Below are 130953 nucleotides of genomic sequence, written 5' to 3'. Positions count from 1 at the left end.
GTCTTTATACCTTTCTAGAGCATTCTGCTCAATTACAAATAACCCTGCAGGGGGAGGTAATAGAACATCATCACCAGATGTTTGGCAACACTTACTAGTCTGAAGGGTCCCACTCTCCCTAAGTCGCAAAGTTTAGCCTCCACTTCTCTCTTACACTCTGTCCTCTATTCTGGCAGGTCTCTTACTGTAGGAGCCATGCTGTACAATACAGTTGCCACCAGCCTCATGTGGCTATTTAAATGTAATTAAAATTAAAGAAAATTAAAAATTCAGTTCCTCAGTCACATTAAGCCACATTTCAAGAGGTCAGTGCCTACATGTTGCCAGTGGCTTCAGGATCCCAAAAATTCTATTGCAGAAAGTTCTATTGGAGAGCACTGTCTAAGAGGAACATACCATGCTTAACTTCTTCCTCCTTGTTTTGTTCCTTTTCTTCAGTTGATCCCCTCACTTGAGGATGCCTCTGTCTTCTAAACACTGGGTAAGGTCTGTGATAGGAGACACCCAGCAGTGACAGCCTAAGGGACTCTGGGAAAGTTTCCCAGAGGAAGTGGTGTTTAAGCTGAGACCTTAATTATGAGAAGAGGGTCACCAAGTGAAGTGAAGAGAAGGAACTTTCAAACAGAAAAACCACAGGTACACAGCCCTTGAAATGAAAGAGAAGAACCAGGTAGGATCTAAAGATCCATAAGAAATTCAGTCTGACTTAAGCTGAGAGCGGAAAGGGAGAGATGAGGCTGAAGAGTTATTTCCTTTGGTTCATTTCTTCCTTCGTCCTTGGAATTCCTCCCTACCTAGCTGTATCCCGCAGTTGGTGATTGCTTAAATGTCTTACTCTCGCTATTCCCTTGGAGGAAAACTGAATACAAATGTAGAACAGGCCCCCACGATCCTTGTCCCCTGAGCGTAATGCCCTTTTATAGTCTCCTCCCACAGGGAAGTAGAGCTAGTTTGGGGGACCAATAAGAGCATGGTGGAGGTAATGGCGCGTGACTCCTGAGGCTAAGTCATCAGAGGCACTGTGACTTCCACCTTGAGTTCATGGATGGCTCACAAGGGGGACGCAGGAACATCAGAGCAGCCCTGTGCAAAGGCCCACATGAAGAAGAGCTGAGGTCTTGGAAGTGGATCCACCAGCCCCAGGAAAGCCTTTGGAGGACTGCGGGTCCCAGCTGACACCTTGACTACAGCCTCATGAGAGACTGCCAGCCGGAACCACCATCTAAGCCGAGCCTCAATTCCTGATCCTCATAAAATATAAAAGATAACAAATGTTTATTGTTGTTTTAAGCCAGTAAATTTCAGAATAATTTGTTACACAGCAATAGATAACTAATAAAATAATAAAAATTTGAATAGTAATGGCAAACATTTATTAAGTGCTTTCTATGTGCCTGGCAGTCTTGTAAGCACTTTACAAAAATATCTAATTTAATCTCCACAACAGTCTATGAGGTAGGTGATATTATTATCCCCACTGAACAGAAGAGAAAACTGAGTTATAGAGAGAGACTTGCCCCAAATCACACAAGTACGCTGGCAAGTGACCAAGTAAGGATTCAAATCCATACTGGCTCCAGAGCCCCCAGTTTGTTTGTCCTCAAGATGTTTGCAAAATGTCAGCAGAGAGAAGACTTTAGCACAGACCCTGATGCAAGGTTGAAGGTGAGTATGTAAATCAGGTGTTCAGAGTCCTGTGAAATCTCTTACAGGCAGGGATGAAAGCTGCTTTTAAGATGGGCCTTGTCAAAAGATTGGAAAAGATTTGCACTTACAGGGAAGGGCCCTCCAGGCAGAGGGAACTGCTACTAACAAGGCAAACAGTCCATGAAGTCCTCCCAGGTGCTGGGGAGAAGGTAGTGGCATGGTCTGTCTTTCCCCTACAGAGCTCATGCTCTAATGGAGAAGAGGACCTTGAGCACACAGGAACGTGTGGCTGGCAAGGCACAGGCCCATCGCTCTGGGTGTGTACAAGAGGCAAGAGGCCTTAACTTGGGCAATATACAGAGTAGGAGGTAGAAGATGTAGAAAGAAAGAGAAGTAGGAGAAAGAAAACAGTCAGGACTATGTGAAAAAAAAGGGGAGGGGGGCGGGGACTTCTTATAACCCTGGAGAGAATTACTGGAGTTTGGCTATGCCTCTGAGATGGGTCTGTGTAAAGAGGCAAGAGGGGGAATTGAGAAAAAATTTAGAAAATCAACACCCAGTCTGCATGGGATGGAGAAAAGGTAATAGGCCTAGGCTAAAACATTGCTATGTAAAGTTATGGATGTTCTTTGATTCTCAGGGTCTTTACTTTAAGTCCTTACTTGTATATCACAATGGGTTACCTGGTGCGATTGCTGCTGGCCCTCTTGTTGGGTTTAAGAGCAGTCTCAGAGGAGGAGGCTGGCCAAGAGTGGTACTGCCTAGGTGGAATGTGTTAAGTTTGATTATAATAATGGAAGTTTGCTTCATGTTGCATGAAAGAAATGGAATTTATTAGAAGAATAGAGGATTCCTTGGAATCTCCCTGAACCAAAAAGCCACTCTCTTCTTCAGCTCTACACCTCCCCCCTCCCACTTTCACTCTCTTTCGTACAGTGTTCCTGCTCACAAATAGAGGTCCTTATCTCAAGTGACTTCCTAAGACAACTGCCCAGCATCTTTCAGTCACAACCAGAGTATGCGATTGGCCCAAGTTGGGCCAAGTGTCCATTCAACCGTGGCCCAGAGCCCAGGATCTCCTAGTGTAACCCTGGATGCCGTGGCCACAGACGTGGAGGTAGTGAAGCCAGGCAATGGACATTTCCCTGGGAAGAGGGAAGGATGACCAGAGTCCTCAAAAGATGACTACAACAAGAGGCCTGGTTGACCCTAACCAAACTCACAGAGGAGGCAGTATGGTGCCGAGTGGAGCCCAAGCAAATGAGCAGTCTGAGGGAAAGTTCCTCCAGACTGTGGGTGTTATTGAAAAACACAAGCCCATCCTCACATGAGAGCACACTCCTCCACTGTGTACAAGAAGCAGTGTATCTGTCTCTCACTCAGATATAGCTGGATAGATACCAATTGATTCTTGCTATCAAATTTCCACCTTTTAGCCTAGACTTTCTCTCTCTCTGCCTAAATATGTGCGTGCCCATTATATATACACACATAGACTCATTCCCACATACGTATATATAAATATATGCACTCAATATGCAATAATTGAATATGATAAAATTCAGTAGTGTATTAGTTAAGAGAAAAGATTCTAAAATCAGACATCTGCGTTTAATCCCTGGCTCATTCTTCCTAGCTGTGTGAACTCATGTAAATGAGTAAATATCAAACAAAATGCCTCCATTTCCTCATCTCTAAATTGGAGTTAAAAGTGATACTGTACTTAGTTTGCTAGGCTGCTATGTCAAATAACATACAATGGGTTGGTTTAACAACAGGAATTTATTGGCTCATAGTTTGGGAGGCTAGAAGTCCAAATTCAAGGCATCAGCAAGGCTATGCTTTCTCCCCAAAGTTTGTAGTGTGCTGATGCTGGCTTGCTACAATGGTTGGGGTTGCTTGGCTTACATCTCTGCCTCCCATCACAAGGCAATCTCTCCTTGTGTCTGTTCTTCCAGTTTCTGATGACATCTGGCTTCTGGCTCCTCCCTGTGGCTTTTTCTGATGTCTGGCTTCTGGTTTCTTCTCTTTATAAGACCTCCAGTAATATGGATTAAGACCAACCCTGATTCAGTGATTCACCCACAGCAATGAGGATTAAGAACATATCTTTTATGATGGTACTATGAGCAGTTGATTGTACACCATGGATGATTGTATGGTATGTGAATATATCTCAATAAAACTGAATTTAATTAAAAAAAAAGAACATATCTTTTGAGAGGCACATAATTCAATATACCATACTCACTCAGGTTTTCTGTGAGAATCAAGCCCGACTCAGTGTTAGATATTGTTGTTACTTACTTAGGTTAAGAATTCCAAAATCGTCCTTGTAGTTTAGTTTTCTTTGAAATAATTCAAACTCACACAAAAGTTGTCAGTACAATACAAAGAACATTTTTCCTCACCTGCTTGAGAGTAAATTACTGACATGATACCTCCAAGCCCCCCAAAACTTGAATATGTAACTCCTACAACAAAGACATTTTCCTACATAACCATAACACAGTCATAAAATCAGGAAATTAGCATTGACATATTATCCCTATCCAATCTGCAAACCCCATTTAACTGGCACCAATTGACTCAATAACGTCTGTTGTAGGAAAAGGATCCAGTCCAGGATGACATGTTGCATTCAGTTGCTTCTCAGTTGTATGTTTCCTGTGTCTGCTACAACGAAGAACCACAAACTAAGTGACTTAAAGCAACAGAAATTTATTCTCTCACAGTTCTGGAAGCCAGAAGTCCCAGATCAAGGTATAGGCAGAGTTGTGCTCCCTCCAGAGGCTCTAGGGGAAAATTCACTCTTGGCCTCTTCCATCTTCTGGTGGCTGTAGGAATTCCTTGATCTGTGGCTGTGTCCCTCTAATCTCTGCCTCTATGGTCGCATTGCCTCTTCCCTTCTGTCTGTCAAATCTCCCTCAAACCCACTTTTAGAAGAGCAATTGTCTTTGGATTTAGGACTCACCCAGGTAATCAAGAATGATAGCCCCATCTCAAAATCCTTAACTTAATTACATCCACAAGGACTGTTCTTCCAAATAAAGTCACCTTCCTAGGTTTCAGGGATTCAGATGAGGATACAGCATTTTGGGGCCACCATTTGGCTCACTACAGCAATTAAAAAGTATTTTGTGGGGAGGTACTTTGAGACTTTGTAAATATCCTATTCCTCATCAAACTTTCACTCACTAATTTTAGCATCTGTTGATGCTTCTTGGCTGAATTGATTATTACTATGATAGCTCCCAAATGGTGATTTTCTAATTCCATCATTCCATTTAGATTTATTAGTTGGCATTCTAACATATGGAAAGCATTCTCTTCTCTGTGTTTATTCTAATTGATTTATGTTAGCTTTGACTCATGAATTCATATTTTATTCAATGAGTTTTGATCCATTACTATTTTTATTTATTTTAGTACCTAAATTGTTCTAGGCTTGGCCAGGGGAAGTTTCTTCATGCTGGCTTTTGCATCTTTCTGACTTGTCCCCATCATTCTTGGAGCACTTCCTTATTTTCTGGCACAAAATGCTATTCCAGGCTCATCTTGCATCTTCCTTGGCCCAATCCTGAAATCAGCTATTTCTCTAAGAAATTCTGATTCCTTTTAGTGGAGAATGTCATTTAGGAACCTAGATATTGGTGCTAAGGTGCTCGTTGTAGGGTGTTACTGCCACTAGACCTTCTCAAGGGGGCAAAGCTAGGGAATATAGATGTATGGCTTCCATTATCATCAACATACTCATTTATTGGATCCGTCTCACCAGGATGTGACCAACCTTCTGTTGCTATTATCAGTTCCCTTTCCAGTTTCCCAGGCTCTGGCACTATACCAGGCTACCCCTTCCCACCTCTCTCACAATTCCTACTTTTCTTGGCCACACCAGACTGGTTTTAGACTGAATTATTTGGGAAGGAAGCAAAAAATTATTTTTAATTACTCAAATAACTGATGAAGAATGTTTCATAAAGCAACTCATAAAATGCAGGGCAAAAAAGTCCCTCATGACCCACCCGCACCCTCCAATACCCACCACAGCTATATGTAGTGTTATGAGTTTGAGGTAGGTCTTTTCAGATCTCTGTTAAGCATTTACATATCTCACTGCATTATTTCAACAGTCTGCAACAGATCTCCTGCCTTCTATCCTTGCTTTCCTACAACTTTTTTTCAACATAGCGGCCAGGGTCCTTTTACAAAGAAGATCCAGAGATGGGGAATGGGGAGCTAATAATGCTTAATTGTTACCGGTTTCTGTTTAGGTTGATGGAAAAGTTTTGGTAATGGATGGTGGGGAAGGTAGCACAACAGTGTGGAAGTGATTAATGCCACTGAATTGTATAACTGAAAATGGTTAAAATAGGAAACTTTACATTGTGTATATGTTACTACAATATTAAAAAAAAAAAAAAACCCATAGAACTGTACAACACTAAAAGTGATCCTTAATATAAACTATGGACTTGAACTAATAATATAAGTATAATAAAGTTGGTTCATCAGTTCTAACAAAGATACCACACTAATGCATAATGTTAATAATAAAGAAAACTGTGTGGGGATGAGGGTTCTGGTATATAGGAACACTGTATTTTTTGCATGATTTTTCTGAAAACTTCAACTACTCTAAAAATTTAAAAAAAAATAAAAATTTAAAGATTGGATTGTGTCATTCTTCTACTCACAACCTGCAGTTGCTCCTCATTTCACTCAGAGTATAAGCCACAGACCTTATAATGGCCCACATGGCAGCCCTTTAGGCATAATCTGCCACTCCTTTTCCGTCTAACCTCCTCTCCTACCACTCCCCTCCCCTCCCTTCTCAGGCTGTGCCAGCCTCACTGGCCTCCTTGATGTACCTTGAATCCATAGAAATCCTTCCCCACTTGGGACATTGCGCTGGCTTTTCCTTCTGCCTGGAACACTCTTCCCTGGGACCTCCACTTGACTCCCTCACCTCCTTCAATACCATCTTCTCAATGAGGCCCATCAGGACCACCTTAATTGCCATGGCAACCTCCACCCTCCCTCTTGATTCCTGGACCCCTCTACCCTGTTCTATTTGTTTCTTTTGTCTATATCACTTTTCATCTTCTAACACATTACCTAATTTACTTTTTAAATTATATTTCTCCTATGTCTCTGCATCACCAGAACATAAGCACTGCGAGGGCAGGGAACTATGTTTCATTCTCTGATTTTTCTCAAATGCCTTGAACAGTGTCTGTACACAGTAGGTGCTCAATAATAATGTTCACATACCTACATTGAAATAGTTACTTTGAGCTTAAATTTCTCTCTCTTAGTATATAAATGGAAACATATTAATTGACAATTAGATTTTTTTCCCTTAACGTGTCTTGGGATCGTTCCAATTTATTTTACAAATATTTAAATCTTATGGTGCATAGTACTTCAAAGTAGGGATAAAATAATTATTTAACCCAGTCCTCTATGAATGGATATATAAGATTGTCCAACTTTTCTCTATTATAAGCAATGATCTTTGATAATCCAAATCTCAGTGTCCTCCTTTATAAAATAGAATAGAATTCACCTCATAGAATGAGCTTAAATGAGATCCTAGGAAAGTGCCTGGAAAACCTTTTAATATATTTTTGTATTATTACTACTTCTGCTACTGCTACTATTACCACACAACTTTCTATTCCTTCAGGAGGGGAATCATTGTACATGTGCATTTTCAGTTGACAATGCCCATTGACTCTAACAAAACAGCTGTCCCACCTTCCCCAAGTGTGTAAGTGTACACGCACATGTGAACTCAGTGATTTTTGTCAATCTGATGGGTAAAAAAATGATATCTATGTTTTCTTTGATTTACATTTCCAAAAATTATCACTTTGAGCATTTTTCCTATATTTTTTGGCCAACACATAGTTTCATCTTTCTTTATGCTTCACTCCCTAATGACTGTTGAGACAACCCATTATGCTGACTAGATTTGGATGTCTTTTTTGGGGGGATTGTCATAAGGCAAGTCACTTCTGCAAGTGCCTAATTGCATGTGGATATGGTTAATTCCCCATCCCAGAGGAGCAGACTATGTAGAGTGGGGAGCAGATCAGCTTATTTCAGCAGAGCTACAGGCTCGAAACATAAAGCAGACCCAAGGAAATTCTCTGGGCCCAATATTTCCTGGGTATGTATTATGTGCCAGGAATTGGTCTATGGAGACAGTAGTGAGCAGAGCAAACAGAGTTCTTTTCTTTGTGGATCTTACAGTATAGTGGGACAGACAGAAATAAAAAAAAAAAGACAGTTAAGTAAAAGCCCAGGAATGGCAAATTTAGCAAATTTTGCTAAATGCTATGCAGAAAATAAAAAGGATAATACAAGAGTAATGTTTGGCCATTTTTGCTGGAGTTATCAGGGAAGATCTTTCTGAGGAGGTGGTGTTTGGGCTGACACCTGAAAATGAGCCATGAGGAAACAAAAGATGCAAAGGCTTTGAGGCAGGAAATGGCATGGTGTGTTCAAGAAACCCAGAAGAGGGTTGGAACAGAGTAGGTGAAAGACGAGCAGGGCAGTGACGGGTAGACAGAGGCCAGGAACTGTGGGTCTTTGTAAGCCATGCTAAGGAGTTCGGTTCTCATCTTAAGGGCAACAGAAGTACAGTGGAATGTTTTAAGCAAGGAAATAACACAATTCAATTTGTTTGTCAAAATCACCATTGGTTCCTGTCTGTTCTTCCTTTCTAGGAGCCTCTAATAGGACACTCCTCTTGTGATAGGCTGGTACTTGTCATTGCATCTAGCATCCTTAAAGCTACAACTGATTCTACTCTACCAAGATCTTTCATTCTCAAAATTTAGAGTGAGTTAGAAATACTTGGAGATCTTGATAAAAATGGGTATATATGGGTCCTTAGTCAAAAATTCTGGTTTAATAGGCCTGGGAGCGAGGAATCTCCATTTTAGCAACTCCTAGGTGAGCGGTTCTCAAAACTCAGTGTGCATTAGAATTACCTGGGGGGCTTATTAAAACAAAAATTACTGGGCCCCATCCCCAAATTTTCTGTTTCAGCAGGTTTGGGATAATGCCCAAGAATTTTCATTTCTAACAAGTCCCCAGATGATACATATGTGCTGGTCCAGGGACCCTCTTTAAGAACAACTTCCCAGGGTGAGTCTAATGAAGATGATCCACTTTGAGAAACAGACGTCTGGAGACTAACACTAATCTCACCCATAAAATGCCCTTCACAATATCTCTCCAACTTATCTTTCCATCCTCATCTTGTTCTACCTACTCACTACCCTGTGCCAACTCCTAGAATTCTTTGTTCACGGCACAGAAAACTTTTCACCCTTCCTGGAACTTGTCTTGACTGTGCACATTTCCAGGACTTTGCACATGCTGTTCCTTCTTCTTCTGATGCCCTTCCCCCAAACATTCCCTTAAAATTCAGCTCAAATGTTATCCCTTCTGTGTTGAGTATCCCCAACTCCCTGCTAGGGATTTGTTGTTCTTTTCATTGGATTGCCTAACATACTGTATATACCTCTAATGTAGGGGCTTAAAAACTTGTAGTAAAAATTCATTTTACATTGTAACCCTATAAACACATACTCATATATTATATATAATTAAAATCTAATGTCATAAAATAATATTACCTTAATATATATGATAAACTCTAATATGTTCTATTCTACCACTTTTAAAAAAAAAACTGGCTACAACTTTTTAAATTGACTGTGGTATGAAAAACACAGCTCTAATACACACTTCTCACATTGCATTGTAATTATTTTTATATTTGTTACCTCCATTAAAGTATGCATCTCTTTGAAGGTAGGGGATGTACCTTATTCATCTATCTCTCCAAAGCCTACTAGGGAATTTAGTATATCGTAGATACTCAGTAAATATTTAATGAATGAGTGAATGAATGAATATAAATCTCTTACCTTTTATTTTCTTTATCCAGTATTGATCCAAATAGTAATGACTAACTAAACACAAGTCAGTTGGATAAATTGTTGATTCAACTGGATATCCCTATGTAAACAAATGAACATTGGCCGTTACCTCTCACCATACCAAAAAACTAACTCAGAATGGATCATATAGGAGGTGGCCTAAGGGTACATCGACTGATGAACAGAATGCTGAACTGTGGTGCATGCATACAGTAGAATATGAAGCAGTTGCAAGAAGGAATGAAGCTGAGAGACACACAACGAGGTGAATGGATCTTGAGGACAGCATTTTGAGAGAAGTACACCAGAAATGAAAAGACAAACATTATAATGCCTCACTAATATGGACTAACTATAATGCATAAACTCTGAGAATTGAATCTTAGAGCACAGGTTATCAAGGGAAGGCTTAAAGCAATGGTCCCTAGATTGTAAGCTCTCAAAGCAGTCACATCTATTCCCGAGTTATAATGGTTATCTCCAAATTCTGAGATACTGAGCTTTTTGTGTATAACCTGGTCAGTCTCTGGAACTTTGGGTATCTGTGTGACGCCTGAAGCTCAGAGCTAACAGTTCGGCAGATATGAATGTCAGTATTACCTCATACAGCAACTGTTAAAAAAGCTGAAAAAGAGTTCAGACTTCAATTAGAGATATGAATGAAGCAGATCTGATTAGCACTAAGGCAAATCAGGCCAAAGGGTAAAGGACGATATTGACTGTTTTAAAACTTCAACTTCTGTGTGAGACCAAGGGAAGAGGTGTTTGTTTGCTGCAGGATCTACATTTTCTGCAGCACATTAAATAATTTAACTTGCATGGTCCATTTATTCAAACACAATAATTATATGGAACTTTGAATAGGAAGTGAGATCTGGTAGGTTTGTAAAGGTCAGTGTGAAATCCTGATATATCCCAAAGTAATTTGGGTAGAGAATACAAATATATTTGCAGGGCCATCTGAGGAACTGGGGAAAAATGCAGAAATGTTGGACTTCCCCACCTGGGTTATAACTGATATTCTCACAAACATCGAGGACTAACAATTTAGTAGTCCGAGCCCTCAATCTTGGGGCTTGCCCTTATGAAGCTTGTTGCTGCAAAGAATAGGCTAAGCCTACCTATAATTGTGCTGAAGAGTTTCTCCCAGAGAACCTCTTTGTTGCTCAGATGTGGCCTCTCTCTCTCTCTAAGCTCACTTGGCAGGTGAACTCACTGCCCTCCCCACTACATGGGACATGACTCCCTGGGGTGTAACTCTCCTTGGCAACATGGGACATTACTCCAGGGGATGAGTTTGGACCTGGCATCATGGGATCGAGAAAATCTTCTTGACCAAAAGCAGGAAGCAACATTAAACAAAATAAAGTTTCAGTGGCTGAGAGATTTCAAATGGAGTTGAGAGGTCACTTTTGAGGGCATTCTTATGCACTATCCCTCTTTAGTTTTTAGTGTATTGGAATAGCTAGAAGGAAATACCTGAAACTGTCAACCCAGTAGCCTTGATTCTTGAAGACGATTGCATAGCTATGTAGCTTACACGTGTGATTGTGAAAATCTTGTGGCTCACACTCCCTTTATCTGGTGTATGGATGGATGAGTAGAAAAATGGGGACAAAAACTAAATGAAAAATAGGGTGGGTTGGGGGGTGGTGGTGGAATGATTTGGATGTTCTTTTTTACTTTTATTTTTATTCTTATTTTTATTCTTTTTAGAGCAAGGAAAATGTTAAAAAATTGATTGGAGTGATGAAGACATAACTCTATGATGGTACTGTGAACAACTGATTGTACACCATGGATGATTGTATGGTATGTGAATGTATCTCAATAAAACTGACTTTAAAAAAAATGGATTATATATCTAAGTGTAAAACCTAAAACTATAAAATTTCTAGGAGAAAATATTTGCAATTTGGGGATAGGCAAACATTACTTAGAACCCCAAGCATAAAATAGAAGAGAAAAAGTCAATAAACTGGACTGTATCAACATAAAAACTTTTGTTCTTTGAAAGACACCAATAGGTAAGAAAATGAAAAGCCACAGCCTGAGAGAAAATATTTGCAATGTATGTATCTAGGGATTTGTATCTAGAATATGTACAGACCCCCCAAACTCAATAATAAGAGATGGACAACCCAGTAAAGACAATGGGCAAAAGATCTGAAGAGACACTTCACCAGAATATATATGAATGGCCAATAAACACATGAAAAGATGCTCAATATCATTAGTTATCAGGGAAATGATACCTGATAACACAATGAGATACCTCTTCACACAGATTATATTGGCTAAAATTTAAAAGATGTGCATATAATTTTGGTGAAGATGTGGATCAACTGAAACTACTGCTAGGAATTTAAATGGTACAACCACTTTGGAAAACAGTTTGACAGTTTTTTAAAAAGTTAAACATATCCCTACCATACAATTCACCTATTCCACTCCTAATTTTTTCCCAAGAAAAATGGAAACATGTCCATCCAAAGATTTGTATATCAATGTTTATAACAGCTATTTGTAATAGCCAAAAACTGGAAATAAGTAAATGTCTATCAATGGGTGAATGGTTAAACAAATTATAGTAAATCCGTAGAATGAAATACTACTCAACAATAAAAAGGCATGAAATACTGATTCATGAAATGGCATAGATGAATCTCAAAATAATTATATTGAGTGAAAGAAGCCAAGCAAAAAAAGAAAACCTATTGTTTTTACATAAAATTTACATAAAATTCTAGAGCATGCAAACACATATATAGTAACTGTGCCAGTTTGAATGTATTGTGTCCCCCAAACGCCATTATCTTTGATGTAGTCTTGTGGGGCAGACATTTTGGTGCTGATTAGATTTGCTTGGAATGTGCCCCACCCAGCTGTGGGTGATGACTCTGATGAGATATTCCCATGGAGGCATGGCCCCACCCATTTAGGGTGGGCCTTGATCAGTGGAGCCATATAAATGAGCTGACTCAAAGAGAAGCAACTCAGTGCAGCTGTGAGTGACATTCTGAAGAGGAGCAAGCTTGCTAGAGAGGAACATCCTAGGAGAAAGCCATTTTGAAACCAGAACTTTGGAGCAGACGCCAGCCACATGCCTTCCCAGCTAACAGAGGTTTTCCGGATGCCATTGGCCATCCTCCAGTGAAGGTACCCGATTACTGATGTGTTACCTTGGACACTTTATGGCCTTAAGACTATAACTGTGTAGCCAAATAAACCCCCTTTTTATAAAAGCCAATCCATCTCTGGTGTTTTGCATTCTGCAGCATTAGCAAACTAGAACAGTAACAGAAAGCAAGTCAGTGTTGGGTACAGACAGGGGTAGAGAAAGGAATGGACTGAAAAGGAGCATAAAGAGCCTTTTGTGAGGGGAATGGAAATGTTTGTTATCTTGATTGTGGTAATGGTTTCAAGCGAGCATATGTAAGTCAAAACTCATCAAATTGTACTGTTCAAATACATGTAATTTTTTTATTTTAATTGTAACTTAACAAAGTTGTACAAAAAATATTAATGACTTACCTAAGCACAAGTCAGAAATGAAAGAAACCCTAGTCTAAGAATACAGTACATGTAAAACACACTCCTCAAAAACAGTAAGGGATAATAGAATGCAAAGCATTTGGGGATCTTTGGAGTTACAATAAATAAATAACCCAGCTATGTTACTGTTCATAGTTCAATTAAAATCCTAGCCATTTTACAGACCATAGTGTAAATTTTCTAAACCTTGAACATATAAAAAAAAATAGCAAATAAAATTCAGTGATGGGAGGAAAGTAAAAGGACATATAAGATTATTATTTTCCAAATATTTTATGCAGGGAGTTAATTAAAACTTTCTAAAAATGGAAACAAAGATTAAAAGAAAAGGAAGGAGTTTCATAATAAGTAAAATAAGGTCATAGGTATTATTTAATTCAATTTTTTAGTCAAATTGAAAAAAAAATTACCAGTTACAAACAACAAGACAAAGACTTGAGTACGAGGGGTTTATTTGGGACTTGATCCAAGGAAATGCTCATAGAAGAATGCGGAAGTGAGACAAGGAAGGGAAGGTGGCTAATAAAAAATAAATTATCAAGGAAGTTAGTCCTGTGGGCAATATGAGCTTAATCCCGCTGGGGAATCCTGGAGCAGGATTCTGAGACGGATAAACCAGAGTAATGCTACCTATCTTAATTTCCTAGGACAGCTGTAATAAAGTACCATAAACCAGGTGACTTACAAGGACAGAAATTCATTTGTCTCATAGTTCTTGAGGCTAGAAGTCCAAAATCAAGGTATGGGCAGTACTCCCTCTGAAGCATGTAGGGAAGAATGTGTTCCGTGCCTCTCTCCTGGCGTCTGGTGGTGGCTTGCTGGCAATTCAGTGACCCTTCTTCTGCAGTAACATGTTATTCTCTCTTTGTTATAAGGGTCCGCTCTACTCCAATATAACTTCAGCTTAGCTTGCCTAATTCCATCAGTAACAACCTTATTTCCAAATAAGGTCACATTCTGAGGTGATAGGGATAAAGACTTCAACATATCTTTTGGGGGGACACAATTCACCACCATAACACTACCCGAGGGAAGAGGGAGTTGGGGTACTTACCTACCAACTCCCGTCAGTTAGTGGTTGAGGTCTGCTCCCAGAAGGCATTAATTGTCCACCACTTCCAGCCTCCCCATAGGCAAGCAGAGCAGGCTGCAGTGGCAAAAAGGAGCCCTCAGACTAAGAGTCATGGGAACTCAGAATTAGAATATATGGAAATAGTGTGTCCTAAGGCAGGGCATATTAAACTGGTCATCTATTACATGCCAGAAACTGTGGAATATAAATAGATAGATGGCAACCTCAAGAAGCCCACACCACCAGACACATGTAAACACCAGCAGAATATCATGGAACTGCTGTAAACAACTATCAAGTTTTTAACATTTATTATACCAAAGCTGAGACTTAACCCTTTTATTTTTCCTTCAACCCTATGTGCAGGCAATCATTTATAACAATAATGAAATTGCAAAAGAACCCAATTTCCCGATATGACATTTAGATTTGTTTTGTCACTAGATCCAAAGCAGCAAACCCAAGGGGGTGGGGGTAAATCCTTAACCCTAAATGCTCTGTAAAGAGGCATGCCCAGGAGTCTCTTCATAGTCATAGCCCAAGAAGATACATCTATACCCATGACTTTGACTATTACCTCCAGGGGCCTAGGGGAACTGTATAAAGAGTGGTAGTAAAGCACTGTAGTCTGAGAGATCAAGTTTATGAGAATGGATCTCCCTTCCCTCCCAAAATCATATTAGATTGCTGAATCACTTCCAGTATGAGGGTTTTATGTGGTTAATGGTAGTTCTTAATGAAGAGAAAAAGATATATTACAGTTTTCAAACAAACAGAAGAACAATTTTCTTGATATTTTGACCCAGGTTGGCAATACCATTTTCCAAGTGGATCCAGAAAGAATGTATTTTTCCAAAGATGAAATGATTCTATTGAACTCACATGAAAATTTTTATGGCTGGAATCCTAGAATGATGTGTGGTTTTTAATAAAATAGTAATGAAAAAGCGTTGTTAAAATGACACATTTCCCTTGGCATCATTTGAGCCTTTAAATCCAGAGCTATTTTTGAACATTTCACTTACATGAACCAATACATTCCCATTTTTTCTTGTACTAGTTGGAGTTATGTTTGTTGTCACTTGCAATTTAAAGAGTTGTAACAACTGCAGAATGCGGTATCACACATAGGGTAGTTTCCATGCAGTCAAAATCCAGCAAATGTCCACCATAGAGCCATAAAGAACAGATTGTAGAAATACAAAATGTTTAAGTAGAAACTTAAACATCAAATGACATTTTTTTTTTTTGGTCATTTTATGGAAAAATAAATTTCCAAGAAATTAAGTGAATTTTAATATGCTTTCATTGAATGAGACTTTGTAGGGTAGGTTATTATAACTCAGACTCAAAACATTTACAGGAGAATTTTTTTGAGAATAACATTAAAAAATCAATATAATGCACTGTGAAGTTTTGCAGGTAGGAACTGGTTCATGCTGCAGCTGAATCACTCATTAAATATTTTTGAGAACTGTGTCAATCATTGAGTTTGATTATAAGCATAGACCATCAAACAAGAGCAGCAAGGACCCTTCTCTCAAAGAATTTTGTATCTATAGGGGAAAGCAGTCAATAAACCAATTGTTTTTCACAAGTAATTATTGCTACTCTAACAATACATGTTGCAAAGAAAAAGTGCAGGAGGATATAAGTGAATATAAGAGGAGGACCTGCCCTTATAGGGAGCATCAGAGAGGGCTTCCATGAGGAAATGACATTTAAATAGAGACCTGAAGAATAGTAGAAATGTATCATGTCAAAGACAAGTGAGAGAAAAGGTGGATGCTTCTAGGTAGGTGGAAAGTCCCTGAGGTGGGAGAGAACTTGGCTTCTTAAAGGAATAGAAAGCAAACCAGCATAAATGGAAATTAGTGAAGTGGGGGAAAGTAACTCAAGATGAGGCTGGGGAGGTAGTAGGAGGTAGATCACACAGGGACTTTGTGGGATGCTTGGAAAGGCACTTGAATGCTGTCCGAAGAACAGAGGGGAGGCACTGAAGGGCTTTTCATGGGGTGTGGGTGGGTTATGGATTGTAAAGGGCCGGAGTGGATGCAGAGAGATAAGAGGAATTAGAGCAACAACCAAGGTCAGAGATGACGGGGACCCAGTGTGATGATTTGAGTGAAGGCAGCAGATGAAGATGAACGGAGGAAGCAGTCTCAGATCATATTTAGTAGGTAGGAGCAATACATTCTCTTTTTTTCCTGTATGTTTGAATCCTGTCACTTGCAATTCAGAGTTTTAACTACTACAGAAACTGGTACCAGGAGTGGGGTGGTTTATGGATGAAGTCATGATTTAATGATGCAGATGATGTGAAATCAGGGAGAAGGAAGAAATAGGGTAATGCCCAGGTTTCTGGGATAAGATATGGGGGGGGGGGTTCTTGGTGAAAAATACCTTAATATAGACCCAAAATCTTGATATGGCTCAGATATTTTTGACATCTCAACTACCTAACTTAACAAGTCAGGCTCTATTTTGCTATGTAAAACGTAGGAAAGTGGAGAACTGATTTTCACATTCTCCAAACTATCTTTATTCTTTCTTACATACAAAGCATTATTTGCTGACTTATGGACCAATGGAGGAGGAGAAGAAAGGGACTATTATGAGATTGTGATGAGGTTCTGCAGAAGGGGCTACTTTTGAACTGTGGGCCAGCTAAAGGACTTGACAGGAAGCAAACAGAGAAACAAAGCTGCAGTGGGAATAGTAAAACTAATGAAACCAGAGATTCCCAAACTCTTTCACAAAAATTCCTCTAAAAAGAAAAGGCAGGCAAACCTTCAACATATGAGTCCTCCGGCAAGTAAACAACTGACATCATGGCAGATAAATAATTTGTCATCCCTTCAATCTGAAATTCTTTAAAAATCCATTAGCCATTTATTTAGTGAAGGCAAGGGGAACCAACAAGGAATTTTTTTAAAAAAATTCAAATGTCAGGATTTACTTAAATTCATCCAAATTTTACTATTACTACAATACAAAAAAGAATAATAATGCAATCTTTTAAAGTCAGCCTATTGCTTTGGGTCAGCACTGAGCTAAGAGACTTATTTATATCCAAATTATTTGTCACAATAACTCTCAGAAGTTCTTTTTTTTATTTTTTAGGCCTGTTGTTTAAGGATCAGAGAGGTTAAGGTACTTCCACAAGGTAGCACAGCTAATAATTGGAAGAGCTGGGATCTGAACTCATGTTTGTCAAATCTAGCACCTATCTTTAACCACTATGCTTTATTGCCTTCCATGTGTATTACATATCCTATATATTTTACTATACACAGAATCTTCAAAATAATACTTCAGGAAGACACACCAGGCTTATCCCATAGATTCAAAGCTCCATAACCCCTTTGAAACTCTGTAAGCCTTGGGGGCCACTAGTTTGAGATACACAGACTTAAGAAAATATCCCATCATTCATACACAACAAGAACCACCTTCATGCAACATTCGCCTTCCTGCTTGGCACCAAACTCTTTTTACTTTTAATCCCTTAAACATTTTAGCATCACTATACCACAAAAGGAGTTACCCACTAGGTCAGGGCCAGCATTCATTTGGACCCCAAGTTGGTCCAAACCAGCAGATTTTAACGTATCACAGCTGATGGGTTCCTGCCAATCGCATCAGCTAACATGCATGTATTGTCTACCACGTGCCAAGCCCTTTATGTGCACAATCCTCTTTAATCCTCACAACAATCTTGACACACAACCATCCTCACAACCTCTACTAGAATAGGGTTATAGAAGCTATAGGAGCCCATTCTAGGGTGTGGGAAGCCTGAAGCGCCAAGAGGGAGGTGACCAGATCACACACAATCAGGAAATTGTTGAGCCAGGTTTTAAACTCAATTTTGTCTAAATGTAATAGCTGAACCCTTGCTACACATTACCTAATAATAATCTGAATGTGAATTCCCAGTTACCCAAAAAATCACATTTCCAAATACCTTAGTATTTAGAATGTTGTTATAAAATATAAGGGGAATTACTGGAGAGGCGAGGCAAGATGGTGGCATAGAGAGGAGTGGAAGCTAAGTTGTCCCCCTGGAACAACTACAAAAAACCAGAAACTACTAATAAATATCCAGAATAACTGCGGGGGGACAAACGAGACCATCCACTCATCATATACCAACCTGAATTGGGAGGAATGCCCGAGAACACAGCATAAAATCTGTAAGTAAAACCTGTGGATCCAAGTCGTGAGACCCCCTCCCCCATAGCCCAAGCCGCAAAGCCTTGTGGTGCCAGAGAGAAGCTCTCTCCCAGCAAGCGAATATAGTTCAGCTGAGCTCTAGCTGGGGTTTTAAGTAGTGAGTGTGAACTGCTCACTACAGGTACGCAGCCCCAAAAAAACAGACAGAGGCTTTGGGTGACGACTGACCTTGGAGAGCCAGAGGGTCACCTTGGACTGGGTCTGAAGGGGACTAACTGTTTCTTTCTCGGCTCAGTGGAGAAAGCCCCAGTCATTTTCAGTTTCCAGGGCTGTGACTTGCGGAAGGATGGAGACAGCACAAGCAGAGAGTGAGACCACTGAAATGCTAATGACCTCCACCTGGGGGGTCTGTCTTCTCTAGGAGGAAAGGGGTGGGGCCCTTTCCATTCAGAACCAGACCCCAGAGCCTGGGGGAACAGGGCCATACCTCCTCACACCAGTCAAGAATTATAGGCTAACAGGCGTCACCTGCTGGGCAGAAAAGCATAGTGACCCGAGGCATCAAAGGGTGGAGCAATTTTCTAAGACACACCCTCAGGGAAACCAGATACTGAATATTTCTTCCCTCTGGGACCTGAGCCTATTCTGGTCTGGGAAAACCTGATTTGGATAACCAAGGAAACCATGCCTAGACAACAGAAAATTACAAGCTACACTAAGAAAAACAAAGTTATGGCCCAGTCAAAGGAACAAACGTACACTTCAACTGAGATACAGGAATTTAAACAACTAATGCTAAATCAATTCAAAAAGTTTAGAGAAGATATTGCAAAAGAGATAGAGGCTGTAAAGGAAACACTGGGCATATATAAGGCAGAAATCAAAAGTACAAAAAAACAACTAGTAGAATCTATGGAAATGAAAGGCACAACACAAGAGATGAAAGACACAATGGAAACATACAACAGCAGATCTCAAGAGGCAGAAGAAAACACTCAGGAACTGGAGAACAAAACACCTGAAAGCCTACACACAAAGGAGCAGATGGAGAAAAGAATGAAAAAATATGAGCAACGTCTCCGGGAACTCAAGGATGAAACAAAGTACAATAATGTACGTATCATTGGTGTCCCAGAAGGAGAAGAGAAGGGAAAGGGGGCAGAAGCAATAATAGAGGAAATAATTAATGAAAATTTCCCATCTCTTATGAAAGACATAAAATTACAGATCCAAGAAGCTCAGCGTACTCCAAACAGAAGAGATCTCAATAGGCCTATGCCAAGACACTTAATAATCAGATTATCAAATGTCAAAGACAAAGAGAGAATCCTGAAAGCAGCAAGAGAAAAGCAATCCATTACATACAAAGGAAGCTTAATAAGACTATGTGCGGATCTCTCAGCAGAAACCATGGAGGCAAGGAAGTGGTGTGATATATTTAAGATACTGAAAGAGAAAAACCACCAACCAAGAATCTTATATCCAGCAAAGCTGTCCTTCAAATATGAGGGAGAGCTCAAAATATTTTCTGACAAACAGACAATGAGAGACTTTGTGAACAAGACACCTGCCCTACAGGAAATACTAAAGGGAGCACTACAGGGTGATAGAAGACAGGAGTGCGTGGTTTGGAACACAATTTTGGGAGATGGTAGCACAACAATGTAAGTACACTGAACAAAGATAACTATTAATACAGTTGAGGGAGGAAGGTGGGGAGCATGTGAGACATCACAAGAAAGGAGGAAAGACAGACTGGGACTGTGTAACCTGGTGAAATCTAGAGTATTCAACAATTGTGATAAAATGTACAAATATGTTCTTTTACGAGGGAGAACAAGCAAATGTCAACCTTGCAAGGTGTTAAAAATGGGGAGGCCTTGGGGGAGGGATGCAATCAGCATAAACTAGAGACTGTAACTAATAGAATCATTGTATTATGCTTCCTTTAATGTAACAAAGGCGATACACCAAGGTAAATGCAGATAAGAGGGGGAGATAGGGGAGGCATGTTAGACACTTGACATTGGTGGTACTGTCTGATTCTTTATTCTACTTTAAGGTTAGTTTTCCTTTTGCTGCTTCCTAGCTGTCATTTTTTTTTTTCCTCTTTCTTTTGCCTCTCTAACTTCTTTGACTCTCCCTCCTGCCTTGTGGAAGAAATGTAGATGCCCTTATATAGATAGTGGTGAAGCTGGTGAACACATAAGTGTATGACCATGCAGAGAACCATCGATTATTTACTTGGGATGGAATGTATGGTGAGTGGACAAAAACATATTAAAAAAAAAATGGGTTGATGAGAAAACCTCGAGGGCAATATACTGAGTGAAATAAGCCAGACACATAAGGACAATTATTGCAGGGTCTCACTGATAGGAACTAATTATAATATGTAAACTCATAGACATGAAGTATAAGGTACCAAGATATAGGACGAGGCTTAAGAATGGGGAGTGGTTGCTTAGTATGAGCAGAATGTTCAATTACGATGAACTTAAATGTTTGGAAATGAACAGGGGTGTTGGTAGCAAGATGTGAGAATAACTAACAGCACCGAATGGTGTGTAAATGAGGTGGAAAGGGGAAGCTCAGAGTCATATATGTCACCAGAAGGAAGGTTGGAGGTCAAAAGATGGGAATGTATAAAACTGAATCCTATGGTGGGCAATGTCCATGATCAACTGTACAAATACTAGAAATCACTTCCATGAACCAGAACAGATGTATGACAATACAATTACAAGTTAATAATAGAGAGGCATATAGGGAAGAACTATATACCTATTACAAACTATATACTACAGTTAGTAGTATTTCAACATTTTTTCATAAACAGTAACAAATGTACTATATCAATACTACGAGTCAACAATTGAGAGGGGTTGTTTAGGGATAGGGGAGGATTAGAGTTTCCTTTTCTTTTTTTCTTTTTTCATCTTTCACTTTATTTCTTGTCTGGAGTAATGAAAAGTTTCTAAAAATTGAACAAAAATTAAGTGTGATGGATGCACAGCTGTATGAGGGTACCCAGGGGCAAGTGATTGTACACTTTGGATCTTTGGATAATTGTATGGTATCTGAACAATCTCAATAAAAATGAAAAAAAAATATATAAGGGGAAAAACTCAGTCATCAAATTGAATACATTGTGATGATTTTAAAAAGACATTAGGAATTGAGGTGAAAAATACCTTAATATAGACCCAAAAATCTTGATATGGCTCAGATATTTTTGACATGTCAACTACCTAACTTAACAAGTCAGGCTCTATTTTGCTATGTAAAATGTAGGAAAGTAGAGAACTAATTTTCACATTCTCCAAACTACCTTTATTCTTTCTTACATACAAAGCATCATTAAAACCAAATAGCATAATTCACAGAATGCAGGCTATAAGTAAATCAAAATTTTAATGATTTTTTAATAGACTAAGCTACTTGTTAAACCACACACCATTTCTTTGAACATGAGAAGGACTATTATATTCAACTAGTGAATAATAAAGTTACCTTTTAAACTTGAAATATTATAAAGGAAAAGAAACACATTTCCAAAATAACACAAGAGCCATGGTATTTTTTTTAAAGCTTTTAATTAAAAAAAAAGTTAAAACAGGAGATGGCACTTAAAAAGACAATACAATAATTAAACCATAATAATTGTGTTCCTTTTAATTTGCTATAATAATTCCTGTCCTTTGGAGTATTCTTTTTGATAACCATTTCTTCATGAAAAGATTACTCCCCCCCCCAAAAAAAAAGTTTTTAACACCAAAAAAATGTATTCAAGGTCTCCTTGGGAGCTATAAAAAATGGGTGTGTTTTTTCAGAGATAACACAAACATGTAAAACTAATGAAGCAGAAATTCACACCTAATTCTTACATGTTCAGGCATATGGTAATACAAATATAAGTGCTTTATCTTGAAGACTCAAGAGAATATTTCCAGTTTTGACCTGTGAAGTACAAAAACTAGAACAAAGCTCTCCATCTCTTTGCCAAAGAAATCCCATGAACTTTAAATATCAGCACTGCAATTGAGAATTGATTTGACCTAGGGTTTCATGATCTACTGTTCTTCAATTCACAGATAATAAACAAAATGCTGGCTCCTCCTTTTAAAATGCATATGTGTGTGTATCTCTATGTGTGTGTCTCTGTGTGTACTGTGGTTTTATTTTTGCCAGGAAAAAATCATATCATAAAGATTTGATCTAAGTAATAGAATGCAGTTCTGTCTGCACAGGGATCCCCAAGCTCTGTCACTCTGCCACTAAAGCCACGCCTCTTGGTATGATTCAGAAGCTTCCATCTTAGATAGAAAGGGAAAAGAAAAAATTAAAAAGTGGAAGATAAAAAAGTAGGAGAGGAAGAGAAAAACATAAGAAATGTTGTCTACTATTTTATTAAATGAGAATATTATGATTTCTGCTCCCATGGAATTCAACATATTTCTGAATTCAATCATGAAATCATATTCATTTTGGTTTATCAAACAGGCAAGTATCCTTTATGCATAAATATCAGGCAACATTTACACATAAATCTAAATTTATATGAATCTTGCCCTATTTTCAGAGTGGGCTGAAGTGATTATTCCATTATTGGATCATCATTTTGCGACTATGAATAATAAGGTTTTGTAAGCTTTGTTTTGTTTTGTTGCTTACCAACACCATAACTGCAAGGAGAAATACAATCAAATCTCTATGAGTCTATATAAATGCCCATTTTCAAGATAAATTCAGTAAAATTCACAGCAATTTGCAATGGAAGCACTGAATGTGAAACAGATTATTTTAAATAAATGGTAAAGCTTGTGACATTATAACTGAAATGCTAAATTGTCATTTTGGAAGTTGAAGGGAAACAAATCAATTTTATAGCCAGTTAATCTTTTAAATATTGGGATTTTCAACATAAGTCATGATGTCAGAAATTTAAATTGGAAAAAAATCAGCAAGAAAATATTGTCCACATTTTTGGTGACCCTGCTACTGAAAGCCTCAATCTCGATACAGATAAAAATAGTCACATTTTGCCATTAGAAAGTGTTCTTTTACTCTCCAATGCAATAGTTATATGCATTAAATAGAATTTTAAAAGAAAGAAGAAGAGAAGAGAGAGAGGAGAGCAGAGGACAGGACAGGGCAGGAGGAGAGAAGAGAACCAGCCCCACGCTTTTTTCAATATGGCATGGGTGACAACCTTTGGTAAACTTCAGACCACAGACTGCATGTTTTAGAAGTCCACTGAATTAAAATTTGTGGCTCCATATTTCAAACATGCTGATTAGCAGTGTGCTGGGAATTATCAAAGTTGGAGAAAATGCTGCCTCATGGTAACATCCTAGCTATAGAAAATAATCAACACTTTCAGGCACTGGGGATTGGAAGAAGTGCAATTTGTCCTACATTTTCCACAAACTCACCTAAAACTTCAGGATACAGCAAAGGAGTTCAAAGGCAGAAAATCACACAAGATTTCACATTCTCATGATTCATCTAGAATGAATTCATTCTAGAATGTTCTAGAGTTCCATCATTGACGTCTACTGGAAACCCTCACCTGAATATTCAGGCTAGCACCAAACGTTAAGAGTTGTGGGTAAACCTGGCTCTCATGAAAGAAAAGGCTTTGCCATACCTTAAGCCTTTACAACATAGTTTCTGGTGGGACACGAAAAAGGAAGGAAAGAAACTTCTTTAGGCCTGTGACCCACTAACAAATCTGAGTGACATTTGTGGATTTTACGGCCATGCTGAACAAGTGGAAAGAAAACAGGAATGGAAGTCAGGAAATAATGTTCACTTCCTGTTTCTTGCACTAAACCTATTTGTGGGTATATACGGTACATTGCCCCGTCCTCCCCTCGCCCCCATCCAAAAGACAATCCAAAAATGCCTCCTATCATTGCAGTATTACTGAATGAGCTTTTACCAGTTAGGATGTGCAGTTCAGGTTGTTCTATAACACTATTAAGCATCTGTCATTTTTGTAACAGGTTTCTAAAATTGAAATGACAATTAACTCCAAAAGAATCTCCACAAATTATAACTATAGAGAAACTGTTCTGCTAGCCTTCACTTAAGTAGTTGCCAGAAAAGGCATTTGTTCTTGGTCTATATATGATGAGTGAAAAATATGCACTAGAATCTTTTAAGCGACATACGTAAGTATTCCCAGGCATATAGTTCAATAATTGGTACAAAACTTTCCTAGAACAAAAAAAACCTATAGAAAAGTCATGGGAATATTTATGATTATATGGTCTATCCCTTTTCCTAAGAAATATTTTATCCCTGGCTGGTGAGGAAGCAATTGATTCAGGATGGTCTTTTGATCATTCTTTTTTTCTCAACCTACTAGTTGGTAATTCTATATTTCTTGAAAAATATAACAATCCTGGTTGCAATGGACTTCATAGTATTAAGGATTATTCTATAGTGAACAAGTAACAGAACTCATCAATCAGAGAACATTTTGCTCCTCAAAATGACATTTTCAATATCACGTCTTATGGTAATAACCTTATTTATAATAATAATTTGAGTGTCATAAAAAAAAAAGCCCCCTATCCTATGTGCCCATTATAAGGATGGAAGGCCTAGCACCCAAAGATATAAAATAATATTGTTAGTTCTAGTGGTGCAATGAGGAACATATAAGACAACAGCAAAGATAAGAGCTTCACATCATTACGGTCATTTTCTTAACAAAAATAACAAACCACAGACCACCCAGCTGATCAAAAGGAAAGTGAGGATTATTATACTAACATTTTAGATTTAAATCTGTTACTACCAAAATGGTGCTGCATACCCATATCCATTGATATCTATACATTTCTTTGTAGTGATGACATTTTCATATACTTTTTCAGGGTATCCTTTTTTTCTGCTGATATAGAACCTATGATATCCTAATGGACTCTGATATACAGGATACCATATTTACATTAATGAAATAAAATTTTTCATTTCACACTTTTAGATGGCTTTTTATATACGATGAAAAGTACTTAATATTTTTATTTCCAAAAATTTCTCTATAAAATGGGATGCATATTATACAAACCTGTGTGTCCTATAGAAAAATTATATTGGGTATATTGGGGCCATTTTTTGTATGTTACAAGTTCCTTATTTATGCAATGGGAATGACACATGCCCTACTAATTTTGCTAGGCTGTTGCAAACATCAAGGAGATTATTTATGCACAAGCCATTTGAGATGTCCTTATGCTGATACCAACTACATGAGCAACCAGGGATTAAATCAAGATTCCTTTAGGGAATAGAACATAGAACTACTTCTACTGTAGCTAGGAGATAAGACCTGCCGAGTTCCTTGGCTAACACCTAGGTAACCCTTGAGAAAAGAAATTTAAAGAGACCTTTCCAAAGTTGGTAGGAAGTTGAATTTTCTTGCCAATGGAATCAACTGAATTCTTCATTTGATAGACATTAAATTTGAAGTTGGCTTTTGATTTCCACTTATTGCTCAAGAGTTTAAAAAAAGAACGATGGCCATATCTACTGATGCTTTAAAACATAAAATGTTTTTTTTCTGTTGGCAAACACAAAATCACATCTCTTTGCTAAACAGACCCCTTGGGTTTAACACAATTACTGAATTTACTTTCAGAAACTATATACTGTTGCATAGAGATTTCTTATGGTTTAGTCTTCAACAAATTTAACAATTTTTCTTGAGAAACATCTCCAGATATGCTTCATCCTAAAACTCCCCAATGAACTGAAATCTGAGTGGTTCCCCTAGACCTACTATAAATAGAGGACTGTAAACATCATTTTCATCTTGTCTAACTCTAATCTCCCACATAAAAACCTCAGCATAAGGGCCAGCTTTTGCTCAGACTACCTGTCTTAGATCTGTGCTTTAATGGAAAAGACAATAAGCAAATAAATACAGGAATAGGAAAAAAAAAAAAAGGCTAGAAAAGACCACATTAAGATTATCTTTTCCACTGGTTGGTAGGACCATGGGCCATCTAATCTTGATTTTGGCTCACTGACATATATTTTCTGAAAGTTTGTTTTTTACAACAAGGATGTATTACTTTTATAACAAAAGGTGGGGGTTAATTGCATAGACAGAGCCTCAGCAATGCTAGAGAAATAAAACAAGTTAGTTGTTATATGGTCTTAGATTTGAATGGTTGTAGACAGTAACTGGAATGCTCACAAATGTTCCTTTTCACCTAGTTTATACTGTTTGAACAATGTTATATGAGTAATAATTAAAAAAAAAAAAAACCCAAAGAGATAAATAGTATTTTAGAAAAAACTGAAGAAAAACATATTCCCTTTTGGGGGAACTAATTTCGCAAAATTTAACAAGGTTTAAACTCAACAGTCATGGAGCACCATTAACTATTCAAACAAAAAAGATACAGGCAGCTTAAAGAGTAATATTTCCTTGATCATGAGATGCCTAATTGACTTTGCCCGCAATCCAAAAATAGAATGGAAGAAAATAAGAAACATTCAGTGCATCTAATTGGAGCCCACATGGATGATGACGTGTTTCTCATAAACTCTTCTCATTGTTTTCTCAATCTGCTTCAGAAAAACTTGTGGGATTCGTCCACATAAAGTATGCACAGTCTCCAAAAACTTCAGCTGAAGAGGGTAATACATGGATTGAAAGAGATTGTCTTGAAAGGGAAACTGAAAGATGATTAAAAAAAAAAAAAAAAGAAAAAGTTTATTTTCATCACTGAAATGCCAATTAAAATGTAAATAACCTAAAATAGAGAAATGAAACGGGAATTACTGTAACGATGCAGTCACGGGTTTTGTATGTTCTTACACATAGTAAAAAGGACCTTGGGGACCTAGGCTCAAATCATGAGTTGGTTGTACAATCCCAGGCAATCATTTAACCTCTCTGGGCCTCAGTTTCTTAAAGTGTAAGGAAAAGAAAAAAAGAAAAAAAAAAAGATGATTTGTTTGGGCCCTTAAAGCTCTTAAAAATCTAAAGACAAAGTACATTTCTAAGGCCAGCATATTCTGTACCTAGCACATTCTTGTTGGGTAAAACCAAGACTCATGTAGATACCTGAAATCTGCTACAACAAAATACTAAAGTCTTCCTATTTTTTTCAAAACCTTTGTAGCAATCTTAAGGAAGCAAGTTAAGGGTATGTCTAGGATAATTTCATGAAATCCAGAGTTTAGCAATTACTAGTGAAATTTATTAGCAAGGAGCTTTTTTCTTTTTTTTTACATTCATTCTTTTTTTTTTTAATTGAGGTATATTCACATACCATGCAGTCATACAAAGCATACATTCAGTTGTTCACAGTACCATTATATAGTCGTGTGTTCATCACCAAAATTAATTTTTGAACATTTTCATTACCACACACACAAAAATAATAAGACTAAAAATTAAAGTGAAAAAGAACAGTTGAAGAAAAAAAGAACACTGAGTGCCTCTTTTTTTTTGCCCCCATTTTTCTACTCATCCATCCATACACTGGACATAGGGGAATGTGGTCCATATGGGTTTCCCAATCACATTGTCACCCCTCATAAGCTACATTTTTATACAATCGACTTCAAGATTCATGGGTTTTGGGTTGTAGTTTGATAGTTTCAGGTAGTCACTGTTAGCTATTCCAATTCATTAGGACCTAAAATGGGTTGTCTATATTGTGCGTAAGAGTGCCCACCAGAGGGACCTTTCGGTTCCTTTTGGAATCTCTCTGCCACTGAAGCTTATTTCATTTCCTTTCACTTCCCTCTTTTGGTCAAGAAGATGTTCTCCATCCCACAATGCCAGGTCTACATTCCTCCCCGGGAGTCATATTCCACGTTGCCAGGGAGATTCACTCCCCTGGGTGTCTGATCCCTCGTAGGGGGGAGGGCAGTGATTTCACCTTTCAAGTTGGCTTAGCTAGAGAGAGAGGGCCACATCTGAGCAACAAAGAGGCATTCGGGAGGAGGCTCTTAGGCACAATTATAGGGAGGCCTAGCCTCTCCTTTAGCAAGGAACTTTTATTTTAAAAATTCAGGTACCAAATATCGGTGGTTGTCTTTTCCACTTAATATTGGGCTTTTGTGGTGGTGATGTTGCTTTAATTCTCCTGTTTTCCCAAAGAATGTGTTCATGAGCAGTATTTTCCAAAATAAATCTTTCAGATCATTTAATTTTGAGCATGTGTCAGTTCTATTACAATCTTATTACAAAGGAAAAGGCCTCTAGTAGGGCAAGTCAAAGATTCATTCTTGGCAAGGACATTTTATAACAAAGACTAGGGGAGAGAAAAGGAAGAAAAGAATGGTTAAAGGTCAGTAGACTCTTGCTTGACAACCAGCAGAGTGGGTGGGTGTCTGGTTTCCTGGAACAAGTCTTAATCCCTTTAAAGTTCAACAGAAATATTGCTTAGCATGCTTATCAGAAATGCTAATCTCTTTCCAGAAGGAGATTACACATTACCTATTGCAGGAAGTTTCTGTCCCATACCAGGTTTGTCCCAGTCCACTTTTTCTTCCATAGCAGAATGTAGACTATCTATAAACCTCTTGAGGCCCGACCTGACTATCTCTTTACCACTCGATCCCGAGTGAACAGGACAGAATGGGTAAAAAACCTTGGAGTCTTGCTTGATCCCTCTCTTCCTCTCACACCCCTCAATCCATCTGTGAGTGCTGTACATTTTTGGTCCTGAACATGGCCACTTCTTCCCATCTTCCCGTCTCTCACCTGGACGGCTGCAGTCAGTCTCATGAACAGACCTGGAGTCTTCACGCATGCACCATCCCCACTGAGTTGTCAGGGTGATATTTTAGAAGCATAAATCAGAGCATATCACTCTCCCATAGGGACTCTCCATTGCAATTAGGATAAAATTCAAACTCTCCCCTTGTTCTAAAGGCTCTACATGACCTTGAAACCTCCACTCTCACCTCTTCTTCTCTCCCCCGACCTCCCATTCCAGTCACTGTGGCCTCTTCCTTGTCCCTGCACACCAAATTCATCCCTGCACCCAGGACTTTCCCCTGGCTACTGCTTCTGTTCAGCAGGATTTCCCCCAAATTTCCTCATACCTGCTCCCATCTGACCAAGTCTCAAGCTTGCAGAGGCCTCCCCCTAGCTAATGTAACACTCCTCTCCTCCCCACCACTCTCTTGGAGTGCTATGGTTGCTTTCTTACACCTTTCAAAACTATCTGATATGATCTTCATTTCTTTGTTTACATGAGTACTGTCTGGCTTCTCCCACCAGAAATTCATGCTCATGAGAACCTGAGCTTTGTCAGTCTGGTTAACTTCTGACTTCCTAGAATTTAAGGTTGCTCCTGACATAAAATAGGTGCATCACAAATGACTTTGAAAGAATTACCAAAAGAAGTCCATCTGATAGATGACTTACCTTGGGTATGGTGGGAGAAGACTGCATTGTCGCTCTACACAAACACATACATCCACAGGGCTAGGGTTAGGGATACAGTTAGGGTATGTGAGTGCATGAGAGACAGTGATGGAATGGTGGAGTAGGGGAGGTAGGGGTGGAAAGATAGATTAGGGGAGGAGAGAGAATATTTTCAGAGAAAAATGAAGAGAGAAGAAAAAATAAAGATAGTGAGAGAGAAAACATTCATCAGCAGAAAGACAGGAAGAGAGAGAGCGAGTGAGGAAAAGTGAGTAAGTGAAAATTGTTCTCATCAAAACAGCTAATTATTGGGCACAGCTGTATGAAAGGCGCTGCACTAAAAGTTTAAAGACCACGATCATGTTGAATTCTCACAATCTCTTTTATGAGGTGGATAATATTATTATCCCCATTTCACAGACGAGGAAACTGAGGCCCAGAACATTAAGGGCCCAGAGTTAATAACCAGTTAATTACCAGAATATGATGTAATTGGGATTTAAAGCCAGGTCTGAACATTCCTGAAACCGTGCTCTGACCCTGCCACACTTTGGTGCACAGCATTGTTCACGGGTGGGAAATATATCCCTTATACGGGGTCTGTCTATATTTACTCACATTTGGGGGTGGGTGAGTGATATTTTTGATCAAAATGCCCAAAGAAAATGCTTAGGCTCAAGTGCAGAGCATCATTAAGTGTGCTAGGCAGGATCACTCATGAAACAGTTATTTGGCTCTCTTTCTGGTCCCCCAGAAAACAAACAAGTTGTAACTCCAGAGCCACAAGTGAAAAGAAAGGATGGGGATGCTGAAAACGTATGCTAAGGCTGGTTATTTCGCGTCCTTCCTGGTGTCTGTTATATGATCAATCTTTGGTGTCACTGGAAAAAGGTGTACTCTCAGCATGCAAAGTATATACAAAACAGATCTTGGTAGGAAAGGAACAATCAAGCTGTGGTCACATTGATGGCCATGTGCTCTGTGATCAGAAAGCTCAGGGCAGTAGGGATTGACTGTATTTCCCTTGAAAAGTAACGTCAAGTCCAGGCATCTGAGAACCACTTGCCAGATGTGCCAAAGATGTTGCTGAAGATGGGCAATTAGGTACACACCCCTCAGCAGGCAGAGCCATTCGTCTGCCTCCAGCCTTGAGCCTGGTAGATGACCCGTGACTGGACTAGGGAGCTGAATCATTAGTGCCTCCCTTGGTTTTTACTTTGGTGCTTTCTGTGCATTTATGTGTGTGTGCATTGGGGGGGAAAAAAGAACCACAATTGTTCAATTCCCAACCAGAGCTGACAGATCACAAAAGAAATCTGAGAGCGGCTCTGCAGTGCATAAAACTGCTGGCATCCTTATTTAACTTCCACTTGTACTCCTGAATGGGTTTGCCCCTGGAGTCAGTGCTTGAATATCTGAATGTGATGATATCACTAAGTACAGAATAAACTTGCTACATAATTAAATTGCCTGGCCTTTGAAAACCAAACAGCAGGAAATACAGGAGAGAAGAAAGAGGTGTTAGCTTATATGCATACTAAACTCTTCCTCTGCACAGAAGAGAACTGAGCGTTTCAGAGTTGGAATTCTCTGGGACTCTCCCTAGCAAAATGCACACTTTCATACACCCAAAAATGCGTAGCAATGTCATGGGCTTCGCCCCCTGCCACACACACCAAAGCCCATTCAAGAAACTCTGAGAGTTTTCTCATCCTTAAGAAAAGAATCTCTAATGAAGTCTACAAACACTATGTAAGGGGCCGACAAACTGTTTCTGTTAAGGATGGGAGAGTCAGTATTTTAGACTTCTGTGGGCCCATCTCATTGCAACTAAACTCTGCTATTGTAGAGCTAAAGCAGCCATAGGCAATATGAAAATGAACGAGCATGGTTATGTCCCAGTTAAGAGTTTATTTGTGGATACTGAAATTTGAATTTCATAAAATATTCTCATGTCACGAAATATTCTTCTTCTTCTAATTTTAACTATTTAAAAATGCAAAAACCATTTTTAGCCCACATGTCAGACAGAAACAGGCATCAGGCCAGATTTGCCCCAGTTTGCTGACCTCTGCTCTGTGTCTTAGAATTACTGTTTCAAAACGGTCATCCCTGAAAATAACCATTGTTGGTTTTCACCTAGCAATCTCAGGGTAAAAGGTCATGTGGAATGCTGTGCTTCCCAAACTGTGGGTTGCAAGGTGCTAGCAAGCAAGACTTGACATGGTTTTAGTCGGTGAACCACAAAGAAAGGTCCTTTCAACCTTCCCGTAGGCTGCAAGAAGATAGTTCTAATATGTCTTTAACTCCTCTTGAACACTTGATAATCGAGCTTGTTAAAGGAATCAGTGTAGGCCTCAGTTGCAAGGAATCTGGCTCCACGTCAATATCCTATTTATGATCTCAGACCCAACCACAGGCAAGTACAAGGCTTTGCCTTTCTGGTCTCATGGAGGGAAGCTTCCCTCCTCACCCAAGACTTGGTGCACAGAGAGTGCATTGCAGTTTTCTCCGGGGAGTTGCTCATCAACAAATTAACCTCCTTCCCCCAGGCCAGACACATTCTACCTCTTGCTTGCACTACTACAGTATGTGAATGAAGTCTTGATTGTTACTCTCCGTTTGGCTCATTGTCCTAATTGAACATCTTGACACCTGGTTGCACAACAGGTTGGAGCTGGCAACCATGCAATATATTTAGCTTGAACTGAATAATATTTTATTTTTATTGTATTGTCTTTACCCTTACTTGTTACCCTCTATTATGGCAAATGGCATAAGATTTCCCTTTTTGATATGAAATTTCCTCCTTAAGTAAATTTATTTAATTTGAAAAAAAAAAAGAGTGAATTATTTGGAAATATTAAGTGAAGAGAGGATATAGTGAAAATAGAGTAACTGAAGTTGGGGAAAACTGGTAAAACTCAATGCTTTGGGGGAATCATTTGGTCTCCAAAAGGACTGGTGACCAAAGCCCCCACACTGCTTCATGCTAATAAGCATGTGTCCACCTAAAGGTGACAAGAACACACTTACATCCCGTATTGCTTCGTAGAGTGCTTTGAAAGTTGGCTGCTTATCGTCGTGGTAGACACCTCGGTTCCCATGTAGAACAGACACACCTTCACGTTCGGCCTCTTTGCAGTTGCTTCCATACATGCAGTGATCAGGACGATAGTTCCAATGGCAGGGGAACACATAGAGACACTCTGGTGGTGACAAGAGAAAGATGTATGTCCACAGTGAGTGCCAGCTCTCACTTGCACATCTGGCAATTAAACTAACAGTTCCATAAACTGGACACTGCACACACTGTAAATGCATAGGAGAATGATTGTGATCCATAGATCAACTTTCACAACATTAGTCAAACTAATGAGATCAGAAATTGAAGGGGCACACATATGAATGATGTTATAAATTTTGTCCAGTTCTGGAAGGGGAGTTTAGCATCAAGGACAAGAAGGAAAATTAGGGTCTGATTTCCAGCTCTCTCACACAAAACAGTGAAACTTAGGTCCAATGACTTAGCTTCCCTATGCTTCAGTTTCCTTGTCTATAACGTGGGAATAACAGGACCTTCCTCTTATTTTGATGATTAAATGAAAAATGTGTAAAATGCTTAGCAGAGTGCCAAGCACACAATGGTGCTTAATAGTATTAGTAGTTATTATTATAATCAACTCTTTGGAAAGTTTTCATGAAATGGACAGAACTGAAAAATATGAGTCAAGCTTGACGCAAAGATTCCTCTTTGAATTAAAAACAAACAGCGAAGAAAAAACAAAAAAACTTAAAACAGTAAAGGGAAAAAACCCAAAGGTAAAACAAACAAACAAACAAAAATATCCTATGCCAAAACGACCATATACATGGTCAGTGAATATGTACACATGTGTACTTGTAAGCGCTTCTAGCTTGTATCCAGGGGATCTTAACCAGAGGCAATTTTGCCCCCAGGGGACATTTGGCAATGTCTGGTGGTGCTTCTGGTTGTCACGTGTAGGGGAAGGCACGGCATCTAGTGGGTAGAGACCAGAGGGACTATAATTATCCTAGAATACACAGTACAGCTCCCCACAACAAAGTATTTTGTCAGTCATGCCAAGGTTGAGAAACCCTGTTCTAATCCTAATGGGCTCAGAAAGTTCCCCTGTAGTGTCACAGATTGAATCATGTCCCCCACAAAGTCACATTCAAGTGTGAGCCCCCAGTCCTGCCAATGGGAACTCATTTGTAAACAGGATCTCTGAAGATGCTATTCATTAAGGTGAAGCCAAAATGAATCAGGGTGGGCCTTAATCCAATATGACTGGAGTCCTTATAAGCAGAGGAAATTTGGACACAGCAGTAAGAGACAGAAGGAAAGAGATTGCTACATGCTGGAGGCAGAGACTGAATTATGGATTGCCAGCAAGCTACCCCTAGACTTTACTTCCTATGGACTTCAGAGAAAGCATTGATTTTGGGCTTCTAGCCTCCAAAACTGTGAGACAAAAACTTCCTGTTGTTCAAGCCAACCAGTCTATGGTGTTTGTTTCAGCAGCCCTGGCAAACTAAGACACTTGGTAGCTAGAATTGTAAAATAAGCAATAAATTCATTATCTGCCCCACCCCACCCCGCCCCACCCCATTTCCTGGTTCTCCAGCTTGATTCCTTTAAAATTGGGATTAGAAGAATTAGGGATCACAGCTATCAGCAAATGTGTGTCATTGATCATGAGAAATGCCTGGAGAGAGGGCTAGAGCAAATCAATGACCACTACTGGAAAAGCAACTTCAAAAAGTGCTTTCTTGGAGGGTAATAGTATCTGCTGCTCATGCAAAGGAGCACTGCTTAGAGATTACTTACAGAGAGCTTCCAGACGGAACGTAAAGGATGATGATACCCTCACACAGCCCCTTTGGCAGACTGGGTACAATGTTTCTATGCTTTGGGCCTTCAGAGGCCACAGTGACATCCAGGCGCCCTCTACCCAATTCCTCATTGTTCACAATGCACTTTTCAGTTTTTCCTTTATACTGAAAAACTCCATTCCACCACGATGTTTCCATAGCTCATGTCTGCCTCTACCCTTGCACACACTTAGTCCACACACAAGGTGGGGCAGCGGCCACCCTGAAGTCACACCACCTAGATTTGATTCCAACTCCTCTATTTTTTACCTACGTGACCTCTCTACACTTTAGGTCCCTCATCTGAAAAAGCGAGAGTGCAATTATAGGTATCTAACAAGACGGATGTAAGGATTAAGTAAATAAAAATATCTGAAAGTGCTCTTGAATGGTGCCTAGCACACCACAGCTCCCTTGCTTCCTTTGGTCACCCAGTGGGTCATGTGGCTCATCTATGATGCCCACCCGGGCATCTGTGTTTGCAGTCCCTACCTAAGCTAAGCCCCTGCTAAGGTTCCCTGCCAAATGAATTGTCCTAGAACCCATCTCTGTTTTTGTAGAAGCACTGATTTACTGAATCAAAAAATATTTATTAAGTGCCTGCTACATACACTGTACACAGAACCAATAAAGGGAGTCTCCAGTCCCTGATTTGATGGAGTTTGTGGTTTGGTGATGAATGTCTTTGCCTCTTCCTAAGTAGTTTAGGACTCCACCACAGCAGGAAACGTCTTTTTTTTCTCTTTGTGGCTTCCTCAGGGTATCAAGCCCAGTGAGGTACACTCTAAAGCAGAAGGCAAAGTAGAAAAAGCATGGGCTTTGGAATCAGACAGTAGTAGTTTCAAATTTGGCCTCTACCACTTACTTAACTCTGTAACCTTGGTGAGTTACTGAAGCACTTGACATCAGTTTAGAAGCAGGACAGAGAAGCCAAATTACCCAGGTTTGAATCCTAGCTTTACCACATGTTAGCTGTGGCCTAATAGAGAAAGCTCAGGAGTCACCTCACTGGGTTTGAATACAGAACTCTGCCACTGTTTGAGTGAACCGAGGCAAATTATGTAATTTTTCTGTGCCTCAGTTTTATCATCTGATTACCTATTCAATAGGGCTTGGGGGGGGTATTAAATGACTTCACATAAATGCTTAGAACAGTGCCTGACATGTAGAAAGCAAACAATAAATGTAAGCTATAATAATTATTATCATTGTTATAACAAGAACTATTGCATTAGGTTGCTGGAGGGATTAACCAAGATAACTTAAATTGAACAAGTCGAGCATAGTAGCTGACACATAATATGCTTGCGATAATGTTTTATTCCAATTGTTTCTAGACATGCAGGTGGCCAGTCATTCTTAGCCTTTTATGGGTCACAGATCTCTCTGAGAATGTAATGAAAGCCTTAGACCCTATCTTTGGAAAAATGCAGCTGGGTATATATAAAGAACATTTGCTTACAAGTTCAGAGGTTTATAGATTCCCTAAAGACCATCTAAGAACCCCAACAGTTGAACTTCAAATATGAAATTGGATTCAAGAGAATTCAATTCACATCTCTACACTCTCCTTCAGAATCTTCCAGAGCAAGAAAAGCAAAACACAATAAGCACATAATTGAAACAAGTATTCATTCACCATGATTGCAGACACTGGTGTCACTGGATGATAAGCTGTTGCTCCTGCCCTCAAAGAATTTATACTCTTGTTAGAAAGATAGTACAAAGTGCTGTCAAAATGAACAAATACCACATTTTATCTGGATTTGCAGAAAGAAGAAAGGTGGTGAGAGGAGAGGAAGTCTCAGTCAAGTTTGATTTGAACTCAGGCTTGATAGTAAAGGGAGAATTTTGACAGAAACACAGAAATGAAAAGCATTCAAGGAAGAGAAAACAGACTGATCATGGAGAAAGGTTTGGAAATCAGAGTGTGTTTCAAAAAAGATATGCCATCTTAGTTTTGCTGGGGCAGAGGCAGTTCCTTCAAAGGGGGAAGATAACAGTGGAAACGTGGTCATATAAATATACCACTTCGGCCTAAAATATACAAGAAACACAAACCTCTATTAGGTTGCAAGTAACCCAGTTTAATTCTAGCTTGTTAAGCCAGAAAAAAACAAAACAAAACAAATTTCTTTTGAAAGAAGATGGGTTATCTCATAAAATCAGAGGTAAAGGCAGTAAATGGGGCAGCTCCTGGCATCGGGACACTGAAATCTCCATTTTAGTAATGGGGGATTAAAGCTAGCATTGTGGAGTAGGTTGGCTGAGGAGGAAAAACCTCTGTAACGTAGCTAATATACATGTAGAGTTGACTAATGGTGGTTATTTGGCACATGATCAATACCTGTCCTGAAGTGGATCTATTTTAAGCAAGATTATCAGGGCTGTCAAAACCTGATGTTTAAAAAAGATAGTATGCAGAAATGTTCAGGTTGATTTTCCCATGGCTGAGACAGTAGACAGTGAATGGTTTAAAAATTCCAAATCCTCAATCCACTGTAATTTATCTTAAAATAGTTTTCAAGCCAACCTATCTCCAAACCCTGGGTCTTTGCTATTTTTCTCTCAATTTTACATAGATAAAGAAGCTCATCAACTGATTACTTACAGGTCTGAAATCCCTTAGCCATCCCTTCAGAAGTCTGCATTTATTTCCAGAGCCCCCTAACTACTTGCCAAGTACTATGTGAATTGATTGCCCTTTACATTTCTGATCATTTCATACTACTGGGATTATGGGGTAGTTCATGCCTGATCATGGTGAAACAGGCCTGCTACTCTCAACAGAAAAGAGGCTGTTTGTGATTCAATAGTTTTTTGTTTACTTGTTTGTTTTTGTTTTTTTAATGACCCATTCTGGAAATAAGCTTTCTCAGAATTCCTTCCTTTCTTTTCCCAGAATGCACCTGACCCCAGAAAAGGGCAATTAATTCGTCCCAGACTTCCCTGACTGCATAACCTAAAGATGCTCACCTATCCTTCCAGCCCAGATATTCACTTTCTCAACCCCTCATTTATTTCCTTCTTAGCAATGATCACAATTTGTGGTTATTGTGAACAACCAGTTATTGTTCTTTGGGAGTGTACTTCCAGTAGAAGGTGGGTTTTGGGAAACGGGGACTTTATCTTGTCTGCTGCCTTATCTCCAGCACCTAGCCCTGTGCTGGTACACAGTAGGTTTTAATAAATATCTGCTGAATGAATGAAACCTTATACTTCCCTCTGCCATATGCATCTTTTGGTGTTCTATTGCTTTCTACCTGTCCTTTCTCTCCCTCCTTCTCTTTGCTCTCATTTTCCTTGCTATAGTCTCTTTCTCTGCCTTTTAACTTCACCCTATCACTCCCTTCTCCTAATTCCATTCATTCAGTCAACCAATAATTCTGAAGACTAATTCCATTTAAGACACTAAGCTACGTACTGTGAGAGATACAGGGATAAGATAGACACAACCCCCTCTGTGACAGTTAATTTTACATGTCAACTTGGCTAAATTATGGTGTCCAGTTGTTTGATCAAATACTGGCCTAGATATTACTGTGGAGGTATTTCAATCAGTTGACTTTTAGTAAAGGAGATTTCCCTCAGCAATATGGTTGGGTTTCATCGAATCAGTTGGAGTCCTTGAAAGCAAAGAATTGAGGGCTCCAAGAAGAAATTCTGATTCAACATTTCAACATCACTCTTATCTGAATTTCTAGCCTGCCCTACAGACTTCAGATTTGCCAGCCCCCAGAATCAATCACATGAATCAATTCCTTAAAATAAATCTTATATGTGTGCGTGTATGTGTGTGTGTATATATTCAGTGTGTATGTGTGTATACAAAAATCCTGTTGGTTCTGTTTTTCTGGAGAACCCCAACATATCCCTTCACAAGGAGCCTACAATCACCATTCTTTCTCTTGCACTTTATGTCAGAACTCATAAAGTCCCCAGACTTCTCAAACAATGATTTATTACTGGTATCCTAGAAAAGTCCTAATACCAGATCACTGGACCTGCCCACCCCACAGCACACTCATTGTCAGTTGCTGCATGCACTTTGGTGTAGAGAAATTGGCTGCTTACTCGAGGGCAGGACTCCACTAATCCCAGGAAGGATGAGAACCAGGCCCTGACATTGCCATTGAAGAGGTCTGTCGATTTCTGAGGCAAGGGCAAGAAAACCTTTTTGACTGTGTGTCCTGCTCCCTGTGGCCCCAGGTAAACCACACTCAACTCTACATATAAACAATCTACATGTTTATACCATGTGCCTTTCAGCTCTTCTCTCTTCCCTCGGGCAGAACCCTACTGCTTCTACTTTGCTGTGATTCCTGGCCTTGACATCTATACCTGGCTGACTTCATTTCCTTCCCCACCCACAGCCCAGTTTTCTAGAACTTGCCCCTGAAGAAGGGGCAGACCTAGGTGGCCATGCTTGTGCCATGTGACCTTGCCCCTCTAGCCACTGATGACCGGATCAGGGTAGCTTCCCAATCCAAAGAGAGTCAATTTATAGTGTAGGTTGGATTTGACCAATCTCTCTCTCTCTCTTTTTTTTTCTCTAGAATTTGAATTAGGAAACATAGGGAATCCATCATTACGGGTTATAGACTAGTAAGATAGTGCTGACTTGGTCTGGTAGTCATGTTGGCCAAGTGCAGAGGACAGTGGCTGAGAGACAGAATGGAAACAGATAGGTATGGAGGAAAGCAAAGATGACTACGTCTTTGAGGCCTCCGAGGGATGAAGAAATCAACTTTGCTCCCTAGCAGATTCCCACAGAGCTAGTTCTCAAGATATCTGGCTTTACCTGATCCATATGTTCATGAGACCATTCTGGGATCCTTAAAATACCTGCAACCAAGTGCAGGAAACAAACTCATCTTTCCACCTAGGGTTCTCCTTTGGCGCTTGCCAGATTTGCTTCCTCTCTATGGAACTCTGCCATTGATTCAAACTCACCTGTCAAGACGTGAGTGCAAACTTCCCCTTGAAGAAGCTGCCTTGGCTCACCTGTCAGAAAATATCCATGGGATGGGTTACCTGCATATCCCCCCACAGGCTTTAGCTATCTCCTCCAGACTCAGTCCTTTACCCAGCACTGCAATTACCCACCCACAGGCATTTACAAGATCTAATTATAGCAAGAGTTTTAAAACATATTTTAGCTAATGACTTTTAAACACATTTGAAAAAGTGATGTTATCAGCTACAGGCGGCTACAGTCATAATAACATTCCAGACATATGCTACAGGTTTTATGTGCATTGCTTCACCCATGGCAACCCAAAGAATCATAACAATAAGCATGCTTATCTCTTATGCTGAGGTCAATATTCGCTTGCTCCTTTCTTTCCATGAATAAAGGTTACAAGTCTGTTTTTCAAATATAGTTTGTTCTGGCATATAGAAATTGCTCATAATCAACAGAAACAAAGATAAATCTTTAAATATGACTGATATTACTGGATTTCAGTTCAAAGAGCTCAGGTTTAATAAAGAACCTGGGAAAAAGTATGAAACAGGAAGATCAAATGCAGGTCACACAAAGAACAATCAAGGCGTTATCTAACACTCCCTGATCTAAAGCCGGAAAACTTGGTGATTCACTTGATACTTATCGGAACCAGGATTTTGAACAAATTCAGAATTATTTTACTATATCCTGGTACTCAACACACATCTGGATCTAAGACTGAGTGCAGAAGCCATTAAACTCAGCTGGTTTTCAGCCCCAATTAAAGACAAGGGGTCTCATGTCTAATTATAAAGCTGCTTAAGGCTGCCTTTGAGTATTATTTACTCATTGATCACATTCTCAAATAATTTGCAACAAGCTAAGAGGATTTCTGGGGAGGCAACTGTGGGAATCTTCAATATGGGGGATTACATCAGATGGTTCTAACTAGACAACAGAGAGGAAAATGGGGTATTTGTAGGAAAGAAGTAATGCAGCAGACCAATACCTTTTAGGCTATCTGCCAGGCTTTCTAGGGTCCCCGCTCTCTGGGAACTTCTCCTTTTCCACAAATACAAGAGGCCAGATTTGGAATGGTCTGAGTTCAAACACCTGCTTGACATTCCCTAGCTGTGCCCACAAATTACCTCTTTCCTTTGGTATCTTTATCTGTCAAATGGGGATTATATTCTCAAGTTGGTTGTGAGGACTAAATATGATAAGGCTTAGAACAGCACCAGGGACTTAGTAAATAATAAATGTTGGCCATTATTCCTTAGCTCCATGGTCCCAGCCTAGTGGACACCTGCTGGAAGCATCTGATTTTCCCCCCTGGGAATTTGGAATTGCGATGAAGTTAAGTCTTTCCATGTAGCTTGAACTTTAGCATGAAACCTTGGTACTTTGATTTGCAGCCTGAGGAGCACAGAAAGAGAGAGGAATAAATGGTCTCAATGGGAGAGAGTTGGCCCACGTTCCTCATTGCTTTACCTTTCCTTCTGAGCCGGACTGCCTTCCAACCCTTGGCTTCCATGAGACGCCTATTTACTTAAGAAAAAAAAAAAGTATCCTTTTTGCTTAGAGTAACTCAGGGGATCTTTAATTTGTAACCAAGAATCCTAATCCATATACCTAAACCTAGAAGAAAGATGAAATATGTTTAGGAAGAAAAAGGAGGAGGTGCAGACTTTAAATTCTCTGTTACTATCAGAGTGAAATGGATTAAAATATGCAAAAAGTGCATGGCCAAGCCATTCTCTTCTAATGAATTAGTACTGGGAATCTTCACAGAAACTCCAAATCAACCAGCTTTCCTTCTTTTCTGGGATTCAATCCTTTTTAATCCAAAGACACCGGAGCTTATTTCAGAGTTTTATTCCAGAGATTTGTTTTTTTAAAAAAAGTACATGGTAGGTGCTTCAAGGGTGACACACAATCAGAGGCAGAAGTCTATAAATATGAGTCTCTACTTCAGAATTTTTAAAGTGTAAGACAAGTCCTGGGTATGTTGAGATATTTTATTTTCTTTAATCTAAAGATCTTTCTCAAGGAGAAAGCATGGTTTTGATTTTAATGACATTTAGTTAGGTATTAGCAAAGGAAGAAGAAGAAGAAGAGGAGGAGGAGTGGGAAGAGGAAGAGGAAGAGGAAGAAGAAGAAGAAGATTTCATTAGCCTTAGGTGGCAATATAAAAATAAAGGTCAGAACTTTTCTTCTCTCTCTTTCCCCTCCCCAAAAAGTCTTTGACTTAACAGCATAAGAAGAATTTCTTTTGCCTCCAATGAAAAGAAAAAGGAATTGAGTTGTCTGAGTCTTTATTCTAGGCTCTTTTAACCCTGATTGAGTAATCACTTAACTCTAAAGATCCTGTGAATTCAGGAATTGTTTAGGCTGTGGAGGGTCTGATACTTAGATTATAATATTTTCATTTAGTTGTGTGCCTCAAATTAATTTTCACTCTACTTCTCAGAGGAATGGTGCAGCCAAACTTAAAAGATACTCTCTGAAAACGGAGCGCATTTTTGGAGGTTTTAACATTTAGCCTTTTGTGTCAGCACCGGGAGGACATGCCTCTGTCAGATACCCAGAGGGGTGGATGAAAAGCAGAACACAGCCCGCCCTGTGCACTGTCCAAGGCTAGTCAACACAGAGCCTCTCCTGGAAAGTGCTTTTTGAGGTCGAGGTGGACGAATGCCTACACAAATGGCATTCTCCAAAGAGAACCTACCTGGGTTGAAATAAAAAATAATATTTAATAAATCCTGGTCTCCCCATGTGATGGCATTCTTGTACTTCTGATAGAGAGGGTACAACATGTCCTTCCAAGCCAAGCCTGTTGGTATCATGCTATTCTGGAAAAGAGAAATCCATGAGAGCAGCTGAGGCAAAGCAAATATATCTTGCCCTTTATGAAATAATGCAGGGGGACTGGTTCCTTCTCCCAGGGAAATGAAAGCAAATACAGGAGGCATCCTGCTAGCTTCAGGACATAGGACAAAGCAAAATGAAGGCTGGTGATTTAGAGTATTGCCAGATGTACACAAGGACATTCAATGGAGCAGGAGCTGGTAGCTGGGCCAATGGTTTCTATTCAGGAAACCGTGCCAGAAATTAAAACTCTTTCTTATGCTTAATTCTAGTCTCTGAAGTGAAGGAACAAAACATAGATAGCTGAATTAAGGTAACTTAAGGGAAAAGAGCCCTTCTTTGTCTTCAATAATTATATATTTAAAAAATAAAAACAACGTGCTCACAGAGTAAAAATTCAAACAGCACACACAGAGATAAAATGACAAAGCAAAAATCATTTTCTTCCATCTTCCTACAATTCCTATTCCCATTTTCTCTCAAAGTATCCACAATTAACAGTCTAATAGGCATTCTTCTAGAGATTTCTTATGCATGAAAGGGATCACACTCTATAGTATTATGTTGTGCTGCAATTTAATTTTTTCACTTAATATTTTTTAGAGATCTTATTTATCACCACTTATACTTCACCCTAACTCCTTTTAATAGGGAGAAAAAAAACTTTTTTAACCAGTTCTCTATTGATGTTCATTTAGGCCCTTTCCAGTTCTTTGCATGGATAAAAGATGAGGCAATGGATATCCTTGTACAAATATCTCTGTATATTTATATAAATATATCCCTAGGATAATTCCTAGACATTTTCCATGATTTTTTGAAGCCTTAGACATGCATGGAGTTCAAACATTATGGAATTCAGAAATGTAACATGATATTCCTGAATGGTAACTCTGCTGAAGCTTTAAATTCCATAGACACCATGGCTTTTCCTGAACAAGTAAATATTCTATAATTTTCCAAATACTTTTCTCTCCCCTGGCTCCTCCCATCCTCACCTACAGGCCACCATTTCTCTATGAATATCTCTGTTGAAAAGACAAAGTCCAGATTTTTAAACAAGGAATTTTAAAGTATTTCCTTACCTTGAACTGGGTACTTCTAATGCGTGTTAAATTCATTAACATGACTCCTGAATTAACTCCAGCAGCACCATAGAAGGGGTGACGGGCAAAGCGGCTGTACCAGCCAATCTTGGGGATCTCATGCTCAGGGGCCATGGCTGCAAGCTGGGTGGAATTAAACTGCCTCAGAAGCTTCCAGATATCATCGACAGGTCTCAGAAAGAGAACATCAGTATCCACGTAGAGAAGTGAGTCTACGTCCTTTAAAATCACCTTTGTGTGTATTGGGGAGGGAAAGAGAGAAGAAAACAAAACAAAAACAGGTCAGAAACAAAAGACGTGGCCTGATATATAAAGAATGTCACCAATTTTCATTGATTAACATTGAATTCTAGAAAGTGTATTCGTCTTAGTTCTTTTCCTCCATTCTCCTTTGATTTCAGGGATAAGTGTCAATCAAGGGGAGAAGTCTTAAAGGAAGATAAATCTTGGTCTAGATTGGTTCAATTTCAGAACCCTGGACTACATTTCATAAGGGTTGAGCTTTCAAAAGGATAAAAATTAAAAAAAAAACTCAGCAAATTACTGTGGCTTTCTCTTCTTGGTCCATCCTCCTATGAGGCCATCTGTTTTTCTCTCTTAGCTTTTCCTTGAAACTGCCAGGTCTGGCTGTGAAAACTTGAAGTGGACCATTTCTAAACCAGCTCATACCAGGCTTTCAGGTAAACATTCTCTGTTTCTGGATCCATGTCTTCTAGTGTTGAAGGGTATGGCTTTGCATCTTTTTTCAAAGGCTATTTTCAGCTAAGGTTTAGATTTAAGGGAATAGGCAATGCAAGGTCTTGGCCAGCTTTATTTGTAGATCAGGGATTGGCAAGCTTTTACTCCAAAGGACCAGATAGTAAATATTTTAAGCTCTGTTGTAACTACTCAACTCTGCCACTATAGCATGAAAGCAGCCCTTGACAATATGTAAATGAATGAGCATGGCTATGTTCCAATAAAACTATTTAGGAACACTGAAATTTGAATTTCATATAGTTTCCAGTGTCACAAAATATTCTTCTTTTGATTTTTCCAGCCCTTTGAAATGTGAAAACCATTCTCAGCCCATGGGTCTCAGTTTACCTGACTCTGCTGTAGATAATTCAAACTAGTCAATTTAGGTAAATGAGTTCTTCTGTGCTAACTACTTTTAGGCTTCCCAGAGTTTTGCCCTAGAGGTTGAGATTTCAAAGCCTTCGTTCATAGCAAAGTTTTATTTGCCTTGTTTTGACGTTATTCTACAAATTAAGGGGTAGTTTAACCAAGGACGGATTTGAATCTTCCCTGGCCTAACATTATCCTAACACCATAATAACATGCCATTGATGAGCATGGCCATCATATGATACAGATATCATGGGGATTTCAGACTTGAATTATTCTGAAGCTTGCACAATTAGCCAAAGTATTTAGTATTTTTTCTTTCTTTATTTTTCTAGTAAAAGAATGAATTTTACAAACCAATAAAATGAAATTCAAAATAACTCTCATCGGCCATCATCATCATCACATAAAAGAAGATTCTCTTGACACCCATCTTACCAACTTGAAGACCCCAATTTCAGAATGAAGATAAATTGTTTAAACTGAATATATCGAACTTTTTAAGAGCTCCGCCACATGATCCTCATTTTTTCATAATTTTCCAAGAAAGGTAAAAGCTTTGTCATAGCTTAACATTTGTCTATTGACTATATTTTGTAAACCACAACTCCTGAATACCATGAAGAAAGGGCTAAATCTCTATTAAAACATTAATAAATATGTTATGATACAAATTATGTATTACATGTAAGTATAAGTTATGATGTATAAGTTAAAATCATCATGACATCTTGCCAATTTCATTTTACCAGGAGGGAAAACTGAAACAAAGAATTTTCTGCCTAAGTTCATGTGACAAATTAATACTAGCAATGGCTGGATTTTGGCAAATAAAGTTACAGCAAGATAAAGTCACTTTCCAGAATGTGTTTCAGGGAACAAGAGACTGCAGGGTGTTCCAACATAAAGCTAATTTAGAATAACAAAATCAGAGAGGAAGAGAAAGCTATTTCAACCCATGCAAAATAGTATATATCTCCAGCAATCCCACTTCTACGTATACACCCCAAAGATTTGAAAGCATATCTGCACACTATGCTGGTTTGTATATATTATATCCCCCAGAAAAAGCCATATTCTTTAATGCAATCTTGTGGGAGCAGATGTATTTAGTGTTGATTAGATTGGAATTCTTTGATTGTTTCCACGGAGATGTGACTCAATCAACTGTGAGTGAAACATTTGATTGGATAATTTCCATGGAGGTGTTACCCCACCCATTCAGGGAGGGTGTTAATTGGATCACTGGAGTGTATAAAGGAATTCACAGACAGAAGGACATCAGAGCAACTGAGAGTGACATTTTGGAGGAGCTGCAGCTTACAGAAACATTTTGGAGAACACAACTCAGGAGCAAGCAGAAGCCTAGAGAGGAACGTCGTGGGAGAAAGCCATTTGGAAACCAGAACTTTGGAGCAGTCGCCAGCCACATGCCTTCTCAGCTAACAGAGGTTTTCTGGACACCACCGGCCATCCTCCAGTGAAGGTACCCAATTGATTGTTGATGACTTACCTTGGACACTTTATGGCCTTAATACTGTAACTGTGTAACCAAATAAATCCTGTTTATAAAAGCCAATCCATTTCTGGTATTTTGCAAAAAGGCAGCATAAGCAAACCAGAATACACGCCCACGTTCATGGCAGCATTATTTGTGAATAATAAACAATATCCAAAAGATGGAGGCAATCCAAGTATCCATCAACCAATGAATGGATAAATGAAATATGGTAAACACATGCAATTGAATATTATTCAGCCATAAACAGGAATGAGGTTCTGATGCATGAGACTACATGGATGAACCTTGAAAACATCTTGTTGAATGAAATAAGCAGACACAAAAAAGGCAAATATTGTATGATCTCACTGTTTTGAAATTATTAGAATACACAAACTCTTAGAGTTAGAATCTAGAATATAAGATGCCAGGGCTGAGAAGGAGTAGGGAGTGGGAAGTTAATGCTTAAATTGTACAGAATTTCTATTTGGGTTGATTGTAAAGTTTCGGTAATGGATGGTGGTGATGGTAGCACAACATTGTGAACATAATTAACAGCACTGAGATACATATCTGAATGTGATTAAAAGGGGAATTGTTAGGTTGTATATATGGTAATAGAATAAAAATTTAAAAAAAATACATAGAACTAAACACCCCAAACAGTTAACCCTATTGTAAATGATGGATTATAGTTAATAGTACAATTATAAAAATGTTCTTTCAAGAATTGTAACAAATGTACCACACTACTGTTAACAATAGAGGGATATTTAGGAACTCAGTATTTTTTGCATGATTTTTCTGTAAACTCACAACTTCTCTAACAAAAAAAAAGTAAAAAAATAGTACACACTTCTCTTTATGGTTGATTACCTAATAAGCCTGAATAAAAGTATATATTAATGTTTTAAAGGTTATGCAGATATATACTCAACAAATTCAAACTTACTGACTTGATTAATTTTTGTCTTGGTCTTAAATCATCCCTATTGTTGAAATTATCACTGATTTCTTCAACAGAATGAATGTGATCATCACTCCTTACTAAAACAAAAAAGAAGAAAGCAAAAAGACTTGAAGAAGGCTCAGAAAAGGAAAACTAAAAAGACCTGAAGGATGGAGATATTCCATCATGAAACTATACTAGAAAATATCTTTAATCATGAAAAAAAGGTCAACCAGGTTGTATAAGAAATTTATAAAATCAAAACAATCTTAAATAGGCTAAAATTTTTATTTAATTGATATGCTATTATTTGACATGTGGATTGCTCCTTTACATTTATAAATGGTCTCCTTCTAGGGAAATTTCTGAGCAAATAAGATGTCATTTCTTTTCTTTTGAATTTAGTACATATTTATATGGTTTAAAAATAAAAACATATTGAAGTGAATTTATTGCTAAGTTTCTGTTCCTTGCTCACCATCTAGCTACCCTGGCCTCCTTGCTGCTCCCAGAAGGTACCAGGCGTGCTCCTGCCTTAGGAACTTTGCATGTGTTGACCTCCCCAACAGAAGAGTAGGAGATGAGGACAGAGTGGTAAAGGTGAACCACTAATTTAGAGCTTTGTACATACTTTTAAGAATTTTGGCTTTTGGAGAGAGATGGGAGCTGTAAGAAAGGAATAAGTTTCGTTTTCACATAGAGACAGCATGGAATAAGGGAAATGGAGGCAAAACCAGTTTAAACAAGCCCCAGACAAAGAGAAGAGAGAATCTGCCTGATGTAAAGAGACATGAGGTAGTATCAGAGGTGGGAACTCACAGCAGAAAAATAAAAATTTGGGGGGGCATTGGCTAATCAGTTCAAAATCTCAATAATGAGCTAGTTGGCTCTCTGGGATTGGCTGTACAAATTAAAATCTCAAAAGATGAATTAGTTAGTGTTCTCGGATAGGCTGTAACCTCTGTAGTACCCAGTCAATGGGGAAACAGGGGAGGGACTTGCGAATTAGGAGTAGGAGATTTAAACATCGCCATTCTCTTCCTCTGGCACGCCAGCCTTCCATGTGTTTGGCTGGACGCCCTATCTTGCAAGATTGTAAATAAATTCTTTTCTCCTCCAGAACCGAGAGAGCGTTTATTCCCTTACAGGTACCACTTTATTTCCGACAACTTGGGGGCTCGTCCGGGATCCAAAGCTTCGGAGGGGGACCCCCGAGGTGGACAAAGGGAAGGCGCGCCCCGCTGATTGAGCGGTCTCGGACTCCGCCATTGGGGGCCCATCTCCGGCAGCTAAAGGGCCCGAGACCAGATGCTTGGATCTGCCGGTTGTGGATGAGAAAAGGGGGAAAAGAAAAGGCCTGCCTCTGGTTAACCAGGCAACTCCGTGCACGGACCAAGGTAAGGAAAGAAATATTATATTACCTTGGTGGTTAAAGCATTCTGAAAGTCTGGGGCTGATCCTGAGGGAAAGATGCCCAAACAAGACTCAGAATGGGAACATTCTGATGAGCCTAGAGCTGATCCTAAGGGAAAGATGCTCAGGCAAGACTCAGAATGGGGAATAGAGGCAGTCAGCCGGCTGGGAATAAAGGGAAGGGGGTACCTTTAGGGTCCCCGGGGAACATTCCTCTAAATAATCCATTGGGAAACATGTTAAAACATTGGGCTAAAAGTAATTGGACCAAGGGAAAGGGTAAAAGAAAATGATCAAATATTATTGTTATGTTTAGACAAAAAAAAAAAAAAAAAAAGGCATTTTGCTGCCAAATATATTCTGGCCAAAATATAAGGCAGATAAGAGTTGGCTTTGTGCTGACCTCGTGTGTCATGTTAATAAAAATAAACCTTTTTCCAAGGCAGAATTGAACTGTGCCATGTGGTGGCTGCAGGGAAAAAAGAAACTAAAACCTGGGATAAGCATTCCCCCACCTTATGGTTTCCCCTCCCCCACTGGGGCGGGAACCATTAAAGCCTGAGGTCTATGGAAGCAGTCTATGCCCCCAGGCAATTGGAGAGCCAGTTAATGCTGACTGCTCCAGTAATTACAACCCACCAAAAGTTAAAAAAAAAAAAAAAAAAAATGGAGAGATTTCCAAAAGTTTCTGTTTCTAAAGGCTCTTAAAGAAAGGAAGGTAAGAATCATTAATAAAAAGCCTAGCAAGGCTAGCTGAATAACAATTAACTTGATTCTTAAAATCTGGTTTATGTAAATATCCCTTTCTTGGGAGAAGAAAGGGAAATGGGAAAGAGGGCGGCTATGAGAGAAAGAGAGAGACTGCATCCACCTAAAATAAAATTGGCTGTACCCATATCCCCAAAGAACGATGAAAGTTGAGGTCTGAAGTCAAGTGGTCTCAGGCTGGGAGAGTGGAGTGGCCCACATGCATGAAAAGGGTGAGTTTGCCCTGGGGGTTGAGGGTGGGCCTTCGCCTCAATGCTCTAGAAAAGTTTTGCCGCCTCAGGACCCAGAGGGTGGAGCACATTCCCAGGGGAATGGGAAAAGCCTGGCTGCCACCCCACTGTTAGGTAGAGCCTTTACCCCGAAGAGGCAGAGTCTGGGTGGCACCCCGATGTTTAAGAAGGGTGGGGCCAAAAAGGTAATCTCCCCAACATCACCCCAGACTTTGAAAAAAAAAGGGCTGCCACAAAAGCCTCTAAAAAGGGTTGGACTCCCACTCCCTCAAGCCCCAAGAATACAATGTCATTCTGTTAATAACTCAGACTTTAAAAGGTCAGCTATATAAAGGAATTTTAGCCTAATATTCAGAGAAGATCCAAAAATCGATGAATGGCTGAATAAGCCATTAGAGGAAATATTCAGAGGGTCAACAAGCCAGGGAGGAAACAGACAAAAGTGAGATAGAGAAGTAATTGGAGCAGTTTAAAAAAAAAAAAAAAAAAAAGGAGGAAGGAAATTTGTAGCATGGGGTTTGTGTGATTCTCTATTCATATACTTATGTGGGGCTAAACAGGTATTAATAAATACATTTACATATTTTAGTGTGCTGTGTAATTAAGTCTAAGGCATGTGGAAGCTACATTTAAAGTCCCTTAATGTGTATCAGGGTATATAGAAAGTTATATGCACATTTTTTAGGACTGTATTTGGATGCATTCTGAGAGTTAAAACTTCATGAATCTAATGGGAGTTTAAGTTGTATGTTTACACAGGAATGTGGGATAGTTGTATTTGTATGTAATAAAAGCATGTAATATAATTACGTAGGAGTCTTTCAAACTGTGAAAGTTTGTCAGTGTGTAATTTAAAACTTGGCAAAAATTTCCTGTGTACTCATCTTTAGTAAACTGAAGCTATTTCTTTGTGTCTTTATAGCATATACTAGTTTGTGTGTACTCTAAAGCTGGGCAATTGTGTGCAGTTTCACAATAGTGTGAAAAATGAAAAAAAGTGAAAAAAACTGTGTAAAAGTTTTCTATGTATGTGTAACAGTAGTGTATTGGCTATACATGCTTGTAAATGGGAATGTATGTCTGTTTCATATGGTTATGAGTGTGTATATAAGTTATATGTGTCTGTATTCCAGATATATGAGACTGTGTATTCTTGTAAAAAGCAGAATAATTTTTCTGATATATTTTGGGCAAAAGCAAAAGGTCCATACTCAAAGTGCAAGTAAATGTTCCTATAAAAGGGTTTAAGGTTCACTAAAGCTGAGTTAAACAAACTTAGAACAGTGAATGGTTCATATCTCTTCCCAGGTCTCCATTTGGTAATGCCAGGTTGCTATCTTAACATTAAGTCTAATAGGAATAAAGACACCACATATATTGTCAAATACTACACACCAAGGCTTGTCCTCCTCTCCCTGGAGAGTGGGTTTTTACTCATCTAACAGCAAAACTTGTGTGTATGTTCAGGGTATGCATATATGTGAATCACGTATATTCAAGCATCACTAAACTACGTGTACTAAAAACTGAATTTTAAGTTAGCATTTAAGAGTGGTAAGCCTTTTTATGTTCATTAATCTTAGGTTATTGTAAATTATTGTTGTCCTTTAGTCTAATTGTTCTAGCCTGAAATGTTGGTAAGTTCTTGCTGCTCTTCATGCACATGACTTCAGGAGTGTCTGTACCTAAAGCAGGTATTAGCAGTTTTACACTAGGGGAGTCATTAGAGGGGTGCAAGCCATGTGTAATTTAGTACTTAGGCAATTACAAGGTGTAGGCCTTTGGTTTTTGGTTTGCCTTTCCCCAGGAGGACTGGAGAGCTCCCCTCCCTAGACACAAAGGATCTTTTTCTTAAGAATTATATACTGGCCTTGTCTTCTACTTTATCATCTCTCAGGCACCGTGGACTGCTGGCTCAGACCCCGCCTCTTGAATTTGCTGCCCATCGACATCAGCCTGGCAGCTGGGTTCTGATCCAGTTGTGAAAAGAATCCAAACTTCAACCGATCTGGGAAGGACCCTATCAAGTCTTGCTGACAACTGAGAAGGCAGTCCGAATGGCAGAAAGAGGCTGGACTCATTACACACAAGTGAAGGGACCGGTGCCTGAACCAGACGATAAGTATCCAGCAACTCAACCTGAATCCTGGAAAGTGACTCCTACCTCAGATCCCCTAAGGATCACTTTAAATAGGCAACAGTTAAAGGAACATATTAGAAGGGAGAAAGGGCCGGATTAAACCCTATGTTTGCATTGTGCTCTGTGTATAGCTTAATGATGAAATTGCTTATGCTGATCATAATGTTCTATATTCAAGGAGTAACAGGTTCTGCTAAGCTGGTTATAAGTGTAGTCAAAGGCTTAAAGTCTCAAACTGTACAATTTGATGTTTGTCAAGTAATGAGCTGTAAAAATCTAAAACATCAGCAACAACTGAGGGAGGAATATAAGCATTTATGTAAGCAGACTGTTCAAATAGAAAGCAAGATTGTTGGGGGGCGAACATTTGAGAGTATAACTTATGAGACACCTAACCCCTGTTATTCTTGAAACACTGCTTGGTGGACCACACAGTATGAGGGATGGGTCTTACCCAGGTTGGAGGAAAAACCATTAAGGGAAACTTGGCTGGAATTTAACTCTCCAGTACAAATTGACCCCAAGGTCATTAGAATACTTAAGACCAAAGACTTAAAGCAAACCACAGAAATAGAGACAGGTTATGGAAATACAAATGCCTGGGTAGAATGGGGCAAACATACCATCCAGAGTCTAAACAGAAGTGACTGTTATGCTTGTACAACCAAACAACCCACTGTTCAGATTATGCCCTTCCCCTTGGGGATGAAAAAGCATGAAAGGGAGTTTAAATGTATGACACTCCTCTTTCAAAATGCTACTCCTGGTGAAAGTTGTAGTACGTTGTCCTCCCTTTTCCCTCCAGTCCAGGAGGGAAGTGTCAAAGCCATATCAGCGTCTCACCTTGGTCCCGGAAACCACTCTGCCTGTCTCTCCAGATGGGAAGAAGGGCTCCCGGATCTTGGTACCATGGCTTTGTGTACACAGGTGTGGAATGTGAGCAAGGATAGTACTGGCAACTTCTCCAGCCTAACTATACCCCGAGCAGACCTCTGGTGGTACTGTGGGAAGGGCATCCTCTGGCCAACACTACCTGAAAGGTGGGGAGAAACCTGTGCTCTGGTTCAATTGGCTATCTCATTTACCCTGGCATTTGAAAGTAATAAAGTACCAACCCAAGGCAAAGGAGAAAAGAAAAATGTACAAAGTGTACCTAGTTCCTTCAATAAAAAAATGTTTGTAGATAGTATAGGGGTTCCCCAGAAAGTTCCTAATAAGTTTAAAGCTAAAAATCAATTAGCTGCAAAATTTAAATCGTCCTTATTCTGGTGGGTCACCATCAATAAAAATGTCAATCATCAGCTAAAATTTATCAACTATACCAGGAATGTCATTAAAGAAATAGCAGAACAGTTAGATGCCACTAGCCGAATGGCATGGGAAAACAGAATGGCCCTAGACATGATGCTAGCTGAAAAAGGAGGCGTCTGTGCTATAGTTGGGGGAAATTGTCGCACATTCATCCCCAATAATACCGCACCTAATGGAACTATCACCAAAGCCCTACAAGGCTTAACAGCCTTATTTCAGAAACTAGAAAAGAATTCTAGCATTAACAACCCACTCATAGAATGGTTGGAAAATTGGTTCGAGAAATGGAAAGGAATTGCAACATCTATTTTAATTTTCCTTATCATTCCAGCCAAAATGTTTATAACAGCTGGGTGCTACATAATCCCGTGTGCTCAAAGGCTAGTTCAAAAACCCATTAAAACCACTAGAATAAAAAAATAAGAAAGATCCCTATGATGAGGAATGTAAAAAAGCCCTTAGCAAATTTGAGAATCTAAAATGTGAAAACTAAAAGTGTTTAAAAAAAAAAAAGAGGAGGGAATCTGTAAGAAAGGAATAGGTTTCGTTTTCACATAGAGACAGCATGGAATAAGGGAAATGGAGGCAAAACCAGTTTAAACAAGCCCCAGACAAAGAGAAGAGAGAATCTGCCTGATGTAAAGAGACATGAGGTAGTATCAGAGGCGGGAACTCACAGCAAAAAAATAAAAATTTGGGGGGGCATTGGCTAATCAGTTCAAAATCTCAGTAATGAGCTAGTTGGCTCTCTGGGATTGGCTGTACAAATTAAAATCTCAAAAGATGAATTAGTTAGTGTTCTCGGATAGGCTGTAACCTCTGTAGTACCCAGTCAATGGGGAAACAGGGGAGGGACTTGCGAATTAGGAGTAGGAGATTTAAACATCGCCATTCTCTTCCTCTGGCGCGCCAGCCTTCCATGTGTTTGGCTGGACGCCCTATCTTGCAAGATTGTAAATAAATTCTTTTCTCCTCCAGAACCGAGAGAGCGTTTATTCCCTTACAGGTACCACTTTATTTCCGACAGGAGCCACTGGAGGGCTTCTGGCAGAGGAGTGACATGAATAATATTGTGTTGAAAACAAACCATCAGGGAACACAGGGCAAACAGGGAGACCAGTTAGGATGCTATATTCAAAATTCAGGTGAGATGCGATGGTGGTTGCCCAGGAAGGAACAATGCAGGGAGTGAGAACTGGTTAAATCCTAAATACAGTATGAAGATAGAGCCACCAGGATTTTGGGATGGATTGGAGGTGGAACATGAGAGAATGAGAAAAGTCAAGGGCAACTCCAAGAATTTGAACTGGAGCAACAGGAAAGATGGAGTTGCCATGAACTGAGCTTGACCTGAACTGTGTCCTTCCCTTGGGTTACCTGTCTGGCTCTTGAAGGTGTTGGAGTTTGCAGCTGCTGAAGGCTGGTTTCTTCCCTTCTACACATATTCCCTTCCTGAAATTAAAAGAAGCCCAGGGTGGTCCTGGGAAGAGATACGTTTCTGGGATGATGGATAGTGTCTAGTTCTTGACCATGATGGTGGTGACACAGGTGCTAGTTTGCTAATCTCAGCATATACAGTTTTGGTGGGCTCTTTTTTGGCATGTAGATCATATCAAAAAAGAAAAAAGTCTCCCTAAAGGTACATCTCAGAAGAAACACTGTGTTTTAAGAATCTTGCATTGGGCATTGCTGAGCTCATTGCTGACCCACCAGTGCTGTGACTTTGGACAAGTGCTCAGTCTTTGCAGATCTCAGTTCCCTGATTTGTAAATGGTGGAAAAAAATATATTCCCCCATCCCCCACCACACCTCTACCCTGGGTTGCTATAAGGACTAAGTAAAACAAGGTACACGTGATACTCAGGACAGTGGCTGGGACACAGTAATGCTCAGTAAATAGCAGTTACTGTTACTGTAAGACTCTCTGTGTTTCCTTTTTAAAATGTCAAGTGCAATTAGTTCCCATTCGCATCACCGCCCACAGTGCTTCAAAACATGTCGACCTCAGAAGACTTATATAGTAGTAAGGCTCAAGCAGAGAAGAAATGAAGTTTTTGAACCTTTCTAATACTATAATCTATTTATTACCTCGACTGAAAACACATACATAAAGCCTTTTTATTCTTTACCTGAAAAAAAACAAACAAAAGAAAAAAGCCACTCTTTCAGTTACCTTGCATCTCTGGAGGCTAATTCTGCAGCAATTATTGCTGGTATTAATTTGAAGAGGATCATAGTTGGCCACATCATAATAGAAAAGAAAAATTTACTAAAAGGATGTAAAATTAGCCATTCTAATTCCCTTACGGAAATTAGTCAACACTGGAAACGAAGCCTTTGTTTTGTTAAATTAAGGAGAAAACCAGCAGTAAAACAGCTATCTGTACCTGCTGCTGCAGAATGTACTGGTCGTCCTGTCCCGCTCACTGCCCCAACCTGGTGGCACTGTGAAGTGGGTCATCAATCCGATTTACGGAAGAGGAAATTGAGGCTTAGAAGGCTTAAGCAGCATGTCAGGATCGCACAGTAAATGACGGAAATGGAATTTGAACACAGGTAGTCAGATTTCAAATTCAAAACTTTTAACTGCCAAGTTGTCTTGACAAAAACAGAACAGGATGGGAGCAACACAAACTTGAAGGTGAGCTGGTGAGGCCCTCATAACCTTCTTGTAGAGTTTGTGTCTTCTGTAAATGGGATTGATGACCCACTTCACAGTCCTGCTGGGACGATTAAATATGATTTTGCATGAGAAGCTTTTTGTACACACATCGTAAGGACTTGATAAATGCTATGTGATCTTATTATCATCCCAGGCTCATGAGGGCTACGTTCCTTGTCTCATAGTCCAGGTAACCAGCAATTAATTGGCCTTAGTAGTAGTCCTACAACTGGTAGTACTGGTTCTATTGGTACTAGTGGTAGTGGTACTAGTAGTAGTGGTACTACTAGTAGAAGTTCTGGTGGTACTAGTGATAGTTGTAGCGGTACCAGTAATGGTGATACTAGCGGTGATAGTAGCGGTGGTAGTGGATAAGAGCCAAAGCAAAGTGAGGTGCATGTGATGATAGGTGTAGCACCAAAGCCCACAGTAAGGCACCTAAACCAATCTGGTGTGAAATCAGGGAAGGCTTCCTAGAAGAAGTGACAACTAAGCTGAAAGATAAGCAAGTAAAGGACAGGGGAAGGAAAATGGAACAGCCTGTGAAAAAGGCACATGCTAGGTTTGCAAGTTGCTTGGGGTGGGGCCGGAGCTTACCGTGGAAGAGTGAGGAATGGTGAAGGGTTAGGCTGGTTAGGTGAGTGAGGGCTGAATTAGGAGTTATGCCAACAAATTTGGACTTGATCCTGAGGGCAATGGGAAGATGTTAAATGACTTGAGCCAGAAACCAACATGTTGTACTTGCCCCATCGAATCCTCAGCAAATTCCAGAGGCTTTTCTTCCAAAATATATCAGAATCTGCCTATTTCTCCCCCTCTCCACTTCCTCATTCTGAGTCCAAGGCCACCACTACAGCACCCCCAAAATCTATCTGTTCATGGTCAGCTCTATTTCAATCCATTCCTCACAGAGCAGCCAGAGAGACTTTTTAAATTTCCAGTGTGATTTCTTCTTTGACCTGTGGGTTACTTAGAAGCATGTTATTTAATTTCCAAATATTTGGGATTTTCCAGATATCTTCTTGTTATTCATTTCTATTTTAATTCCTTTGCAGTCAGACAACATATCTTTATGATTTCAGTCCTTTTAAATTTATGGAGATTTGTTTTGTGGCCCTACACATGGTCTATCTTGAAGAAGGTTCTCTGTACATTCAAAAAGAATGTTTATCCTGTAGTTGTTGGGTGGAGGAGCCTATAAATTCTATCGCCGTCACTTGGTTGATAGTGTTGTCAAGGTCTTCTATATCTTTACTGATTTTCTGTCTGTTTTATCAATTACCGAAAGAGGAGTACTGAAGTCTCCAACTATGACTGTAGATTTGTCTATTTCTCCCCTCAGTTTTGTCTGTTTTTGCTTTGTGGATTTAAAAGCTCTGTTATTAGGTGCACATTCCATTTAGGGCTGTTACATCTTCCTGATGGATTGATCCTTATGTTATTATGAAATGTCCAGAGGGTTTAACAACAACAACAAAAATCTACATAAGATTACACCATGTTCATCCTTTAACCCCTTCAAGACCTTCCAATGCACGTCACAGAGATCAAACACTGTAACCTGGTCTGTAAAAGGCTCTGAAGGATGGGCGTGCTCTGTCCACTCCTGCAAACTAGTCTTTTACCAGTGGCCTTCTTTCATCTCCTAATATATGCCAAGGTTTTTCTGGATTCAGCGCCTGTTCCAGTTTGCTCGAGTTGCCAAAGTGCAATATACCAGAAATAGGATGGCTTTTACAATGGGTGTTTATTAGTTCACAACTTCGCAGTTGTAAGGCCATGAAAATGTCCAAATTAAGGCATCAAGAGGTAGATACCTTCTCTGAGGAAAGGCCAATGGCATCCAGGGTTTCTCTGTCACATGGGAAGGCACATGGCGACAACTGCTAGTCCTTCCTCTCCTGGGTTCTGGTTTCAAAATGGCTTTCTCCAAAATGTCTCTGGGCTTCTGTCTTAGCTTCTCTAGCTCAGCTCCTGTTCATCCTTGCTTGCTTCTCTCAGGGTGTTTCTCTCTAAGCTTCTGGGGGTCCTCTCTTAGCTTCTCCAAGTCAAACTCTGGTTTTATCTCTTAGCTTAGCATCTCCAAATGTCTGGGTCTGTGTCAGCTCTGAGATCTCTTAAGGACTCCAATAAACTATTTAGGACCCACCTTGAATGGGCAGGGTCACATCTCCATGGAAATAATCTAATCAAAAGGTTCTACCCACAATTAGGTGAGTCACATCTCCATGGAAACAACCTAATCAAAAGATCCCACCCATAACTTTAAAAGAACAAAGTCTTTTATGGGGTATATAACAGATTCAAACCAGGACAGGGCCCTAAACTTTTAATTATCATTCTGTTACTGTCAACATCAGCATAGGATCAGGAGCAAAATTAATCTAATAGGGAGTCAATGAGCTCCTATCTCCTCCTGCTCACAGTCCAAGTTTCCTCTGTCTGAAAGGTGCTCCACCTAGGTAGAAATAAACATGGAAGTCTCCTCTTTCAGAAAGAAAACACGAAAAGGAAACTAAGAATTTCTCATTTAACAAATAAATCAGCTTTGGAATGCTCTTTTTCACTTCACTCCCTAAATTCATGAAATCCTAAGTGAAAAAGATAAGGTCCTCAAATGGCTTAAGAACTGCATCTTGATCACTTATAAAACATGTCAGCCCCCAATGCTTTAGTTAGTTTCAAGGCTTATGAACCACTGTTTTAGATAATTACGTAAAGTATTAAAACAATGACTACTGTGAAAATTAATGATGGCTACCAAATCATATCTCTTGGTATAAACGTATTAGCAGTAAGTTCACATCTCTTGCCCTCTTCTTTGGGTCCAGAGATGAAGTTCCACGTAGCTCCTGTGCTTTATAATAAGCAATGTCCTAGGCTTGTTTGTGAAATGTATTGAAGTCTTCCTCAAGGCAAGGCAGAGCTTTTCACCTTTTATCCTTGAACAAGCAGCTCTGACTCATCCTTCACATCTGAGCTCAAATGTCACCTCCTCAGAAAGGCTTTCTGGAGAGCTCCTTCCTCTTTCCCTCCCCGTTCTCTTCGTCACATCACCCTACTTACTTCTTTCCATCACTTCTCGCAACCAGTGGCCTTTTCTTAAATTCTTTGTTGTTTATTGCTTGTCTCTTCCAGTTACAAAAGACTCTCCATGAGGGCAGAGTTAATGTCTAAAGTTAGCATAATGCCTGGCACATACCAGGCATCCAATAAATATTTAAGCAAACTAAGGAATTCAAATGGTGAACAGTCTTGGACCACGGTTAATTTTAAACATGATTCAGGGCTGACTGTGGAAGAAAAGGACAGATTCTGAGATGTGAGAAGGTCTGTGAACAATTGAAGGTACAGAAGATCCAAGTTCCTCAAGAGAAAACCAGTGTAAGACCCACCACACAGAAAATCCTTTTGTTTGTGTGAGCCAGTACACCACTCTCCAGACCTCTGCTGATAGGATAGTTGGTCTCTAAGTATATTGTGCCACTCACCACTCTAGCATGTCTAAAAACCCCCAAAATGAAGGGATAGAAAGGGAGCTGGAAAGGGGAAGGGACAGAAGAGAAGCAAAGTCAAGGAAGCCATTTAGTTCAAGGAGAACTGAATTCCAAAGAGTGAACCTTTGGAAGATAATGTTAGTGATAATCAGGAGACAGAAAAAGATTTAAAGAGGGTTAAGAGGGATGGGCAAGAGGTGGAAACAGAGAGGAGGCAAGAATGAGATTTCAGAAGGAAAAAAGAAACGCTCCCTTTCTTCTTGCTAAGTGAAGTCATCTTCTACATATATAAAAAAACAGAAACCTAAAAATAATTAAAATAACAACAATCTATACGGAATCAGAAAGTCACAGTATATGGTAACTCAGATTATGACTAAAGAAATGATGCTCCCAATGGAAAGGTGCAAAAAATACAGACATCAATTCCATTATTATATTTTTCCAATTAAAATAGTTTGCTTTACAAAAGACCCTCCACGGGGTTTCTTCACCTATTTCCTCCTTTGTGAATTTCTGCTTCCTTAAATCAAATATATTTGACTAGTTATTCCAAGATAATTTAAAATTTCCATAATTATACCAGGTCCCTGCCCTCCCCCCATTTTGAAACATCAATCATTTGTGGGGTAGACACTTCTCCACGGGTAAAATGTCTTGTCAAAGCAGATGGGCTGCTGGCTGCCGAGAGAGGAAGAAGTCTATGGAGAACACCTCCTCTGCTAGTGAGAGCTTTCTCCTGTTGGGAGATTCTGGGGAAAATGTTTGCTTTTCCTTGTGCCTTCTCATCCTACAGAAAGATAAATGGGATGGAAGAGGGCTTCTAGGACTCTTTGGACTTTCTTCTTCAGGACCAAAATGCCTTAAGTCTCCACACCAAAATCAGGAAGGAAGTAAATTCTGTATTTTGACACAGATTTTCAGTTTTATAAAATAATTTCTTCTTTCCTCCATCATTCAGTCACACTATTTTTAAAAAAATGCACACTGAACCTATATTGAAGCAGGCTATTACAGAGAAAATAATTACTGAGGGGAGGGAGAAAGCCAGGTAATGATGAATGTTTCCACTGATGTCTGGGAAAGATCTGAGAAATCCTCTAGTAAACGGAACTGAAAATCTGAAAGATGCAAAATCATGGTCCAAAAGAGGCAACAGCCCAAACTAGAATGTCAACAGTAATCCCATTATTAGGTATAATTAGGTAGATAAAATACTATTCTATTCTAACAAAATAAAGATAAGAAAATAAAGATAATTGTAACCACCTATATAGATAGCACTTATTTTGTGCTGGGTGCTGTTGAAAGAGCTTACCCCATATTCACTCATTTAATCCTCAGAGCAACCTAGTCTGGTAGTACTATTATTATCCCCATTTTATAGATGAGGAAACTGAGACACAGAGAGATTAAGTAATTCGCCCAAGGTCACACAACTATATTAAATATTCAGTCAACAGATACTTCTGTCAATAAAGTAACTTACAAATGTAATGGAATAATCCCTTTCATTTACTCGATACCTGTTATATGTAAACAGCATTCTGGGCATTTCAAAAACACTATTTCCAGGGCCTCAACAACCCTGTTAGGGTGGCACTACTACTCCCATTTAACAGATAAGCCTAAATAGCTTACCCAAGGTCACCGCAAGAAAATGGCAGTACCTGGAGGAAACCAGAGGTCCTTGACACCAAACCTCATGCTCCTTCCGCTCTACTTTGCTGATTTTCACATAACAAGCAGCAGTAAATAGTACATGTTTGCAAGGCAAATGATGGGCATAGTCAGTGTTAGAGCAGCAGTTCTCAAACCACAGCATTCATAAGAATCACCTAAAAAACTTTTTTTTTTTTTTAAATGGAGATTCCCAGGCCCTGCCTCTAATTTTGATTTATTAGGTCTGGGATAGCTCCCAGGAATCTGCATGTATGTATGTATATATTTTTAAACCTTTAATTTTGATTTCATTCTAGACTTAAAGAAGAGTTTCAAAAACAGTCTGGAGAGGGCCCATATACTCTTCATCTAGCTTCTCTTTGTGTTGATATCTCACATAACCACGAACCATTTATCAAAACTAAGAAATTAATCTTGGTACACTACCATTAACTAAACTGCAGAATTTATTTGGATCTCTACTAATGTTCTTTTCTGTTCCAGGATCCAACTGAGGATCCCATATTGCATTCAGTTGTCAGGTTTCCTTAGTCTCCTCCAATCTGTGACTGTTCCTCAGCCTTTCCTTGTCTTTCATGGTCTTGCACTTTTGAAGAGTACTGGTCAGTTATTTTGTACCAAGTTTTTCATTTTGGACTTATCAGATGTTTTGTCCTGATTAGGCTGAGATTATGCATATTGGGAAGAATACAACAGAAGTGACGTGCCCTTCACCCCATATCAGGGCATACCTGACCTTGAGATGTATTACTAGTGATGCTAAACTTGATTGGCAAGCATGGTTTCTGCCAATATTCTGCACTGTGAACTTACTATTTCCCCCTTTATAATTACTGAATATTTTGGAGGCAATACCATGAAACCATGCAAATATCCTGTTTCTGGTTCTGCTTTCACCTCCTAATTTTAGCAGTGACCAGTGGATCTTGTGGTAATTATTACTGTGGTGTTCTAATGGTGACCTTCTATTTCTTTCATTCTCTAAGGTATTAATTGGAATTCTTCTACCAAGAAGAGCTGTCATTTATTCCCTATTCATTTACTGATTCAGTTATTTATTTATGTTAGTATGGATAATTATTTTTCTTGGAGGGTTATAATCCAATACTGCCATTATGTTTTTTGTTGTTCAGGATGTCACAACTCTGGTCATTGGGTGCTCTTTCAGATTGCCTCTTGCACACTTTCAATATGCAACCCCCCCACCCCCTTTAAGTACATCCTTACTTTCTGGCACCACAAGATGCTCTAGGCTCATCTTGCATTTTCCCCTGCCCTCAGACCTGAAATCAACTACTACTCCAAGACACCTCAGTTCCTTTTATTGGAGAATGGTACTTAGAAAACAAGATCTGACTGCCAGGTGCATTCATTGTTACTGGGGTGTCACTGTTGGCAGCCTCTCTCAGGGGACAGAGCTAGGAATTACATGTATGTATGTTAGCCCAAGTTTCTACACACAACTATAATTATTTCTATATCTATCTCTCTCTTCGTTTGGATGTATTTAATTGATACAAAAAAAAAAAAAAAAAGAAAAAAAAAAGACATGTGGCCATAATAGAGAAAGTAGATTTTTATACTGACCATCTCCCTGCTACCTGTGTCTCTTCCCTCACCACTCCTGTGTGCCATGTCTGGATTTTTGTTTTGTGAGTGCTGCTCTCATCACACATATATTGATATCTGATCTCAGGAACCTGTATGTATATATGTGTGCACGTCTCTGTATATGTGTGTGTTTTCAAAGAAGAATACAAAAACTTCTGATACAAGTGATCACTGACTCACACTTTGAGAAATAATTTGTCAGAGGAAAAGAAGGCTTCGAACTTACATCATTAGAGCTTTGTAATGAATTTTGAAGAATTTGCAATAAGCAAGGTGGCTAGGAGTGAGGGAGTGGCCAGGGTACTGTCCCTAAGAAGCAGTTGAGTGGGACAATATTCAGTTGAGTGGGTATACTACCCAGCATCACGTGAGGAGAAGGGCAGACCAGCCTGGCTGGAGTGGGAAAGTCCTGATTTGGAAAAATGTTGAAAATTAAAAAGTGAACACAGTGCGAATGCAAAGGGCTCTGAACACCAGGCTGAGGGGTTTAGTCCTGATCCTCCATGGAAACAGGGACACTAGGAAGGTTCTGAACAGAGAATTCATGTGATGAGAGCAGCACTCACAAAACAAAAGTCCAGACATGGCACACAGGAGTGGGGAGGGAAGAGACACAGGTAGCAGGGAGACGGTCAGTATAAAATCTACTGTCTCTATTATTATGGCCACATTTCTTTTTCTTCTTTCTTTTCTTCTTTTTTTTTTTTTTTTTTTTTTTTTTATCAATGTAAATACATCCAGACCCAGAACACCAGGTCAGAAAGAGACCCATATCTTCACGGCTCTATAATTCTCAGGCATCTGGGTATCCTTGCAAATGTGAAGGGATAGCTTACAGACATTTTGTAACATTTTGTTGTTCTTTGCTTATGCTCTTTCTTATTGGATTGACATTTAAAAAAATTGTCTAAATTACATAATACACAAATACATGCTGTGTGCTATAAAACCTTACAAATAATTCAGCAATCCACAGGGGAAGAAGTTAAAGTTGCTCTTTCCCTGCTCCATCCCTGCCACCCCACCACTCCAAGCCACCACAATCCTCTCCTCCCTCTTCAGAATTGACCAATGGTAACAGTTTGGAAACTATCATCCCAGAATGTTTCTGTGCATTTATCTATATGCATGATCTTTGTAGGGCTAGGAAATTGTGATCTCAACTCAAGTGTTAACCTCTTCAGAGATTTTCCTGACAACCCTGCCTAACTGCTTCCACCTCCCTATTACTCTTTAAACATCTCCCAGTTTTATTTTTTCATGTTCTTATTACTAACTGAAAATAACTTATAATTTACTTATTTTTGTCATTATTCCTTGACTTGATTGTAAGCTCCATGACAGCAGGGAATTTGGATATCTTTTTCACAAGACATATTTCTAGCACAAGGTACTGTACTAGAAATAACCCACTGTGGTTATTAAACAGTGGGTGCTCAATAAATATCACTGATAGACCGGCCATGTATACATATGTGTGTGTGTATCTTTATGCACACATAAACAGATATTTTTGGATTTTTAAATACTAATGGAACAATGCTGTACATATTTTCTAATTGTCTGCTTTGAGCTATTTCTCTTTCATTTTGGCAGTGCAGAGCATGAAAAACTTTGTTTAATGCATAAATTCACAGATATCCCCTTTGATATTAAGATTGTTAAAGACAGTGGAGACAATCATGAACACTTGGACAGCATAGTTCCTACATATTACTCTTTTTCCTGTTATTAAAAAAAATACAGTGAGAATTTGTACAAAAATAAATATCCATTTCCAATTAAATAGAGACCAACCATATTAACTGTTTTGAGAGTTTATTTTTTGGAAAATTATAAGCTTAAATGGGAGGGTGCAGGAGAAAATTAAAGCATATCAGTTTCTATTTTTGCTTCTTCTATGCCCCCTGGTGGAATTACACGTAACTTACATATTCACTTTGGTGACATTTTAATGCAGGAGTATTACAATCAATGCCATGGTTACATTACATGCATTCCCATCAATTCAGACCCTTCTGATCAGTTTAATCTTTAATCTCCATGCAAACAAGACTCAGATTGCCTCTGTGTTAAGCAAATCAATGACAGCTTTGTTCAGGATGGTTCTCCTAAAATTCTGGCTTATCCAACTTGTGTTTGGTCTTTGATTTCATCATCTCAGCTGTGTGGCCAACTGTTATATCTGCGTGCAGGACGCTTTCCACAGATCTCGGGTAACTAAAGGTTTCTGGTTTCTCTGGTATGTTCTGAGATAAAGGCTCTCTCAGATCTTCCATCTGCTTCCACCCTCCCTTTTGGCTTGCTTCCTCCTGTTATCAGGTGTTGCAATCCCAGCCAGCAAGTACATACTTTTTCCTTGTTGGCTGTAAATGTCCTGTTAGCCATGGCAACTGCCATTTAAAGCAGAGTCTAGTTTCTTAGTCAAATGGTACCTCCCCAGAGGATGTGTTCCCTTGCCATGGAGTTTCCAAGGACAGGATCCTTAAGTCACAATTGCAGCTCTTTACCCCAATTGGACTGGTTTTCAAAGAATATTTTCCTTTTCCAATGTTTAAGAATCAAATTCAACTAATACTGTGTGTATACTGGGATTAAGACTAGGCACTTTTTACAAGAGTTATACTTCAAATCCTCTCTAATATCTTTTTTTGGAATGCAAATTTTACTGAGATATATTCACACACCAAATAATCCAGCCAAACTATATAATCAATGGCTCACAGTATCATCATATAATTGTGCAATCATCACCACAATCAATTTTAGAATGTTTCCATTACTCCAAAAAGAAAAATAAAAAATAGATATAAAAAAGAAAACCTAAAATACCCCATATCCTTTATGCCCACCTATTGCTGACCCCTAGTATTCATGTGCTACATTTATTACTGTTGATGAAAGAATATTAAGATATTACTGTTAACTATAGTCCATAGTTTGCAATAGGTACATTTTCCCCATATACCACTCCATTATTAACTCTTTGTAAAAGTGTCATACATTTGTTGTGGTTCATGAAAGAACTTATTTACATTGGTCTCTACCATCTTTTGAAATGGTTTGTTAAAGCCCTTTTTATAAGCTCATTCATTCATATATTCATCCATCTGTCCACCCACATATGTTTACAGAGTATCTTCTGTTAACATACACCACACACTGTTCTAGGAGTTGAAGATCAAAGATCTTTGTTTTCTTCCTGAAAACCCTAAAGAATACCCTGGGCTCCAACTAAGACTCTATAAAAGTTTTACTTATTAAGTTGATTTTTTCAGAAACTTAGAGTCTCCAGATTGTTCCTTTGCTAGATAAGCCCTGAAACCCAGAGGTACCAGTCTCTCCAAGAACATCAACCAGTTTCATTCCTCTACCCCATAATGTTGACACCCCTTTTCAGCACCAAGAAGTTAGAATAGTCATTGCCCAGATATCCATAAAGATAGAGAGAATGATCAAATGAGAGGGAGGAGCTGTACTAGAGAAGTTAGGATTTAACAAATAATTATGCCTACTAGCTCATTATATAGATATTTCTTTTCAGTTTCTAGTGTATTACAGTAGTCAGAAGGAAATACCTGATAATGTTGTACTATAATCCAGCAGCCTTGATCTTTGATAATGATTCTATAACTATAGCTTTTATCTTGTGACCCTGTGATTGCAAAAACCTTCTGACTGACACTCCCTTTATCCAGTGTATGGGTAGAGGAGTAATAAAATAAAGACATGCATGAAAAAAAAATATATCTGCCCTTCTAGGGCTAGTGAGGGGAGCCAAACAGTAAAATGAGTAAGTAAATTAAAGTGTAGTCTAGCTTTGATGATGGTAGGATAGGGAAAAAATAAAGCAGGGGAGAGAAGCAATTTTTAAAAAAACAGCCTCACTAAGCAGGTGAGTCTCAGAAAAGACATGTACTATCTTTACACCCATGTAACAGTTAAAAAATGGAAGATTCAGGGGAATCTCCCAAAGAGGTATTTTTGGGAACACTTTGGGAATGTTTCCTACAAAAACTCTGGCATGCATTCAAGGTTTATAAGCCACAAAAAGTATGTCAGAGTGGCAGTGTATTGGAGAGACTTGGGCTGCAATCCATGCTCTAAGGTTCACCCCAGGAAAATGACTTCACTTCCCTACACTTCACATTCCTTATTTGTAAAATAAGGTACAAATTAGCACACTCCTCAAAGAGCTGTGAAGAGTTAATGAAATCATAAACCTAAAGATCTTGGCACACAGGAAGCATGGTGGACACTGGATGATCTTTGGCACCGATTATCCATTCCTCCTCTTTCAGTGGTGTGTCCTGAAGACATATTTTAAAGCAGAACCTCTCAAAGTATTTTCAACTGCAACTTACAGTAGAAATGCATTTACATGGCACTCCTAGTAATGCATACATAAATATACAAAGCAGAAACAACAATTAAAAAAATATTTGTCCTTATTATACACAATACACTTCCATTATTTTCTATTCTGTTCTATTTTATTTCAGTTTTAAACAGATGATCATAATCCATTAAATTGATTTTAAGAGCCACTGATGGGTTATTTTCTACCATTTGAGAAAAAGGAAGGGTCAAACTGTTAACAAAGACTTGGTAAATAATTAGGTAGAGACAGACATAGTTGACAGAGAGAAATAGACATAAGGACTAATAAGTTAAAAAGTCCCTCAATGCCTTCTATCACATTTCCCACTCTCAGAGCAAACAGCCAATTCCAGTTCTTTAGATTGATTCTTTGGGTATGTACCTCCATGTCTCTAAATAACATGCCTCATCTGTTGACTTACTATCCAGGAAGAAGAGGATTGACTCTCTTCCACACAACCTCCCAGCCCACCACACACACATGCACACATTCATCCCCCAATACAGTGATATCAAAATACTGTTTAGATCAGCATACAATGTTAGGATGGCCACACAAACTATTTTTAGTTAAGCCATGGAGGAAACCAAGATACTTTTCCTTTCTGTACCACTCTGTTTTCCCAGGAGTTAATAATTATCTTTTTTGGCTGCTGTTACTGGTTTTCTATGTCTATCAATGTTTCTTCCACAGCTTCTTGATTTGCTCCAGTCAGGATCTATCATCTCCCTTCACTCAAGACTCCCTTTATGTCCTGTTTGTGTGGGATTCCCTGCTGTCTGATTCCACATCTCCATCTTTCTTCATTTACTCCTTCATTTTGGTGAAGCACCTTATCTAGTAGATCCCTCATGGGAGGTAAATATTTTCCAACTGTGCATATCTGCAAATGTCTTGATCTCACATATACACTTGATTTGTAGTTTGGGAGACACAGAATTCTAGATTAGAAATAAGGTAACCTCAGAATTTAAAGGCACTGCTCCAATATTTTAGTGCTTCAACTGTTACTGTTGAGAAGTTTGAAGCCCTTCTGTTTCTTATCCTTCGGGTGTGCCGTCCCAAACCTTTTTGGCAGCTTATTTGATACTTTTTTCTCCCCATTGTTCTGAATGTTCAAGACAATATGCCTGATGCTGTGTGTCTTTTTTTCATCTAATGTGCTGGTCTTTTGGTGGGTTTTCTCAATCTGGAAACCCATGTCCTTTTGTTGTGGGAAATTTTCTTTAATTAGTATCACTGTTGATTTCCTAACCTTTGTTTTCTTTTTTCTCTATTTCCAGAGCTCCGATTATTCAGTTGTTGGTCCTGTCCTCTCACTTCATTGCTTGATTTTTTCACCTCCTTGATTTTTGTGTGTTTTTTGCCCTTCTTTCAGGACAACGTCTTCAACTTTTTCTTCCAGTTTTTCTATTGAGCTGTTCATTTCTGCTCTCATATTTTAAATTTACAAGAGCATTTTAAAATTCTCTAAATGTTTCATTTTTTTATAGAATCTCATGCTTCTTTGATAAACGTAATGTCTTTTTTACTTCTCTGATGACATTAATAATAATTTCCTTAGAAGTTTTATTCACCCTCCATAGATTATTTCCTCTAAGGTGACATTTTCTCTCTGCCTGTTTTGACCTCTGTCTTTCCTGTTAGAGAGTTTCTTCAAATGTCTAGTGATTGCTGATTTCCCATTCATATTTAAGAACTGTTTAGATTTATACAGAGGAGGCATGTCAGCTTTCTGCTTTGGTATAAGGAGATTTGGCTCAGTCACTTTAATAGGGAATCTCCTGACGTCAGTGTCCTTAAATACCTAGGGAAATCTCTTCCAAACCCCTGGCTAGAAGGTATAATTTTCCTTGCAGGGTTCTGGGAGTTATGTGGGGACCTGGAGTCTCAATAGTTACATGTAAGTTTTCAATTGAACCTAATGTTTTCAACATGATGTCCTCAACTGTGCCTGAATTCTCTAGTCCAGAGATCCTCTGTTTTACCTTCTCTAGAAACTAAACCTCCAGTATTTTTCCCAGGAGGAAAGAGTGATATTACCAGTTATCTGGCATAAGGCAGGCAATCTGGGGATCTAATTGCTTTTCAGACTTTCAACCAAACCTCCTAATTTTAGGCTCATCTTCAATGCTATTCCCAGAAGTACCAGCTGTAATAGAGAAGTTAGGATTTAACAAATAATTATGCCTACTAGCTCATTATATATATCTATATATCTTTTCAGTTTCTAGTGTATTACAGTAGTCAGAAGGAAATATCTGATAATCTTGTACTATAATCCAGCAGCCCTGATCTTTGATAATGATTCTATAGATTTTTGGGGTTTGTATCATAGAAACTATTTACTTCTGGACTTTCCACATTGCTGGTAAAACATATAGCTTTCTCAAGTCAACTAAGCTGGTTACCACTGCTTAAAATCTATTTCTGCCACTGCTGCCTCTCCTGCTCTCTTTATCCTTGGATAGAAGATTTGTGCTCTTTAAAAAAAAACTTTAATTATTTTATCATTATTAATCATAATTAATTAACTTTAATTATCATTCATTTGGGAAATAATGAATATAAATGCAAATGTTTTGCTTGCTATCTTTAATCAGAAACAAGTCTAGATGGTCAACCTACTAGGCAAACCTACAAGCTGAGCCAATTACTATTCCTAGCAAGCAAAGAACTCTATTACAGTAAGTAATCAAGAAATATTAATTATGAAGATGGTGGAGTGAGACACTTCAGGGCTCTATCCCCTTCTAAAGCTTTGAACAACAAATAAGAACTGGCAGAAACACCTTTCTAAAAGGTCCATAAACAATTTAAGGGTGCAGTAACAGGGTGATCACCAAATCAAGAAAAGTCCACTTAAAAGTGATAGAATAGAGAGGACGGTCAAAACAGCAGCACAGCAAAGTGTCGGATTTAGTCCATCCTCCAGGGCAGCTAGTAAATAGCCAGGAACTATATGGAACAACTGTCTGGGGGACTTCAGAGAACAGATGCACATTGTACACCAGCCAGCAAGGGCCGAGACTCATATATTGCAGCACAGAACTGTAAGTAAATTCTTCCACACTGTGGAGGCGGATGCCCCTCCCCTACTGGCACAGCAGATTGACTTGGAGCCTCTACCTGGTGAGAAACAGAAGCCCTCTCCCTAGGAGCAAGGGAAGAGGATCTCAACCATGCTCTAATTGCAGATTTGCTTCACAAATTTAGACTGCTGAATACCAGCTCCAAGCACAGTTAAATCTATAATGAGAACAAGAAATAAACAGGGAGTTCTGGGGACAGGAGAGGAGCTCTGAGACACAGGTCTTTTTTTTAAGAAGCCCATTAAAGAAAGCAGATGGCATTCTCCATTTTCAATCCTGCCTCAGGCAAGGGTGGAATAGGGTAGACTGACAGACAAAGTAACTAATCAGGTGGAGGAGATAACTCCCTAAAGGGAGTATCTTCCCCCAGAAAGGGGCAGCAAGGCCCAGCATAAGTGGCAGCTCACATTGAGAGAATTTAGACCCTAGGGACTGGGATATCAGCAGCATTTTCACCTTACAAAAAGCAGAGTCCATCCTCCCACAAACATGCTCCCAACAGGGGTGGAAGGGGAACTGCTTGAGACTCTGGTAATTTTTCCATCCTACAGGCAACAGGGGGCCGAAGAGCAGCTCCACCCAACAAAAAAAGGGAGGGCAAGGCCCAGCACAGATGGTGACTGGTATTTATAGAATCCAGACCCCAGGAAAACAAAAACAATTTAAGCTTGCCTTCAGCCTCAACCTCTGTCTCAAACACACCCATGGCAGGGATGGGGTCTGCTGAGAATTAAAGGCACAGTACCATTTTAGTCCTGTGGGGAGCAGCAGGCTGACAAGCACCATGTGCTGGGCGGGACAGGTAAAGCACACAATTAAGAGGCCTCACAAAATTAAGAGGCACCCTGCTGGGTCTCATCCCCAGGGAACCATGATACTGATTACACCCTGTTCAAGAGTCCTAGACCTCCTTTGTCTGGAAAAACCTGACTAGGGTCAATCCTATCTGTCGGGACCCTCCTCCCAGAGCTGGATCTCTAGGTAAAACTTGCTAGAGGTAATGAAAGTAGTGTTACAAACATATGGAGGCCAAAAACAAAACAAAACAAAACAAAAAACAGCAGATAAACATTCTCTGAGGAGTAAGAGGGAAGAAAAAGCCTTTTCCTGGGGTGAAACAACTGCACACACACACACACACAAATGGAAAATCTAAAAAAAACTTCCATATAGGCAGGGGAAGAATCAGAAAAATAAGAGTTGAAAATTCCTGATCAGTTAAACAGAAGCTATGCTATAAGTCTAGAATAAGTGGAACTGAATGTCAAAGAACAGTTAGAGAAAAAAGGTAACCAACAAGAAAATCCTAGGCAAAAGAGAGAAAACAACCTCCAGAATAAATTAATCAATAAAACCCAATGCCTATACCCCAGCACAAAATCATGAATCATACTAGGAAGCAAAAAGATATGGCCAAGTCAATGGACCAACTAAAACTTCAGATGGGATACAGGAGTTGAAACAACTAAAGATATTCAAACAAACATGCTAAATCAATTCAACAAGTGGAAGGAAAATGTTGATAAAGAGATGAAGGATATAAAGAAGACACTGGGAGACCATAAAGAATATGAAAGCTTGCAAAAAAAAAAAAAAAAAGACAGAACTTATGGGAATGAAAGTCACAATAGAAGAGATGAAAAACACTATGGAGACATAAAACAGCAGATGTGAAGAGACAGAAGAAAGGATTAGTGAACTAGAGGATAAAACATCTGAAATCCTACATGCAAAAGAAGAGATAGGAAAAAGAATGGATACATATGAGCAAGTTCTCAGGCAACTGGATGGCGACATGAAGCGCATGAATGTACATGTTATGGGCATCCCAAAAGGAGAAGAGAAGGGAAAATGGGCAGAAAAAAAAAAAAAAACAGAGGAAATAATCACTGAAAATTTTCCAACTCTTATGAAAGACATAAAATTACAGGTCCAAGAAGCCCAGAATACCCCCAAAAGAACAGATCCAAATAGAGCTACTCCAAGGCACTTGCTTTGACAAATGTCAAAGACAAAGAGAGAATTCTGAAAGCAGCAAAAGAAAAGTGATCCATCATATGCAAGGGAAACTTGATAAGACTAAGTGCTGATTTCTCAGCAGGTATCATGGAGGTGAGAAGGTAGTGGTATGATATATGTAACATACTTAAGAGAAAAACTGCCAACCAAGAATTCTATATCCAGCAAAACTGTCCTTCAAAAACGAGGAAGAGTTTAAAATATTTACAGATAAACAGACACTGAGAGAGCTCATGAAAAAGAGACCTGTTCCACAAGAAATACTAAAGGGAGTACCACAGGCTGATAGGAAAAGACAGGAGAGAAAGCTTTGGAGAAGAATGCACAAATGCAGAGTATCAGTAAGGGTGACTAAAAGGGTAAAAAGAGAGAGAGAAAAAAATAAGATATGACATATAAAATCCAAAGGAAAAAATAGTTGAAAGTATCGCATTTACAGTAATAACATTAAATGTTAATGGATTAAACTCCCCATTCAAAAGACACAGATTGGCAGAATGGAGTACAAAAGCAGGGTTCAACTATATGTTGTCTAAAAAGGACTCACTTTAGACCTAGGACAAAAATAGGCTGCAAGTGAAAAGCTGGAAAAAGATACTTCATATAAACAACAAGAAAAGAGTGAGAGTAGTTATACTAATATCAGACAAATTAGATTTCAAATATGAAACAAAAAAGAGAAAAAGAAGGACATTATGTATTAATAAAAGGGACAATTCATCAAGAAGATATAACAATCACAAATATTTATGCACCTAGCCAGAGCCCTGTGCTTGTTTGGATGTATTATGTCCCCCAAAACACCATTATCTTTGATGCAATCTTATGGGAGCAGATGTATTAGTGTTGATTAGATTGGATTCCTTTGAGTGTTTCCATGGAGATGTGACTCAATCAAATGTGAGTGAAACATTTGATTGGATAATTTCCATGGATGTGTTACCCACCCATTCAGAGTGGGTGTTAATTGGATCACCGGAGTCCTATAAAGGAATTCACAGACAGAGGGATTCAGAGCAACTGAGAGTGACATTTTGAAGAGGAGCTGCAGCCTAGAGAGGAACGTCCTGGGAGAAAGCCATTTTGAAACCAAAATTTGGAGTAGATGCCAACCACGTGCCTTCCCAGCTAACAGAGGTTTTCCAGACACCATTGGCCATTCTCCAGTGAAGGTACCCAATTGTTGATTCATTATGTTGGACACTTTATGGCCTTAAGACTGTAACTGTGTAACCAAAGAAACCCACTTTATGAAAGCCAATCCATTTCTGGTATTTCGCATACTGGCAGCATTAGCAAACTGTAACAAGCCCCAAAATACATGAGGTGAACAATGACAACTCTGAAGGAATAAGTAGACACCTCTACAATAATAGTTGGAGACTTCAATACCCATTCTCATCAATGGGTAGAATATCTAGACAGAGAATCAATAAGGAAACAGACATCTTGAATAATATGAAAAAATGAACTAGACTTAACAGATACTTACAGAACAATACACCGCGCAACAGCAGTGTATATATTTTTCTCAAGCACTCATGGATCATTCTCCAGGATAGACTATATGTTGGGACATAAAGCTACTCTCAATAAATTTTAAAAGTTTGAAATTATAGAAAACACTTTCTCAGATCATAATGGAATGAATTTGGAAATCACTAACAGATGGAGGGTATGTTGTGTCTTCATTTCAAATAACCTCATTAAATTTCCCTTGTTATTTATTCTTCAACCCACTGGTTCTTTAGGAGTATGTTGTTTCGTTTCCACATATTTGTGAATTTCCCAAATTTCTTTCTGTTTTTGATGTCTAATTTCATTCGATTGTGGTTGGAGATCAAACTTGTATGATTTAAATCATTTTAAATTTATTGAGGCTTGTCTTATGGCCGAGAATGTGGTATATTCTGGAGAATGTTCCATGTGCACCTGAGAAGGATGTGTGTTCTTCCGGTGCTGGGTAGAGTATTCCATAGATGCCTGTTAGGTTTAGGCTTAGTTGCCATACAGTGTTCAAGTCTATATTTTCTTGTTGATGTTCTGCCTAGTACGAACATCAATAATAGTATGATGGCTTGCCTTGTAGGAGTAAGAAGTATGTTCCGCCTAGTATGTATGTTCTGCCTAGTAAAAAGTATGTTCTGCCTAGTATGAACATCAATAATAGTATGAAGTCTGCTATTATTTTTGTTGGCTTACTCTTACAGGAGTAAGAAATCTTACATTGTTTTTATTACTACTTCATATAATTTTATGTCTTATAAAGAAGCTGAGAGATGGAATGAGAGCAAGTATATATTTATGGAGTTTGTCAGATGAACTTTCTTACTTACCACTAATGGTTCTCTTAATTTTTTCCTGTGGATTCTAGTATGATTTTCTTACACCATACAGCATTGCTCTATACAATCTCCTTTGTGCTGCTATTGTCATATATATTACATTTTTATGTTATAGTCCCCAAAAAACAATTACACATTGTTTTATACAATTGCTTTTTAAATCAATTAACAAAAGAAAGGAGAAGAAATATGCATGTTTACTGTCTTTTAAATTATTACCTTTACTGGTGCAATTTTTTTTTCATTCATTTAGATTTAAATTCTGTCCTTGGTCACTTGCTTTCAGGGCAAAGAATTTCCTTTAGAATTTCTTATAAGGCAGTTCTGCTAGCAATGAATTCTCTCCATTTTTGTTCATCTGGGAGTGTCTTTACTTTGCCTTTATTTTTGAACAGTAGCTTTGCTGGATATAAGATTCTTGGCTGACATTTTTTTTCTTTCAGCACTTTGAGTATGCCCTCCCTTGGCCTTCTAGCCTCACTTGTTTCTGATGAGAAGTCAGCAGTTATTCTTATTGGAGCGTCCATGTATGCAATGAGCTGGTTTTCTCTTGCTGCTTTCAAGATTTTCTGTTTGTTTTTGTCTTTCAGCATTTTTACTATGATGTGTCTGTGTGTAGACCATTTTTTGTTTATCCTACCTGGAGCTCTCTGAGCTCCTCTGATGTGTATATTAATGTTTTTCACCAAATTTGATGTGCTTAATGGTATCACATGTTTCTCTGAGGTTCTGTTCATTTTTATTCATCAGTCTTTCTGTTCTTCAGATTGCATAATCTCTACCAATTTATCTTTAAGTTTGATAATTATTTCTTCTTTCAGTTCAAATCTACTTTGAGCTCCTCTAGTGAATTTTTCATTTCAACTCCAGAATTACCATTTAGGTTTTTTAAAAAACAATTTCTATCTTTTCATTGATATTCTCTATTTTATGAAACATTGATGTATACCTTCCTTTACTTTCTTATGCATGTTTTCCATTTGTTCATCGAACATATTTATAATGTCTGCTTTGAAGTCTTTTACTGCTAAATCCAACATCTGAGCCCTCTCACAGGCAGTTTCTGTTGTCTGCTTTCTTCTTGTGAATGGGTCACACTTTCCTTTTTCTTTGCATATCTCATAATTTTTGAGGGAAACTGGACATATAATATAATTTAGCAACTCTAGATATTAATCATCTTCCTCTCACACAAACACATACATGCAACTTCTAGGGCCTGTTGATGTTGACTGCATGTTTACTTTTTTAGTGACTTGCCTGGAGTATTTTAATGATGTCTGCTTCACCCACAGTGTGACGCCTCTGATGTCATTCTTCCAAGGGAGCAGTCTTGGGCATGTGCACAGTCACCTTGGGATGACAGTATTGTTTTTTTCAGGGTTCTCTTTGCTCTTTCCCTGATCTTTCTGTTAAGCTGACTGCTTCTGTTGGTATCACACCCAGCTATTAGCCTCCACTAATTGCCAGCTGATGGCCCTACTGTTTTCAACAATGTCCTTGGCACAAATTGCTCCACGTTCTGATCCAATTAAATTCAGGCCCTTTGCAGGGGTCATTTTTGAGGCCAATCTTTGAAGTTTGGTTTGACTCAGGATGGCACTTCTTAGCTGTCTCTTCTACTGGTTCTCTCTGGTAAACTGAATGGTCTACAGTTTAGCTTATTGTTCTCATGAAACTACCAGCCTCCCCTTAATTGCTTACTACAATAATTTCCATTGTTTTCAAGGGTGCTCTTAGGCTTGAACTTCCTCACACTTTGGTTCAAAAAAGTCAATTCCTTTAGGGGTACTTTGGAACACTCCATTTTTATGGTCTGCCTCTCTTCCTGGGCAAAATCTCTGAGTCACAGCTATGATGCTGGTTTTAAGTACAGTGGCCTGCTTCTCTCAGAGTGATACCCCTGTTTTATGAGCAGGGTGCTGGGCTGGGCAGTAGACTCTGGTCATCTCAGTGTGGAACCTCTGCCCTAGTAGTGAGCTGGGGGGGAGGATGTTGGGGTCCCTGTATTCCTGGTGTGCCACATCTTAGGTAGAGCCTCCTATGAGTTAGGGCTGGGTGGAAAAGAAGCCCCTGATCTCTTGGCCATGGTTGCCTGGAATTTAGGTTCTGTGACATGTAGCTGGAAGAGATGATAAATGCTGGTAGCCTATCTCCCCTTGGAAGATAACATAGCCCCCAACTGGGGGTATACAGAGAGTGCTGTGTTCTTGACTGCACCCATGTGGAATGGAATTTCTGTCATAGTGACTGCAAGTGGGGAGAGAAGGAGCAGGTCATGGTACAAATGCCACAGATCTTCATTGTTCTTACCAATTTTTAGTAGATTTTCTTTTTAAAAAAAAAGTTTCTTCATTTGCTTATGCCTTTAGGATGATTTCCCAAGACTTCAAATGGTTGTTTGTTGTTGTTGTTGTTTATAATTTTTCACCAGTTATCCATGTTTTTCTGGAAACTAGTTCTACAGAGCTCATCATGCCACCTTTCTAGAACCTGCCACCCACCATGCTTTTTTCCTGCTGCAGCTGTTGAGCTTCTAGGATTTGGATCTCAGGTTGCCTCATGCAATAATTATATTCATGGAGTAAGCCTTGCAAGGAATGGAGGAAAAGGCAAACAGAAACTTGATGACACTATTTAAGGCCCTGGATCTGGCCACGCTTGCTATCAGGCCTATCATCTGGAATTTGCAATTGGATAAGCCAATAAATTTCCTCCTTTGCTTAGCTAGTTAGAATTGAATTTCTCTCCCATGTAACCAAGAGTTGTAATTAGTACCTTTAAGGTAAAACCTGTAATAGTGTATGAGTAAATAACGAGCATTGTATAAAGACTGTTCAATAAAATTGGTATCTAGAACTAATCTTGTCCCAATAATTTATGGTCTCTTAATGCTTGATTAAATATATAGACATAATTTATGGCATGTGTTGGTTAAGTTAATGTGTCAACTTGATTAGGCTATGGTGTCCAGCTGTCTGGTCAAGAAAGCATTGGCCTGATTGTTATTATGAGGATATTTCATGAATTGAAATCATTAGCCAGTTGATTATATCTATGACTGATTACAATAAATAAAGGAGACTGTCTTCAGTAACAAGAAAAGTCTGATCCAAATAGTTGAAGGCCTTAAAGGAAGAATTAATGATTTTATCAATCAGAAAGAGTTTTTATCTGCTTCAGCTAGCCACCTTCTTCTGGGGGAATTCATTGAAACTTTCACTGGAATTCCCAACTTGTGACCTGCCCTATGGAATTCATACTTGCCAATCCCCATAGTCACGTGAGTCAATTCCTATAATAAAGCTTTTAATATTTATGTGTGTGTGTGTGTGTGTGTGTGTATACACATGGTTCTGTTTCCCTAAAAAACCATAACTAATAATACATGGTGTTTCCAATTGATGTTCCTGTTAATAAAGATTTGTAATATGTTCCTATATGTCTGTCAATATTTGTTAATACCCACAGGCTTGGTTCTAAGGAAGTCTCAATGTAAACTGCTAATGCTAAGGTATAATATTAATAATAACGCAGAGGCCTTACGTTAATTATAAAAAGATCTAAAAAGTCAAGGAAACCTCTCTTCCATCAGCCAATAGCTAAGTCTCTGTAACATTCTTGTTAAACATACAGGTTCTCCAATATTGGAACCAATTATGGGCCTCTCTAACAAGCTATAAGAGAAAAAAAAGGAGGATTATATATTGTTGTCCTCTGTGAGATATAAAATCCAGGTAATCTGACTTTTCTGTTTATTTGGCATGGTACTCCTATGAAATACTAAAGGAGTAGAGGACAAGTTTATTAGACAATACAGAGTCAGAAAACCCTCAGGACAAATTCACAGGGTCAAAGCTGTAAGCTATTGTATCCTGTCTGTCTTGATAATATTCTTTCTTAACTCCTTCCTTCTCACTGCTACCCCTCGACAGAAGAGACTTATGGCGAGTATTGGGAGAAAGAAAGGCATGGGACATTACTACAATCTTGGAGTTTATTAAATCTTTATAAATTATTTTTAATTTTTAATAACTTTTCCCCTGGGTGTGGCCTACATAACATCTTAACCCTACTCAAATTAGCATTTTGGGTGCCACTTGCCAATAAAATCTCTGAAGATTCTGCCATCAGTGGTCTCTGTCATGTCTTCAATGTCCCTAAAACCCCATAAAACTACAATTACTGAGGAGATAGGTCTTTGTAATCAAACAGCCATAGTGTGTAGTGAAATGTATAGATCCATTATAAAATCTCAGTAATTCCAAAAACTGGAAGAATAGTGATGTGAATTCATGAAACTCAATTATTCTTACAGAAGCAAAGGGTTTCTAGCATATATAATAAAAGGAACTTAAAGGGAAAACTCTGGGATCATCTTTGTTTTCAGATGGTGGGTAGCATAATTTATTCATCTTAGAGTTACACAATATAAATGATTCCCGTTGATGACCACAGACTTTAATTACCTCAGATATTTTATATAGGTCTTCTGGTTAAGATCCTTATGATACTCTAAATATTTTAATGTTAGACCAATTGTGAGCCTCCAGGATCAATCTTAATGAACAGATTTGATTTATTTGTAATCAGCATATTGCTTTAAATACTTTAAGCTTCTGGATTCTCTGAAAGCAGTATGTGACTTTGAGAGCTTAATCAAGCCATCTGCAGTTTAGTTTGCATTACTAACTAGCAACAACGATTATTCATAGAACTAGTAAACTTCTGCTTTTTGAGGCTTCAAAAATCTTGAATTAGAGGGATCTGAATTCTACTAAATCTCCTTGAGAATTTAATGGGCTTGAGTTGAGAACACTTGTGCTCTTATCTTATTCTACTAGTAAAATCTCAGCTGGGAAAGGGTCTCTTTTGCAAGAGAGACCCTCAGAAAGTGGGTGAGACTCTGGTTCTCAGCCACTTCACCACCTGCTAAAACATTTGCATTTTAGGGTCTCCATCTTCTCTATGCTGTCTTATCACACCTGATTTAGTGGGTTTTTTTGTTTGTTTTGTTTTGTTTTTGGCACCAGATCTGTTTTTTTTTTTTTTTTTTTAATTTTTATTTTGAAACAAATTCAAACTTGCAGTAACGGTTGCAAAAATAATACAGACCCCATACACAGAACTCCAGCATACCCCAACCCCCCTCCCCCGATACCTTGATCTACCAACTTTAATATTTTGTCACTTTACCATTTCTTTCTTTCCCTCCCTCCCTCCCTCCTTCCCTCTCTATCATCCATCATCTTTGCTCTGTCTTCTGAACATATGAAAGCAAGCTGCACACATCCTTGACAAACAATATAATTCACATATACATTTTCCATGAACAAGAACATTCTTTTATGCAATCCCATTAAGCGCAGCTGAGAAGTTCAAGAAATTCAACATTGATATAAAGCTTACATTCCATATTTCCTTTTTTTCTTGTGTCCCAACTGTGTCCCTTTAAGCCTGCTTTCCTCCATCCTCAGATCCCATCCAGGGTCATCCTTGGCATTTAATTGTCATTATCTATTTACACTTTTTTTTTTTTTTCCAATTGTGGCAACATATATACAGCCTAAATCTTCCCATTCCAACCCCTCCCTAGCATTCCATTAGTGGGATTAATCACATTCAGAATGTTGTGCAGACCTGGTTTTAATAAAACTTAAACCAATGAAACTTTATGAATATTTCAACCCTTTCAAAAATAAAAAGTTCTAAAGCCACTGAAACGTGAGATAAAGAAAGGAAAACTGCAGTCCCCAAAAGATAATGGTATTGGGGATTTTTCTAAATAAAATGAAATGAAACAGTAAGTCTAAAGGGTGTTTTTTGTTTGTTTGTTTTTTTAAAAAGAGAGCACTGCATTCCCTCATTCTGCTTCATTAGCATTTGTTCACATACACACACACAAAGCTCTGGTCAATATTTCACATTTTACAGGTCTCTTAGTTATCAGTTTTAAAAACTGTTACTTCCTGCTACCTAAAGTTCTCTATTTTCTATATAAATGGTTTTGAAATTGTAAACCTGCCATGAAAACACATACAGTGGCAGACCTGAACCATAAATAAAAATTAAACATCACCCTCTTTAGGTTAGAGTTTTCAAAACGGAGGAAAAAAAAAAGGATTATAATTATAGTCAATATATTTTTTGGTTCCATTAAAGTATCATTCCTAGATCCTATCTCTACTGATAGAAAGTATCTTTTCCCTTTCCCTCTGATATCAAAGTGCATTTGATTAAAAGTTAACATACCTTAAAGAAAAAACAAAAATCTTAGTATTTTTGAAGGTATCCTATGCAGCAAAAATTAAGTGAATTTCCCTTTTCCTAATCCTTAATTTAAAGCTGTGTGCAAAGTGGCTAAATACCATGCTTCTAGAATAGCAGGGCTTAACACCAATAAACTTTGTTTTTGTTCTAAGGAACCAAAAGGGAAAGGAAAAATAAAACCAAATGAGAATGAAGAGGAGAAACTCTGAGGTAAAAATGGTTTTTGCTTTAGAAAGTCTTCCTGGAGCTTCCTAACTCCCAGGTTCATCGGGTACCAGCCATCTTCAGGAGTTAAGAAAGAATATTATCAAGACAGACAGGATACAATAGCTTACATCTTTGACCCTGTGAATTTGTCCTGAGGGTTTTCTGAGATAGAAGACCTTCACCTATCCAGAGGGTGGCAGCCAAGCCATGCTGGAGTGTTCGCTGGTGACCATGCAGGAGCGGCAGCAGGTAGAGGAGGACGGTTAGCAGGACCACCAGGAAGCAGCCTGGGAACAGGCAGTGATTGTAGACAAAGCAGAAGCCCTGCCAGTGAGCATGACTGGCCTGGAAGCTCTCCTGCTGGATATCTCTTAAGAGTAAAAAGTGGGTCCTGCAAAGGATTGCTCCCAGGGGCCACTGAACTTTCTTGTCATAAACTTGCAAGGCAGTCTTTATATGTTTATAATTGACAGGAAATGAAAAGCCCCTATGAAACACTTCAAACCTCCAGGCAGATTTGAGGCACTGATACTTTAGCGTATGGAGGTCAGCATGAGAGGCATATAGTCCTCGGTCAAAGCATTCCCATAAGATCGACCACTTTGTTGCAGAATAATCCTTTGCAGCTTTAGTAAATTTAGCAGCATCGCAGTCTCCCCCCCAAACTTGTAACACGTCCTCAGTGCAATAGTAGAATTCAGAAAAGCCATAGAATTCACTTTCTGGAAGTGAATTGGGGGCTGGTAGACACCATTTAGTGAAGTTTGTGTCTCATTTGTTCTATTCATGAAAGGTTGGATTGTCTCTTGACACAGGTCAAAGTCTCCTGCTCCCTGTAGGTACATGGTCTGCCCATTCTGTTGGATTTCATCTTTACTGCCTAGGGGTTTACAGGGGTCCAAGTATGAAGTATCAGGAGTCAGACCCATCTGTTCATCCAGCAGTCTGTTATTTTGAACTGTACTGCCAAATATTCTGTCTTCATATCTCTGTAGCACAGCATTGCCACGGAACCCAAGAAACGTGGCCACATAGACTCTCTATACATGCTCAGTTTGGTGAACATCACAGCCCAAGTTAAATTCAGTTAATAAGTTTTTAGCTACTTTCTCCTGCTGTGAGGAGGCAAAGCTTACAGTGTGGGGTACTTCATATGCTAACCATACACCTCCCATGTCGAGAATACCTGCTGTTGTTTTACGAGTAATGGCTTCATTGCTTTCACTACCAGGAATGTTAACTTCCCCAACTGCCTCACCATTGTCTTCAATATGTTCAAATAGTCCAAGGACAAAATTAATGCCAATCCAAGCATCCACACCTTCTTGCTTTCCTGAAATTACTTCTGCATGAGAGTGAGAAAATAGAAAGTCAAAGTGCATGGGAATATCAGTCAGAAGGTCTTCCAGAATGGCTTTCTGCTGGCTTTCGCGAAGGACTGTCATCAGGGCTGTGCAGAGAATGTAGAGAGGGGTCTCTTTGTGCTTTGTCCATGGCACATGTTATGCAGCAAAGTTCAAAAGTGGAAAAATGTAATCACTGACTTTGTCTGGAGAGGTAGCAAATTCCGAAATGCAGGGTTTTATTTCATGACCACTGGCTTTCAGTTTTTATCCCTCATTTGTCTAATATCCAACAGATCATGGGATTGCCATTATGCCTGGGCCAGCAACAGACAAATACTGGGACCCACTGCTACCACAGTCCACCACAATACCATAGTTCACATTGGGGTTGTTGGTGTCTGTAGCTTCAATGTCAGTAACTAGTGCCAAGTACCCTTAAATCTTCTTGTCTCTGGATAAACACCAATATTCATTTTGGATTATAACAAAACAAAAGTACAAAAGTGAAGCAGCAGTAGCCAGGATGCTGATGATAATTTGGCGTAGGGTGGTATTCAGAATTTGAGGACAGACCACTGGAGAGATGCTAAAATGCCAGGAAGCAGGAAAAAGACAGAAGTTGCTGATCAGGTCAGAAATCAGGTAGTGTCCTGGGAGTCAGTCCTTCTCACACACAATTACAGAAACAGTGGGGTCCTCACAGAGTTAGAGCCCTCCTGGCCTGTTAGAACAGCAGCCAAACTGGTCTCCACTTACAGTCTCCATCCAGTAGCTCTCCTTTCTTCACCCGCCACACTTAGGCACAGATTCTTCATCTGCTTGGCTGTGGCCCAGTCAGCAGCCAGGGCTCCAGGGAGCTGAGGCCCACCAGCAGGGTGCATCAGGGCCACTGCGGCTGTGCAGCGAAGGCAGCCACGGGAACCGGGTTCGAGTCTCCGCTCCTTCCCGAGAACTGCACCTCCGCCCAGGCCCCACGGGTGTCGCATCACCGCCCACCCTGATTTACTTTTATACAGATGAATTGCAAGGAAAAACAACACCTAGACTTGATTTCAAATTGCGATGAGGACCAATGCATTTCACCAATGCCCAAAAATTCTATGTTCATAATCTGCTGTTATAATATACAACTGGGAAAAGTTATATGTCCTGTCAACCACAATTTCCCTTTATTATTTTAAAAGAAGGGCTCGTTCCAATTATCAGAAGCAAATAAGGAATGCCAGCATCCATTTGTCACTCAAAATGGAAAACTTATCTGGGAATGAATGAAAACCAACAGATGGTTTTGTTTTACTTTCAATAGCTGGAAGTAAAGTCACAATTCAAGGTTAGGGGAAATTCAAATGTGATTTCACTAGGTTGCTAATATTTTGAACAGACTGGAGACAATTTTCCAGCATTAAGCTTGGCTTTGTAATGCTTCCCCTCCTCCCCACCCCCAAACAGAGAAAAGAAGCAAAAACTTCATATTTCTTCTCATCTTCTTAAATGGTAATGAGTTTTTACATCACCTTCTAGAGATTTTACCTCCAACCTGGGGCGATCTTTTTCCCATCCCCTCCTCTCCCCTCCCCTTCCCTCCCCTCCCCTCCTCCCTCCCTCCTTCCTTCCTTCCTTCCTTTTCTTTTTTCCCTCCCTCCCTCCCTTCCTTCCTTCCTTCCTTTCTAATTCTATTTTATTTTTCATTTAAAAATTTCAAACATTTGCAAACACTCTATGCTCACCCAAGCAACAATCCCTTCTTCCTCCCTCCCCCATTCCCTGGTGTTCTAGTTTGCCAATGCTTCCAGAATGCAAAACACCAGAGATGGGTTGGCTTATATAAAGGGGGTTTATTTGGTTACAAAGTTACAGTCTTAAGGCCATAAAGCGTTCAAGGTAATTCATCAACAATTGGGTACCGTCACTAGAGAATGGCCAATGGCGTCTGGAAAACTTCTGTTAACTGGGAAGGCACGTGGCTGGCGTCTGCTCCAAAGTTCTGATTTCAAAATGGCTTTCTCCCAGGACGTTTCTCTCTAGGCTACAGTTCTTCAAAAACTTCACTCTCAATTGCTCTTGGGGTGTTTGTCCTCTCTTAGCTTCTCTGGAGCAAGAGTCTCCTTTCATTGGCCATCTTTAAACTCTCTCACCTGCAGTTACTCTCTCAGCTCCGGTGTGTTCTTCAAAGTGTCCCTCTTGGCTGTAGCAAGCTTGCTCCTTCTGTCTGAGCTTATACAGTGCTCCAGTAATTTAATTCAGACCCACCCTGAATGGGTGGGGCAACACCTCCACGGAAATTATCCAACAAAAGGTCGTGTCTACAGTTGATTGAATCACATCTCCATGGAAACACCCAAAGGATTCCAAAATCTAATCAAAACTAATATGTCTGCCCACACAAGATTGCATCAAAGAATATGGCTTTTTCTGGGGGACATAATACATTCAAACTGGCATACCTGGTAATCTCTAATCTACTTTGTCTCTACAAATGTGCTATTTCTATATATTTCATATAAGTGAAATCATACAGTAATTGTCCTTGGTAGTCTCTTCTTACTCTCATTTTTATACAATTAATCCCATCTTTCAACATGTCTAAAGGTCTGTGGCGGGTGTACAATAGGACTAGTGAATGAGTAAGCTTGGGCAGCAGATCAGCACCAACAATGCATCCAAGCCTGGTTCTTCTCACAGCTCTCTACGTAGAAAATCCTAAAAATGCTACTCGCCATTTACAGTTCCCAGACCAAGAGGTGGTAAGGCTCCCCCTGCTTGGATGTCTCCCAGGCACCTCTATATCAAAAACTCACTCAAATTAAACTCATCTTCTCTCCTTACCAAAACAGCTCTTACTCCATCTCAGTTAATGGTACCATCATCAGTTCATTAGGTTAAACCATAAGAGATTGCCTTTTTTTGTAGTTTATAAATTGCTAAATAGTTGTTCAGGTCAGAAACATAGGTGAAATCCTTATCACCTAACTCCCCTTCAATTCTTAAAACCAGCCAGTAAAAAGGGCCAGTAAATTCTATTTCTCAGGTAGGTCCTGAATCCATCTCTAAGGCAACCACCAAGGACAAGTCATCAATTAGCCTCACCAACGGCACTGTGCACACTGCAACCAACCAGTATGTCCTCTTCAAAACCACAATCAGATCATCCCAGTCTCATGCTGGAAATCATTCAAGGGCTTCTCACTGCCCGTCAGACAAAGGTCAAACACCCCAGCATAGCCTAAAGAGCCTGCAAGCTCTAGTCCCTGCTGCCCTCTTCGGTCTCGCCTCACTCACTATTTTCCAGTCACCGTCACCTTCTTTTATTTTCTCAAGCATGCTCCTTCCCGCCTCAGGGCCTTGGTACATACTGTTCCATTCTCTCTCACAATCCCCCCAGTCCTTTGTCACCCAGTGACTGCTATTCCTCCTTCATTCATGTCTCAGCTTAAATGCCTCTGCCTCAAGAGAAGCTTTCCTGACCCCTCCCAGGCCAGAGTGGGACCCCATGTTGTAGACATGCATTAGACTCTGCCACAGCACTGATCACACTTCAGTTACTTGTTCAATGACTGCATGCTCTGCTAGACTCAAGGTCCAAGAGGGCAAGACCACAGCCATCTTGTTCACAGCCAAATCGCTGTCACCAAGCCAGGACCTGGCATCTAATGGGCACTCAATAAATGTTCACTGAAGGCAGGAATCCCTCCTCAAAGGTACAATCCCTACTCAATGATATTTCTCAGTTTTGATATATCATAAGCGATTTTTATATTTAGGATTTAAAAAAGGAAACAAAAAACATTCAATTGAAAGATTCCAAACAGAAAGGCTGAACCAGAACTTTGGGCCCTTTTGGAATTATCCTCTGGCATGGCTCCATCTGGCAGTAGTTATTGTCATAAGGGGAATAATCATAATCACAACCAACATTTATTGAGGTTGAACGTTGTGCCAAGCCAATGAAGGAAACCGGGTCTTAGAGAAGCCAGGGAATTTACTGAGGTGCACACAGCCAGCAAATGGTGGAGCCATTATCACAAAGACCAATTATCCAAAACCTGCTTTTGAGGCTCTCGGTCCCTCAGTCTTTTGGAAAGACCAGTTGAGGACAGAAGAACCCTCTCCCTACACACTGAAGACAAAGAGCATCAACTACAGAATTCAAGAGTGTGTCTAAACACATCCCAGCTAATTCACCATGTTTCTAAGAGCAATTCTCTTCCAAGCTGCCCCTTATTGAGAACATGTGTTCTTACCGGAAGGAAGAGTCTCTGGGCAGCACAGGGTTTGAATAATTTCTTCCATTCCTGAGAGTTTCCAACAGAAAATGTGATGGGGTAGATTCTGTGCTCAAATTTCTTTGTGTATAAGTCCGGCCACTGTCGTAACTGAAAAACACAGAAGGCAAGGAAAGGGTGATGAGGCCCCAAGAAATATGGAAAACACCTGCAAAGTTTTTGGATGGTCAAATGGAAACTATTCAGGCAACTTATATAGAAACTCTAATTTCATCACCACAATTACTGTTCACCAAATGAAAGACCATTTTCCCCCATCCAAATTGCTGTGATTTTGAAAAATAATATTCAGAGTTGGCAGGGTGTTGGAAAACTGGCACATAAATACTACAGAAGGCAGTATCAATTTTTACAAACTTCCAAGACAGAAATCTAGAAATTGGTAACAAAAAACCCCACAAGTAGAGGTACAAGAACTTTCACTACAATGTAATTAGTAATAACAAAATGCTGGAACAAACTAAGTATGCAGTATTAAGGAACTGGGTAAATTAACTATGATATAACTGCACTAATGTGCAGTTAAAATAAAGTAGAACTCTATGTATTGACATGGAAAAATGTGTATTTTTCCAAATACACAATGCAAAAAATATTTATAATATGCAAAAAATGCAAAAAAAATTATAATATGGTTCTGTTTTATAGAGAACAAATGTATGCAAATATTTTTATATGTAGAGAAAAATCCGGATGGATATGCACCAAACTGTTAAAAGTAAGTGCCCCTGGAGGTGATGGTGGTGGTTTTATTTTCTAAATGTGTATTTCTGTATTCTTTAAAACTTTTACAGTGAGTATCTTTTACTTTGCTTGCATATATTACACTTAGAACAAAGAACTTTTAATTCCTACTCATTGCTACAATAATTAGCATAAGGAAAAATTCCAGAAGTGCACAGAGACTTGTTATAAGATTGTTTATTGCATTATTGTTTGTAACAGCAAAAAATTGGGAACAATCTAATTAAGAGATGGGTTAAATGAGCTCTGGGGTACACTGTATAACAGATGCAGCCTTTAGTGGGATGTTGTAGAACCAGGATTGGTAAACTATGGTACACTGGCCTAGTCCAGCACGCCACTTGTTTTTGTAGCACCCCTAAGCTAAGAATGGTTTTGGCATTTTTAAATGGTTGGAAAAAATGAAAACAAGAGTAATATTTCATGACGTGAAAATGATATGAAATTCAAATTTCAGCAACCATAAATAAAAGTGTCATAGAACACTGTCATGCCAATTTGTTTATGTCATGTCTATGGCTCCTTTCTTGCTAAACAATAGAGTTATGTAGCCATGACAGACATATGGCCCACAAATCCTAACATAGTTACTATCTGGTCTTTTACAGAAAAAGTTTGCTGACCCCTGCTGTGGAAGTAATTCAGTAATATAAGTGCCAATGATATAAATGAGAATAGAATATAAAGTATAACCCAATTTCTGATGTTGATATGACAAAAAAAAAATGGAAATAAATACACCAAAATTGTTTTCCCTGGACATTAGTATGATGGTTGATTCTTTTTTTTTTATCTATGATTTTCTGAAATTGCTGGTTTTTTTCACAACATACATATATTGCTTACATACGTTGCTTATATAATCACATTTAAAATTTGTAAAACTGTACTCATTGGAAACACTTTAAGTTTGCAAATCTGAGATGGATGCCTGGGAGACAAATCTCAGAGTGAGAAAACAGGAGGGATAGTCAAAGTATTTGACAACTAATTTATGAAGGGCACTGACCAGTCAGAATAGACACCAGGAACAAATCCCCACAGCAAGCGTGCCACTGCACAGCAGCCCCAAATCAGCTGTGGAAGGAGAGGGAGTTCCGTGGTCTACTGGTTTCCTTGACTCCCTGATTTTAGCATCCTGTCTTCCAGAAGTATTTTTACCTTTGCTAATCTATATGCCTTTTAATAGATTATTCAGTCCACTTACATTTGTGACTATCCATATATGTGAATAAATATCTACCAGTTATTTCATGCTGTAGGACCCACTTTTTATGTTTCTTTTTTTTGTCCTCTTCCTTTCTTGACTTCTTTTAAATGGACTGAGAGTTTCTTTTTCCCACCCCCATATTCTCTTTTCTTCCCTCTTCCCTTTTGGAAGATAAACACTCCACATACTTTTTTAGTGCTTATCGTGGAAATTTTAGCATGTATATGAAGTGAAAAGTTAATCAACAGCTTGACCATATTCTTAAATTATACAAGAGCCACAGAATGTTTATACTACACAATACAATTGTCACTATTTTAGTTTAGTCTGCTTTTTAAAATTGGCCCTCCAACTAAGATATTATTTTTATATCATCAATTTTTATTTTGCTTTACACATGTTTATCATGTTCTCTACTCCTTAGTCCATCTTGCCGCTCACATCTTCCTTCTGAGATCACTTTCTTTCTCTTTGAAGCATAACGTTTAAATTTCCTTTAGTGATGGTTTTCTAATGGTAACTCTCTCAGCTTTTGCTTATTCAAAATTGACTTTATTATGCCCCCACCCTTAAAAGAGAGTTTCACTAAGTATATCCTATTTGATTTGAGTTTTGAAGTTATTTTATTGTCATCTGGATTTTGGTATTTCAGTTGAGAAGTTAGCTGTCTTTCTAATTATTGCTTCTTAGAAAGTCATCTTTTTTTCCTCTGGCTGCTTTTAAGGTTTTCTTTCTGTCTTTAATGTTCTGTTTTCACTATGATGTTTCCAGCTGAAATTTCTTTCTAATTATCCTGCTTAGGATTCACCAGGCATCCTGGATCTGAAGACTGTCTTCCATTATCTCTGGATCATTCTCAGCCACTGTGTCTTTCAATAGCTACCCCCTTTCTTCTGCTCCTTCCTTCTAGAAGTCTTATTGGTACTACATTGCCCTTCTCACTCTATCCTTCATTTCTCTTAATCCCTATTTGGAATTTTGCATCTCTTAGTTCTCTGACTTGCAGGCTATGTATCTCCCAGTTCATGACTATTTTCTTCAGTTCTGTCTTTCCTGATGATTAACACTTTCCACACAAGCCTTATGGCTGATCTCATGGCCTCATTTTTCCCCTTCTTGCAAGTTCATCAATTCTGTTAAACTGTTTAGAAAAAATATTTTTGAGCATCTACAGGTGTTACAGAATAGGAAAGTTTCGTGATCTCTAATCCATTACATTGCCCTCATAAGGGTTTATCTGGCTCGCAACAATAGACTAGATACAATAAAGTCTTCAAAACAAGTTGCCTCAGTCAGGATAAACTACGTTTTGATAAGGTAACAAACAACCCCAAATCTCAAGAGCTTCACAGAATAAAAGTTTATTTCTTGTTCATGCTACATATTTAAGTTGGTAAGGGGCTCTCTGCTCAGTATTCTCACTAAGTGGCCATGCTAATGGAAGATCCATCTCGACTCATGCATCAATGGACATCCTGGGAGGGGAAATCAAACACTAGATCTTAGAGCTTTCAGTCAGACGTGACACATTTTACATTAAAAATGATACACACCACCATTACCCACATTGTATTTAATTAGCCAAAGCAAGTCACAGGACCAGATCCAATTTCAAGAGTCAGGGATGTGCCATCTGATCAGGTGCTAAAAGGGAGAAACCTCTAATGAGAGCCATGATGGCAAAACATGGGCCACACAGTGAAGAGGTAAGGCCAACCCTTACCTTTACCAGTGTCCACCATCTACTTCTCTGAAAATTGTGTGTTCTCCAGTAATGAGAAACTTAATACCCAACACCTTCAAACAGTCTTCCTTACATGGAATTAAAACCAGCTTTCCTGAGACTTCCCTAACATCACTCCTTTTGCCCTACAGAGCAACACAGAAAAAAAAAAAAAATCTAATTTTAATTTTATATATTCTTTTCACTCTTCTCTGGGCTAATTTTTCCTAAATCCTCATGGAAAGAAAATTAATTAAAAAAAAGACATGGTCCCCACCCTCTAAAATCATGCAATACCATTTAAAAGCAGTCCTTTGGTGCTTTATTTTTCTTTGAAGAAAACAATACCCCTCACCCTTTTTTGTTTACTTTGTGTGACAAGCAGGATTCTAGGTTGCAAGCAATAAAATCAATTTAGGCCTTTTAGACAAAAAGTAATTTAATGAAAGGGTAGTGGGTGGCTCAGAAGACCTTTGGGAGGGCTGGAGAACTTGATTCAGGGGCTACATATTCAAGTTGGTACCATGACCAGCTTAAACAAGGCCCAGGCAGCATCTATGTCTGGTCCTTAGGTTAATCAGAACCTACTACGAGCCAGTCTGATGATGAAACTTCAGCTGCGTCACCACAAGTCAGCAGGGCTGGCCCATTGTCTCCAGCCAATGGACGCTCCTGCTGACACCTCCCCTCGGCAGCTCCTTCCTTCACTGACACTCTCACACTCATACATCCTGGATGTTGCTGCCCCACTGGCGCCACCTATCACCAGAAGGGATTAGTGGTTATCTCCACTTAGTGGGTCCCACTATTTCCTGATTCTGAGTCCGGGGCAGAAGCATAGATTAGCCAAACCTAACTCACATGCCTGATCCGAAGCTGCCAGGAGAGGCTAGAAAATTGACAAGCTGGCGTTTCAGCTTCTATGTTGGGAGATGACAAAAATAAATGAAATTTTAAAATATTAAATATCCACAATGTAGATGGGAAATACTGCCAGACATATTGTATTTGAGTAACTTAAAAATGTTTTTCTATTTAAATATAGATGAACTTGTTCATCTTACAGCTTCCAAAGGAATCATGATGGCAATGGGCAGGTTTTTGTTTTGTTTTGACCCTAAGGTAAAAATACATGGCCCCAAGCCTCCCAAAAAGTTTGCACAAAAAAAACCTGGATATGCCCACAATGTATCCATGTTAGAATTAACTGTCTTGAGAAGGGTGTCATAACCTGCCTCTCCACACCAGCATCTACCTGTGGTATGGCAGAAACCAACTGCTGCTGCTCTATTACTTTACACCTAACAAAGTGCTCAATATATAGGAGCCGTGCCAAAGAATCTTTGTGGAAAGAAAGAATAATTATATTATCTGATTTAGCTTTACAATCACACTCTGCAATGAGCAAGGCTGGTACTTATGACTCATGATACAGATGACAAAACTAAGGCTAAGAGAAGTTCTGAGACCTACATAAGGGCCATGCTTTAAGCCTAGACTGGCAATATTACTCCAGCATGGAAAAGAAAGGGGTGATACATATGCCCTGTATAGCTGACAACATCCTATTATAACTTCCTTGGTTAGTTGGGCTTCAGTGGTCTAACAAACACTTGAGGAAATGAGACTCAAATGGGTGAAGTCATTACGGCAATTCCATGCATACCACCACTTCACAGTATCCAAAACAATTTTCCCTTATGATTTACCTCCTAATTTATCTCGTTCTACTTACTATGACTCATAACAAATTACTCAAAAACTCAGCAGGAAAAAAACAACCATTTTTTATCATCATAGATTCCACGGATCAGGAATTTGAACAAGACAGCTCAGCTCTGCTTCCTGATGTCTGGAGCCTCAGCTGAAAGACTCTAAGGCTAGGGGCTGGGGTCATCTGAAGGTCATTCACTCATGGATCTGGCCTTTGAAGCTGGCTATTGGCTGTGGGGCTCAGCTCCCCTCTGCATGGGCCTCTCCTCTCTGGGTTAGGCTAGTTTGGGCTTCCTCACAGCATGGTGGCTGGTTCCAGGGGCAGGCATCCCAAGAAAAAGCTGGGAAGACCCTGTATCCTTTTTATCACCTACCCTCGGATAGCATTACTTCTGCTACACTCTATATTTTACATGCACGCATACATACATATATATGTATTTATACACACACATGTGTTATCTAGCCTTATATCAAATTACCCTAAAACTCAGTAGCTTAAAACTACAAACATTTATATCTCATAAAGTTTTTATGAGTCAGGAATCTGGGTTGCTGCAGCTCCGGGTCTCTCACAAGGTTGCAGTCCAGCAGTTGGCTGGGAATACAGTCCTCAGAAGGCTCCATGGGTGGGAGGATCTGTTTCCAGGTTCATTCACAGGGATGTTGGCAAGAGGCCTCAGTTCCTAGCCCTGTGGTCCTCTCCAAAGAGCTGATTTGATGTGGCAGCTGGTTTCATTCAGAACAAGTGATTCCAGAGAGCAAGAGAGTATAACCAAGATGGAAGGTGAAGTACCTTTTATAAGCAAATCTCAGAAGTGACATACCACTACTTCTGCCATATGCCAGTCACCACACAGACCAGCCCTACTACAATGTGGGAGGAGAATACACAAGGGATGTGAATTTCAGGAAGTGGGGACCACTGGGGCCTCTTTGGAAAATATAGTCTGTCACACATACACAGTTAGACATACACATCTTCCTTCCACTTGTCTTTTTGTAAGTCCAAGTTTGTATTTTGTTCTGTTTCACCCCCATGCCCCAGCTTCTAGGACATAAAGGATACTAAATAAATACTTATTAAATGGATATTGTGCAAATCATTACTAGTGTTCACCCAAAGCTAGCTGTTTTAGTTTCCTTTATTTTGCTAAAACAAATATTGTACAATGGGTGGGCTTAATAATAGGAATTTATTGGCTCACAGTTTCAGAGGCTAGAAGGCTTGCTTCCTCCCAGGGTCAGTATCTTCTGGCTGGCTGACAATCTTTGGGATTCCTTGGTTTTTCGGTCACATGGCAATGCAAATGGTGATGTCTTCTCTTTCTCCTCTGGGTTCCACTGACTTCCGTGCTCTTCCCATGGCTTTCTCTTTCTGTGGCTTTCTGTATAAGGCCTTCAGTAATAGGATGAAGACCCATCCTCATTCAATTGGGCTACACAACTGAAGTAATCTTATCAAAAGGTCCTGTTTATAATGGGTTCACACCCACAGGAATGAATTAAGGCTAAGAACATGTTTTCCGAGGGTATACAACCCCAAGCCGCTACACAGGTCTCCCTTTCACGCACCTGGAGCACAGCACTTCTCAGCCCCCTTGCAGTTGCCTGGCTCTCATGACCAGAAAAGACCTGTGCCACTGTCAAACTGAGGGAGTAAAAAGCATAGTCATGATTCCTTAGTCTCTCTTTCCTGAGGTGGCATCCGAGGAATTGTAGATGACAAATGTTTCAGCAGGTGCAGCTATCAGCATGGACAGTCTCTGTCGACTTAGGTCCCAGGGTGACCATGTAGAACAGAGCTCCTGCCAACTGTCTGAGACATGCAGCAGGAGGGTAGGTGGTCTCTGAGTTTTGGGAAGTTGTTTGTTACTGTAGCCTGCCTTCACCTATCCTGATTACAGATGTATCAATCCTGCAGATAGGGAACTGATGCTCAGAAAGGCCGGATGTCTTGCCCAAGATTACGCAGAAAGTAAACAGCAGAGCTGAGTTTCGAATTTGAGTCTTCTGCCTAGTAGTTCAGGAGGAAGGATTTTATAGTGGTTAATCCATGGAGGTACAAGTCAGTAAACCTAATTGACACCCCAATAAGCAAATTACTAAAACTCTCTAAGCCTCAATTATCTCAGTTTGTAAAATGGTGACAGACTTTAACCTTCTTCAAATGGTTGTTGTTAAGATTAAATAAGATTAAATCACAAATCATAAGCCTTCGATAAATACTATTATTTATATAATTATTATTATCATTTCCATTTACCATAGCTTCACAGCAGCTATGACTGTTTGTGCCTTTTTTCCTTTCCCCTTCCCCTGACTCAGATCTTTTACAAGGCATCTTTCAAATCACTTTCTTTTTTTTTTTTTTTCATTTATTATTTTTTTTTTAATTCAGTTTTATTGAAATATATTCACAAACCATACAGTCATCCATGGTATACAATCAACTGTTCACAGTATGATCATATAGTTATACGTTCATCACCACAATCTATTTCTGAACATTTTCCTTACATCAGAAAGAATCAGAATAAGAATAAAAAATAAAAGTGAAAAGAGAATACCCAAACCATCCCCCCATCCCACCCTATTTGTCATTTAGTTTTTACTCCCATTTTTCTACTGATTTTTTTTCAATTTTTTAACTTTGTTTATCAAAAAATTAAAAACAAACAGGCAAACAACAACCAAAAAAACCCCACAACATTTCAAACAAAGCAATGGATTAAGGAAAACAAATAACCTAAAATAACTACTTTGCTTCCAATATGTTCCTACCATACCCCAAGAAAATTAATAAACCATGTCCAAACAGAGGAGTAAGAAAAACAAATAATCTAAAATAACTACATTGCTTCCAACATGTTCCTACCATACCCCAAGAAAATTAACAACCCCTAAGAAAACAAAGGAATAAGAGAAAAAAAAAACCTAAAATAACTCTGTTGCTTCCAACATGATCTTACTATATCCAAGAAAGTTTACAAACCATAATCATTCCTGAGCATTCCCATAACATTGAGATTACCCTCCATAGTTTATCTGTTCTTATTAGATTATCATTCCCCCTCCACTAATTGGTATCTCTAGGTCCCCTACATTCTACAGTATAAAACATTGTACATTTTTCACAGAATTCACATTAGTGGTAACATACAATATCTCTCTTTTTGTGCCTGGCTTATTTTGCTCAGCATTATGTCTTTTTTTTTTTTTTTTTTTTTTAATCTTCATTTTATTGAGATATATTCATATACCACGCAGTCATACAAAACAAATCGTACTTTCGATTGTTCACAGTACCATTACATAGTTGTACATTCATCACCCAAATCAATCCCTAACACCTTCATTAGCACACACACAAGAATAACAAGAATAATACTTAGAGTGAAAAAGAGCAATTGAAGTAAAAAAGAACACTGGGTACCTTTGTCTGTTTGTTTCCTTCCCCTATTTTTCTACTCATCCATCCATAAACTAGACAAAGTGGAGTGTGGTCCTTATGGCTTTCCCAATCCCCTTGTCACCCCTCATAAGCTACATTTTTATACAACTGTCTTCGAGATTCATGGGTTCTGGGTTGTAGTTTGATAGTTTCAGGTATCCACCACCAGCTACCCCAATTCTTTAGAACCTAAAAAGGGTTGTCTAAAGTGTGCATAAGAGTGCCCACCAGAGTGACCTCTCGGCTCCTTTTGGATTCTCTCTGCCACTGAAGATTATTTCATTCCCTTTCACATCCCCCTTTTGGTCAAGAAGATGTTCTCCGTCCCACGATGCCGGGTCTACATTCCTCCCCGGGAGTCATATTCCACGTTGCCAGGGAGATTCACTCCCCTGGGTGTCTGATCCCACGTAGGGGGGAGGGCAGTGATTTCACCTTTCAAGTTGGCTTAGCTAGAGAGACAGGGCCACATCTGAGCAACAAAGAGGCATTCGGAGGAGGCTCTTAGGCACAACCATAGGGAGGCCTAGCCTCTCCTTTGTAGCAACCGTCTTCCCAAGGGTAAAACCTGTGGTAGAGGGCTCAACCCATCAAACCACCAGTCCCCTATGTCTCTGGTCACGTTAGCAACCATGGAGGTGGGGTAGGCGAATACCCCTGCATTCTCCACAGGCTCCTCAAGGGGGCACTGCATCTTTTTTTTTTTTCCCTTGTTTTTTTTTTTTTTTTTAACTTTCCCTTCTTTTTTAAATCAACTGTATGAAAAAAAAAGTTAAAAAGAAAACAAACATACAATAAAAGAACATTTTAAAGAGACCATAACAAGGGAGTAAGAAAAAGACAACTAACCTAAGATAACTGCTTAACTTCCAACATGTTCCTACTTTACCCCAAGAAAGTTACCTAATATAGCAACATTTCTGTGAACTTGCTCCTACTATATCCATCAGAAATTAACAGACCATAGTCATTCCTGGGCATCCCCAGAACGTTAAATAGCTTATCTGTTCTTCTTGGATTATTGTTCCCCATTCCTTAATTGCTCTCTATTGCTAGTTCCCCTACATTCTACATTATAAGCCATTTGTTTTATATTTTTCAAAGTTCACATTAGTGGTAGCATATAATATTTCTCTTTTTGTGCCTGGCTTATTTCGCTTAGCATTATGTCTTCAAGGTTCATCCATGTTGTCATATGTTTCACGAGATCGTTCCTTCTTACTGCCGCGTAGTATTCCATCGTGTGTATATACCACATTTTATTTATCCATTCATCTGTTGAAGGACATTTGGGCTGTTTCCATCTTTTGGCAATTGTGAATAATGCTGCTATGAACATTGGCATGCAGATATCTGTTCGTGTCACTGCTTTCCGATCTTCCGGGTATATACCGAGAAGTGCAATCGCTGGGTCGAATGGTAACTCTATATCTAGTTTTCTAAGGAACTGCCAGACTGACTTCCAGAGTGGCTGAACCATTATACAGTCCCACCAACAGTGAATAAGAGTCCCAATTTCTCCACATCCCCTCCAGCATTTGTAGTTTCCTGTTTGTTTAATGGCAGCCATTCTAACCGGTGTTAGATGGTATCTCATTGTGGTCTTAATTTGCATCTCTCTAATAGCTAGTGAAGCTGAACATTTTTCATGTGTTTCTTGGCCATTTGTATTTCCTCTTCAGAGAACTGTCTTTTCATATCTTTTGCCCATTTTATAATTGGGCCGACTGTACTACTGTCATTGAGTTGTAGGATCTCTTTATATATGCAAGATATCAGTCTTTTGTCAGATACATGGTTTCCAAAAATTTTTTCCCATTGAGTTGGCTGCCTCTTTACCTTTTTGAGAAATTCCTTTGAGGTGCAGAAACTTCTAAGCTTGAGGAGTTCCCATTTATCTATTTTCTCTTTTGTTGCTTGTGCTTTGGGTGTAAAGTCTAGGAAGTGGCCGCCTAATACAAGGTCTTGAAGATGTTTTCCTACATTATCTTCTAGGAGTTTTATGGTACTTTCTTTTATATTGAGATCTTTGGTCCATTTTGAGTTAATTTTTGTGTAGGGGGTGAGGTAGGGGTCCTCTTTCATTCTTTTGGATATGGATATCCAACTCTCCCAGCCCCATTTGTTGAAAAGACCATTATGACTCAGTTCAGTGACTTTGGGGGCCTTATCAAAGATCAGTCGGCCATAGATCTGAGGGTCTATCTCCGAATTCTCAATTCGATTCCATTGATCTATATGCCTATCTTTGTGCCAGTACCATGCTGTTTTGGCAACTGTGGCTTTATAATAAGCTTCAAAGTCAGGGAGCGTAAGTCCTCCCACTTCATTTTTCTTTTTTAGAGTGTCTTTAGCAATTCGAGGCATCTTCCCTTTCCAAATAAATTTGATAACTAGCTTTTCCAAGTCTGCAAAGTAGGTTGTTGGAATTTTGATTGGGATTGCATTGAATCTGTAGATGAGTTTGGGTAGAATTGACATCTTAATGACATTTAGTCTTCCTATCCATGAACATGGAATATTTTTCCATCTTTTAAGGTCCCCTTCTATTTCTTTTAGTAGAGTTATGTAGTTTTCTTTGTATAGGTCTTTTACATCTTTGGTTAAGTTTACTTCTAGGTACTTGATTTTTTTAGTTGCTATTGAAAATGGTATCTTTTTCTTGAGTGTCTCTTCAGTTTGTTCATTTCTAGCATACAGAAACATTACTGACTTATGTGCATTAACCTTGTATCCCGCTACTTTGCTAAATTTGTTTATTAGCTCTAGTAGCTGTATCGTCGATTTCTCAGGGTTTTCTAGATATAAGATCATATCATCTGCAAACAATGACAGTTTTACTTCTTCTTTTCCAATTTGGATGCCTTTTATTTCTTTGTCTTGCCGGATTGCCCTGGCTAGCACTTCCAGCACAATGTTGAATAACAGTGGTGATAGCGGGCATCCTTGTCTTGTTCCTGATCTTAGAGGGAAGGCTTTCAGTCTCTCTCCATTGAGTACTATGCTGGCTGTGGGTTTTTCATATATGCTCTTTATCATGTTGAGGAAGTTTCCTTCAATTCCTACCTTTTGAAGTGTTTTTATCAAAAAGGGATGTTGGATTTTGTCAAATGCTTTTTCAGCATCTATTGAGATGATCAATTGATTTTTCCCTTTTGACTTGTTAATGTGTTGTAATACATTGATTGATTTTCTTATGTTGAACCATCCTTCATGCCTGGAATAAACCCCACTTGGTCATGGTGTATGATTTTTTTAATGTGTCTTTGGATTCGATTTGCAAGTATTTTGTTGAGGATTTTTGCATCTATATTCATTAAGGAGATTGGCCGGTAGTTTTCCTTTTTTGTAACATCTTTGCCTGGTTTTGGTATTAGATTGATGTTAGCTTCATAAAATGAGTTAGGTAGTGTTCCATTTTCTTCAATGTTTTGAAAGAGTTTGAGTAAGATTGGTGTCAGTTCTTTCTGGAAAGTTTGGTAGAATTCCCCTGTGAAGCCATCTGGCCCTGGGCATTTATTTGTGGGAAGATTTTTGATGACTGATTGGATCTCTTTGCTTGTGATGGGTTGGTTGAGGTCTTCTATTTCTTCTCTGGTCAGTCTAGGTTGTTCATATGTTTCCAGGAAATTGTCCATTTCCTCTACATTATCCAGTTTGTTGCCATACAGTTGTTCATAGTATCCTCTTACAATTTTTTTAATTTCTTCAGGATCTGCAGTTATGTCACCTTTTTCATTCATTATTTTGTTTATATGGGTCTTCTCTCTTTTTGATTTTGTCAGTCTAGCTAGGGGCTTGTCAATCTTGTTGATCTTCTCAAAGAACCAACTTTTGGTGATATTTATCCTCTCTATTGCTTTTTTGTTCTCTATGTCATTTATTTCTGCTTTAATCCTTGTTATTTCTTTTCTTCTACTTGGTTTAGGATTGGTTTGCTGTTCACTTTCTAGCTTCTTCAGTTGATCCATTAGTTCTTTGATTTTGGCTCTTTCTTCCTTTTTAATATATGCGTTTAGTGCTATAAATTTCCCCCTGAGCACTGCTTTTGCTGCATCCCATAGGTTTTGGTATGTTGTGTTCTCATTTTCATTCGTCTCTATATATTTAGCAATTTCTCTTGCTATTTCTTCTTTAACCCACTGATTGTTTAGGAGTGTGTTGTTTAACCTCCAGGTATTTGTGAATTTTCTAAGTCTCTGATGGTTATTGACTTCTAATTGTATTCCATTGTGGTCAGAGAATGTGCTTTGAATAATTTCAATCTTTTTAAATTTATTGAGGTTTGTTTTATCTCCCAGCATATGATCTATTCTGGAGAAAGTTCCATGAGCACTAGAAAAGTATGTGTATCCTGGTGATTTGGGATGTAATGTCCTGTATATGTCTGTTAAATCTAATTCATTTATCAGATTGTTTAGGTTTTCAATTTCCTTATTGGGCTTCTGTCTGGTTGATCTATCTATAGGAGAGAGTGATGTGTTGAAGTCTCCCACAATTATTGTGGAAACATCAATTGCTTCCTTTAGTTTTGCCAGTGTTTCTCTCATGTATTTTGTGGCACCTTGGTTGGGTGCATAGACATTTACGATTGTTATTTCTTCTTGCTGAATTGCCCCTTTTATTAGTACGTAGTGGCCTTCTTTGTCTCTCAAAACATCCCTGCATTTGAAGTCTATTTTATCTGAGATTAATATTGCTATACCTGCTTTCTTTTGGCTGTAGCTTGCATGAAATATTTTTTTCCATCCTTTCACTTTCAGTTTCTTTGTGCCCCTGTGTCTAAGATGAGTCTCTTGTATGCAACATATTGATGGTTCATTTTTTTGGATCCATTCTGCGAATCTATATCTTTTAATTGGGGAGTTTAATCCATTTACATTCAACGTTATAACCGTGAAGGCATTTCTTGAATCAGCCATCTTATCCTTTGGTTTATGTTTGTCATATTTTTCCCCTCTGTCTATTAATATCCTTTATTGTACCCATACCGAATCTCTTTAGTACTGAACCTTTCTCCAAGTCTCTCTGTCCTTTCTTTGTTTCTCTGTCTGTAGGGCTCCCTTGAGTATCTCCAGTAGGGCAGGTCTCTTGTTAGCAAATTCTCTCAGCATTTGTTTGTCTGTGAAAAATTTAAGCTCTCCCTCAAATTTGAAGGAGAGCTTTGCTGGATAAAGTATTCTTGGCTGGAAATTTTTCTCACTCAGAATTTTAAATATATCGTGCCACTGCCTTCTCGCCTTCATGGTGGCTGCTGAGTAGTCACTACTTAGTCTTATGCTGTTTCCTTTGTATGTGGTGGATTGCTTTTCTCTTGCTGCTTTCAGAACTTGCTCCTTCTTTTCTGTGTTTGATAGTGTGATCAGTATATGTCTCGGAGTGGGTTTATTTGGATTTATTCTATTTGGAGTTCGCTGAGCATTTATGATTTGTGTATTTATGTTGTTTAGAAGATTTGGGAAGTTTTCCCCAACAATTTCTTTGAATACTCTTCCTAGACCTTTACCCTTTTCTTCCCCTTCTGGGACACCAATGAGTCTTATATTTGGACGTTTCATATTATCTATCATATCCCTGAGGTCTATTTCGATTTTTTCAATTTTTTTCCCCATTCTTTCTTTTATGCTTTCATTTTCCATTCTGTCATCTTCCAGGTCACTGATTCGTTGTTCAACTTCCTCTAGTCTTGTACTATGAGTGTCCAGAGTCTTTTTAATTTGGTCAACAGTTTCTTTAATTTCCATAAGATCATCCATTTTTTTATTTAGTCTTGCAATGTCTTCTTTATGCTCTTCTAGGGTCTTCTTGATTTCCTTTATCTCCCGTACTATGGTCTCATTGTTCATCTTTAGTTCTTTGAGTAGCTGCTCTAGGTGCTGTGTCTCTTCTGGTCTTTTGATTTGGGTGCTTGGGCTTGGGTTATCCATATCGTCTGGTTTTTTCATATGCTTTATAATTTTCTGTTGTTTTTGGCCTCGTGGCATTTGCTGAACTTGATAGGGTTCTTTTAGGATTTGTAGACCAATTGAAGTCCTTATCTCTAATTTATCAGATCTACAGCTTCGTGGAGTACACTTTCTCTAATTAACCAGCAGGTGGCGTCCACGAGCCACCTGTTCTCCACAAGCCAGTTCTCCCCTGCTTAGCCTTTTTGGTGAGTGGGGGAGTGAGTCTTGTGGGGTCCAATTGGTGTACCAAGCTTGCGTGTGTAGTTGGTATGCCTGCCCTGTATATGGGGCGTGTTTCTGGGCAGTCAGGGAGGGGGGGGGGTGGCTCTAACAATCAAATCTCCCTGGTGATCCTAGAGTTTTAAAGCTGCTGCAATAGTCTAATCCTTCAGTTCAGTCCTGCCACAGTTTGTCTCTGCCACTGACCCACAAGTCCTTGGTATTGGCGTATGGCTCCTGAGACTTGCAAGTGGGCCCCTCTTCCAGGCCGTGCACCCCCTGGTCCTCTGTTGAGGGATGACTGTGCTATGTCACAGGTGAGTGCCGTCCCCCCAGGGCAGTTCTGGGCTGCTGGGCTGTGTAGGGAAGCTCCCAGTCTGCTGAAATGATGGCTGAATGGGGCTTTGTTAATTCACACTGCTCTACCTTCCCAACTCTGGGACAATCAGCTGAGGTTGCACGGAAGGCTAATGTCCACGCCCAGTTTTGTGGTGTGTGCCTGTTATTTGAAGCACTTCCGTCACACTGGGTTGTCTGGGGCAGTTCTGGGCTATGGGTCTGGCGATGGGCAGGAGTGTTTCCTGTCCACCAGGATGATGGCTGTGAGCGGACACCCCCCTTTTCTTGGGAAGTTGTGGTGTTTAGTGAATTTTCTCAGCCACTGGATTATTGCGTTTTGTCTCAGAGCTCTCCTAGTTCTGCTCTTGACTTGACCTGCCCAAATAGCAAGTCTTTGAAGCTTTCTGTATTGGGCTTCTTAGAGTAATTGTTTTAGAAAAAGAAAAAAGGATTAAAAAAAAAAAAAAAAACGGGCCCTCCTCAGAGATCTAATGGGTTACTGAAATGCTAAGAGACAAAGCAACCAGGGCCATTAAGGAAAGGTCCACAGGGCAGAGAGATCAGCTTTTCTTCAGGATTTGCATATGCGCCTCAGGGCCCTTCCCCTTTCTATGTTCACCAGAACTCCAAAAATCCTCCGCTTTTATTTTGGAGTTTTTCGTGTTGTTTTTTTTCTATGGATGTCTCGTCTCTGCTGGGCTGGCTGCTCTCAGATTCTCTGGTGTCTGGTCTCAGTCTATCTATGGCTGGAGTTTGAATCAGTAGAATGAGTTTCCGATATAGGCTGCCACTGCAGTTCTCCCTTCTCCTTCCCGGAGCTGACAGCCCCTCCTCCCCCGGGACTGAGCCTGGCAGGGAGGGGCGCGGGTCCCCTGGCCGCAAAAACTTACAGATTTCGCTGATCTCAGCAGTTCCACGTTTTCATGAGTGTTGTATGAAGTATGCCCAAAGTCAGATTGCTCTGTGGTGTCCAGTCCATGCAGTTCCTGGCTTTCTACCTACTTTCCTGGAGGAGTAACTAAAACATACATCTCACCAGTCTGCCATCTTGCCCCGCCTCTCAAATCACTTTCAAAGTGATTTGTTTCCCTGGCTTCTCTGGGTGACAATGTCAAGGTGATTTTTTCCTTAGAAAACATAACACGTTTTCTAGCTTTCTGTTATTAACCTTTCTTAGCCCAACATGCTTTCTTGGCATTTCTCATTAGTGCAGCTTACATGCTAGCAGGATGTAGAATTGTCGACTCAAGTGGGTAGATACAAAACAAAAAGGTTTCTCTACTCATCAACACTCAGGACCTTACTGAAAGAGAAAACTTTAAAGGGAAAGAAAGCTTGGTTTCCAAAGGCCATGCACATATCTAAACCAGGGAGAGGTAGCCTTTCTGAAGTGCTTCTCATGTACTGATAAAAAGTCAATACTTTTTCCTTGGTATAATAAGGGTCAATTAAATGATGACCCAACCACACAATAAAATATTATGCAGTCCCCAAAAAGGATGAGGAAAGAACATAGGAGCCTTGATCTGGACAGATGCTTAGGATATGGTTTTAAATGAGGAAAAGAGAGTTCTAGAACAATACAGAGAGTATAATCCTGATTTTGTAAAAGAAACACATTTTAATCTGGGTGCATGTATTTGCGTGTGTGATATACATATGTATGTCTATACATACATACAAACAACACATACAACACATCTGTACATGAAAAGTAAAATGTATGGAAGAATCACTCAACATTGTTAACTCTGATTATTTCTTGTGTTTGATTATTTCTTGTGTTAGACTGAAGGGAAGGAAGTACTTCCATCTTTTAATTTATAACATTTATATTGTTTGCATTTATTTCCATGAATACATTTTACTTGTCATTTCAACACATATATAAGAAAAATGGGGACAAAAACTAAATGAGAAATATGGTGGGATGGGGGGAATGATTTGGGTGTTCTTTTCTACTTTTATTCTTTATTCTTATTCTGATTCTTTCTGGTATAAGGAAAATGTTCAAAAATAGATCAGGGTGATGAATGCACAACTATATGATGGTACTGTGAACAGCCGATTGTACGCCATGGATGACTGTATGGGATGTGAGTATATCTCAATAAAACTGAATTTTAAAAAATGAAAAATAGGAAAAACAATAGGAAAAAAAAAAACACAACACATATATAAACAGATAAAAATTAAGTTTCCTGTCCCCCAAGTGAGAACAATATTAACAATACCAAAAAGGATTGAGCCTGGAGCCAGGTGCTTTAAGAACATCCATCTCATTTAAGGCTCACAATATCCCTAAACAGTAGGTGTAATTATCCCTGTATTATAGATAAGCAAAACTCAGAGTCAAGTGTTCAAGGTCACAAAGTTGAGTATGCAGCAAAATACATTATTGCATATGATATGCATTTTCCAAAATGCAGTCTGTTTGCACTTAGTAAATACCGACCCATGATTTTCGCAAATTCACCTGTTTATCAAACTCAGGCTTCAGAGATTCTTCAGTGAATATGTGAAATTGAATCTTCCTGTGGCTGAAGAGCACAGCTGATTTGAGCATGACCAGTGTCTCCTCCAGCCGATTGCCACAGGCCACCACGGCCAGGTGGATCCAGAGTTCAGGTGGCAACACACCTTGGAAACTTCTGAGTTCTCCGGGTCTCCTAGAAAGACGAAAAACAAGTTAAAACTCCTACTAAACTAATTAAAAACAAACAAACAAACAAAAAAAAAAACAGCTAGTGAATGGTTGGAGCATTTCAAAACATGAACAGGCACAATCTGTTATATTTTATAAAGCGATAAGCATTTTGACAATTCTTCCTGCTTAGAGAAAAATACCATTTATTCCCAAATTTATCCTGGCAATAGCAGGATGAGTCACTGTTTGGACTGCTATAGGTGTCTGAGACTTTTTCTGCCAGCACTTAGCTGTCTAGTGCCTGCTGGCTGCCTACTGGCCCATGTTTGGAAATAGTATTGCTAAACTTCAACAGCTGACACAAGGGCTGTGAAGCTCCCATCCTCAGGGGCCATGGAAATTAGATTTGAATGCAACTTGAACAAGATGAGGGTGGGTTGTGGCTTTCCCATGTGAAACGTGCAACATGATATTCCCATCATCTGGATGTTTTTAGGTTGGGGTGGAATGCATGACTGCTGGACCAAAGGAAAATCATGCAAGTCTGGGAGGTGAGCAAAGAAAACAACATACATGTCTCCACTACATCTTGGGAGAGGCTTGAAGAAACAAGGGTTAATCTTAACTGTCTAGCTAAAGATTTGTGAAGTGGTAGGTATAAAACTAAGCTTCCAGTATGAAATTCATATTAGATAAGAACCAGGTAGGACAGGGGTCAGGCTAAGCTGAAAATTATCAAGGTATAGAATACAGAGTCAACAGCTGAAAGGGCAATAGGGTCCAAGAGTCCAGAATCATCATCCAGCTATTTCCTTGTAATAAAAGATTTGTTCCAGACAAGGAGATGCAGCCAAAACTCAAACACACCACTGAGAAACATTTTCAGGCAGGCTGGAAGAAGTTGGCCTGGAAAAGGTGCCCTGAGACAAATGAAACTAATTTACTTGCACAAAAGATTTGGAGACCAGGGGAACTTGGATGTCGAATGCTACCTTCCTTCCAAAAAACTTCGAGTTCAATCAGCACACTGCTCCATTACTCATTGCTCTGTTCAGTAATGGCAGCCTTGCTTCAGATTTCTTTTACCAGGAGGAAAGCTGAAGATGTGGGTGGAGCCCTTTGGAAAGCTTTCCTATTTGATTACTTAAGAGAATGCTTAGCAGAAACACGGCCTCCTGTTTCAGCTGACTCCAGATGTAGAGCTACTTGGATTCCACTTATTTGGGGGATCACAGGAAAAGACAGTAGAGATGTCCTAAGCATTGCTCAAAATGGTCCACTTGTTTTCATCCTCCTGCTGCCACCTGATGAGGCCATGCATCTTCTCTCCCCTTGACCCCCAGAATAGTCACCAAGGGGGTCCTCCTGCCTTTAAACTTATCCTTAACCCTCCTCATCCAAAGATTTCTCCTTGTTGGGGGCAGGTTTTTCTAAAATGCACATAGGATCATGTTATTTCCTTGTTGAAAATCATGCAAGAGCTCCCCACTGCCCTCAAGACCAAGTCCAAATTACTGATCATGGCCCCCCAGTTACATCTCTTGCAACTGCCCCCACCACCCCCAGCTGGGGTGGATCGCCATTCATGGTCATAATCATAGTCTTAGTTACATGTATATTCACACTGTCTGTCTCTTTTCCAGTCATTAGACCATGCTGTATGGCCTCCAGGTCTTAGTGTGTGCATTCTCTCTCTCTTGGAAAGGCTCTCCTCTGCCCTCCTTTTCTTGCTAGTGCAACCATTTACTAATCAAAGAATGTTTACTGAGTACGTACTATGTGCCCGGTACTGTTCCAGGTGCCTGGTAGACAGTGATGCCTGCCCTCACAGAACGACATTCTACGGGAGGTAGGGGAGAGGGTGGAGTCAAAGAAATAAATAATAATCAGGATGAATAGTATCTAGGCAACTTTTATGGAAAGTTAGAAGGTGATAAGTGATATGAAGGAAATACATGGAGTGTACAGGGAGTGGCTGGTGTGTGGTGTAGTTCTATATAGTGCAAAGTCAACAAAGGCCTCATTGAGAAGGTGAGATTTGGCAGCGACTTGAAGGAGGTGAGGAAGTGGGCCAAGGTTATTTTGGGGTGGAGGATGGGAGCATTGTGAGCAGAGGGGACAGCCAGAACAAAGGCTCTACATAAATGAGAAGCACACCTGGGGAATTCAAGGACCCCTGCCTATAGGACTCAGACACCTGTTCCTTCCCGGGCATCGTGGGTGGGTTTCATGTCTGCTATTTAAGCCAACTTCCAATTAAGTAAGGTAAAGGGCTGGAAAGGGTGGGTGACAGATAATGCTAAGATCACAATTTTTAAAATTTTAAAAATCACCATCAAAACACTAGTCAAAATATGCTACAAAAGAGATTTAATGCAAACTCATTTGCTTACAAAGATGCATATTTAGGAACATGGGTATCAACCAGAAGTACTAAAACAATAAACGTCATAGCATAGATATCTTAAATGCAAAAGTGCCCCCACCCTTAAACAGAACAACTCCTCAAAGTTTAGCTTTACGTATTGGGATTCTGTATGAACAAAAAGTTTTAACCTTAGTCATGGGAGGAATACAAATTCTAACTACACCTAGAGTCTATTTTATTTCCAGGTAGGCAACAATTAAAAAATAAAATACAAGTTTGACCAGGCCAAGCATCGGTGTGGATGTGGAGGCAGGGGACCACTCCAACCCTGCTGGGAGAAAGGCAGGTGGCATAAGTTGGTCCATACACTTTGGAGAGCCATTTGGCAGTATCTCGCAGGGCTGAAGATGCATGTGAACTCTCCACCCCTCCAGTTCTACTCCTCCATATAGAACCTGAAGAAACTCTTGTACATTTGCACAAGATCCATTCAAGAATGTTCACAGCAGCCCTGCTTATAACAGTGAAAAATTGGAAATAATCATACATGCAACTGATATGTTTAAACAATGGAATAGTCTATAGAAGTAAAAATAAATAAACCAGAGTGGCACACATTAACATAAAGCTAAAGAGGAAAAAAAGCAATGTGCTGAAGGACAACGATAGAATGATACCATTAACATAAAATTTTAAAAACAAGCAATATAGCACTGTATGTTATTTATGGATCTCTGTAGTAAAAGTAAAATGCATGCATGAGGATGATATAAACATCAAATCAGGATAGTTTATTTTTTAAACTGAGTAGTGGCTATACAAGAATTCATTATGTTATTATCTGTATTTTGTGCACCCAAACCATTTGACAAATACTTTATGTGTAAGTATAAAACACTTGCACTCCTCTGCAACACAGCAGACCAATACTTTCTTTACAGGCTTCGGTGACTTGTACTGCACTGTACAAAAAGTGGGGCCTAGGGACTGTGATCTTTCACAGTGCCTGGTGACGGGTACTAGGAAAGAAAAATAAAAGCCTCTCCTGGTGCCAGTTCAAATATCAGTGGTTGAGATTCAAGCAGACCTTTGCTGCCCTCACTCTATTACCTCTCACATTACATTACAAATCCCAGGCTTCAGGTAATAAGCGTTTGTGTTGTGTAGTCACGATGAATAATAAAGTTTATGGGTGCTGACATGGTGTGCCTTTCTACCAATGCCTAACACAGCACATTCGCATGTCACCCAAGACTCAGGGGAGTCCAGTCCAGAAGCCTAGGACTTCTTAATGCCATGAACCACTAGGCTTTGGGGAGTGAATGGGTGGTGGATAATTCTAGCACCGCGGTGACTGGTGGTTAACCATGTTGTAATTCATAATTAAAAAAGGGGCTAGAGTGGTCATGCTCTGTCTAGAACTTTTTTAAGATCTGCTGCTAAGCTGGAGCTGATGGTGACCACCTTGGCCACCACACTGGGAGAGCCTGAATAGGAACCAACACAGCTGACAGCAGAGCCCCCGATGGTGGCTCAGATCTCTAGTGGTATGACTTGAGCACCTGGATCCAGCTGGGCCTGACCTTAACATTGGACTTTATAGCTAGAAAGCCAGTAAATTCCCCTTTGCATAAGCCGGTTTGAAACAAATTTACAGCTTAGTCACTCAAAAGCTGTAATTTAGTAACTGACCTACATCTAAAAAACATGTTTCTAATCATCCTTGCCTCTCCCTCTTCTCTCATAGTCACCTTGATTCATCCTTTGAAATGCCTGCTAAATCCATTCCTTCCTTGTTGTTCACTGCGGAGACTCTGACATTCTGCGAGTTGTGTAGCTGGAAGAGATGCAAAATAACCTCTACTGCAAGAATTCCCTACCTGGATGTACATCATAATCCTCTGGGGAATTTGTTAATCTGCAGATTCCATTCCCACAGAGAGTCGCACTCAGTGGGTCTTGGATGAGGCTCTGGGATCTGCATATTAACACCCACTTGTACTATACACCCACTCGTAGTTCAGCTATAGCCAGGAACTAATTATCAGAGGTGAACTCTCACCTCTCCTCTCTCTCCCAAATACTTCTGCCATGACCTCAGGAACACACCCCAGTCTCTTCTGAGTATTCTCTTCACCCTTCGCCTTAACGAAGACTTGGCTGCCCTGGAAGGACACCATCTCCCTAGCAGGCCTCCAGGGGAAGCCAGAATTCCTCCCCTGCCTTGGTTGCCCCAGGACAGGAGGTGGGGTTGGGGTCCTCCGTGCTTCCCACGCCACATCTGGGCCTGCAAAACGTCCTGAGAGTGGAGTCCATGGCATGGGGCTATTCCACCTGCTCCTGACTTTGTTGCTGTCATCACTCAACTTCTAGACTCCTTCTCTTCCTGCACTGAAGAGTTTTGCTCCTGGCTCACAATAATCCTCCCCACCCCAATGCCTGTCGCGATCCTCTGGAACTTTAATCGCTACTTAGAAGATGCTTCCAGCTTCCTGACCCTTCAGTTCTGTGACTCCACACCCACCAGCTTTTCCTTCTTCCTATCCAATCTTGTGGCCATATCATGGACCTTTACACAAACTGTGTCCTCTGCCTGGAATGTTCTCTGGCTCTCTGCAAAGCCTTCTCCTTAGCCCCCATACTTCTCCTTTGGACCCCAAAAGGCCTTTTCTGGCCATCCCATTGAAGAAGTGTCCTCCCTTTTATTCTCTATCACAGTCTTGTTGGTTTTCTTCCAAAAACGTACCTCAGTTGGTGATTACCTATTCTTTCATTGTAATTTATACAAACTGCTCATTATACACAATCAATACAAGACAAATATAAAATAAACAAAAATTCCTATCTTTAGAAAAAATCACAATAAAATACACAATGTACATTTTAAATTGAAAAATGTAAAACACTGTGTGTTGAAATATTAAAGTTGGTAAATGAAAAAAAAATCTCACCCTATAAAATTGCTTTTGTATTTTGCAAGTTATATTCTGGTCTTCACTCAACTGAATATGTATTTTTACAGCTGCACTGAAAGTGTACATATAATTTTATATCCTACTATTTTTTATTTAATTCTTTTATTTTTCTTTTTACTTTGTAAGTCTTCATAACCATCATTTTTTTGGCTCTTTATTATTCCATCCAATTAAAACACCATAACTTACAATCATTTTCCTTTAGTTGTTTTGTTTCCAATTGTTCTCAGATATGAAAAAAAAAATTTTTTTCACAGAACATCTTTGGGCCGATTCTTTTTTGGGGTAGGGGGAAGAGGTAATAGTCTTTAAAATATTTTTTTATTAGAGCAGTAGGTTTATTGAAAAATCATGCAGAAATTACAGTTCCCATGAATTCCTCCTCTCATACACATTTTTCACTATTATTACCACTCTCTATTAGTTTTGTTACAATTGATGAAACAATTTATAATTATACTATTAACTGTAGTCCATAGTTTACATTAGGGCTCATTCTTTGTGCTGTACAGTTCTACGGGTATTTTTTTCTTAATTCTGGTAACATATATACAACCTATAATTTCCCATTTTAACCACTTTCAAATATACAATTCAGTGGTATTAACCACATTCACAATGTTGAGCTATACTACCACACATCACCAAAATTTTTCCAGCACTCCAAACAGAAACTCTGTTCTAATTAAGCATTAACTCTGTTCCCCACCTCACCCCAGTCCCTAGTAAACTGCATTTTAGTTTTTGACTATGAATTTGCATATTCTAATGATTTCATATAAGTAAGATCATACAATATTTGTCCTTTTGTGTATGGCTTATTTCTCTCAACATGATGTCTTTAAGGTTCATCCATGGTATCCCATGTGTGCCAGTTTGAATGTATTGTGTCCCCCAAATGCCATTATCTTTGATGTAGCCTTGTGGGGCAGACGTTTTGGTGCTGATTAGATTTGCTTGGAATGTGCCCCACCCAGCTGTATGTGATGACTCTGATAAGATATTCCCATGGAGGCATGGCCCCACCCATTCAGGGTGGGCCTTGATCAGCGGAGCCATATAAATGAGCTGACTCAAAGAGAAGGAACTCAGTGCAGCTGTGAGTGACATTTTGAGGAGGAGCTGCAGCCAAGAGGGACACTTTGAAGAAAGCACAGGACCTGCAGATGAGGGACATTTTGAAGATGGTCACTGAAGGCAGACTCTTGCTCTGGAGAGGCTAAGGGAGGACAAATACTCCAAGTGCAGCTAGGAGTGACATTTTTGAGGAACTGTGGCCTAGAGAGGAGCGTCCTGGGAGAAAGCCATTTTGAAACCAGGACTTTGGAGCAGACGCCAGCCATGTGCCTTCCCAGCTAACAGAGGTTTTCCGGACACCATTGGCCATCCTCCAGTGAAGGTACCCGATTGCTGATGTGTTGCCTTGGACACTTTATGGTCTTAAGACTGTAACTGTGCAACTAAGTAAACCCCCTTTTATAAAAGCCAATCCATCTCTGTTGTTTTGCATTCTGGCAGCATTAGCAAACCAGAACACCATGTATCAGAACTTCATTCCTTCATATGGCTAAATAATATTCCCTTGTATGTATGTGCCACATTTTGCTTATTCATACCTCTGTTTGTGGATACTTGGGTTGCTTCCACCACTTGGTAATTGTGAATAATGCTACTACGAAAATCAATGTGCAAACATGAATGTTCAAGCCCCTGCTTTCAATTCTTTTGGGTATATACCTAGAAATGGGTGTGGTGGTTTGGTGCTGTGTACCCCAGAAAAACATGTTCTTAAACTTAATCCATTCCTGTAGGTGTGAACCCTTGTAAATAGGATGTTTTGATGAGGCTGCTTCAGGTAAGGTGTGGTCCAGGATGGGTCTTAATCCTATTACTGAAACCACAGAGGGAGCAGCCAGAAGCTCAAAGTCAGTGGAACCTGGGAGAGAAGGGAGAGGCCAGGAGAGGCTGCCATGTGCATTGCCACTTGACGGAAAAGCCAAGATCACCGTTTGCCAGCAGCCAGCCCCAGAACGTCAATTTTCAGAAAGAAAATTATCAAGAATACTGCCTTGACAATGCCTTGATTTGAACTTCTTTAAGCCTCAAAATCATGGGCCAATAAATTCCTATTGTTTAGGCCAACCCATTGCATGGTATTTGCTTTAACAACAAGGAAACTAAAACAGTGGGATTGCTGGGACATGTGGTACTTCTACACTTAACTTTCTGTCAATTGTTTTCCACGGTGGCTGCACCAGTTTACATTCCCATCAACAATGTACGAGGATTTCTATTTCTCCACATCCTCACCAACATCTATTTTTCTTTTTTTTTTTTTTTTTCAGTAGTAGCTATTCTAGTGGGTTTGAAATGGTATCTCAGTGTGGTTTTGACTTGCATTTTCCTAATGGCTAATGATGATGAGCATCTTTTCATGTGCTTATTAACCATCTACATATCTTCAATGGAGGAACGTCTATTCAAGTCCTTTGCCCAGTTTTTAACTGGGCTGCCTTTTTGTTGTTGAGATGTAGATCCTGAATGAAAATAAGACCCTGGATTCCAATTCTGTATAAGAGATAACAGAATATAGCAGCTCCATACACTCAGAATCCTTCCCTTCACCAAACCCAACGTAATGAAAATAAAATTTGAAATTGAACAAGATGAAAACAAATTTATGATGTGGACGAACTGGAACGTTCAGACATTGCTGGTGGAATTATAAAATGGTACAGGGGTACTTTGGAAAATAGCTTGGAAATTCCTCAAAATGTTAATCCTCGAGTTACTATGTGATTCAGCAATTCCACACCTTAGCATATATCCAAGAGAAGGGAAAACATATGTCCACACAAAAACTTGTACACAAATATTTATAGCAGCAGTATTCACAATAGCCAAAAAGTAGAAACAACCCAAGTGTCCATCAACTGAAGAATGGGTACAAAAAGTGGGGCATATTCCTACAACAGAATGTCATTTGGCAACAAAAAGGAATGAAGTACTGACACATGCTATACACAGGAACCTTGAAAACAGCCACAGAAGACTACACAGTTCATGATTTCATATATATGAAAGACTGGAAAGTATATTAGTGATTGCCAGGGTCTGGGAGGAGGGAGAATTGGGGGGTTGACTGTCTAATGGGTTTGGAGTTTCTTTTTGGTTGATAAAAATGTTCTGAAATTAGATAGTGGTGATGGTTGCACAATCATGAATATACTAAAACCACTGAACTGTACACTTTAAAAGGGTATGTGATTTATATCTCAAGATAAGCAAATAAATGTACTTAAGTTTATGACATGGGCGGATTTAAAGAAAAATTTTAAAGTAAGCAAATGGTATTATAGGAATATTATAAGAATCGTGATGCTGATGGGGGAATGCCCGGAGTTTGGAAAATGCTGCACCAAGTACCTGATTCAAGGCCTCCTCATACTCAAATGAAAAATGATATTCAGAATAACAGAAGCAGCTCAGAGGGAGAGGCAGTTTTCTTGCCTCTCTGCTGCCTGAGACGAAGTGTCTCCTTAACCATTTAAAAGTCTCAAGTGTATGACTTAATTAAACTTCAGTTTCTGGAGTGTATAAATAATGAAATATGGCATTTATGTGTAGTGCTATTTACTTTGTAGCCTATTACTACAAGACACACTGAATTATTAAAGCAAGTAATTGATTCTACTCAGATCCTCTTTTCTGCCACCTCCTGCTACCTCTCTTATCCATGCTTTTCCTTAACTGACAAGCTAAATTGACTCACGTAAACCTGATTGTGTGATACCAGCCAGCAGCATAAACCTAACAAAAATCATAGTTCCTGAAAGTACATCCTAGGATAGTGCTGTTGGTGCCTAGTTTAAATTAGAGAGGAAACACACAGTATATTTCAGAGATGAAAAGGTAGAAAACGAGTTAAAGGAAGTTTAATATGCTGTCTTAGGGGAAGAATTGATTAGTACAGCCCCTTCCCTAATGGAGTCTTTTACAAGATGAAACCATAACTATTGTAACATGGAGAAGGTCTGCAAATCAGGCCAAAGGGCAGTTTAGAAAGTGGAAACTACACCTTGACATAGCACCTGGAAAGAGAGTCTGGTGGTGGGTAATCACACCCACATTAAGTGCAGACAGCCAGAGACACAAAAAAAAGCTTCCTGCAAACCACAGGTTTGGGAAGGAGAGTCCCTTGACAATTTTTTCCCCCACTGAAGCTGTGATTAGAGCCTTCACTCAAAAAACCAGACATAACACTAAGGACTTTGCTAACAGTTAAATCACTTTTAATGATCCATGGTTTTGGAGTTAAATCAAGTATCATTAGTCTGGCAAGACAGAAAGAAACATTTGCCTTAAAGTCATGGCACTATATGAATAATGTCAACAGAGTGCCAAAAAACTGCCAAAGGTAGTGGTGGTGGGACTTAATGAAATTCTTTGATAAATGCATTCATATGTTAATAGTACATATATGGTTTGGCTCATGATATTTGAAACATGGCTGCGTTTCTACACGAAGGCCAGGCCTAATGTATACTAGGTGTTCAATGTCTAAAGCTGGTAATGATGTCCATGTGTATCTGTGTGTGTGTATGTCTACTTTTAGACAGAAGTATACACATAACCATGCTTAATAATTAGGAAGTGGTAGAGCAAGGATTCAAACCCAGGCAGCTAGACTAAAAGGTCATGCTTTTAATTATTCTATATTTGGGGCCATGCTAGCCTAAGCAAGTGAACTCTGGGCAGATGGAGGCTCTACCAGGGCTCCCTGCCCAGGGACCTGATCTTGGACTGGATCCCAGTCCCCACTCACAGCCTCTCTGGGTGCCCTTGTGCAGGGGGCGACACCCACCACAGTTGGTGACACCTTCACCAATTCTACCTTAGTAATCCACCCATTCGCCATTAGCTGAAGTCATACACGTTTGTGTTTATTGACTCCCCCTCCCAAATTCTATGATGATGCCTGGATTAATTCTCATTTCATTTTTTCCCCTTACGATTGTTCATGACACACAGGAGATTCTATTTCTCCATCTCCCTCTTCTTCTCAAATTAAAATGTTATTGAGATTTTAAAATATGAACTAGCAATACTACTTTGAAAAAAATGGCTGGTGACACACGAGGGAGAAGAATTTGATGAGGATTACATATTCTGCAACTGGGCATGTCTATCTCATTTTACGAAAAAGACCATGAAGGAACTAGCAACATAAAGTAAGAAAAGAGGAAAAACGGTCTTCCCAACCAAGTTATATTCTCCTAAACTTTGGGTCAATAAGAGATATTTAATCTTTATGATAATTTATTATTTAATAAATTATATAAATGGTGCATATATTTATCACAGAAAAATAAAAAAATACAAATAAGTAAAAGAGGGACGGGGACACCTGTAATTCCAATTCCATACCACTGTTAACATTTTGGTATACTCTTTTCCACAGTTATACCTAATATGTATGTGTGTATACATAAATATAACAAAACTTAAAAAAAAAAACAAAAACAGGATTATTTTTGGAACCTGCTTTTCTACCCTTACAAATATGGACAATTTTCAATTTCAAAAAATATAGGGTTTTTACTAAAGGTACATTTTTCAAAGAGATTCTGGAAACCAATCAAATGGTTCAGATTTCAAGAAATATTCCCAAGGACAGCATAGTGGTTAGGAATTTGGCTGTAGAAGCACATGGAGCTGGCTTCAAATCCCAGGTCTGCCACTTGGCTATCCCATCTTCAGCAAATGCTTTAACCACCTCCAACCCTTAGTTTCCCCAAGAGTAAAATGGTCATACCCATTATAGCAGACATGTGCTTTTGTTTTGGGTTTTGTGTTTTCTGGCTACCATCCATTTCTAGGAGTTTCTGGTAAAGAGCACCCCAATTTTCTTTTGGAGAAACTACTCCTTTTCTGTTCTCAGACCATGTGGTTTGAAAGGGCTGAATCAGCTGTGGGAACATGGCCCAGGTGCGGCCATCAGTAATTGGATCTGCCTGTGATCCAAGTCAAGCCAAGAGAGGCAGCCCTGTGGCACTTTTGCTGGATGAGGTCTTTCCCTTAGGGATTACTAAAAGAGAAGGATAAGAGCTCAGATCTGTTAGGAACCATCACATGGAGAAAACTTGCCTGAGAGTGTCACCCACACAGAAGGAAGCAGAACTAAAATATGGAGGCAAAGTGGTTAGAAATCTTAGATACGATAGTGAATAGAGCTTTATCTCATGAGCCAGTTAATTCCCTTTTATTACGTGATATGAGCTGGATTTCTATCACTTGCAACTGAAAGAGTCCTGGCCTACCCATAATCCTATCATATGGGTTGTTATGCAGATTAAATGAAATAATGCTTGTGATATGCTTAATATACTACCTGGCATATTTTAAGTTGTAATTAAATGTTATTTATCATCATCCTTAAATATTAACTTGAAATGCCATCAGAAGCCATCATTTTGCCCTGAACATTTTATATCCATGCCAAAAATGTGCAAGCCAAGAGGCCAAAAGTACCTGTTACTTTCAGTATTAATACTCGACCATATATGAAACCAGATTTGATATGTTTGTACATTTTTAAAATTTCTGGGATTTTAATACTGATTTCAACTAACCAATTGTTAGGCATGCATTATTATTTTGCTTCTTTGGACCTCAGTTTTCTTACCTAAAAAAGGAGTCAGATTATGGATGACATGTTCTCTATGATTTCTTAGAGACTGGATTCTAAACTGTACTGTGATATATATCTGTTAGAAGATTATAGTCTTTCGTGTTGCTTAAAGAGGTAGGGGGACAGCAAAAATCACTCTTTGCTGGCATAAAATAAGGGAATCCCAATAAAGGCTTAAAGTCAAGAAATTCCTTTTTCCAGGGACAGTTTTTAGAATTTCAAGATCTGAAATAAAGAAAATGCTGGTGAAGATTTTGGGAGGAATGTAAAATGAATTTTGTCTTCAACAGAAGCCTCTTATTTTCTTACTGTGAAATATAACATGAAGAGAAGTATTTCCAAGGAAAACACATCATATATTCTCAAAATTTTCCACCGAAAGAATCTCACCTGTATATGTGTGTATGAGGATGGGTCAATATGACCACTACTGCTGAGCCCAAGAAGGGGCTACACATCTGAATTAGTCACTGGAACTCTTTGATGGCAAGCGACAGAAACACAGCTCAAACTAGGTTAAGGAAAAACGGGTAATTCAATACATCATGGAATCTAGGGAAGGACCAGAACACTACAGCCAGAGAAGGGCAGGAGCTGGTCTCAGGAACAATGTTAGAACCCCCAGCCCTTTGCTCAGCATTGCTCCTCATCCCATCCACATCATCTTGGTTTCATATACTCTCAACACCAAACAGCTCTCTTCCCATGGCAGAAAACCTCATTACCAATCCTGAGTTTGATTATCTTAACATTTCAGCTACTAGAAACAGTTTGCTCTAATGCTGTTTCTAATCTCAATTTTTATAAATCTCTTAGAAAGGCTCTAATTTTGGCTCTGGAACCTACCCCTGGATAAATCACCTGCAGCCTGGGACAAGGTCAAGGGCACAAAAGAGCTGCTCCTAGGGTGTGGATGACATTCATTACGTGTATGTGCCTTGCAATCATTTCCCTTTCCCATCAACACCACCAAGATTTGATTTAAAGAACCATCTGGTTCATTTAAGATGTTTGGAGGCAAAGGGCAAAATCCTCAACTCTAACACATGAAAATGAAGGCCAAAGATAGGTGGGTCCCAGGATTTGCTGATTCCCGGACTCAGTGTCCTCAAGGACCTAGATTCTTTTAATTTTCTTTACTCTATTGCCCAAAGTGAGAACTTAAACCTATAGCTTGTTCCTTCAGGATTATGGCAGCAACTGAGGCTATTTATTTCCTTGTTCATATCCAGATGTAGTTTCTCAGTCCAGTCATGTAAAATAAGTCCTTTCCTTCTGGCTGATTGGGCCAGGTTGGTTCATGTGACACGTGGACCAATAACTGTTCCCAGAGAAATGAATGTATTGATTGGTTTAGCCCTGGATTCACAAACCTTAGGCAAGGGATGGGTTTATTAGGGTGGGCTTAGATCACCCCCTGGAGCTGAGGTCCATGTATCTACTGACACTGCTGGTACACACTGGGGGATGTGGAAAGAAAGGTGGGGAGCCAACTACCCTGTCTACCACACTACCTTCTCCCAGGTGGTTTGATGGTCTTGGACTCATCACTAGCTCAAGGAGTGGATCTTGCTTAGTTTAAGTCAATTAGCTGATCCCATCCCACCCTGCCACTACTTCCAACTCCCTCTTCCATACAAAAGGCATTTAAACCAACCAAAGTCAATGAGATGGGAGAAAACTGTTGCTGGAGCTTCTGGAAAATAAAAACATTTCCTCTCCCAGATAAGCAAGGGGTGGAAAATAGAACTGTCCATCTGGTAATGGATTGGAGTTGCACACATTAAATATGAATCCACATTTAGTTTAATATAGATACAGATGTAACATATAGAAATTTTATAGATATGTACATATACATGAATTAGTATAAATATATATGTTTTCTCTGTCAGCTGAAAGGGCCTAAGAGAAATGGCCTCCCATTGGCAAAAAACATGCCTAGCACCCCTATCTTGGTTTCTAAAGCCATTCTCCAATGAAAGGAACCAGACTCCCTGAAGGAAAGGCTGACTCTAGGCTTGGGCAGGAAATTATGCAAGATGAACCTGGAGCATGCTGTAGTGCCAGAAAGTAAAGTGCTCAAAACTAGCAACAAGAACAACCACATTGATGGGGATGTGTCCAAGGAGCACAGAAGCCAACTGAGAGAGCTGCTCGGGGCCAAAGCTCAAACAATTTGAGCAGTAAAATAAAGTCATACTATATTAGAATCCAAAGTATAAAATAAATACCCATGAGTTCCTATTGATATAAATAAATGACTGAATAAATATGGGAGAGAAGGAACAATTCTCCCACAAAGAAGAATTCCAAGTAATTTATATAGATGCTCCATCTTGAGGAGAGGGAGCATAAACCCCTATTGAATCGGTGTTGGCTACACATAGTGGCTTAGTTCCAAAGCTTACAGTACGGAAGTGGGGGAAAGGGTGATTTTACAATAGAGAAACCTACCTCAGCTAGGTGATCTAGGCCAACAATCATAAATCATGTTGACAGTATGTATACTTGATATGATGTGAAAACGGCACTTTACCTCTTTGGTTTTCTTCCCAATAACTCATACCCAGTCTTACAAGAAAATCGTTAGACCAATTGCAATAGTGGGACATCTTACAAAATATCTGACCAATATTCCTAAAAGTTTCAAGATCATTGAAAACAAGGAAAGTCTGAGAAATTGCTACAGTCAAGGAGAGCCTAAAAAGACACAACAGCTAAATGTACTGTGGTGTCCTGGATGGATTCCTGGGAGAGAAAAAGAACATTAGGTAAAAACTAAGAAAATCTAAATAAGCTATGGACTTTAATTGATAAATGTATCAATTTCAGTTCATTAATTGAAACAAATGTATCATACTAATATAGGATATTAATAATAGGGGAGACTGGGTGCTGGGGATACATGGGAACTCTTTATATTATCTTCTCAGTTTTTCTGGAAATCTAAAACTGTTCAAAAAATATTATTATATTAAAATATATATTAAAAAGAAAAAATCATTTTCTTTTAAGTGTGTTGCTATTTAAGATCCTCCCTATTCTCCTAAAGGGTATGGGATTGTTTTGAAAATTATTGAATAATATATCACTTAATAATAAAAGTAAAGTTTTCATATAGTGCTGGTACAAGGTAGGTGCTACATTCATTCATTACTTCTTCCAACAAATGCGGATTAACCACAATGAAATTATCTCTGTTCTAGGTGCCATTGGTACTGCAATCAATAAGACATGAAGTCTACATGAGGGAAGAAGGGAGGAGAAAATAAAATACTTCATGTTATAAAAAATAGTGAATCAGATAAGAGGGTAGAAATGATGGAGAGGGTCTTATTTTTCTAGGGCAGTCAGGAAGACCTCTTTGAGGAAGAAACATTTATGCACAGACTTAAAAGATTCCAAACATCAAGAATAAGTAGAATTAACGAGGTGTGAACATGCTTATTATATTTGAAGGCTGCTGGGGCTGAAGCAGTGTAAAGGCAGTGGGCAGTGGGAAGGACCAAGGTCAGAGAGCTTTTGGGGGTTGATATCTGACAAGGGCTCCAAGGCCACCATAAGAAATTGAATTTTATTTTCAATGTGATGAGAAATCTTTGGAGGGCTTTAACCAGAAGAGTGACCTGATCTAGTCTACATAGTTAAGATTATCCCAGCAGCCATAATGGATAATGGGCTGTAGAAGGTGCCATGCAAACCCGTTAGGAGTCAGATGATGGCATCCAGAAATTCAGCAGTGGCCACGGAAGTCACAGAAATGGTGAGATGGGAGAAATATTTGGACATAGAACTCACAGGACTTACTAACTGAGTAAGTGTAGAGGGTGAAAAGGGGACTTTGGACCAATCAATAAAAATGAATTGTGAGTAAAATCAAACTCATAGCTATATTATATCATAGAGGGTACACAAAGTCAAGAGATCTTCAATATGCTCTGGGGCTATCAGCTAATTATAGGATGGCCACAGACTCAGTTTTGCTATATAACTTCATCCCTCTTTAGTAAGACTTTTATTCAGGCTTCAACTGTCCAAGAAGACTTATCTCAGAAACTAAAGGGAACTGGAGGAAATGGGGTCTATTGCCGAATAAGAACACATGGCTTCCTCTCATTGGGGCAGCTGGGGAGGCTGCCAAGTATAATGTGTTTCTTTCCGTATTGTCTCCGCCTCCCCCCAATAAGCTGGTGGGGCAACAACTCCACTCACCATTGTACAGTGAGCACTGGGTACAAGGATATGCACGATAATCATTTGCTAAAAGACTGTGGAATAAAATGATAGAGGAACACCATAGGACTTACTTACAGGCAGCCTATGACTCCCTTAGAAACCATCTTTTAAAAGAAAACAGCAATGCCCAGGTCAACAGAAGAAACAGAATGAAGTTCGGAGAGAGTTGAGGTTGAGTAATCAGTAAGAGTTCTAGGCTGGAGCCAATAAATGAGAAACAGAGTGATTTTGCAAGAAACAACTCAAAGGGCTAAGTAATAGTTATTGTTAGGATTTACTGCTAAACTTGATGATCTCATCATGGGATCATCAAATGTCAGGGCTGGAAGAAATCTTTTAAAACTTTGGGATAAATTTGCTCATTTTACAGATGAGGAATTTAGGTGAAATGCCTTGGAACTAGAACCCAGTTTGCCTGATTCCAGATGCCAATTTTTTTTTTATATTCCACTGACAGTTACATTAAACTTTCTTTTCCATATGTAGGTTCAAAGAGTTTTCAGCAGCAAGGTGGACAGACAGTCTTCTAAAGACTAGTCTAAAGCCTATTCCCAAGTAAAATTACCACTTTAGAATTCAGCTTCCTGAAAACAAAAACAAAAACAAATCAATTCTCTCAAAAAACTTTTCCTTTTATCACAGTGAAAATGAGGCAGTTGTAGTTCCCTTTTTGACATGGCTGCCAGAAAGCTTAGAGATAAATTTAACACTTAATCCTCATAAAATTCTGGCCTCAGGTTTTAACAAACAGTACTTATTTCCTACTCCTCTTTTGGGCTTTTCATTTTTAATACCTATTTCAATTGTCTCATTGTTGTATGTATGTGTCTTTTACTGTAGGTTGTCTCAAATTGTTTTTGGAAGTTAACCAGATACAAATCACCAGTAAAATGAAAATAGAAGGAAGATTTCATTTCTCTTGTGCACTGGGACTGCTACTTCATGTGTGGTGTCCATTTTCAGATCCCATCCTTGACCTAAAAGCTCAGACCTTACCTCCTGGCTTTATATTTATGGAGAGGGGAGGCCACAGCAGGACAGACTGCATACAAATGACTAGTTTTAAAATTGTAGGGTCTGCCTGCTAACTAGGCAAGTCCCTGGAAACTTGACCAAAATGAAAACAAGATGTGGAAGGAAAGTGCTATGTTTCCTGCGTTGACGTGGCAAAACTTCACTTACAGCAGTACCCCGGGGGAGGCAACTCAGCCCTGCCTGCGGATGGTCAGCAGGTGGTGGGCTGTGTCACATTCAACTCCAAGCTTTCTGCTAACCACAACCACAAGTCTGACCCTCTTCAGGCCAGAGAAGTGAGGTCACGTAGCCCTCCTTGCTTTTGGATTCTAGCCACGTAAAGAGATTAAAGCACTCATTTTCTGAAAACACAAGGCTTTCTTTTCTCTCCCTAAAAATGAAATTCCTGCTAAACCACAAAAATTTAACCCAGGCAGCATTAGGAAAGCAATAAAGGAGTTCATACAGCCATGCTTCCTCCTGCTCTCCTACTGCTTCAGAACCTTCAGTTGCCATTTCTGCAGAGGTAGCAAAAGAAACGAAAAATAAGTCGCAGAAAATGTCAACTTCTCCAGAGGACACTAGACTTCAATGTTTATGCATTTGAGCCTGAGACTTCCTCTGGCTTTTTTTTTTTTTCTTACCCTTTTTCGAGTTTTCTAATTCTGTTCTTTATTCCTATGGTGTTGGCCATGATTTCCATGATAATCTAAGAGATATGTTCAAAAAGAAAAATGGCTTTGAGAGGTAACGTTACTCAAGGAAAGAGTCCTTTCCTAAAACACCCATTTGGATTCTGTTCATGAACTCGTCCTAGTCAGAGTCAATTTGTTTCAGAGACAAGAAGATGCTGCTGCCCCAGTGTTCTCAACACCTTGAAGATGGAGACAGTTCCAAAAATCTAGGTGTTTCTTTAGAAAAATGTCAGTAAAATTAAGAAACACAGGCAAGACTATTGCATAACATCAGCAGAGCAGCTAAGAGCTCCAGCTGAGCCCCAGCTGCCTGCATCTGTATCCATGCCTACCACATACTACCTGTGAGTCTCGGATAAACTGCTAAACCTTGTGCGGTATTTTCCTCTTCTATAAAATGGGAATAATAGCAGCAGTGTTTACTTCACAGAGCACCAGTTCTCAACTTTGGTGTGCATCAGAAACACCTGATGGGTTTCGGAAAAGACAGTGCTCAGCCCCACCCCCGTGGTTCAGGGGGGCTGGTGTCGGCCCTGAGAAACTGCTTTCTAACAAGTTCCCAGGTGACGTTGGTCCTGCTGGTCCCAACATTACACTTTGAGAATCATTATTGTAGGGTTATGGTGTAGACCGTATACTTAATATATGTAAAGTTAGTGTTTCCAATCTCTATTTTTATGTACTGCTGTTAGCTTGCACTGTGCCTGGACGTAGGTTAGCTATGTTAAGTGGTGGCAGTTATCTTACAAGTTGTCTCATCAAATTACCCAACATAGTATACTTGTAGTTGCACGCTAATATAGTCTAGTATAAGAAATTTCAGTACATAGAAGGGAAAAAGCCTATTAAGTTCCAAGCAAAAATATCCTCATTTTAAAGAGTGTTTACATTCATAATGTGTTGTTAGGGTTTTAACTACTTAAAGGCGATTCCATAAATGTTTGTTTTTCCTCCTAAAACTTGCAGTATCCATCTGTGCCTTCATTATGAGGTAACAGAGAAACAAAAGCTGACACAACTACCTCTTGAGGTTCTTGACTTTTCTCTTAGATATAGTAAAAGCACCAAAGCAGATTTAGTCATTTAGTAAAAAAGAATTCTTCAATTGGTTTTGAATAATGAAGGAGCCGAGCAAACGCACGCACGGTTGCAACAGGCAGTTAGAAACACCAGCAGCTTCGAAAGGGCATAGGAAACAGACAAGGTGATTGTTAAAAAGCTTTCCACAACAAAGGAAATGAAGCCAAATCCCTAACCTGCGGGTGTTCCAGCAACCCTAAGGCCTAAGAGAAAACACTCACATGAAAAGCCTCAGTGTGTTAAGCTCTGTATAAAGAGAGAAACTATCAAACACAATACTGAAGGTTAAGATGTTTTCCTTGTAGGACCCTTTGACCATGCTTGAGTCTGAAACAGAATGAGGGACAGTAACATCTCCACTCCTTCTTTCCTGTGCCACGCATCACTCCTCTCCAAGGAGAAAACTTTTTAATAACTTAGGTTGAGTGCCTCTTCTGTTCTAAGCATGGGGGTAGTTCAAGGTTGAATGAGAGGCAGCCAATCCTTGGTAAACATCTAACGTTCCAACTCTATCAGACCTAAGTTTTTGGTAAAAATATTCCAATGAAACATGAGACTTAGATAAAGCAATCTTGCATCCTGATGGCTGTTGAAAAATTAAACAAAGGGAGCATGTTTTGCAAGAATGACAGTTTAAAATGTGCCTTGACAGTTAAAAAAAAAGTCTACAAACCACTTTTCCTGAGACCTCCCAGAAAGGTACGTGATTATCACCCACTGGGTTTCTGGGAGGATTCCATAAATGTGCCTTTTCATTTCTAGCGGGATAAGAAATAGAAGTGAGTAGCCCGTGGGTGAAACTTGGAGTCTGTCCCTCCATCCCAAAGCCTCCCTTGGACTTGGCATGGGTGCAGAGAGCGAGACACGGGTCCCCAGATGGGGTTCTGGGATTGCCACGACTCACCTCGCCAACTTCTCCAGCCTCGCCGCTCCCCGGCGGCCAGTTCGGGGGCGGAGACGCGAGGGCCGGCGCCTCCGGGCGCCGGGGACCGCCCCCGGGAAGGAGCCCGGGGCGGGTGGGCGCGCGGGGGGGCGGCTCCGGGTGCCGCTGCGGAGCAGACGCGAGACTCGCAGGCAGTTCTGGGGGCGCGACGCGGCCGGGGCGCAGGGGTAGCAGTGCAAGGAGCAGCGCCGCCAGCGCGAGCAAGAGCAGCGCTGCCGCCTTGCTGCGGAGCTTCATGGTGCGGCGTGGCGGCGGCGGCGGCCCCCGGGCAGCGCGGCTCTGCGCATCGCTGCTTGCCCAGTGAGCGCAGTAGCGCGCAGCGGCCGCCACCTCCGCCCGCCCGCCGGGGACTGGGGACTGGAGCCTGGGCGACCGGCGGGCGGGCGGGCCGCCGCGGGGAGGAGGAGGGAAGAAAGGAGGCGTGCACGGGACTCTAGGAGGAGCAGCCCGCTCCTACCGTACTGTGTAGAGTAGCCGCCCGTCTGCTCACCCGCCAGCCGCCAAGCCCTCCGGTTTCAGGTACTGCATCCTCAAAACCTCTCATTTCCTCATTTACTCATTCGTTCGTTCATTCATTCATTCAGTCTGTTCATTCATTCAGTCCATTCACTCGTTTGCCCATTCATTCATTCACTTACCGCTCCATTCCCTCTATTCTTAGAGCCAATTCCCTCATGCTATCGTTCACTCATTCATTTACCTATTCCATGAATTTCCTCATCATCTATTTAATCATCTATCCACACATTTGTGCACCTATCTACACATCCACTCAGGCAGGGGTATCTCTGTCTTATTTGCCCAGTGCAGGGCCTGGCATATGGCAGTGCCCAATAAATATCTGTTGAGTAGAAATACTCCAGATCCATGTAGTCTAAAGAAATCATGGAAAAAATTTCTAAGTCTGGATTTGAAATCAGATTTTGCCACTTACTGACTTGGTGATCCTGAGCAAGATGCACAGCTCTCTTAAGCCCTGATTTCCTTGGCCGCAAAATGGGAATGATAATACTGCCTACCACAAAGGGTTTTGTGGGCATTAAATTAAATAATGCATTCAAAGAAACTAGCACAGTACCTGGGCATGGTAGGTGCCTAATAAAGGCGCTGTGATAATTAGTACAATAAAACATAGTATATTACATATAGACAACTGCAAATGCTATTTTCTTTCTGGCATAGATTTGAAATAGAGTAATGAATTTGTAACCTAATATAGGAATAAATTCTTCCAAAACTTTAACAGCCATCATCACCAGATCAAAATTCCAGAATTTTCCACCTATTCTTCCAGAGCATCCTAAGTTACAAACCTGAAACATTAGGCACAGCCTCTTATTACTCATCATGAATTGTCATCCAGTATTCTATTAACCAGAAGAGCCTTTCTATTAACTCTCTTTTCAGCATGGCCACAGAACAAAGAACACCAGTTACAACAATGTCCCTGAGTTTCTATAAGATTCCATGTTGCCTTAGAAAACATCTAAAGTTCAATTACATTGTGAATAGTTCCTGTTTTGGCATTATATTTTAAATCTTGGTGAACCCATTGTATTTAAAGTTCTAGTAATGGAAATATTTAATAAAATGGAATTTCTTGCCAAGCAGATGGCAGAGGACAAACTTGAAGTGTGGCTGGGCAGATGCTGCAGGTGGTGCAACCACAAGCAATCCACTGGTTCTCAACTAGGGGAGGTACCAGCCCACTGGGAAGCATCTGGAATTGTGGGAAAGATGTTTTGGATTGTCCCAATGACTGGCAGGTTCTACTGGCATCTGCTAAACCTACCACAATGCTCAAGACACTCCAGTACAACAAAGAATTGTCCTCAGCCAAATGCCAACATGGGGGCTCTGTTGAGAAACACTGGGCCAGGCTAAAGTTTAGAAATGGCCAACATTATGTTGGTGTGTGACCCAGTGAAGCAGGAACTCTGTCTTGCCACCTCTACCCTTCTTCAAGGAGAACATGTGCAACAAAAATAAAATAAGACAAAGTAATATTTGATTAGTAGCTGAGGTTTTGGCCTCAAACACCAAAGTAGAACTTGGGACTGGCAGACTGGATCAAACAGGACTCAGTTTTCCAAAAACCCACTGAAGCAAAAGGAAAGACCTGTTTTACTTCCTCTTAGTCCAAACCCAAGTTTTGTATTTCACTGCTCTGATTTGTGGAAAAGTACAACCCCCAATGTCACAGAAAAGGGACTCCAGACTCCTGTATGCATAACTCACTCAACATCTCACTTGGAAGTCCAAGTCCTTGCTTTATCCCTCCTCTCCCAACCCAGAAATTTACTTCTTCCCCTAGAATTTTGACACCTCCAGCTACCTACTTGTTTAAACCAGAATTTAGGTGGGAACCATCCTTTTATTTCTTCCTTCCCCTTACCTCCTATATTAGTTATCTATTGCTGCATAACACACTATCTCAAAACTTAGTGGTTTAAAACACACATATGATCTCATAGTTTCTGTGGGTGAGGAACTTGAGCCCAGTGTAGCAAAGTCCTCTCCTTCACTGCCCCTCACAAGGCTGTGGTCAAGGTGGCAGCCCAGAGTATGCAGTCTCATCTGAAGGCTTGGCTGAGGAGGAACCACGTACAAGCCCATTCACATGGTCATTGGCAAGATCCAGTTTCTTTCAGGTCATTGCTGACTTTTGGCCAGAGGTTACCCTTCCATTCCTTGCCAGGTGGCTCTCTTAATCTGGGCAAGCATGCAAGAAGAGCCGGAAGGAGTGTCAACAAGATGGAAGTCAAAGTCTTCTATGACTAATCTTGGAAATGACATCCCATCACGACAGTTGGATTATTAGAAGTCAGTCACTGGCTCCATTCACACTCCAGGAGTGGAGATCATTGGGAGCCGTTTTAGAAGGCTGCTCCTTTATCTACCATATCCAGTGAATCTGCAAATTCTGTCAAATCTACCTCCAAAATATAATCACCATCTGTCCACTTCCCTCTTTTTGAAATGCGAACAGTGATTTCTTGACAAGGCCAAACCTTGTTCAATTCCTGGTGGCCTCATTCTCATTGTATTCCGTGTAAATTGCATCCCTTTGGAGTTGTGTAATGTGGATAATCCATGACCTAGAGACTACTGCATTACCCCTAATTGATCTCCTTGATTCTTCTTCACTTAGTTTGCCAGGGATGCTATGACAAATGCCACAAAATGGGTTGGCTTAAACAATGGGAATTAATTGTCTCATGGTTTTGGAGGCTAGAAGTTCTATAGACTCCCTGAGTCTGTCACATTTGGGCAATCCTTTGTCACATGGGGATCTCATTCCATGTTTCTCTCCTCTGATTTTCACTGACTTCTGGCTTCTACTTCTGCATCCAATTCCTTTTGCTTATATGGACTCCCACCATATAGATTAAGGCCACCCTATTCAAATGAAGATCCTCTTCACAAATGAGTCCACACCTTAACTAATAATAACACATCTTCAAAGGTCCAATTTACACATTGGTTCACAGCCACAGGTCTGAGAGTTAGGACTGGAAAATGCCTTTTATGGGGAATACGATTCAATCCCCGACACTTACCTTTTTCCAGTCCTTAAACCAGACTGATATTTAAAAAACGTAAGTTGGATCCCATTGCTCCCCTGCTTACAGCCATTCAGTGGTTCTCCATGGCTCTTTAAACAAAATCTGAACTCCTTACCATGGCCTATAAATCATGCATGACCTGGTCCCTGATTACCTTTCCAACATCACCCATACTGGGCCTCCCTCTCCTTAAGCCCCACTGGCTTCTTTTCAGGACCTCCAACATGCATGCCTCGCCCTTCTTGCATCAGCTTCTTTGCCCTGCCAGTTCCTTTTCCCTGATTCCAGTGTCTGGAAGATAATTCAAGCTTTAGGTCTGAGGTTAAAGCCACCTCCTTAGAAAGGTCTTTCCTGACCACCCTCTCTGAGGAAACACTACTTCTCCCCATAATTCTCTACTATTTGCCCATTTTGTTTCCTGCACAATACTTAATACAAATACATATATATATACATACACACATACATATATAACTGTGATGGTTAGGTTCATGTATCAGTTTGGCCAGATGATGGTGCCCAGGTGTCTAGTCAAGCAAGCACTGGCCTGTTACTGCAAGGTATTTGTGGTTGGTTAATAAATCATCAGTCAATTGACTGCACCTTTGACTGATTACATCAATGAAAGGCCTGTCTTCCACAATGAGAGAATTCAATCAGCAGGATTTAATCCAATCAGTTGAAGGCTTTTAAGGGAGAAGCGAGAACCTTCATTTCTTCTTCAGCCAGCCAGCCTCTCCTGGGGAGTTCACTGAAGACCTTCATCAGATTTGCCAGCTTACTGCCCACCCTAGTGCATCCTGCCCTATGGAATTTGGACTCATGTAGCCCCACAGTTGCGTGAGACACTGTTATGAAATCTCATATTTACAGGTATCTCCTGTTGGTTCTGTTTCCCTAGAGAAGCCTAAGTAATACAATAACTGTTTACAAATTGAAATTGCTTACATACAGTAAGGTGCACAAATCTTAAGTGTACAGCTTTAAATACCACAAAGATCAAGATACAGAATATTTCCAGCATCTCAAAAGACTCCTCCCAGGGTTAACCTCCAAGATAACTGTTTTAGTTTCCTAGGCAGCTTAAAGTCCAACTTAATCTTTTCTTTTATGGTTAGTATATGTGGTGTTCTGTCTAAGAAATCTTTGCCTACCTCTTGGTCACAAAGAGGTGCTCTTATTTTCATCTAGAATAGAGTTGTCCAATAGAGCTTTCTGTGAAGATGGAAATATTCTGCACCAACACTGTCCAATACTGTCACTACTAGTCACAGGTGGCTTTGAACACTTGAAGTGTGACTAGTGGGATGGAAAACTGAATTTTAAATTTTACTTGATTTATATAGCCATATGTGGTTAGTGGTTGCTGTATTGGCAGCACAGTTCTAGGCATTTATTGTTTTAATTTATTATTAGTTTTCACATGTAGATCCATTACTTACTAGTTACACACTCTAGGGCAAATTACTTCATCTTTCTAAGCTTCATTTCTTCATCTGTAAAATGAGGTTAATAATGGTATCTACCACATGTATTTCTTGTGGAGGATTAAGTACAATAATTCCATGTAAAACTAATGGTTACCATAGAGCGTTCAACACATGCCAGCTCTTGGTGTTATCTACATGTACTAACCTGGCCTGATCTGAAGCCATATCCAGTATATATTGGTCCAATAAAGCAGCAGCTGAGAAGTAATATGTTGATTATTTATTATGTGTATATATGTGTGTGTATATATATACATAAATATGTATATATGCATATGTGTACATAATATTCCTATTTTGAAATTAAGTCATAAATACATAAATAAAAATATTAGAAGTTAAAATTTATTATGTCTAACTAAATGCTAGTCACCATTCTAAGAGCTTTACCTTTATCAACTCATTTAATCTTCATAACAACCCCATATGGTAGATGCTATTCCGTCATTGTTTTTTTGATAAATTAAAGCACAGAAAGGTTAAGTAACTTGCACAGCAGATGTAGGATTTGTACCCAGGCACTCTCGCTCTACTGTCCATGCTGCTAATTACTGCTCCAGGGTCTATGTGTGTATATGCTTGCTTTAGTAAAGGGAAGGGTATAAAAAGACACATACAGAGTAGTAGCCAATAAATACCTCAGGGGGGGGGTGGGAAAGGAGCTTTGGAGCTATGTCTATGTCAGAATGTCTTCAGCTGCACACAGGAGAATGCCTGACTAACTGTATCTTAAACTAGGGCTTTTCAAACTTTAACGTGCAGAAGAATCATCTGGAGATCTGGTTAAACTTCAGATACTGATGTGGTACATCTGGGCCAGAGCCTGAGATTCAGCATTTCTGACAAGCTCTCAGGTGCTGCTGCTGTTGCTGGTCCATGGACTGAACTTTGAATTGCAAGGACTTAAACAATAAAGACAAAAATGTCAGAGGCCCGTTGCAGATGGAGGATAGGGTTGGAAGGGAGTCTTTTCACTGTGTATCTACTAGGACCATTCTTGTGTTTGTCTTTTGGTGAACATATGAATGCATTTCTGTCGTGTATATAGCTGTGACACAGGGTAGGCATATGCTCAGCTTTAGTGGATGCTTCCCAGCAATTATCCCAAGGGGTTGTATCAGTTTACATGCCACCAGCAGTATATGAGAGTTCTGGTTACTCCACATCCTCTCCAACACTTGGAGTTATCAGTTGTTTTCAATTTAGCTGTTCTGGTGGGTATATAGTGGTATCTCATTGTGGGTTTAATTTGCATTTCCCTGCTGACTAATGAAGTTAAGTTTCTTTTCATATAATTTTTTGACCAGTTGGACATCTTTTTTTATGAAGTATCTGTTCAAATCTTTTGTCCATTTTTCTATTGAGTTGCCTGTCTTTTATTGATTTGTAGGATTAAAATATGTAAACAACTATTATGAATAAATATAGTTTGAAATTTAAATCTTCA

At 39.5% G+C, this 130953-nt stretch overlaps 1 protein-coding gene and 1 pseudogene across 1 annotated transcript; both read right to left on the bottom strand.

The window, feature by feature from the left end:
* Positions 1-26703: 26703 nt before the first annotated feature.
* On the bottom strand, positions 26704-124782 carry GXYLT2 (glucoside xylosyltransferase 2). The gene is given in 8 exon segments (XM_037829268.1): positions 26704-27105; positions 32852-33024; positions 42388-42511; positions 43613-43864; positions 86407-86538; positions 104275-104467; positions 124412-124539; positions 124541-124782. Coding segments are annotated over 8 exon segments (1323 nt in total). The 5' UTR covers positions 124688-124782; the 3' UTR covers positions 26704-26931.
* LOC119510304 lies at positions 70074-83151 on the bottom strand (annotated as a pseudogene).
* Positions 124783-130953: the final 6171 nt, after the last annotated feature.

This window comes from Choloepus didactylus, chromosome 1 (assembly GCF_015220235.1).
Source record: "Choloepus didactylus isolate mChoDid1 chromosome 1, mChoDid1.pri, whole genome shotgun sequence".
Taxonomy (NCBI): domain Eukaryota; kingdom Metazoa; phylum Chordata; class Mammalia; order Pilosa; family Megalonychidae; genus Choloepus; species Choloepus didactylus.
Note: the sequence above shows the minus strand (reverse complement) of the source record. Positions and strands in the feature narration are given on the sequence as shown.